The sequence below is a fragment of the Pseudorca crassidens genome, chromosome 6 (genome assembly GCF_039906515.1).
Source record: "Pseudorca crassidens isolate mPseCra1 chromosome 6, mPseCra1.hap1, whole genome shotgun sequence".
In the NCBI taxonomy this organism is placed as follows: Eukaryota; Metazoa; Chordata; class Mammalia; order Artiodactyla; family Delphinidae; genus Pseudorca; species Pseudorca crassidens.
The window spans coordinates 29,253,313-29,373,322 of record NC_090301.1 but is presented as its reverse complement, the minus strand read 5'-3'; the positions used below and the strand labels follow the sequence as shown (position 1 = coordinate 29,373,322).

Here is a 120,010-nt window from a genome sequence, read left to right as displayed (position 1 = left end):
TAATGGGAGGACCAGACTTGAGATTTCCCAAGTTGGGTCATTACAAATAATAAGCTAGTGTGAGAGCTAGTGCATCAGCTGAAAAATGAACAAACAAACAAAAACAAAATAGTAATTATCTGAAAGATATTATTTTTGAAATGGCACCCTCATTATTTTTCAACAAATAGCAAGCACATATAATTCCATATCTTGTATTAATTTTGGACAAATGTATGGTAGTAGGTATAGTGGTTAAAATCACTTTGTTCTCTTCTCCTATGGGAGTCTATCCTGGACCATCCTGGTCATCCCATAGTGGTTCAAACAAGCGATTGTTCAGATTCATACTGGGAAGTACAGCCTGCTGGGGATGGGGCTGAATATTTCCTACAGTGTCCCTAGAGAGGAGAAACTCTGCCCATGTCTCTCTCTAACCCCTTCCTAGATGTCCAGCTATTGGAGAAGCAGCGATTATCTGATTGGTCAGGGCTTGACACCCACTGGGAAGAGTCTCACTAAAGGGCAGGGCTACTGGATTGAAAGGTGATTGTGTTCATGGTTGTATTCTCTGTTCAGACTTTTCCTCTTGGTTCTGGCTGATAACTGATGGGCACAGCTGACTCCAGGGGAATGGAACCGGAAGCTTTGCTCGAGTTTCTTAGTCTGAGTCACACGTTCTAATCGAGTTCAATTTTACTCGATTAGAAGAAGCCCTGTGTGCTGACGGGCAACTGCCACATGCCCCACTGTGTGTTGTAGAGCACCAGGGGATTTCCCCTCCAGTTACTGTTCTTTGTGGTCTCACCCCTTTGGTTGAGAAACCCACAAGAAGGGGCAGAAGAAGTGGTAGGATTAGGGCACAAAACCTCACCTGAAGTCCTTAAGTTTTCTTCATAATAAATGAGGTGCTGACTTCGGAAATAAGCCAAAGTTAGTCATGGTTTTAAAATCATCCATTTTATTATGATGGTATAGAAGCAATGCAGAAGCATCTGAAAGCTCCCTGAATTTTCAGAAAGTAACTTGTACCTGAAACACCATTTAAAACTACAGAGAGGGACTCCCCTGATGGCGCAGTGGTTGAGAATCCACCTGCCAATGCAGGGGACAAGGGTTCAAGCTCTGGTCCGGGAAGATCCCACATGCCACGGAGCAACTAGGCCCGTGAGCCACAACTACTGAGCCTGTGTGTCTGGAGCCTGTGCTCTGCAACAAGAGAGGCCGCGATAGTGAGAGGCCTGCACACCGCGATGAAGTGTGGCCCCCGCTTGCCGCAACTGGAGAAAGCCCTCACACAGAAATGAAGACCCAACACAGCCAAAAATAAATAAATAAAATAAAGAATTATTAAAAAAAAAAAAAAACTACAGAGAAACACAGGTATCAGCAATTTTTAACATCACTCCTGGTCTTTCAAAAGTTCCTAACTGGCCTTTGTAAACGGTCTTATTAGCTCGAAATATATGAGCAGATGGGTATGACTCCTACTACTTTAATAAAATACTGTAATTTTCTTCTTAAACCATGCAATTATATGGTAAAATATTACGCTTTTCTTTTAAAATTCCATTTACTCAGGCTACATATGGTGTCAAGAAACAGAAATCTACTCAATATAGACTAAACTAAAAGCAAATCCAAGGAAAAGCAATACACAGCCGGTTCTTATGAAGGCGGTAAACCTGACGGGCTCTGAAGACCTCACAGGCAGAACTTGGTGGCCTTCTCTTGTTCGCTACAATTACCATCACTCAGACACAAACTTACTCATTTTTTCTCAGTTCAGATCTTTTGAGAGAGCAAGAGAAAACTCTGATTGGTTCTCCTTGAGTCAGGTGTATCCATTCTGGCCCAATCAGCTGAGGTCAAGGTGGTAAGGACATCTGAGCAAACATGGCCACCTAGGCCCATGTCTTAGGTATGGCCTGCGGGAGAAACAGGTTCTCTCAGAAGGATGTGTGGGCAAGGATGCAATGACTGACAATTTTTTTTTTCAATTTTATTTTAGTGTAGTTTTAAAAGCAGCAGTTAACACCAAACTATTTAGAGAGAGTGCAATAATAAGCAAACATATAAATGGATACAAGTAACAGAAAATGACTGAACTCTGACTTTTTGTGTGTGTGCTGTCACTGTTATTTAATTGTCTCACATAATGTTATCCAAGACTGAAGTAAACCTTTCGAATTATTCTTCTCTAAATACAGACATTCATGGGTCTTTCCCTATTTATTACACTACCAAATAATTTTATAGTTGATCTAATTTGATCTGCTACTCTTCCATAGTTTTGTCTTCAGAATCTGTAAAAGGAAGGAAATGAAACGATGTAACTATTTTAAAAATATGTTAGTAACATGTTTTTATTAGCTTTTCTTTGGCTATCCTTTTCCTTCTGTTTACTGGATTCCTGTATTCAATCTGATTCAATAGCTGAGGGAGTGCATGTGTGAGAAGGATCCTATGAGGGGAATCAAACCACGTGATCATCATTAGACAGTTTCATATCAAAACGAAATTCTGACCGCTTTCCTGACCTTAATCTATGTCTATGTGCCATCTCTCTTGGCTCCTTTGCTTCTCATTTTGAAATTTTTTAGCAGCTATATTGTCAGTTCCGTTTCCTCTTTTGGCCCTACTTTTCCTCCGTGCACCAATTCTAATTCCCCATAGCTAACCCCACGCCAAAGCCCATCACACTGCACATTTTCAGACTGGAAGGTGCAATGGATCTATTAATCTTATTGGATATTTAAATGAAAGTGTGGAGCCATGGGTGAATATCCTGACTGGTCAACCACAAAGAAACCTACATCTGCCTTGTTTGCATAAAATATCATGACAACTCAATTACGATCTTTGAAAATCTGGACCTGCAGATATATTTGTGTCCATTTCCTCACTTACTCATTCTGAGGGGAGGATTCGGTTGTCACTGTCAAATATAAAAGTAGGAAGCTAAGCTCTAGAGAATCAGCAAACATGGCTGAATTTCTGGGGATGTGGGAACGCGGAGGGTTTGAGAAGAATCATATCACAGGGACACTTGACCTCTTCTACCCAGTTCCATTTATAAAAGGAAAGTCCACCTTTTTTTTTTTTTTTTTTTGCGGCACGCGGGCCTCTCACTGCTGTGGCCTCTCCCGTCGCGGAGCACAGGCTCTGGATGCGCAGGCTCAGTGGCCATGGCTCACGGGCCCAGGCGCTCCACGGCATGTGGGATCTTCCCGGACCGGGGCACGAACCAATGTCCCCTGCATCGGCAGGCGGAGTCTCAACCACTGTGCCACCAGGGAAGCCCGAAAGACCACCTTTTAACATTAATGTTTGTCTACCAGCTACCATGTGTGTTTTCTTGACTTTGTGACTTTTCAGAGCTGGTTTGAGGAATCAGATCTAAAAAATCTACTGCAGTATATAGAGAATTAAAAGAACTGAGTTTTTTTAGTATTTAAAGGACATTGAGTTTTGCAGTTATTTTCATTTTTTCCTTTTTCCTTCTACTCCAAGTTTCTCTGAATGCCTTGTCCTCTTTGAAAGTTGCAAGATGCCAGATCACTTCTATATGGCATCATGGATAAACCACTGTCAGGGGCAAACGTGTGTCTAGCCAAACGGCTCAGTGTAGCATCTTTCTACCAACTTCGCTGTGAAACCTTGGTCCCCACAAGATAAATCACTGGCAATGTTTCAGCGTTTGCCAGCTCCCTCCTGTACACAGAGTTTTAAGTAAAGAAGTAGTAAAGATGGAAACAGACTAGATTATTATTATCTTCTAGATATACGGGTCGTATAGGCAGATTTAGAAAATATATAAGCCTATATACAAATATATACAAGATACATATATGTATGCATGTATAAAAATTCCCAGGTTTTCCCTGTTAAAGAGAATTCTAACTTGGACTTGTCAGGGTCTTCCTTTCACCCACATTCTGAGGAGGATCCTGATTTGCCGTGTCAGTTATTTTGAGCTTTGTAATGAAGGACTGAGAAGAAAAGGTGAGAAGGATGAGACATAGAGGCTGGAGCTGAACTTATTGGGGAGAGTTTGAGGTGAGTATGACATGGAAGCAATTTCAGCATTAAAAAAAAATTTGCTTCCATCTTTTATCCCTCCTTCAAAGTGTTTATGAATAAAAGAAACAGAGTTATTTCAAAGTTACTTCGGTTGCTGGACTGTGTTCTCTGACCACAGGGTCGTTCTCTAAGACTGGACAATGTGTGTCACGACCATTAGCACCACGCAGATTGCTCATCACTTGACAGACATACCATCTGACAAAATTAGATCTTTTTCATCATCTGGCATTAGACCAGAAAACAAAGCTTTATATTCTGAAATTAATATTAGATAAAACATGGTGGTTTAGAATATAACAGCCCATGAGATGTTCTTTGTGAGTGCTTTTCAAACTTTGTTGACCAAAACCCAATGTAAAAAAAAAATACATTTTACATTCCAGTCCAGTACCTTCACTTGTGTGCATATAATGAAACAAAAAGTTAAATGAACGAAATACTCACCCTTTTCTAATCTATTCTTAGCCTTCTCTTATCTTTTCTAATACTTATCTTTTTCTTTCTATCCTATTCTCATTCATTGGAAAAAAAAATCTGTTCTCCTTACTTACCCTTTTAGCATCAATTTTATTCTCGTTCAAGGAAAAACGCCAGTTATTAAATCCATTTCATGACCCACTAAATTTTTTTCACAACTCACCGAACCCACAATATGGAAAGCACTGTATCTCGTTATATTTGATTCCAATGCTCATTGAATAAACAGCCCTCACAACAACCTGAAATCAACCCCATTTTCTTCACTTAATTACCACTAAATTTCTTTAAGATTATGAATTAGTTAAGCCTAAGAGCCTTAAAATCTGAATGACCAACTTAAATCGCTCTGTTGCAAAGACTTGGGAATACATACTCGACAATCTGGCTTTTCTTCCTCCATCCTGGGAAGCTGCCGGTCATCCCCTTCATGAGAGACCGTAGAGCTTTTTCTCAGTTCTCTCACGGGGGCCATAGTGCCCTCCCTCCTTCCCATGAGTGTTGCTTATCACCAGCTGGGCCGACTAGAATAATGGTGCTGCCATCCGGGTACCCAGATACACTGTCTGACTGGGCCTCTTAACGATATGTATTCTGGCTGGAACTGAATTCACCACGCTCTTCTGGACGGTGACTTGGGCTGCTTGAGCATCTTCCGGAGGGTCAGTGATGAAGCTAGATTAGTTCTCTAAGCGTGCCCCCATCGATTTCATGTTCTGTCCAGCCACCAGCTAAGTTGCTGAGCCCTCCAACAACTATTCAGCCAAACAACGGATGGCCTCTACCTACCTTTTCCAGCTTTCTTCATCCTTTTTGGATCCCCTACTCTAGCCCAGCTGCCCTACTTATCATCTTCTGAATATAACTTGATGCTGCCTCTGGTTCACACTTCTGGCCATGGCTTGATCCCCTGAAATGCCTGCTTTGCCCCTGTTTTTCCTTCTGGTGGGACACCTTTCACAACCTCTTCCCTACCTGCCCCTCTTGCACACCTCCTCTTCACCAAATTACATGAGTAATTCCTACTCCTCCTAGACTCAGCTTCCATTTCATCTCTTCCCGAAAGCCTTTCCTAACACTCTCTATGTCAGGAGACCCCCTATGTGGTCCCACTATACCCTCTATCATAACACTTACCTCTCCATAAGGTAGTTTTCGCTTTGCTTTGCAGTCACCCACGCTAGACGGTGAGCACTTTGAGGGCAAGGACAACGTTCAGTGTATGTTTATGTCCCTAGCACCTCTCACAGTTTCTTCTTTCAATGGTGGTAAAAACATATAACATGAAATCTACCTTCTTCACAAAATTTTACATCTACAGTACAGAACTGTTAATCATACGCACATCATTGTACAGCAGATCTCTAGAATTTTTTCATCTTGTGTGACTGAACCAGCACAGCTTCTGAATAAATAAATACATGCTATTGGATTATTTTTAGCCATCTTAAGTCTCAACTAGATTTCTAGATATTATTAAAGTTTTCCCTTCATACATCACAAGGATCTTTTCTTTCCTTGTGAGTTTCTAGATCATATACTTTCTTTCCTTGTGTACTACCTTGCCCTGTTTCATCAAGCTTTTTAATTTATTGTGTGTCTTCACATTTACTTTCTCATATTCTCATGACTCCTTTCCCCCAGATGTGATTGTGTGGCCACAACTCCCTTACTGTGGGCCCCGGTGTCTCTCACAGTGACCAGCATCTAGAAGGTGCTGAGTGAATGTCTGGTACCTTCCTTCAAAGATTTCAATAGATTTTTAACAATGATTTTTCTTTTTTGAATATAGGATGAAGGTGATGAAAGACTTAACTCTCATTTTTTATGGCTAATAAATGATCAAACTCCTTTCTTTGAAGTTTAGTATTAAGCCTTGGATACAAAGGGTACTTTTTTATTTCAAGTGATATACCTACCATCTGAGACTTTCCAATGTTCCCGGTTGTCATTTGTGGTAGGTAAGGTGGTCTTTTCATCTTCTTTGGCTAAGTCGGTTTCTGAAAGTCAGGAAATTAAATTAATTGAAAAGATTAAACAAACCTCATACATGAATCATCTCATTGATATGGTAATAAGCAGAGATCTCCAAACTCTACAAAGTTCTGATTATTTTCAATGCTCTGAGCTTGGAATCTCTGGAACAGTGTTTTGGGCGAGGTCCAATGGTGACAGAGTTAAGATCAATGAATGAATATATATATATATGCCTTGACTTTTGTTAATAAAACACAGCATAAAATCAGGTCATTTTCTTTCACAAAACCATGTACAGTGCAAGTGTTATGGGAAATTTAGGACTACCTACCAGTCAATGGAGTCAAATTTAGAGTGACTGCCTTACAGCTCATTATCATAAGAGGAGTTTGCAACTCTAGTCTGCTAGGCAGGAGGAGAGGGCCTTAAATTCTGAGAATAATTCAAGGTAAAACCAACTGGTCATTGGACTTCTGTGCCCACCCGCTCCACCTCCATGCTGCCTTGGGGCTTTGTTTGGTTTGGCCCACGCCTGGTGACTTGACCACCAACCACAACCGGCTCTCAATTCCCAAACCCCACGCTCTGCCCTTCCTCCCAGTGCTGGTGCTGTGACCTCACTAAAGCCTCTTGGGTCTGACCAAGGGCAGTCCTCTGTCCCCTGCCAACTTCTTTTCAGTGAATCCATTCTGAGAGGCAGCAACTGCTTTTATTGGTTGTCATCCGCGCCATACTGATGGTTAAATATTTTCAACATCACCCCTGCCTGGGGCTTTTAAATTTTATTTCTACTTATTACATCCTTCCTTGTCCAGTGGAGACCCCTGTAGTCCATCACTTCATCGGCTTCCTTGCAATTGTCCTCATCTTCACTGCCTCACCTGCTTCCTTCCCAAGTGCTAAGTAAAGTAACAAAACTGTACTCATTTTCCATTCCCATATTCAAAGCCAATGAGCAAATCACCTCAGCACTCATTTAGGGCACCAGTAAAACAAGGACACAAAAAAATATGAGAACAATAAAAACTTTGGGAAAAAAATTTGATATTCCAAATGAAGTCATCACGGAAATACTCAGAATTTTGTTGGAATACTGTACAGTGTTAGTTTTATTCTAATTGCATTTATTCTAATTGCAGGGGTGGCAGTACTCTCTAATATTTCAGGGCTTACTACAGGTCATACATCTAGGTTTCCTCTCCTGCATCCAGGCAGCCGAGCACCTTTGCAGGGAATCACGCAACTGTACATCGGAGTTACTACAAATTTCACGGTCTCTAAATTTCACTGAGCCTTCAGCTCTGGAAAAAAAAATCTGGCTTTTTCCATTTTTCTTCTTTCCTTTCCTCTTAACAAATTATTTCAAATCTTCACCTCTTCCCTTATAACCCTAGCCCTTCCCCTAGATTTTAATCTTTGGGACCTGGCCTTGCTGCCCATTTTGTTCTGAATCCCCCCATCCGACATAATTCCCTGCATCCCATCCATCACCTCTTCCCTTCTCTTAGGTCTCAGCAGCAGAGACGCTTCCTGTGTGAAGCTGACCCTGTGCTCTGAAGCTTGTTTTCTACTGCTGTCTTGATGATCTTTCTCTTCCCGCCCCTCCATCTTCACCCTCTCACTCTCCAATGGTAGTTAAACATTAACACCCATCCATCCAGATATCTATCTCTCCACTTATTTATATTTTTGAATGTGTCAAACATGCACCTGGAATGAAATTCAAAAGCCACGATAGACCATGCAGTGAAGCAGTCTTCCTTCCTCAGCCACTCAGGCCCTTCCCCACAGGATCACCATGGTAATCAGCTTCTTCTAAAAAACTACCACCTAGTTGCTGATGACTGCGTAGCCTCATCTCCAGCCCAAATCTCTCTGCTGGCTTCCAGAGATATGTGTCCCTCACCCACTGGACATAAATTCCTCTTGAAAATCTGCTCCTTCTATACTCCTTACCTTGCCCACAGCTTCCCAATCATTTTCATGACTTAGCACACACAGCAAATGTCAAGGACAATAGAGATAACCAGCCTGGAGACTCCAGCTGCCCCATACTCAGTCTGTGGAGCTAAGGGGACCATTAGCTCCACACCCCCAACCCATTTGTGGCTGATGGTTTGGGAACTGCTGTCTTAGGGCATGACACCACCATATGTCGAGATGCCAAAAACATTGGGACATATTTGACCCTCCGGAGCTCTCTCTTAGCCTCTATCTCAGATTGGTCAAGTTCTGTCAACTTTCTATCTTCAAATCTAGCCCCTTCTCTACATCTTCATGGCCACTTCTTGGTTAGGGCCCTCATCATTTCTCTACCTGCAAAAAAATTGGTCTTACTACTTTTGGTCTCTCCCATCCAATTCATTCTTCTCATTAAGAACAGAATGATCATTTCAAAATTTGAACTTGCTCCTGTCCCTCCCCTGCCTAAAATCCTTCACTGGTTTTAACAAGATAAGTAACCTCTCCACCTCCTGACATTTCTCACTTCAAATTTTATTTTCCAGATAAAATGAATTGGCGGTTCACGGAAAGTTCTGCCTTATGTCTTTACCTTTGTACACCTTGTTGCTCTCTCTGAATGAACCAACCCTCCCATTTATCCCCACCTTAGCTAATGTCTCCTTTCCTCTCATGACTTGGTTTAGATGTCACCTCCTTCAGAAAGCCCTTCTATTGTGTGAAAATCCTGATGGGAGCCCTTCTCCCTGTTCTCAGCACCCAGCATGTTCCTCAGGCCCGCAGCACTAAGCACCCCAGCTCCACAGGGAGCTGGGGTCCTCCCCTCCCACTCTGGTCTCACGTCTGCCTTCCTCATTCCACAAAATTGCTCTAACCAAAGTCACAAATGACCTCTGTGTCCTACATCCATTGGGTACTTTTCAGGCCTCATTTTATTTGACCTCCTCGTAGCATCTGACAGTGTAGACCAGCCCTCATTCCTGAAACACTCTCCGCCTTTAGGTCTTCCATGGTGTCAGATTTCAGGGGCTGTCCTGACTGATCACCCCTTTTTCACAGTCCTCTGTCAGCTGTTCCTGTTCTACTTAACCATTAAAGGCTAAGTTCCTCCAGGTACCCCTGCTCTCTCCAATCTCCATCATGCTCATGGCCTCATTCCTATTTATAGGCAACAACTCCCAATTTGACTAACTGCAGTCCGGATCTTGCTGAGCTCCGGAAAGTATGCAGTTCTCTATGTAATGTATCCATTTGAGATATCCTGTAGGTATTTCAGAATCAAAATGTAAGAAACTAAACTAATCCTTCTTCTACTCTGGCAGTGCACCCGTCCTCTGCCACCCAACAGACACACGCATAGGCAAACACACACACACTCTCTCTCTCTCTCTGTCTTTCTCAGATAATTTCCTCTACTATTATTTCCCATATTGGTAAACCCACCCCATTGCTCAAGCAAATGAAGTCTGAGTCCTCTGACATTCCCCAGAGCCAGTCCGTCATCAAGTCTTTGATAATTCCACCTCCTAAATATCTCTCAAAATTCGACAGCCTCCAGCCTCAGCTGTAATCACCGCTTCCTTGTGTCACTCTGCTACCCTCCTGATACTGGTCTCCCTGCAAACAGTCTAGCCTTGTTCCAATTTATTTTCCAAACTAATCACAACCCGATTGGGTCATTCTCCATCCAGAAGCCTCTGCAACTCTCATCTACCCTTCATGTCTCTCTCAGCTTCATCTCATTAGGCTTTGGCCACACAAACTATTTTTGGTGGTTTTTCAAACAAGGTGACATGATTTCCTGCCTCAAGGTCTTTGCTCACATCCCCAGGTATAAGTTCTCATAGCACAGCACCCTGTACTTCTCGTGCCTAAGACTCACCACAGCTGCAGACATTTGTGTAAATTACAATCCCCTGATGGACTGTAGGTTTCAAAAGGCAAGAACAGGTCTATCTTCACCACCCCCATATTTCTAGCTCTTAGCACTGGCTTACAGTTGACACTCCATAAACACCGGTACATGGAAGGGATGTTGGGCTCTCAAAAGGCACTTGAGTGCCTTTCTGTAAGTGAATTAATTTATTTATGTTTGTATTTTCATATTTCAGATGAGATTTTCTTTAAGACAAAAGAAAGAAAGATGAGACCACTTCCTTGTAAGTTTACAATTAGAGAAAATACCAATAGGAAAAACAAGCTTATTGAAATTTATTTTTTTAAAGTTACCTAAAAGTAACTGTAGTGTTGTGGGTTGTATTGTGTCCCCCCCAAAAATGTTGAAGTCCTGCTCCCTGGTCTCAGTAAATGTGACCTTACTTGAAATTAGTTTTAGCAGATATAATCAAGTTAGGATGGGGTCAGACTGGATTAAGGTGGGCCCCCAATGCAATTACTGGTGTTCTTGTAAAGAGAGACAGATTTGGCAACATAGACACACCCAGAGGGAAGACAGACTTGTGAGGACCGTGGCTGAGACTGGAATGAAGCAGCTACAAGGCAAGAATGCCAATCACTGCCACCAGAAGCTAGAAGAGGCACGGAAGGGATTCTTCCCTAGAGCCTTCAGAGGGAACACGGCCTTGCTGACACATTGATTTAGGTCTTCTGGTCTCCAGGACTAGGAGACAATAAATTTCTGTTGTTTTAACCCACCCAGTTTGTGGTAATTTGTTATGGCAGCCCTAGGAAACTAATACATATGGTATACGTAAACTTTATAAGGCAATAGTGTCTTTAGGATGTGATTTCTTTAGCATTCTTTTAAGAAACTTTATTTCAAAGGACACACTAAACCTGGTAGTTTATTTTGTCAATAAGTTACCTTAAAAGTGATGAAATATGAATTATACTTATTTATATTAAATAGTGATTCCATTTTAACATATATTTTAAGACTCTTTTAATAGCAGCCCAGTAAAACATCGTATCTAAAAGATTACCTGATTGATACGGCTGAAAATTTATCAACTCTCCAAGTGCAACAAGTTTCTCCTGTGGAAAAATTTTGTAATCAGAGAATTAAATGACCACAATTACTAACGATCATTCTTTAAGAGAAAAACACTTTGATTCTTGATGTTTAAGTAACCAACAACTGTTTTTAACATACTAGATATTACATAACCAAATGAGGAGTGTTCTTCTGCTGATTTCTTCAAACCTTTATTGCCTCCTTATTGTTCTTAGGAATAAGAGGCAAATCGAACCCACAGAAAATCAGTGTATGCCTTGATCTAGGGCAATCGGTTTCAGGCTATTATTGAAGTCAGTTCCCTCGGAGCTATTCTGACATTACCTGAATTAGATCACTTGTCATTCTGGTCATTATTTTTTCACTTATTTCAATATCTTCGAGATCTGTAAGAACCACCCAAGTTCCATTCTCAAATTTCACAGGCATAGAAAAGACAATCCCTTCAGGAATACCAAACTGGCCTGCAGGGAGCAAACACAAAGCAAAGCAAAACGAAAGCACTCAGATAAATAAACCTTCCTGGTAACACTGTAGATAAGGACAGACATGGTACATGCTTTTTAATGATAATGGTGGATTTAATGATAATGGAGGAATTCCTGCAAATTCCTCCCCAGGGAAGATTGAAACACTTACTAGAGAAGTATTTATTGAGCACCTCTCCAAGTTCTGACAACTTGCCCTTCTGTGTTTCTCTCAGAAGGAAGAACCATTGTTCCGTCTTTATCCCTTTTGTCCCTGCTGGGGGACAGATGCCCTGCCTCTGCCTTGGGAACTAATGCAGTCCTTCTCTTCCACCTTGTCTGGATTCCTTTTGTCTGCTTCCTTGGCTTTTCCTTGTCCCCCTAGGTAGCCCCTGAGCCCGAGCATGTGTCCAATCTTGCCTTTGCTCTTCCAGCCTACTGCTGCAGTCACAGAGCCAAGGGGCAGGCAGTGGGAAAGGAAAGTCGGTGATCTCACAGTTCCTAGTTCCCAGTTGAAATGTGCTCCAAATAAAAAAAATGGATAATGCTTATTACTAACTGAGCAACCTTCAGATAAAATGTCTCCCGTTTTTTGTGTCTCAATCAAGTAAGAAAATTATTCTTGCCATTCTAGTCATCAAAAATGTTGTCAGTATGGAGGTTCCTTAAAAAACAAAAAACAGTTACCATATGATCCTGCAATCCCACTCCTGGGCATATAGCTGAAGAAAATTCTAATTTGAAAAGATATATGCACCCCAATATTCACTGTAGCACTATTTACAATAACCAAGACGTGGAAGCAACCTAAATGTCCATCGACAGATGAACGGATAAAGAACGTGTTACTTTTATACAATGGAATATTACTCAGCCATAAAAAAGAATGAAATAATGCCACTTGCAGCAACATAGATGGACCTAGAGATTATCATACTAAGTGAAATAAGACAAAGACAAATACCATATGATATCACTTATATGTGGAATCTGAAAAAAAAAGATACAGATGAACTTATTTATGAAACAGAAATAGACGCACATAGAAAACTCACGGTTACCAAAGGGAAAGGGGGGGCTAAATTAGGAGGACGGGATTAACATATATACTCTAAAATACGTAAAATAAATAACCAACAAGGACCTACTGTATAACACAGGGAACTATACTTAATATTTTTTAATAACCTATAAGGGAAAAGAATCTGAAAAAGAATATGTATATATAACTGAATCACTGAACTGTACACCTGAAACTAACATGACATTGTCAATCAACTATATTTCAATTAAAAAAAAAATGTTGTCACTAGGGCAAAATATTGAGGAGAGTCAAGAAACCAGGATCTAAAAGACTTTTCCGTAGAGGATGTCCCAGGCCCTCTGTTCACTCTCTATTTGAGAGCCAGCCTTATGAGTGAACAACGGATGAGGGTCTACATATGTGTTACCATTTCAGGGACACAATGATCACTTGCTCTTCACCTCACTTGCCCCCAACACTGAACTGCTTATTGATGAATTCCTACAGAGATTAATTCAACTTTTTTTTGGCTGCACCGCGTGGCTTGCAGGATCTTAGTTCCCTGACCAGGAATCGAACAGTAGAAGTGGGGAATACTAACCACTGGACAGCCAGGGAATTCCCTAATTAAACTTTGACAGATAAAGATGAGGTTTTAGGTGTCTATTTCATTAAAAAGGTAACACAGTGATTTGAACTCACACTTGCAGATGTTCGTGCACATTAACTTTAATTGAACGAGACACACTGAGAGTCTACCCATGAAGGAGCAACAAGTAGACCCAGCCAAAGCCCTGCCCTCAGGGTGGGTGAACTCTAATGCAGAGGGCATATGCAACTAACCACCCCATCCATAAAGGCAGGCTGTGATACGCTCTCTGATAGAGGAACAAATGCTATGTGAGTACAGAGGAGAGACAGAGATTAATTCTGACTTGGGGGGTTTAGGGAGATTTCCGTGAGCTGCACCATAGTCACTGAAACAATGGGAAGGATCGTGGTTCCATTAATAACATAAAGGATACAAGAGGTGGATCAGACTGGGGAGCATGACAACAGGTTCAGTTTGGTGTGTGTTGGTTTGAAGTGACAGCATGACATCCAGGTGGCAATGTCTGACAAGGTAGGGCTCAGCAGCAAGGCTGAGATGGGAGTGGATGGGCTTGTTCAGGGAGAATGTAAAGCACAAAGGGAAGACATGCTTTAGGTCTTCAGTGCACAGAGCATCAGCTATTCTCCCTTTCCTATTTTTCAATAAATAGTAGAAGTGCTCTGAATAGCTTTTAGCAGATTAAAATACTAAGGATATAAAAATATATCCACAGTATTTGTGGATGGAGAGCAAGCTTTCCACATTCCAGCTGCTGCCTGGTACTCTGAGATCTGGGTCTTGCTGTGCCCTTTGTATCGTGGGTCTGTGTCTTTGCTCCTGCAGCTCCTGTGCCCAGATGTTCTTCCCATACTTGTCTGTCAGGTAAACAACTACTCAAGCTTGCAGGTGGGACTTCCTGAAGTGTCACCTCCTTTATGATGCAGGTCCTGATTCTTCCTGCTGCCTGCTGAAAACTGACCTTGCTTTCCCTTCCTCAGTAGGGATACAGTGAGAAAAACTTAACAGAATTATTTCATTTATGTATGTGGCTCTCCTTTACTGTGCTGTGAGCTTCCTGAAAGGCAAAAGCCGGGCCTACTCCCTATGTGTGTTCCCAGTGCATGCACACAAAATACTGTTGCACTGTTGAATGGATAACTGAAGGAATGCAGGCATGAATGAATGATTATGGAATTGTGAAAATCCGGAGAGCTTACAGAGCCTTTAAAGAGGTAGGAGCGGGCTTCCCTGGTGGCGCAGTGGTTGAGAATCTGCCTGCTAATGCAGGGGACACGGGTTCGTGCCTCGGTCTGGGAAGATCCCACATGCCGCGGAGCAACTAGGCCCGTGAGCCACAACTACTAAGCCTGCGCGTCTGGAGCCTGTGCTCCGCAACAAGAGAGGCCGCGATGGTGAGAGGCCCACGCACCGCGATGAAGAGTGGCCCCCGTTTGCCACAACTAGAGAAAGCCCTCGCACAGAAACGAAGACCCAACACAGCCAAAAGTAAATAAATAAATAAATAAAATTAAAAAGTAACTGTACCATTTAAAAAAAAAAAAAAAAGAGGTAGGAGCCTGTCTAGGTAAGGACACAGAAGTAGGAGCACAAGGCATACATGGAGGTTTTAAAATATCGTGAGATATGAAAAACCCAGATTTACCTTCACTCAGTACCCCTAAAGACACAATCTCCCCAGGGGGTGAGCCATGGTACCAGTATTTCAACGTAGTGGCTATACTGTGTGCAGCTAAGATGCCCCCAAATTGTCTTCCTGTGGCGGTGAACTTTTTAAGACTTTCCACAAATTCTCTGTTTACCCACTCACTGTAAGGAGAGAAAGAAACAATTTTACAATGGAGGAGGGAATAGGAATGAATAAGAATTCCCTGGGTCAATGGATCTGAGTACAAGAAATCACCTCCACAAAACAGAAATATGACTTCCTGTGCCCCTTCTTCAAGCTTCTTTAATCCCATAAAGAGTCAACTGAAAAGTAATGAACCAGAGCAGAAAGGAGTCCTAAAGTTTCAAACTAAAAACTTGATACCATAAATACGGAACACAGAAAAGTGGCCAAAGGCTGCAAGAACAATTAATTTCATCACAAAGAATTTATTCTCCATAGAGGCTATCTTGGAATCAGTGGTATCCTTCATTTTAAATAAAATAGCATCATGAAATGTTGAATCAGTCACATTGAGAACTAAGGAAATAATTAAGTTTTCTAATCTGAAGTTTAAACTCGGGGAACAGTCCAGCTGGACTAGAAAAAGCACGAAACAGCTGCCCTTGCTAAGCCGGCACGATACAGCTCCAGGAGATGCTGCCCACACCCACGCAGCAATGCAAGACAATGAGTCCAGGGACATAATTTCTAGGTGTGGGTAAAGGAAGGGAAGGGAAGAAAGGGGTGATGGAAAGGACATGCTACCACTGGGAAAGTGCTGCAAAGTTTCGAAACTTGTTACAAAGGCGTTCCTCCCCCTTCCTCCTTCCATGCCCTTTTCGTAATGGTGGTGTTGACTGTGACAGGCACAGTTTCTAAGTGCTTTGCCTGTCTTAACCCACTTCATCTTCCCAATGACCCTATAAGACCCGCACTCTGTTACCATTTCCACTTGGCAGATGGAAAAACCGAGGCACAGAGACGTTAAGTAACTTCTCTAAAGTCACACAGCTAATGAGTGGCTGAATGAGAATTCCAACCCAGGTGGCTTGGCTCCAGAGATGGTGCCCCTTACCACGTCTCAATTCTGCCTTTCCTGGAACCCAACACCCAGCATGGCCTGGGCCTGCTCACCATTATAATTCCTTACTCTCGAAGCTTTTTCAACTAATTTCAACTTGGACAGAGGTCTTTACATTAAATAAGATTCACTTTACATATGTTTACTTTAGTGATAACATTAATGGAATCTGTGAGCCACTTTAAGGATAATCTGAAATATAAAAATTCAAAATTCCAAAATCAAATAAATTGGGTGTGGGAACAGACTAGTTGAAATTCTGTGGAATTCTCTACATTTCTTCAATAGAAAGCATAAATGAGGATGAGTGTGAACAGTTACTTCTGCACACTGATTTCTAAGATGATTTTTAAATGATTATAATAACATTACACGTTTATTCAATATTGTTAGACTACTTCACTTAAAAAGATACTGTACCTATCAAAAATCAGGCTTAAAACAGGGCGTGAATAGTGAGGAGGTCCCCAAACAGCACTCTCATATCTGTAAACTTTGGCTTTTCTCAGATCGACGTAGTTATTTCCACTAATATTACCCCAAATTATCACATCTTTGATGCCTGTGAAGAAAAGAAATTTAAAAAAATAACGTAATATAAAAAATTGACTGTAGTCTACTTTCTGTTTGTGTGTTTGTTTTACAATTGGTCCTTTTGCTATAAGACAGACTTAAGTTTATGCTCCCTAAAAATGTGCAAACACTGTGGCTCATCTCCTTAATCATCAGAGTCTGGCCATTCCTAATAACGCACGTGGATGGTGTGAGCATAGGACTGACTTCAGGGAACACTGAAATGCTCCCTGAAAGAAAGCGCTACTGAAAATTATACCCCTGCTCTGGTCCTAACTTCACCACTCTGCTTGCCATGAAGAGGATTTTTTATCTGCTTTGATTCTGACAGAGAGTCCCTGATTTTAGACTGGAATAGAAATTCGGGCAAGTCACTTGACTCCCTGGGTGGATTTCGTTTCCTGCAGAATGGAAGGTGCTGGAATAAGAGGACCCCGAGGAACATCTTAATCAAAGAAGAGATATTGAATTAGCTTGTACGTGTGAGGCACTTTTAGGTGGGAGGCTCAGAAGAAAACGAATCAGCCCAAATCCTTGCAATATTCTGGGGGTAGAGGGGAGTGGGTGAGAAAACAACTACTATACAACGTGATACATACTACCAAGGAAAAGAAGAGGATGGGGGTAGAGAGAAATAGGAATTGGTATTTCATATGATTCTAATATATGAAATTCTCTCTAATAATTCTCTCTAATAATTGTGGATTTTCTGGGAATGTATCTGAAGTGAAAATAGGGGATTTTATTGATTTATTTATAAACTTATTTATTTGTTTAAAAACTTACTTCTCTTAAAAGGTCATACCACTTTCTATTACGGAGATTAAATTCTTTCCTGTTCTGTATGAGATAAGATTGCTGTTGTCTTCAAGTAACAGAATATCCTTCTGACCTGGCTTAACTAGAAGGAGTTTACTTTTCTCAGATAACAAGTCGAGGTAGGCAGTGACACTGGGGCTTGTTAAGCAGCTCAAAGATGTTACTCTCTTGGCCTTCCCCTCATGGTCCTAAAATGACTGCAGCAGCTCCAAGTATCACACCCTTACAGAGTTGTGTTCAAAGGCAGGCAGGAGGGAAAAGAATTTTTCTTAAAGGCTTAAGGCCCTTTATAGCTCTAAATGCCTTAAATCAAGCTAGAGAAAATTATAGCGGACATCTGCTTTTTTTTTTTTTTTGTCCTAACATCTCTTCCTCCTTTTTTTCTTTAACAGCATACTGGCTTTTCTTTAAATAGGTACGCTTCCCCAGTTTCAGTCCATTTGGTTTGGGTGAAGCTGTCCTTACCCCTCAGGTCTATCGATAGGCATCCGACCTAGATTCCAGATTTCTGGCCACACTGATTGACTTGGAGAAGGACATGTGGTCCAAGCCCAGACAATGAGATATTATTCTGCTACTTTTATACAAAGAATCGAGAGAGAATGCTCTTTTTCTACCGGGGTAGTTAAGCTATGATGCCGGTAGCCGTTTTGCCACTTTTTAGAGAAAGCCTATCCGAGAATCAGATCAAAGCTGAGGAAAACAGAGCTGAGCGATGAGCCAGGTGAGAGCACAAACCAGGCTTGACCTCATCACTTGAACCCCAGCATCTGGCTATGCCCCAAATAAGAACTACTCCTGCACTCTTCAGTTATGTGGAAAAAAAGCTCTGACTCTGGTCGCTTTGAGTGGACTTTCTGTCACTTGTACAGAAAGAGTTCCAACTAAGCCAATGTACATAGTCTGAGAAACAGGTTTATGTGTGAACTGAACTCAAGGGATATCCTGAAAAGGTCTGCTCCTCTCTTGGCATCTGGAATTCTCCTGGAATAATTCTCCCTGATGGTTTTTCTAGTTCATGTTACTTTGTTTAACTCTGTCTTTGTCGTTGCCAACTTCCTCCTTACTACTCCACTGACAATTCCACTTTAACAGCCGTCCCTCTAACATTTCCCTTTTTTGTCCCAACTTGTCTCCACTTTTCTTTTTTCTGCTGCTCCTGTGCTTATTGGCTTTGAATATAGCAGGGTTTAGAAGTTATGGTACCACCAGACCCACAAGAGAGAAGCTTTCTGGTTGAAAGTGCCTGCCCTGTTTTAAATTTTGTAACACTGCCTCTTCTTGACACTTTCATCAGTGTATCATAGATCTTTTGTGAGAAATCAGTATCTACACATATACATATAAGGTTGATAACAGAGAGAAAATGATTAGGAAATGTTTTCCTACCGAATAATTTTAGTATCCATCTGGCTGAGGTATGCAGTGACCCTGGGGGTAAGACACTAATGATTTGTATGCAAGAATACCAGAAGTTATGGTCCTAGGGCTTTGCCCTAATGTGTTAGGGGCTCACCGAAGTCCCTTATAGCTCTGACTGAGAGCATTCTAGGCTCACACTTCACTGTCTTCCCAATTTTGCTTGATGTCATGTCTTGCACTTCCTGGCATTCTAAATGGACTTCGTTGCACCTGCTCCATCTAAGGGCACAAATAGCTAAAGTCTGTCAAACATGACAAATATTTTTAGATACAGCACTCCCCCTGTAGATACAAAAATCCATTTTCTGATTCTGTCTCATCCTCCTATAATTTTGACCTCTATAAGTACAAGGATTATTAGAAGCAGAAACTGATCAGATAGCATAATCACCTTAACAAGTTTACTACCCTTGCGTCCGGGCACTCCTCCAAGCACTTTAGAAACATTATCTCTTGAAATCCTTGCATCAATTCTGGGATGTAGGTGCTATTTACGTCCTCATTTTACAGGTGAGGAAGCGAGGCACAGCAAGGTTAAGTGATTTGCCCCAAGTCACACAGGTGGGAAGTGGGGTGGGGTCACTTTAACAGAGCCCTGAGTATTTTTTTAAAAAACACCGATTACATTGGTTGAGGGGGGGGGATATTAAGTTTCAAATTACTACTTGAAAAATAGAAATCTTATTATTTAAATATTTGTTTCTTAATTTTTAGAATGATGGGAAAAGATCAGCTAGTCATAAAAGCTAGTAGAAAGAAAATGCACAGTAGCGAAATCACACAATCAGAAGTTCTTGGCCTCTGCTTCATACTTTCTAGTCCAGATATCCCGACTGATTTTAGAGGGGACAGTGTTCTTCCTAGCTGCTATGAAATCACGCTGTTTAAAACCAGACACGGAAACGGGAGCTCACTCACATGACGGAGTCGTTTTCAGTTTTCTGGCCAGCTCCGCCTTCGCTTTGCCTTCTACGCCCAAGGCCACAGCGATAATATTGTGGGCGAAGTTTGGGGCGTATCTCATAAGCAAAGACGTTTTGAGATTCACAAAGGTTTTTCCTCCCACAATAATTCTGACGGAATCATGAGCATTTTTCTCAATCAGGGATCCGTAGAGGTGGCACAGAGTAGCCCTCCTTCGGATGCAGTCTTCCAAACTGTACACCTCCTTGTCCACGTGGTCGTCGAGGAAGATGATCACGTGGGCCTGGCGGAAGGCCTCCTCCGCTTGGGTGCAGAGGGACACACTCCGCAGGAAGGGCGACGCCAGGTCCTGAGCCTCCTTCACAAGGCTTGTGAGTTTCTCTTCTGCCTGCTTGTTGTCAAATAGGTTTATGCTAATTTCCATATGCGGTCCAAACACTTCACCACTTGTCAAGATGGGAATTAGGTTGTAGCAGGCAGGAGCCGATGCACTAATAAAAATGCAAAGCCGATTACGAGTGGTTAAATCTTTTGCTCCTTTTCAGGCTTTATTCTTTTTTTTTTTTTTTTTAAGTACCAACCATGTATAGAAGTCTTTTTTTTTTTTAAAAAAAATAGATTTATTTATTTTTGGCTGTGTTGGGTCTTCATTGCTGTGCATGGGCTTTCTCTAGTTGCGGCGAGCGGGGGCTCCTCTTCGTTGTGGTGTGCGGGCTTCTCATTGCAGTGGCTTCTCTTGTTGCAGAGCACGGGCTCTAGGCGACCGGGCTTCAGAAGTTGTGGCTCACGGGCTCTAGAGCGCAGGCTCAGTACTTGTGGCCCACGGGCTTAGTTGCCCCGCGGCATGTGGGATCTCCCCGGACCAGGGCTTGAACCTGTGTCCTCTGCATTGGCAAGTGGATTCTTAACCATTGCGCCACCAGGGAAGTCTCCAGGCTTTATTCTTAATAGATATTCTTCTGCATGTGCATTAATAGGGTAATATAAAATATTAAATTGGCATACACAGCTGCACAGACATTTTTAAGGCTAGAAATCAAAAGTAGAAAAAAATAATTCTCACTGCTAACTTCTTGCTTTGGCCATCTGAAAACAATACCAGAGTAAGAAATGTACTTGTTTATAAGGCTTTTCAAATTAAATAGAATAGGCGAAAGCAAAATTTAAAAGAACTGTGTCATATTACTGTATATTACTGTAATTACATGTTACTGTAATTACGTGTTTATATTCTTTTTAAAAAAAGATAAGGAAATCAGTTTCATTTAACCATAACTCTTTTCTATTTTGTACCCTTATCTGCAAAGTAATGACATCTTTTAGAAAGGTCTATTTTTCCAAATCCTTATAAAGAAGACTAGGATCAACACAGGCGAGGTATCATGTATCTGCACCCACAATTCAGCTACTATTTGAGTACTCTATAGCTTGGCTGATAACTGAGAGCCCTAATGACCCCTGAGGGGGAGTTTAGAAATGCATCTGGGCATTTTTTCACAGTGGGTTTGGAGAGAGGCGCAGTGGTGTTTTCAAGAGCATCTGTACCATTTTAATCCTTTAAAAATATCTAGGGGCTTCCCTGGTGGTCCAGTGGTTAGGACTCTGTGCTCCCAATGCAGGGGGCCTGGGTTCGATCCCCGGTCGGGGAGCTGGGTCCCGCAGGCCACAAGGAGGAGCCCGCATGCCGCAAATAAAGATCCCGCGTGCTGCAGCTAAGACCCAGCGCCGCCAAATAAATAAATAAATATTAAAGAAATTCTAAAGCAGATGTAATATTATTAAATCTGAGTGTAAAGTTCATGTACGGTTATTACATCATTCTCAGTTCTTTTCTGCATTTGAAATCTTTCATAATAACAAATAATTTTTCAGATGAGCCTGTATATTAGGATACACACATAGATAGTAAGAAGGGCAGTGTGAGAGACAGATTGAGAGGTGGGGAAAGGAAAGGGGGAGGGAGAGATAGAGCAAGATGGACAGCAAAAGGACAAAGAGAGAGACAGAGCACAGAGATAGAGAGAAAAAGCAATGACAAACATCGAATGTGTCCACCCACCACTGAGAGCGAGAGTGATGAGAAAAAGTGAGAAGGGGTAAGAGTGACGGGGGTGAGGTTAGAGAGAATGAGTGCAACATGGAAGAGCTAAGGATGAGGACAACTCTAGCAAGTGGGAAAGAGGAAGAGGGCAACAGTCAGGAAGATGGGGGAGGGAAGGAAGGAAACAAGGGAGAGGGAAGGAAGGACAGTGAGGCGACGAGCAGGATCGTATGAGCAGCAGACAGCATGAGACACACAGAATGAGGGCAGGAGAGCTGGAGACGGTTATGAAAAGTAAACACCTTTGCTATAAAGTTACTCTTAGATTTAGTATGTATGTGTATTATATGCATATTACATACACATTGAATCTATATATAGTCTAAAACTCATACATGGGGCTTCACTAGGGGATATATAGGCATATACATATATTACATATCTATAATATTTGTATACATACACACAAGTCTCACACTTGACACCCAGATATTCTTCCATCATGTAATTAATCCTACATCACTGTCCTTCTAAACATAAAACGTCAACCTCACGAATCCTGGGATTTGACGGTCCCACCTGGTGATCCAGACCTGCAAGGGGTTGATGAGACCTTTCAGGGCTTCTTTCTCCAGCTCTTTTTCTATGTGTGCCCCCAGGTTCTCTTGAGCAACTGTCTTCATCAGCTCAGTTGTCATGCTAGAGGTGACACCATAGTAAAGCTAAATATTGGGAAAGAAAAAATCAACACCAGAATAGCTGACAATGGCTATAATGGAAAGTTCTTGTTTAAAGCCCAAATAGAGTAAAAAGAGAGCTGAGAGAATACCTTAGAAAGCAAGACATTGGAAAAATATAATAATAGGAGAGAACAATAATGTTTTAGACAGATAAATCAACTGAATTTGTATACCTGGGCATGTTCTAGGAACTCATTATATCCTCCCAAAAGCAAACCCTTTCCTCCACGATCCAACAGCTCTCTCCAGATGATGGGGGAATTTTTGTGACTCCACTTATTCTTTTTACACAACTCTTTCAGCCACTCCTATTGAATGATAGAGTCCATGAGAAGTCGCACATTGAATCTGCCTTGGAATTCAATTCAATGCTTTAGAGTTCAAACGTTAAAATACTAGTTTGTTTTTTTTTTACTACCTCTGTGTATACATAATAAAATTTAGATATCTTTAAACTGTAAAATATAAATATAGAAATAGTGATGAGTTGAGTAACAAATTAATCAAGTAAGAAAGAATATTCTTCGAATTCATCGACCAAATAAAGGTACTGAATGTTGCTCTCTTTCCTGAGTAGACCTGAAGTGCAAGGTTTTGGCTTAAAAAAGGAGCCGAGTTTTCCAACTCAAATGGTCTTCTGTATGAGATGTCTCTGGTCTTAGGGCCATATAAATTTGATATTGCTTTCCAAATATGTGAGTATAGTTTATATTTTTTAGATTGAATTAATGAGCTAAAAATTATCTGGGGATTTCTGATAATATTTACTAGAAAAAGTTTAAATCATCATTATCTGGTCTGTGTACACCAGGCCTTCCAATGACAATACCTGCATAGAGACAGAATGCAACATTTCTATGGGTAAAGTACATGGCAACATTCTTGTCTTTGGAGGAATGTATCATGAAGCTACCTTACAAATGAATTTCCCTCGTTGATGTTTCCACCATGATGATTCCCCCATGGCCTCTCTAGTCACAACGTAGCCTGACCAGTGAAATACTGGGAATCTAGAAGAGACTCTACCTCAAAGGACCTTCAGCAGCGAGCAGGGCATGGTGATGTCCTGGCAGGAGCTGGGAGAATATGTACAGGACTGGACCCTGAGGGTGCTGAATCAAGAGTGGAACATAAAGCTGGACAAGAGAGAATTTCTCAAAATGAATCACTCTTCTGCTATTCAAGAGTGTACACCCTGACAAAGACCTCAGAAGAGAGTCCAACATGTTGCTAGGATGGCTCTTCAGAGCTCGGAGCAAGGGATGAAATAAAGTGGAAATGCCAGAACTGTCATGGAAGACCATGGAAGAAGGGATGAAAAAGCTTAGAAAAAATGGGCTCGCTAGAGTGGATATGCTATGACGGAAGGCTGGAAAACTATTGGTCACCTATGTTCTCTGGAAGGGCCTGGAGGACACTACATTCACCAAAGTGACAAGGAATGCACTGATGAGAGGGGTCTCAGCATCACTGAGAAGCCTGGTGTGGCTGTCAATTCTGGGCCATGGCTGTTAAATGACATGCTCTTATAGAGCTGGGCCCCATGGCAATTGGGATGATAGAATTCTGAAATAAAAGAGGACGGGGGGCAGTGCCCACCAGAGAACGTCTATTATGACAGAAGCACTAAGCAACCCAGCAGTAAGATAACTTAGACAGCTGAAGGCACAATGGGGAAATGAAAAAGTTAGAGCTTATGCAATGGTCTGAGAAAACAAGCTATCACTCATCAAAGCTGACCTAGCCATTGCTGCTGCCATTAACAGAGATCAACGCAGACCTCCTGTTAATGGCACTAACCCTCAAAGACAACAACCAGCCTCTTGGTGGCAATCTGATCACATTGGACCCCTTCTACCCTGGAAAGAGCAGTGATTCACCTTGATTTTAATCAACATATATTCTAGATAAAGAATTGCCTTTATTGCTTGTAGGATTTTGGCCAGCACCCTGTTCAAGACTTTTCAAAATATTTAACCTACCAACATGGGATCCTGCATAACATCACTTTGAACCAAGAAACCCATTTTAAAGTAAACGATGTATGACATTGGGCATGAAACCAGGGACCCACTGGCCCTATCATATATGGCAACATCCAGCAGCATGATAGAGGGATGGAACAACACACTGAAGATGCATGCACCAGCTTAGAGACTGATACCTTCCAAGGATGGGGTACCATCTTTCAGGATGCAATATATACCACAAATCAATAGAGTTTTGCCCCAATAGGTCGAATACATGAATCCAGGAACCAAGGATGGAATTAAGAGTGACCCTGCTTACCATCACTCCCAGTGACCCACCCAGGGTGAGGGGTGCTTCTATCAGGAAGAGTCCCATTAAACTTTAATCTATGGCTGCCACATGGTCACTTAGAGCTCCTGTGCCAAGAGATCAGCCAGTAAGGAGAGGAGTTACCATCATGGAAGGGGTAATTGCCCCGTTGATCAGGAGCACGTAGGGCAGCTATTACCCAATGTTGGCAGGAAAGAATGGTTGGCATCTAGGTAACCCATTGGGGCATCCTTGGTAGTGCCTTGTTTAATTTTGACAGCACATGGACAGGTGCAACAGTCATATCCTGAAAAGGGAATAGAGACGAGGGCTCAGGCCCCTAAGGATACAGGTGTAAGTCACCACCACACCTAATAAGTCACCTGAATCAGCAGAGGGTGAGGGGAATCTACAATGGATAGAAGAGAAGAAAGGTGATGAGTCAGTTATGGTGCTGAACGATGTGTAGTGCTGAAATGATGTGCAGCGGAGACTATTATTCACTTAACTTCCTCTTATAAAGTTTCCCTGGGGAGAGATGCCAACCAGAATTCTGGAAGAGCTGTTCCCAGATGGTGAACGTATTATATGCAGCATGTGGATCCAAAAGGCACAACTGGTGAACTAGCAGATCCTGTCACGTGTAGTCCCTATTCCTCCTTCGTGACCAAGGCACTCATTCCCCCTGCCACGAGGCGTATTGGCTGTTGATGGCTCAGTGCTGAGTCTCTCTCTGGAAACTGACCTCAGCCAAAGGATGTTCCCTTGCCTAAGGTTAAGTCTCTTCCCCAGGGCAGCCCACATCCTCTGACTGTTAGCTGCAGGAGAACAAAAGCCTGGCCTCCTTGCCTGTTTGGGGGGGTATCTTTGAAGGGCCATCCCAGCTTCAGAGTTCCCTGCAGGGCTGGCTGAGCCCTTTGTTAGAGCTGTATGGCAGTTCAACTTCCCCCATTGCCCAGTCCTGCTGCCCTCATTCCTTCTAAGGATGTTGTTCCCAAGAACACTCCCCAGTAAAGGAAACTCCTTCCCCCAAATTTCCATCTAAGTCCCAAAGAAGGGTGTGTCAAATAAACAAGTCCCTCATGTCATTAGAAATCAATATGAAGGAGAATTGAAAGTTAAAAAGTGCAATATACGGGCTTCCCTGGTGGTGCAGTGGTTGAGAGTCCACCTGTGGATGCAGGGGACACGGGTTCGTGCCCCGGTCCGGGAGGATCCCACATGCCGCGGAGTGGCTGGGCCCGTGAGCCATGGCCGCTGAGCCTGCGCGTCTGGAGCCTGTGCTCCGCAACGGGAGAGGCCACAACAGTGAGAGGCCCGCGTACCACAAAAAAAAAAAAAAAAAAAAGTGCAATATAAGCTATGTGGATTCTTGGGGGGAAAATACCAGCCAAATTGATTCTACTTACTGGTTAGGGCCTCATTTGTTCTATTAGGTACTAGGAAAAAAATATAAATAATGTTTTGAGGCTGATAAGTCAGGACTGATTTTACTAATATTAAAATATCAATAGTACATGAACATTCCTGGAAAGCTATCTGATACACTAGCTAATATTTAATTAAATCAGAACACATTTTTCTGTGTGTGTGAGTTTAACAAACTGTAAAGGCCTCTTACCTCCCAAACATCAGGATGCTGTGTAATTTTATGTATCCGAAAATCAGGAAGATTCTTTTGTAAAAGATCTGCCAGAAGTTCTGCTTTAGCATAATATGGGCAATCTGCTCTACCTAAGAAATTCAAATTAGCAATATTTTCTTTCATCACATGGAAATTATCATGTAGTTACAAGCATTTGTCATATAATTACAGAATTAATCACACAGTTACAATATAATTTATATAGAGCTATAGCATAAACTGCCATAACATAAACTTTTGATTTTTATTATATTGGCAAAATAAAATGACTTTCATAGGAGATCAGCATCATTAGTAATAAAATGTGGAAAGGAAAAAAGACTTGAATATTTATTCTCCTCCAGTGCTGTATTAGACCTCACTTCCTCTAAGAGGCTGCCAGGCTACTAATTAAGCATGAACTACTCATAATGAACTACTCATTAGTAGCTACTAAAAGGCAAAGTGTGAAGTGAGGAGTGGTGGTAGAATCACATGTGGACTTGCTATGTGTGCAGAGAGTATTGGGGGAAGGAGAAGTGGCGGGGAGAGAAGAGTCTGGCTTAACTTCTTTTTTCTGGCGTGGCTAGGTGATCCTGACCTTACTAGAGAGAAATCATGGGTGAGAAGTTTAAATTATAAAGCGCAGCTGGAAGTATCTGTAGTATATCTAAGTGGATATGACCAGCAGGCAGCTGCACCTGCAAATCTGAAGAGCAGGCCTTCTGTAATAGCTTAGGATACAGGTATTGCAGGCATAAACACAGAGAAAGTGACAGCCACTAAAGTTGGTGGGACTGGACGTCCGGTAGAGTAGGAGGGGCAGGGGCCAAGGGCAGAACCCTCTCTATAGCCTTCTTCCCCGATTACTCCCAATTCACCAGTTCTTCAACCTCCCGGTGACTTCTAAGTCATCATCCCCTCTCAAACTCCCCCTGGCTATTAGCCTTCCTGTTTAGTTCAAATCCATGACTCATGAATTCAGACCACTCTTCTGGTTCATGTCTGCAATTCTCTTGCTCCACTGTGCTTCTGGCAAGTAAGCTTGGTAAAAGCCCCTTACCCTGAATGAACCCAGTAACTTGCCTTTTCTGTGCCTGGGTTTCATGTACTTGGCACCCCTGGATAAACATGGTAGAACTAAGCAGAGCGGTACCATTATAAATACATGGTCACCAGTCTCAACTGGCCCTCAACTCTTCCTGGAGATCCCTCTGTTTCCCTGGGCAGCACTCTCTTCTGGTCTCTACAATTACCATTCCAAACTGCCTACTTCCTTCAAGCCCCTTCCTTCTCTCCAATATTTTTCTGTACTATCAGAAGACAACAGAAAACTCTGCTTTCTACTTTACGCAAACTAAACCAAATCATACAAAAAGGCATCAGTTGGGAAATCCCCCAAGCTCCTGCCATCAAACCTACTAGCCTATCTGCATTTGGATTCCTCCTTTCCTTCTTTCTTCTATTCAGTGGAAGAGGGATCCTACCTCTTATCCAGATCCAATCTCACCACTTATGCTCTAAACACCACCCTCTTCCACCTCCACTGGTTATCCCCTTTTTCTAGCATCTTAGCTCTGTTTCTAATGGGCTGTTTCTACCATAATTAAAATATACTTATTATGTTTAAGTTTCTCCTGTCCTGAGAAACAAAAAGCCCCTTCAGTCATTGCCTTCTACCTGCCCTTTTCTATTAAAACTTGAAATAGTTCTTGAAATAGTTCTCTACACTTGCCATCCCCAGTTCCTCACTTCCATTGATTTCTCATGCCACTGCAATCTGGCTTTTCCCATAATTCTCTAGAAGGTCACCATGGACCTCCATGTCACTAAATCCAATGGATACTTTTTGATCCTTTTCTTGTTGACCCTTGGTAGCATTTGTCTCCCTTCAACTCTTGAAATACCCACTGTGGTGGGGGCATTCTTCAGGTTTTCTTCCTACTTCTCTGGCCACTCCTCATTACACTTTTAGATTCCTATTCCTTTATTAATGCATTAAAAGGTTAGCATTCTACAAGGCATCTTATCTTCATACTCTATGATCCTTCCTGGATAATCTCCTCCACTCCTTTTGTTTCAAGTAGAAATCTGTATTTCCAGTTCAGAACTATCTCCTTATCTAGATGTCTACACCGTCCTGTATTTTTTCAACTCCTTCTAAATGTCTCATAGGCACTCAGCATGTCTATGACAGATTTTGCCATCACTCCCCTACTAAATTTGCTCCTTCTCTTATGTTCTTTATGTTCATCTACCCAGTTATTTAAGAGTATTAACAGTACCCAGAGTATAAAGCCTACTCTTCTGCTTTTTTTCAATGACTTCCCATCTACCCAGTTATGCAAACTACTGCTTGGGAATAATTTTAACTCTTTCTTCTCCCTTCCTTTCTTCCTCCACCTAGTCAAATGTCTAGTTCTATAGATTCTGCTCCCTAACATCTCTCCAATCCATTCACTTCTTTGCATTTCCATTGCCCACCTTCCTAGACCAGGCCACCAGTATTTCCTTCCTGGACTACAGTACCTAACTGGGCTCTGGGCATCCAGTCTTTTTCTTCTCACATTGTAGCAATAACACTGAGATAAAATGCAAATTTTATTATGTATCTCCTTCCAAAAACCTTCCATGTACTTTAGATAAAGTTTAAAATATTGAGGGCTTCCCTTGTGGTGCAGTGGTTAAGAATCCGCCTGCCAGTGCAGGAGACAAGGGTTCGAGCCCCAGTCCAGGAAGATCCCACATGCCGTGGAGCAACTAAGCCTGTGCACCACAACTACTGAGCCTGCGTGCCGCAACTACTGAAGCCCATGTGCCTAGAGCCCGTGCTCTGCAACAAAAGAAGACACCACAATGAGAGGCCCGTGCACTGCAATGAAGAGTAGTCCCCACTCGCTGCAACTAGAGAAAGCCTGCGCACAGCAACGAAGACCCAACGCCGCCCAAAATAAATATAAATAAAAATAAATACATCTAAAAAATATTGAACGTGGCTCACAAGAATATACATTATCTAACTCTGGCCTTAACATATGATAGTCTCTTCCTTGTACTCTATGCTCCAACCCTACTAAATCTTTTTCAATTTTCTGCTTATTGTATACTCTCAAAAATCACCAAACTAGCTTTCCTCATTGCAGCCCCACTCCCTGCTACCCGTGCCTAATTTACTTTCCTCCTCCCTACTTATTTCCTCTCCGTTAGGTAACACTCATCTTTCAGGACCCTGATTAAAAAATCACTTTCTTCTGGGAAGTCTTTGCCTAAGAAAGGTCCCCTGCCACTGCCCCTGCTCCTATAGAACCCAGCCCTGCCACTGCCACAAATGCAACATTCTCAAAAATACTCTTCTGAATGAATAAAGGAGCAAAGGAAATAGGTTTTCAGGCAGATGGAAGATGACAATTGTGTTAAGGCATCAAAGAGGTCAAATAAGACAAGGACCGGACAGCTTCTGTAAAGTCATTGGTGACTTCGGTGAGGGCCATTTCTGAAAGGAGGCAGAAGTAGAAACCAGATTGAGTGGAAGGCGGACCTGGAGATAGAAGAGCAGTCTACCCTTTTGAGAAACTTGCTGAGAGGAAAGGAGGCAGGTACAATAGCCTGCTGCAGTAAGAGCCTCTTTGGTGGTTTTCTGGATGCCAGTCGACATTTCCAGTCCGTCCCCTCCATTGCTGACAAGGTGGGTTTCCTAAAATGCAAGCTCATTAAGATACCCTCCTGCTTAAACATTTTAAATGACTCCTCATTGCTTTCAGCATACAGTTCAAACACCTTTGCTTGGTGTTCTTGAAGTGCAAGGATCTGGCTTCTGCTCCCATTCTTGCCCCAGGTCCAGTCACTTCCTCCATATCCAGAGGTCATGACACTTCTAGCCTCTGTGCCTTTTTCTGGAATGTCCTCCCTATTCCAAACATTCACAAATCGGCTCTTGTAACACCCCCCAGAGCCCTGTGTACATACCCCTCATTGCATTAATCACACTGTATCAAAAGTACTTGTTTACATGCTTCTGTATCCCAGGAGACTGAAAGCTCCTCGAAGGCAGGGATGTGTCTTTCCCCTCACTGTATCCCCTGTGTCCAGCAGTGCTTTGTACACAGTCACTGCCCAACATACATTTTTGAATGAAAGCATAATAAAGCCTGGGTGGTCCATATAGAGGCTGGAGTTGCTAGAACATAGGCGAGTTAAGATCACTGGCAAGCGGTCATAGGAGGAGAGTAGCTGTCGGTGTTTTGAGCGATCTGCGGGCGGACGCGGGGATCACTCACCAGCGAGTACGAATTTGGCCATGGTGAAGCCAGGACCCGCGGGCTTGAACCGCTGCTTCACCGTTTCCAGGCAACCACGCCGCTCGGGACTTGGCGCAGGCGCACTCTGAAGCTGAGCGCGGACTCTGGCGCCCAGCTGCAGAGGTTGCGTGTTGGGGTACACAGTTATACACTGTCATTAAAAGCTCTGTGGTCTCCCCCGTGCCTATTCCCTGCAGCTAAGAAAAACTAGTCAGTTTTTCGGTAGGCTTTCTTCACTCCAAGTAAACTATTTCCAACCTCCCGCGAACATAACACTTTTTGACCTATGAAGGATCCGTAAAATCTCGCGATACGCTCAGCTCGCGGGGAAGCTGTATGGCCGCGCCTCTGTGTAACCCGGGGGCTCTGAACTAAGGTGAGTGGAGGACGAGCATAGGTGGAACAGGTGGTCGTACTACGCTTTAGAATTCTCGCCTTTCAGAGAAAGGTCTCAGGAGTTGCCCGGGAAGTAAGTTTAGGGAGGTGGGTTAATACTAAGAGGTCCAGCTCCGGAAGGACGGACCCCTGACACCGGTTCTGAGACCTGGTGAGACTGTCTGGTTGTTATCTCCAGACAAGCGCAGGCCACGTGCATCACTTTAGTTTGCTGCTTCTTCTGAGCCGTTCTACTTGTCCAAGTCCTTATTCTTAACAGTTCGTGTTTACCTGTAGTTAAATTCTTGTGTTAAAAAGTATACATCAAGGTTAAACCCTTGTTTTTCATTGATGACATCTTCAAGGCAGTGGTAACATAAAATGCCTTACTGCAAAGAAAGCAGGAAAACTTTTACGTCAGAAACCCACTTCCTTTTTTATTTTTTTAATACCTTATTTGTACAACGATTACTTCCAAAGTAACCTTGCACCTTTAAGGCTGTGTATATACACATTGTGGTAGAAATGGAGAAAGCCCATATTGCTAACATGGTTTTACCTTTTTAACGGAAATCTTAATGTCTCCCTAGGTTCTCACTTTAGTCTCTGTTAAATGCATTTGATATTTTTAAGTAGAAGTTTTACTCTAATTTTTATTTCTCTTATAACCCCTTCCCCTACAGGAAAGCGACGACATGTGTTTTCTTTCATATTTAGAAGCGACGTGTGTGTGTGATCTTGACAACTTTAAAGCCATTTGAAAGTGTTTCAGTGGCTAGGAAAATGAATAACAGAGCAGGTTCCTTTTTATGGAACATCAGACAATTCAGTACTTTAGTTCCAACAGGCAGAACTGTGAGGCTGTATCCTTCGGGATTTTGCAGACCAAAAATTGTTTATTCAAACTGGAACCCAAGAAAGCTCTTAAGTAACTTTGATAATAGAATGCAGTCATCTATTAGATATCTCTTTCAGGATGCCTTGATTTTTAAATCAGGAGGTGATGGCTTTCAAACAAAGGGCATAAGCACTGCAACAGTCCTTACAGTTGACAGACTACTTTGTTCTAGAAGGCTGTCCTTTAACTCAAAACACTTTGTCTCTGATAATGGATTGAAGAAAAACTTTCATCATGAGGCTTCCAATGAAGATGTTCTCACCAAGAGAACAAAACCAACCCCGATCAACTGTAGAAAACTGTCTCAGGAGTGTAATTCCCTGAGTGACGTGTTAGATATATTTTCAAAAGCACCTACATTTCCTAGTAGTAACTATTTCTCAGCCATGTGGACAATTGCCAAACGGATGTCTGATGACCAGAAGCGCTTTGAAAAACAATTGATGTTTAACCACCCTGTGTTTAGCCAGCTGTGTGAACAAATTATGAGAGAAGCCAAGATCATGCACTACGACAACCTGCTGTTTAGTCTTCATGCTATGGTGAAGCTCGGGATCCCTCAGAATACGCTACTCGTACAGACTTTGCTGAGGGTGGTCCAGGTAAAATCAAAAGGAGCCTTACATATACTTTTACTTGGTTTAGCATATCTTGAAAGAATGATGGGATGTAGACATGTAGCCTCCTTGAAAGAAACTTATCTTTGGGATGGTAGTTTATATTTGTTTCTGCATAGATATTATATGATTTAGAGTCCTTAAGTTTGCCAGATCTTTTTGCTGTAGAAATTTATGAAAGCTTGCCCCATTTTTCTTCTCTGGAGTTGAGTAATAGTGAATAAGCTAAAATGGGGAGAGGTACAAAATATACAAGGAAAGGTTGGGTAGTTGAAAGAAGGAGAGAAGGGAAGGGAACTAGTATTTATTGACTACCTATACCTTTTTCTTGTGTTGTCTTATTTAATCTTCACAATAGCCCTGTAAGGTTGATGTTACCTCAGTTTAGCAGATGAGGAAAGAGATTTAGTGATGTTAACTTGGCTAAAGTCACACAGCTACTGGATTGATTGATTCATACAGTAAACATTTATTGGGTGTCAACTATGTGTCAGTTACTAGACTTGTCACTAGGGAGGTAAAGATATAGAAGCCATGATCCCTGCCCTTATAACCTAGAGGGGACAACAGATATTTTGTAGGTAATTACAAAAATAACCAATGTTCATCTGATGAGTCATACATTTACTATGTTGTAGGCATGGTGCTGAGCATAGGGAATACAGTTACAAAATAACGGCCACATAGAGCTTTCAGTGCAATGAAAGAAAAATATAGAGAGTGCATTACAAGGGCTTCAAACCTAGCAGGAGTACGCCTTCATGATGGGAAGAGGTGATGGGAGAGGAGGATACAGGATTACTGTTTGAAGCAGTGATAGGTACAAAGTTTGAAAAGAGGATTGTCTCATGTAATTCTCAGTGTAGTTTTTAAAAGTAGGTGTTGTTACTTTCATCTTACCGATTAGGAAATTTAAGCTTAGAGCGGTTAAATAACTTGCCCACGGTCACATACCTGTTAGTGTCACTATCTGTAGGTACTTGATAAATATTTGCTGCGTGAATGAACAAACACCTCGACATAGTAGAGCTAAAATTCAGGCCCAGTAGGAGATGATGGCTAAGCTGAGTCCAAGAAATGGCCAGCACTTAGAAGATGGATAGCGAAGGGGATGGTGTTTCAAGCAGAGAAGACTATATGTTCAAATCCTGGAGCATAGTTTGTGGAGCTGAAAGTAGTTCATTGTGGCTGGAGGTACAGAATACTGGGGTTGTGAGTTGGAGGGAATGGAGAGGAAATTGTGTCTGTGGTTGTCAAGGAGGAGGGGTTGGGTGTCATGGCAAGGCATGAGGTTGGGGAAAAAGGGGATGAATCGTGAAGAGCCTTTTCTGCCTGGCTAAGGAGTTCGGATTTATCCTGTAGGCAATGGGGATCCAGTGAAATATTTTAAGCAGAGGTCATCAACGTGCTCCAATTTGTATTTAGATTACTGTGGGAGTGGGAAATGGAATGGAGGAAGGAGCCAATTTTAGTTTCAAACAAAGGAGTCAGTGTCCTGTTCGATGTCACTGAAATGATGCCAGATTGGCTGAGGAAAAGATGAGTTCATTAAAGTAATCATTTACCTTTTAAGAGTGGACTCTTCAGACTTCTGAACTCAATGATCATAATTAAATAATTTTTTTTGAAGACAGGAGTTTCCTGAGGATGATCTGATATATATCCTATCCTACTATAGAATTCAAGAATTGGGTTCATAGGTATATGAGAGTTTTTAACTTTAACTTTTTACATTACTATGATTTCCATGTTCTCGCCCAGGAACTAATTTGTGTGTCGTGTGTGAGTGTTTAAACCGCAGAATATCCGTGTTTTTTGGTAGACTGTGTTCCCTATATAGTTATTTAAAAGTGATTACAGTAAGTCGCTCTACCTGGTCAGTGATGCTCTAAATGAACTTTGGACAGGTATTCATATCAGCATAGTATCTGCATTGGTGAGGAATGGACAGTGGATATTTGGGGCCAGGTTAACTGTACATTTAATTGTATCTCACTAACATGTTGGAATGTTGCAAAGACATTTTAGCTAGGGATGAAATATGTCATCAGTGAAGTTTGCCCTTCAAACACATAGCCAGTGGTCTTTTCTTTCACAGTAGGTATTGATGGAATGCTATAAATTGTTAATGGAAACCCTCTCATGGGAATGAGACCTTTTTTCCTTCCAGCAGTATCTATTTCTTATCATTATCTGGTTCTGACTTGAGACTTTGTGACTAGTTAGCCATGTATTGTAATTTTAGCAAAAGAGCTTACATCTTTCAGATGTGATCACAAGTACTCTTGTGAGGTGTATAAGCTAGTTATGATTAAATTGTAGAGCACTAGGTAAGCTGTGTTGTTACTATTCGTTTTCTAAATTAGGCCATTTCTAGAACCTAAATTAGTACCCTAATTCAGAGGATTTGAAAGAAGGATCCATGAAGCCTGGGCTCCTCTTGAGATCCAGGTAGTGGTGGTAACATGTGACAGCAGATGTGAATCAGAAGGTTCACAACTGAGGTTGCAGTTTGATACCCAGGAAAGGATATAGGGAAATTGTAAGCGCAGCTGTGTAAGATTCTTTAGGGGTAGGAAAATTGTCCTGTAGCTCTAATATTACTGCACTTGTCATCATGATGGCTTTGGGTCTCAAGAAGAGGTAAAAATAATGTTTGATAAAAGTTATTTCAGAAGGGGAGGAAGGTAATCAATATCAAATCATTTTCAGTGATAATGGAGAATGTAAAAAAATGGTTGATACATAAAATTGATACATGAATGTATCAATTATTTGGAAAATTCACTTACATATGACATCTTGTTTTCCAAAGATGCTGTTTATTGTGGACAGACTCTGTGAGTTATTGGTTTGATACTTAATCCTTTAGTTGAAAGCATCAGTTCAGTGGTTTTGCTTGGGTGAGATAGTTCACTATGAGCTCATCACCTGTGGTATTTTTGTAATTATATTTCAATAGGAACGTATCAATGAGTGTGATGAGAAATGTCTTTCAGTTTTGTCAACTATCTTAGAGGCAATGGAGCCATGCAAGAATGTGGATGTTCTTCGAGCAGGATTGCGGTGAGAACTCTGTTACCCTTTCTTCAGGTGCCTTTCTCTGTTTCTCTTAAATCAAAAACGAAGATGAAAGTTGAGCTCCCTTTTTTGGAGTGGGGGCATGGAAGACTTTGTTAGTAGTTATGGTCTTTAATACCTTATTAAACTTAAAATAGTGACTCTGGATCAGGTAAAGCTGGAAATAATGCTTCTTTCAGGGTCCACCATAAAATAAAAGGCGTGGGTAACATTAAAATCTAAAATTATCTGAAAACATAGTACTGATGTGGGCGGGGGGATAACTGACATGTACTCAGTTCATAATGGTTAATTGGGTACTATGTGGAGGTCACATGACACTGGCCCTGCTTGAAAAGGAGGTTAAGTTTTACAACTTATAAAATTGATGCACCTAATCTAATGTCATAGGTTGATGAGAATAATTTTTAATTCCCTTTTTCATTGACTATGCATTAGGATGTCTTAATATAATCTCCTGAAATTTGTTCATGCATAAAGATAGCAAAATAATGTGAGAGAAAACAATACTAGGCTGGTCCTGGAGCTTTCACTATTTGCACTCTTGGGCAGGTAGATCATTTCTTTGGGCTTCATATTCCTTGCCTAGAAGTAGAAGCTGGACCAAATGGCTTTTACGATTTCTCACCTGGCATTAAGATCCTAGGACTGTGGTATTTATTGTGTTTGATGACAGGATGCTAGTTGATCAGCAAGTTTGGAAAATAGAACGTGTCTTCACATTACAAGCTGTAATGAAATGTATTGGAAAAGATGCACCGATTGGTCTTAAAAGGAAATTGGAGGTAAATACCTTCTGAATTTTCTCTGTTGGGTAAAATTTGAAAAAAATATTTCTTGTGATTTGCTATCACCTCCTAAAGTCAGTTTATTAGGAGGACATTATGCTTTTGTATGTAACTTTGCTAAAGTGAAATAATAGAAATAGATTTATTTTTATCTGTATATATATTTACGTATATTTATCTATATACCTGTTTGTCCGAGTCATCTTGCTCAAACTTTATCCTTTTTTATTTAAATATAGGCGTTTAATTTATTTTGCCACAAATGATAAATTAAATTTAAGTTTACTTTTCTTTAGATGAAAGCCTTGAAAGAATTAGACCAGTTTTCTGTTTTGAATAGCCAGCGCATGTTTGCAGTACTGGCCGCCATGAATCACCGCTCCATTATCCTTTTGAATGAGTGCAGTAAGATAGTCACAAGTAAGGGGAATTTTTCTTATATGATTTGTAGCATCCGATCTGTTCTGGACTATATTTGTTTTGTTTGTTTTAACAACTTTGCTGTTATATGAAAAATATCTGATGATATCGTTAGATCTAAATTTTATTTTTGCCTATAGTGTTTGTTTGTTTTTTTTTAACAAAATATAGTGCTATTTTTTCTAAAGAAACAAAAGTACTGTGTATATAGTATCTTGGATCTTACAGTCAAAACCATCTGGTGATTCTTGTTTCTCTAACTCATTCTTAAAGGTAATATCCACGGGTGTCCCTTTAAAATATTGATCAGCATATTGCAGTCTTGCAGAGACCTCCAGTACTTCAATATAGATCTTTTTAAGGGAATAGCAGATTATGTGGCTACAACTTTTGACATCTGGAAGTTGAAAAAAGTAAGTATGTTAACAGTTTAGAGTAAGCCTCAGAAACTTTCAAGAAACGTATTAATTTATTTAGCATTCGAAATAATTCCTCTATCATTTTAAAGTGGTTTAGATTCCAAAATATTCCAATGCTAAATCGGCTTGAAAAATTAGCTCCTTATAAATTTTGTCTGGGGGTTACCTATTAATATATTATTCAATGTCTGGACCATCTTTCTCTCCAAAACAAAAATTATATTGTCCAAAGTTTGTTTTTCTATTTGTTCTTCAAAAGGTTGTATGGTACTTTGGTTGGATACTAAGGATTATTTCTGTCTTTCTACTTTTCCTTTATTAGATTTAGAATAATGGAGATAGGTGATGTGAGAGGCTTACGCTTTTTGAAGAATAAACTGTCATTACTTAATGATCATGTGTGTTTTCTATTTATGGAAAGTTTGCTTGTTTCTTCCAGAGTAAGAGCCTTTTAATTCAGGGCATGTGTTAATTAAACATCTAAATGAAGCAGGTGGTAAAAACTTCTTTTTGTAGTTAAGTAGTGGTAACCATGTTAGGTCACTGGTTTAGTTCACTTTGGAGGGTGAGGTTGACTTTAGTATGGAAATTGTTTTGGAAAGAGAAGTACTTATTGTGAGAAAGACTAAGAGGGAAATGAGAGGTGAACTGGAACATTTAATCATTGTATTTCAGCTCTATTCTCAGTTATAGAAATTAGTACTGAACATAGAAATTTTTGAGTTATCTCTTAGAATCTAGGAAGTGTCTAGGTTTGGAAGGGAGAGCAGTTCAAAATTGGCTTGGTCATTTTGAAAAACTTCAGAAGAGGTATATTTAAAGGTAATTTTCAGAGCTGTTATATGAAAAGCGTATAGGAAAATATTTATTTTAAATGAGATGGAAATATGGAAACCTGTGCTCTGGTTCTCAGCTTATAAAAAGAGGTTGATTGTTAACTCGATACTCTGATTCAAGAATAACTGGAACAGATTTTGTAAGGAAAAGATAATTGTTCCTTTTAAGGGAATATTTGGTCAGTCAGGACAATTCTATTGCGGTTTAAATATTTTGAGATCTAAAAGATTGCTAATAGCATACTGTAACTCTTAAGAAGTTTTCCCTCAATTCTTTCTTTTTTTAGGTTCTTTTTCTCCTCATCTTATTTGAAAACGTTGGCTTTCGACCTGTTAGTTTGATGGACTTGTTTATGAAGAAAGCAGCAAATGAACCTGGCTTCCTAAACGTGAAAAGCCTTGTCTCTATTCTTCATGTGTATTCTTCTCTCAATCACTTCCACAAATGCTGGACTCACGAGTATGTACTTGTTCTTTTTTTACTTTTTTATTGCCACATATCGTATTTATAGAAAAGATTACGAAGCTTAATGAATTCTTACATGCGAACCCATCCATGGCCTTCATCCATGTCCAGAAATAAAACATAATATTCCTTATTTATGAAGTTAAACAGAATTTTATTTTATCTTTGCTAAAGATATGTGCTTTGCTTTTGCCAGTTTCTTTGTTCTTTGCAATATATTTGGTAATTCAGCATAGGAGTTTTCATTTCAAACTCTCCCCCAGCTTATTCCCTCAGCTCCTGAGTTTATAGTTTAGTTTTGACCCCAGACTACTGCTTTCTATTCTTTTCATTTTAACCACAACCGTGCATTTCTGCTATTAAACACAGCAATTCCTCAAACATGCTGTGCTCTTTCATCTTCTTTCCACCCAGAACATCTTTCCTTCCTCTCTAGGTCAGTTCTAAGTTTCATTAAAAACCAGAAACGCATATAACATGTTATTTGTCATTTGTTAGAAGGGTGATTAAAAGCACAGACCCTGGAGACACCTTGCTTAGGTTTGAATCTTAGCTCTGCGATTCATTAGCTACTTAACTTTGGCAAGTTACTTATCTGTGCCTCAGTTTCTTCATCTGTTAAAATGGGGATGAGAAATAAAGAGTTATTTCTAATCGTATTGGGTTGTTATGAGGATTAAATGAGTTAATCTATGTCAGGTTCTTAAGGCAATGCCAGACACAGTAATTGTTAGATTAAAAAAAAAACTAGAGTGTCAGTCACAGAGGCCTTGGAGGAATAAACTAGGGCAGTTCTGAGGGTCTCAGTGGCAAGGTTCACTGGTCATCTTTTTGCCATCGAGTAGCTTGACTCCAACAGCTTTTTGTCCCTGTGGTTTTCCCTCAAGATTCAGATTTCCAAAAGAGAAAATCTGATCGAACGAGTTTGGGTCACATGCCCATTTCTTTGGGGCAGGTAATCAAAGAAGTGCTGGGCCAAGAAAAGCAGCTGCCCACTGTGCTCTCCATTGTTGTGAGACTCAGTTCATACTGCATGTCATGTGCCTTCCTGTAATTGTCTCCATCAGAACCCCTGTGCTTGTCATGTCTTATATAGCTTTGTCATGTGCCTTCCCTTAATTGTCTCCATCACAGCCCCTGTGCTTGTCATGTCTTATATTACTCTTTGGTGGAGCCTTGACACATAGCTGCAATTATTTGTCAATAAGCCTGTCTCTGCTCCATAATTGAAAAGCTCTCTAGAGCTTTTTAAACCACTTTATCGAGGTATGAATAACAACATGTAAAATGCTGTGCATATTCAATGTATACAACTTGGTGAGTTTTTAGCTCATTATTCTTGATTCTTCCTTTTCCATTAACATTCTCCTCCTCCTCATCTAAGTTTATTTGTTCCTTTAGTCGGAAAACTTGTACCAAGCACTCAGGTACTTAAGACAAAAATGAATGAGACATAATCCTTTCTGCAGTTAAATACAGCATGAACATTGAAGTGATAGAGTTTTATACAGTGTATATAGGAATAGAGGAGGGATGTACCAGGATGCTAGCCTGGCGAAGTGGAGGCTCAGGGTGGGTGCCAAGCATCCTGCCTGGAGGAGTTGGTACCTGAGCAGATCTTGAAAGATGGAGAGAGAGCAGTTAACGATGGAAAGACCATTCTGAGTAGAAGGGGCTCCGTATTCAGGTCAGGAAGGAAAGCAACAGCAGAGTACATGCGGGGAACGACACAGATTTTGGTGTCGCTGAAGCATGAGGTAACAGCATAAGAAGTGGGATGCGAGGAGACTGGGGAGGTGTTTACCGCTGGGCTCCAGATCGGTCCTCTGCAGCCCCGCTGTTTCTTGCTGCATACTCCAAACTCCATCAGTTCTCCCTTTAGTAAGTGTTGCCTCACTGTTGTCTCTAGGACCTGTTAGCAGTCCTGCTTAGCCTGTCACAGCCTTCCTCACTCGGCCATCTGCTCCTCACGGGACCTCCCAGTTGATCTCACATTTCCCTTTATGGCTCATTGGTACTAAGGGCTTACTTCAGGGCATACTTGCCCTGCTGTGGGCCTCTCTGCCTGTGCCCCAGCCTCGCTAGTTATTACAGCATGAATGGCATGTACTTTCAGGGGTTAGTTTCAAGTGGTCTTCCCTTTTGCCATCTTTTCCACTTAACTGAAATTCTCCTTATCCCCAAAGCTACCCTATCTACTTTCTTTCCTGTACACTATCACAGTACTCTGCAAGTATCAATACTTCCTTTTTCTTATATAATGATATATAGCTTATGCCCTAAGAGTCAAATTGACCTGGGTTCAAAGTGTATCTGTGCCGTCTATCAGCAGTGCCACCCTGCACACGTGACCTTACCTAATTTTGATCTTTCCTCTCTGCCTCTGTGCTTAGCTGCTTCGTTATACTGCGTAACATTAGCTTGGGTGGTAGGATTAGGCTAGCAGTTCTTTTAACTCAGAGTATTAATAGCTAGAGAATTGTAATTGATTATAAAACTGCAGTGGAGTTCCAGGTCTTAAAGACTTACTCATGATAAAAAATCTAGCACAATGGTTAAAAGCCTCTGGACCCTGACAACTTGGATTCCAGGGCTGTCTCTGCTACTTCCTGGCTGTGTGTTCTTGGACAAGTTAGTTGACCCTGCTTAGCCTGTTTACTCATCTTTATTATGAAGAAAATAATGATACCTATCCCACAGAGTTTGAATAGGAATTAAATGAGTTAAAGCTTGTAAACATTTGCCCTGTGTAAGACATGTAGTAGTAGCTAACATTTATTGAGTGTATGTATTTATTATGAGATAGTCACCGACCTGAAAGATGTGTGAAGACTTATTGCAAGCCTGATTGTTTTATCCCCTTAAAGCTGTCAGTTCTGTGACACCTCACTAGCTCTACCATGACCTTGTCTACTCTTCATATTTGAAAGCTGACTCTCCTTTCTGCCCCTGTAGGTTCCTAGAAGTTATGGCTAGTGCTCTGACTGGTAGTCTTCACCACATCCCTTCTGAAAACCTGTTGAATGCTGTGTGTTCGTTTTGCTTGATGAACCATTTTCCCCTGGCCCCTATTAATCAGCTTCTTCAAAAGGACATCATCCATGATCTGCTGACGTCAGGTAGGATATCAGTGCACGGTGGTGACTAAAATAAAGCAGTACTGCCAGGCTACCAGGTGATTCAGATTGGGGTCTCAGTTGCCGCAGTGTTAGTTAAAACGTGTGGAGCGGGTGCTCCTGATGAAAGGACCAATGATGGTGAAGTCAAAGGGCCATGCTTCAAACCAGCAAACCGGTGGAGGCTCCTTTAGGGACAGATCCTGCCCATAGACGGCAAGAATGAGAAACACAGCGTCATTGTTCTTTTTATTTACACTTCATGCACCTGTGCAAAGGCTAAATGTTCAGGTTGTTCTTTATGCCTTGATCAGAGGTGTTTGTACTTCTAATCCATATGTGTCACGTTTGAAGCCAAGTTAAGTCAACTTTTGCAGCTATAAACACTTTGTCACTCATGGCCTGTAATGAGGGCACAGCCGTTAGATCAAGAAACCAAGTAGTTACCAAAGTAGTGAATTTATTTACTCTTGGAACCAAATTAATTGTTGTCTTTCAGTCTTTACTATTAAATAAGGAGAAGCAATATCAGGCTAGATGTGTAAAATTTGATGATTATCTGGGAATAGAGTATTTTAAATCCTTTTAAAAACAACAGTATGAAATTCCAAAGTTGAAGTGTGGAAAAGGAACACCATGTGCTGATTTTTCAAGCAGTCTAACATGGAGGAAGCAGCCGTGAACCCAGGAGACCTGGAATCTAGTCCCAACTTTGCCTTTAATCAGGAGGCATTTTAACATCCCTGAGCATTTTCCCATCTGTTCAGTGAAGAGTTGAGGCTAAAGCACCTTGAAAGATATTTTAAAGTTTAAAACATTATCAGGGCGCTGACCTACACACTGTGGGACCTAGGGAGACACAGAGAGATTCCTCCTGATAAGAAGCAAATAATCAGAGTTATAGGTGCATTAATACAATTTCTTAAATGTAGCATTCATATTTTTCTTAACTATAATTTTCTTTCTCTCTCTCTCTTTTTTTTTTAAGGTGATGTGGAGAGGAATGTTCACAAGCTTCATGTTTTGGCTGCCTGTCTAAAACTTGATGATGTTCCTTGTCACAAGGACACACACTTAGTGCTGCCACAGCTGTCCTCCATGCCATTACATCCACATGCAAAGGTTGCCGAGGTGCTGAGTAGCCTTCTGGGAGAAGGATGCTTCTCAAAAAGTGTATGGTTGCCACATAATTATTATATCGGTATGAGACTTCATATGATTTTCCTCTGTTTTACTTCTTTTCTGACAAAAGATAAGGAGTTTACTGCAGCAGTCTAGTGTGGTGCAGCATTGGCTCTGGAGCTGGACTGCTGGGTGTGGATTTTCACTCTGCTACTTACTAGTGCTGTGTGTTAGGCACTCACCAGCCTCTTTCCTCATCTGTAAAATGGCAATAATAATATTACCCACCTCACAGGGTTCCTGTGACCAACAAATGAGGTTATACATATAAAATCCAGACCAGTATTTGGCACATGGTAAATAAGCTCAGTATAGCTTACCTGCTGCCATTATAATTATTGGTAGTGGTAGTATACCTTTTCAAACAAAAAATCACTCGGAGCGATGTTTGAAAAATTAGTATCAATTTTTTTCTTTCAGATTTTGAAATCAGAATGGATGCTAACAGGAGCCAAGTGCTTCCATTTTCTGACGTGGATGTGGTAACTTCTGCTACAAATATTCAAAGGTTGTTTACACATACGCATTTGCTGAGCTTTCTAAATTTAACTCTTAATTCTCGAAGACTTCATATTAAATAGCAGTAACAATACAAAGACCTTATATTTGTATAGATCTTGTAATGCACCAAGGGACAACCATTAATCTACCCCTTAGGTATAAATGTGGGACCCTGTGGTTGAAGACAGTGGATTGGAGTTGTCCATTTAATGAAACAGGCAACTTTTTAAAATCAGGTTTTAAAGCTAAACAGTTCAATAAAACAGTGCTAATATAATTGAAACCATCAGTGCAGTGTAAATTTTTGACAAGATAATGCAGTAGTGATCATAAAGAATGAAGGCTTCTACTAAAATCAAATACCCAAAAAATATTTTTCTCTACCGCCAAACCTTTCTAAAGGTAGAGAAACTTTAGCTTTTTAATTAAGCTGTATTGTATATGGATCAAACCATACTGAAGTTAATTAGAAGTAGTTTCCTTGACTCACACAGTACAGAGAGTGTTTCTGGGAGAAATTGATGCTACTCCCTGAGAGAATATTCTGCCTTGTAGGCATCTGGATCAGGTCATATTGCACACACCCTGTGTTCAGTCATTCTTTGTGGAAAGGCTCTGTTAGGGCCTGTAGGGCACACAAAGATGAGTCAGACGTGGATACTGACCCCAAGCGACGTATATCCCCTACTGCTTTGTAGCACATGCACGTAAATATGGTAGAGAGAGGTACAGAAAAAGTCTGTAGGGATTCAAACTCTTATCTACTCATCCCTCTCCACTCATACACAGCTCTGTAACTTTTGCACCTTTCTAAATCCACCTAGCTTGTTCCTTGGCCATCTTTTTCAGCCACTATCTTCCTTCTACTTATTACCCATCTTCCCTCAAAAAGAGGCTTTCTCTCTGACCCAGTTGAAACATCATTTTTCTTTTTCAGGTGTTCATCTGTTCTGGCATGATAATATAATGTAGTAGCTCTCAGCCTAAAGTACCGAGAAAAAATGAGGAATCAGTGTTCCTTTAAAGATACGAAATTTCTCTTACTTTATCTCAGGTAACAGCCAGAGTATGACAGAAGACAGTAAGGATACAAATGTCTTTGTCTCCCCCAATGAACTTAATCTTTCCAAAAGGCCATGAACAATGAAAGACAAATTACACCTTCCACATTTTTGTTACACGTATACATTTTATCTTTTCAACGGTCTTGCCTATCTCTTAGTGTTTTCTTTTTTGTATTTGGTCTCCCCATTCTGGCTTTTAAATGTGTCTGTCTCTGGGAGACAATATTTACAAGCAGAGCATCTTCCATTTGGTATTATCTACATCAGTGCTTCTAGCAGCATAAATAATTATGTTTAGATCAGAGATTAGCTCTGCACAGGAAAGCCCTAAAATGGGTGCTTTCATATCTGAAAATTTTCCTCATCGAGAATGTAGCCATTCTTAAAGATGGTTAAGGGATACTGTTTGTATAAAGCATTTTTATAAGCTTGTGGTTCCTAAAATAGTCTTCATGTACTGGAATATCTGCATAGTCTAGGTAATGAGGAAGTGAAGGACTAACACAGGAGGGAATGGTGAGGAATGTGGTAAGTGGAGAGCTCAGCTTTGAAATCTCCAAAGAACAAGGATGCAGCAAGATTGTACATGGTCATCTCGTTAGTAACTAGTCTCACGTTTTGTGTTTTTGTTTTCAGAGTAGCTGTACTCTGTGTTCCTAGATCTACGTACTGTTTGGATTCAACCCACCCCAGAGGATTCCTTGCTATGAAAATGCGGCATTTGAAAGTAATGGGTTTTCATGTGATCTTGGTAAGAAAAAAATGCAAATGAAATAGTCTTCAGTTACTGATGTTCATTCTACTGGGAATGTTGTGGTTGAAGTTGGTTACTAGGACTAGATGAATTGTCAGCAGTATCGGAATAAGTGTTTTAGTTATTGTTTTCTTTGAAAAAGAACCTTTCTGGTATGTGAGTTGGCTCCTACTCAGCTGATACTGTTATTTACCTGGGGTTTTATAAGTGCTGCATTTAGTCAACTTTAATCATTTTTGTCAAGTGAAAAATGTAAATAATATGTGTACTTCTTTAATTTAAGACACATGAAACCATATTCAGTTTCTAGGTTATCTTGAACAGGAGAAGAAAAGATGTTAATTAAAGCTTTGTTTTCATGGGCCATTGTGAGGCTGTTAAGGATGTTTGTCACTAGAAAGTGCTGGATGACTATAAGGATGCTTCTTCCTCTTCCCTCCTTCTGCTTTCTTTGATTCTGAGCACAACTTTTCTTGAACAGCCTCTCTAGATGTCTCTGTATGGAGCAAGAACCATACGAATAAATGTATATTTATGTTAATGTTAGGACCTATCTAAATGCCACTCATTTGGTCCTGCATATAATGTGAAATGTAAATATTTGAATCTTCGTTATGGTACTTTAGTATCCAAAACTGGATCATGCCCGGATTACCAAGGTTAAGATGGCCCATTTCTCTTAATGGGCTAATCTGTAACACTTTTTTTTTTCATGTTGGCTATTATTTATATTCTAAGGAAGATTATCCCAAGAAAGGATCTTTTGCACCCTTTAGAGGACTTTTAAAGTTTTTTTATAATTTTCACTGTGAGAGCTTTCTTCGACCCTAGCACATAGTCTTACTAAACTTCTAAAATGTGCATAATTATAAGTGGTTGGCTGATGTTATTTTAATATCCTTGGATCTCGAAACTAGCTTTTATTTTATACATCGTCATCTTCTTGCAAACTGATTATTTTCCTCTTTCTTTGGTAAGGTCAATAATTGGGAGATGGAAAAACTAGAGATGAAGGATGCAGTCACATTTTTGAAGAGTAAAATCTATTCACAGGAAGCACTTTCTACTGCTGATATAAATTTGCAAAGCACATGTTAAAGTAAAAAGCAACCTTTTAATGTTATTAGACATAAATTTATAAAAATAACTTTAATAAAGACTACAATTCAGTTGTCGATGGAACTTACCTGACTGCTCACCATAATAAAAAGTGTTATTTCAGTTCACTGCTAAAATTAAAGTTGAGAATGAAAGAAATATTCTCACTGGCACTTTAGAAAATGCTGAGAAAATTCCAGAAGGGTCATTTTTGCAGTCATACCTGTTCCTTCCAGTGCCCAGATACTTCATAAATTCACGAGCTATAGGTTTTACTGTTTCTCATTAGCTTTGATGCATTCAAAACTGGTTTCTTAGTTGTGATGGGTTGCAGGTAAGTTGCTGTGGGCAGTCCTCAGGTTTGGAATCTAAGCTGTTTTAGGACTCAGGTATGGACCACATTCAAGCACTGGCCACAAAGCAATTGGGCTAGGGTCTCAAATTGTAGAATGTATAAGAATTAACGAGGTAGCGTGTTAAAAATGGGTGAGGATCAGGTATCTGCAGTTGTAACAAGCATTCTAGGTGGAAGTGGTTTGTGGACCTTACTAAGAGAAACGCAGATGAGATAGTACAGAGATGGCAAGGAGTCCTAATTTCTTAAGATTGATAGGTTGTGGGTTGCTAACACCACAGTCCTTGCCATTGGTGAGGTCATTCCTTTCTCCCTCTTCCCCTTTCCCCTCCCACCATTTCACAAAGTCTTTTCAAGTAAATATGTAGCTGAGCTGTTTTGTGAGCCAGACCCGAGGGCTGTTTTTCAGTTACGTTTGTTCATCCTTTTGTGGAAGTACTTGTTCAAGTTTGTCACACGCCTGTCTACCTAGTATTTGACTCACTGGGGATACAGCAAGTTCCGCTTGTGAAACCTGAGTGCCACATAAGTTGGTATTGTCTTAGCCCCGTGTGAAAGACCGAGCGCTTGTGCCGCCCCTCCACCCCATCCCCGCAAGTCCTGTGTTGGAACCTAACCCCTAGTGTGATGGTATTTAGAGGCAGAGCTTTGGGAGATGATTAGGTCATGAGGGTGGAGGCCTCATACATTGGATTAGTGCTCTTGTACAAGAGGCCTCAGAGAGCTCCCCTGTCACTTCTCCATGTGAGGACAGTGAGAAGATGACCATCTCCGAACCAGGAAGGGGGGCCCTCACCAGACACAGAATCTGCCAGAGCCTTGACCTTGGACTTCCGAGCCTCTCCCACAGTTAATTTGTGAGGAGTAAATTTCTGTTCTTTATAAGCTACCCAGTCTATGGTATTCTGTTAATATCATCCTGGATGGACTAAGGTACCCCAGATACGCAGACGTGCAATTACTGGACGTCTTACTCTGTGCCAGGCACTGCTAAGTATTGGGATGTATTCTCTCTTTTCATTATCTTAACTCTTTGAGGTGTAGCTGCTATTAATCTCTTGGGACCCTTATTTCCTTTTATCTAATAAGAGGATAAACTATCAAAGCTACATAAATAGGATAGGGCTAGAGTTTGAACCTGAGCTGACATGGACTTACAAACAAAGTAGTCGAGAAACCCCAGGTTGGCAATAAAAGGTCTCTAGCAGTATGACTGCATCTGTCACAGGTTTTATCAACTTATGTTGCCTACATTAAGAGAAGGTTAGAGCTGGAAGGAAATGTATCAGTCATTTAATCCACCTCCCTCATTTTATGGATGAGGAAGTAAAAGTTCAAAGAATTGGAATTTTCTGGAGCCTCAGCCACATCATTGATTTCCACGTTATTTCCACGTTTCATCTCCTACTGCTCTTCAGCTTGTACCTCAGGAAATCTGGACTTTTGTTCCAGGTTAGACGTCATCTAGTTTTGCATACTTGACCAAATGATTTAACCTTGTAATGCTTCAGAACAAGAGTTGAAAATATTCTATTAAGGAAACGAAAATTTTCATTCTTTACATGGTAAGTGCATATCTCTTTCTTCTGGTGGCTAATTATGACTCATTTTCAAAGGATTGGACAAATTTGTGAATACTTGTAACTACCTTTTGGAGGAACTAGTTTTCTTGAATTTGTACCAATTGGCATGACAGATAAAGAAGCATTCCTCTTTTACCAGTATTACTAGTATTAGCATTCTTCATTGCTGTGTTGTCTAAAAAAATCTTGTGAGACTCAGGTATAGAGTGAAGGAAAACAGTTTAAAAATATGTCTTCTCGGGCTTCCCTGGTGGCGCAGTGGTTGAGAATCCGCCTGCCAATGCAGGGGACACGGGTTCGAGCCCTGGTCTGGGAAGATGCCACATGCCGCGGAGCAGCTAGGCCCGTGTGCCACAACTACTGAGCCTGCGCGTCAGGAGCTTGTGCTCCGCAACAAGAGAGGCCGCGACAGTGAGGGGCCCGCGCACCGCGATGAAGAGTGGCCCCTGCTTGCCGCAACTAGAGAAAGCCCTTGCACAGAAACGAAGACCCAATACAGCCAAAAATAATTAATTAATTAATTAATTAAAAAAAAACAAAAAAAACCCCAAAAAGAATTCATTGCTCTGTATCCTCATCAACACTTGGTAATGCTAGACCTAAATTTAAAAATATATATATATATATATATATATATATATATATATATGTCTTCTCAGGATTGTTAATATAAAGATTTACTCTCCTCTCCAGGAGAATATGTAAATATTCTCCTTTTCTGGTATTTATTCAGTTGATTCAAGACAAACAAAAACTACTCAACCCCAGGTTGATTTCATGGACCCATTTCTAACGCAATTAGGGTCAATAAATAAACAAAAAGTGGGAGTTTATAAATCCAAATTCTGACTATTCCTGATTAAATCACAAAATATGTTATACCTCAGTACCAAACTCTTCATGTTAAAGAGGATAATACTAACCTACTTTACTGTATTAATCAACTAAAATAGTGAATATGACAGGTATAAGGTTGATATGTTTATGTATATGGCTTGCTTCTGATGTAGTTTTATGCTAATAAGTCAGCCACCTTGTGGAAGAAATAGGTGTTGTAAAAGATTTTTGATTTTTTTTATCTTTAATTCTGTGTCCTGACTGAGCTTTTTTGGTTTGTGTTTTGAGCAGTGTTAAGATTGGCTTTTGTTTTTGTTTTTTTGATTCTTGAACTTATTTAAAATGTCTATTTATGTTATAATTACATCACATACACAAATGTAAACATCTAGCCAAGAGAAAAAAAACAGGTGATTTATTTATGACATATCTAAATAAAGAGCTCCTAAAAGTTGATAAACACACATTACAAAAGAAAAACGAGTGAAGAGCTGATCAACATGAAAAAATTTCAGTCTACTAGTAATCAAAGACACACATTCAAACAAGTGAGAGATTTTGCCTTTTAAATTAGCATCTTGGGTTTTTTTCTTTAAGAATTACAGTGCTGACAAAGGAAATGAGGCAGGCGCTTGCATATGCTGCTGGTGGGATGTAAATTAATACAACCTTTCTGGAACACATTTTGTGGCTTTTTTCCCCATATTAAAAAAAATAGGTTTATTGAGGTATAATTGACAAACAACAAACTCCATATATTAAAAGCATACAATTTGATAAGCTTTAACAGATTATATATATAATATATATAAATATAAATATATATATATATATATAAAATATCCATGAAAACATCACCACAATCAAGATAATGAACATCCGCCACCCCTAAAAGTTTCCTCCCTTTTTGCCTTTCCCTTTGTTCCCTAGAAACCACTGATGGGCTCTCTGTCACTGTGGAATGCCCTTCAGGTATATGCATGCAGAGTCTTGAGAATATTGGTATCTATTGACATTGACCAGGAGTTAGATTTTTAATTATCTTTGCGCCTGTATGCACCCTTAGTATACACTTGATACATATTTGTATTATTCCCACAATATGTGTAAGGATACTTATCACTCCATTGATTTGATATTTCACCGTGTATGAGCCAAACATTGGAAGCTATTTAAGCATTCATCGTTAATGGAATATATATCTTCTAAGCACTTGCTACTCAGAATGTGGTCCACAGACTAGCAGTATCAGCATCATCTGGGAGGTTGTTAGGAATGCAGACTCTTGGAGCCCATCTCAGACCCACTGAACCAGAATCTGTATTTTAACAATATCCCAGCTGATTTGTATACTCATGAAAATTTGAGAAGTGCTATTCTAAGACATTTTAATATTTGTAAAATATTATCTGGACGTGCCATAAGTTACTTAATGATGAGGGGAAAACTTTACAATTCTATTAAATGGAGAAACAAACACTGACTCTATATACGAGGATTCAAATTTTGTTTTAAATAATGGCAAGAGGTGCATAAAAGGAAGAAAAGGGATAAAAATGTAGAAAGTGGTATTTCTGAATAGTATTGATGGAATTGTAATTTTATTTTTCTTCATACTTTATTTTTCATACTTCAAGAATGAATATGCATTATACTTAAAATCAGAAAGCAAATCATTAGCTGATCTCAATCCATTTCTATTGTTTGATTTCCCAAACAGCATTTTAGAAATTAATGATAACCACTAAGAGTTTAATATATGCCCAGAACTATGGGGGAGATAAAGAAATTAACACAGAGATCCTCTCAAGTTGTTTATAAGACACCATTATTGTATGTTGAAAGATAATCTGATGTATGACAAAGCAGAAGATAAGAGGAAGTCAGAGGGGAAAGGGGTCACTGCGTTGGGTTTTCAGAGCTGAACAGAGCTGAACAGAGGAGGGTGAACAAGATTTGGCAACATACAAAGGGAGACCATATATGATCTGCAAATTGTTTCTCCCAGGTTTTTTGAGGTGGAACGATATTGATGGAGGTACATGTGTTAAATTTTGATATCTGAATTTTAAAAGGGAAAACAGCCAGGAGAATTATCCTTTGCTGAGAATGTTAGTGTTGCAAGTAAATAACTTTCTTACATTTACTGGGAAATCTTGTGTATGTGACACTGCGGCATATATTGCAAATTGGCTCATTCTACTCCATTCCAAGCCTTATCTTTTTTATGTCATGGTGCACAAAGAAAATGACAGCTTTCATAGCGCTAAGTGCGAGTGTATTTTGGTGTTTATTTGGAGCTTAGTAGAAAAAATATATTTTCTTTATATGATGTAATAAGAACTAAAATCAGTAAAATTCTAAGTATTAAGGAAGATTTTAAATATTGACTTTGTGTTAAATTCCCAAACACATTAATTTTTCCAAATTCCTTAATGAGAAGCTTGATCTTGCTTTCTAGACATAACCATTAAATACCAAGTTGTATGCTTGAAATGGCTATATGCAATTCTTGATCAAAATATTTTATCAAATTCTTTGTTGTCATTGGCAGGAAGCTTTACATAAGTAACCGATGGAACAATTTTAAACTATTTTTAAAACCATTCAAAAATTAAAAATTATGTTTAGAGCCCAACAGCTTTCTTGTTCTGTCATTGACAAATGTGATGTTGATATTTTTTTGTGATAATACAAGTGGATCTCAAATGCAATTGAATTTTTTCATATCAAGTATTTACAAATAACAGTGAAGTCCTAATTTATAGAGTGAGTGTGTGTGTGTGTGTGTGTGTGTGTGTGTGTGTGTGTGTGTGTTGATAGAGCAGTCACCCTGCAACTAGCAAATAGACATAAGTCAACATAAGACAGAGATTTGGGGCATCTACCTGGAGCTGTACTTATGAGGAGCTGGCCTTTCCCAAACCCTGACTGCACCTTACCATGAAATGACCCAGCAGCTAGCGTGTTTCTTGTCCATGATGGTCAGTGGCTCACTCAGCAGCAGGCTTCTTAGAAGCTGTCTGGGTGACTGGATGCATTCTCGGCCTCACACAGCATCACAGCAGAGCAGCGAGGGCCTGACACCTCCCATATTATTTATCCTTAGGAGCTGAGTGAACCATCAGACCCCACGCTGTTCAGGCTACCTTCTAGGGAGCATTAGGTGAGGAGGTTACTGGCCAAGAGGCCTTTGGCTGCCCAGCCCTTTGTGGCTCCCCAGAAGGCTGAGGAAATAGATACCTCTTGTTAAAAAACACACTTGTAACCCATTTGTGGCACATGTGTGTGCTAGGCTCACTGGTGGGCCCAGAAAACTAAAATCTATACATTTCCCAAATCCCCTTACAGCTTGAATTCCAGATGTGACCTAACTTCCCCCAAACAGATGTGCCTGCTTGAGATTAAGAAAGCCAGATGAGATGGAGGTCGTATTTCTGCTATTTCTGCCAACAGTCAGGGACGTTGGATTTTTCTGGAATAGCAATAGCAGAGGTCCCAGGGTTTGGTGCAGCAGGATATGGGGCTTCTATTTTGCCGGGGGCAGTGTCGCTACGGTAATACGGAGCTAGAGCTAGCAACGAGGTAGCATGGTCCTGATTACCTAGCTTCTGGGCTGTGAGCAGAGATAGCAGCTCCTCTGGACGGCCAGTTCTGTGGTGGTGTTCTCAGAGGGATTCCTGGAAGTCGCGTTAAAGGCTGCTGCTTCAGCCCTTCCAGTCGTCTTGTACGCAGAAGGGGCCTTCTGTGAATGCCCAGAAGTTGACAACTAAGCACACTGTGTTTGAACTAGAGAGGTTTCTGTTATCAGCAATAAACACTGATAAAGATAGCGTAATATATTACAGTATATACATATATATACACTTTTTATATATACATACACATATATACTACAGTATACTACAGTATATATGTGTGTGTGTATAGGATGTGTATATATGTATTATATGTACACACACATAATAGGATACCTTTCTTTAAAACTTCCTGAGTTCTCTAAAGAATTTCACTCAAGGTAAGACACATATATCACGTGACTAAGACCCACTAGGAATATCCACATATACTGTCAGTTGGTTTTACATGTACCTCACCCTCAGGAGGTTTCTCTAGGCAGCAATAAAATTTCACTGGCAGGTGAATGGCAAAATCAGCCCACCTGTCTTTATTTTCTACTTTTTCTCCTTGTACCCAATTTTCTCCATACTTCCCGATTTTGCAACTCTGCAAATCTGCTAGTTCCATCTTGGGCAATTTCTTTACATTAGGACCCACAATCCTGAAAAAGGGAAAGGGGAAAGGGGAATAGCATCAAGCTTTTGCCCAATTGTCTCAGGAAATTCCTTCCTATTTTACTAAAAAAAGATACAGTAGAGGGAGGAAGACATGGAATTTACTAAGTATATAAAGACTTTTGTCATAACTTTTAAATCAGACAGAAAAGCCAATGCTATCATATTTTAGGACCTTTGAAGTGCTTCAGTGTCACACTCATCAAAACATATTCCGTCTACCTAATTAAATGCTAGTCTGCAAGAAAATCAATTAAAGATAATTGAAATGGAAGGGCAATGCCCTCTTCGCCAGCTTGAGGTTCACATAAACTTGCATCCACTGCTGTCACTCCTGCTGCTGCTGCTGCAGGCGGTAGTTAAAACGGGGTCCTGCACAGTCCAGTCCACAGGCTGTGCCCCTGCTGTACCTGCTCTGTACTCTGCTGCCCCCCGTGCAGAACTCCGCACAGGCCACCGTGTTTTAAGAGCGCATGATCCCGCTTCCTCCAAGTTTTCCTTAGGGTGCTCTATGATCCACAGCCATTTTTCTCAAAGCACCCTCCCAGGCTGGGGTGGTAAAATCAGAACAAGTTTTCCAGTCTTAGCCTCCTATTTTGCCCAATAATGGGTGATCTTGGGTAAACATGTAGCTTTAAGGAAAAACGGGGGCAACCAAAGAAGTGCTGGTCACACTTGAGAATTTACTTGCCCATTTAAAAAAAGGTTGTACTATATGCTTTTCTAAGCCACAGTATCTCGCATGGCAGTCTTTGTCTTAGATAAAATACAAACCAAACAAGACATTTCTCAAACTCATGTTAACTGTGATTTTAATATCAATCTGGATATTTTAATTTTAAAAAATTGTGGTAAAATACGCATAAAATTTACCATCTGTCAACCATTTTTAAGTGTACAGTTCAATGGCATTGTCTATCCATATTATTCTGCAGTCATCACCACCATCCATCTCTAGAACTCCACTCACCTTGTAAAACTGAAACTGTACCCATTAAACAATAACTCACATTGCCCCTTTCTCTAGCCGCTGGCAATCACCATTTACTTTGTCTCTATGAATTTGATTACTCTAGATACGTCCTGTAAGTGGATTCACACGTTTGTCCTTTCGTGTGATGGCTTATTTCATTTAGCATAATGTCCACCGTGTTCATTCATGATGGAACATGTATCAGAATCTCCTTCCTTTTTAAGGCTAAATAATATCCTATTGTATGTATATACCACATTTTGTTTATTCATCCATCCATGAACACTTGGGTTGCTTCTACTTTTTGTATCAATGTGTTGTGTTTTTTTCCCCCCCGAAGAAACTTGTTATTCTCTTGAGTGTTAAACTGTTTTAAATGTTGGTTTCTTATTTCTAGAGCATTTTCTTATCCTAAAGATTACACACCTCTGTATCTATTTATCTATTATCTACCATCTCTCCTAAGAATCTTTTGTTGTTTATTTTTAAATTAAGTACATGTTACTGTATTATATTTTGTGCATCTTCATATTCTTTTACCGGGGACTTAATTTTTGGAAATAGTAAAAAGCCACAGAGGACAAATTTGATGAATTGAGGGTGGGTGATTAGGTAACAATAGTAACGACTACTATATGCCAGGCACTGTACTAGCATTTCACATCCATAGTCTCATTCAGTCCTTATCACCACCCTGTTTGATGGCTATTAATAAATATTAATCTTCATTTTATAGATGAGGAAACTGATGCTCAGGGGCTTTAAGCTTTAAATGCCTTTCCCAGGAGTGCACAATTAGAAAAAAGACAGAGCTGGATCTGCAACCCAAGTCCTTCTGAACCCAAAGCTCATACATGTATCACTACACTATTATTTTCTAAAACTTTCCCGATGATTACAATCACTTGCATACTTGATGAAAATACAAATTCCTGGGCCCTAGCCCAGATATACCTAATCAAAATCTGCAGAGGAGGGACCTGAGAAAAATCACACCGCTTGACCATGGTATCTCCACTGTATTTTTAGTAAACATGTGATAAACATTTAAGGCAAAGAGATTGTGTCATGCAGCTCACAGCTCTGAGGCACTTCCCACAACAGGTACTCGAAATGTTATGACCGTTAGTTATTGGAATGATAATACAGGCTTCAAAGTGACTTCTTTGGAAAGCATATTTGAATGTTCTGCTTTATTGTCACTAAAATGAACAGCGTCACTGCTGTGTAGGTACAACTCATGGCATTTTATAGTGGAAAGAGTAAGACAGCCCTGATCTAGGATTCTGGGTAAGTCTTTTACTTCTCAGAGCCTTGGTTTCTTCATCTGTAAAATGGGGATGCTAATACCCAGTTTGAAGGACTATTGTATATATTAGAAATAAATTATATATATACCCTGTCATGTAGAAGATGCTTAATTGGTGGTTCTTATAATAATAAATAATATTTAATTATAATATAAAATATTAACTATATTTTATAATATGAATCAATAATATTTATATATAAAATATGTAACAGTTATATATTTTATATTCAATAAATATATTACATAATATAAAATATATTCTGTTATGTATAATAATATAACAATATATTATTATAATATATTAATATAATATAGCATTATATTAATAACAATATTTTAATATAGCAAATTTTCTATAGTGATTGTAAATGTGAACTGCAACCCTTGGCAGTGATCCTTATGTAATGAGCTAGTCAACCAGGGTTTCCAGCTGAATTAAGTCTGGAGCTGAAATCTTGAAAAATATGTGCAGAGAAGCTTGTATACCTATCTCATGTATATATGGGGGGGGGCAGGGTGCCGCGTTATTTTAGAAGCAATGTTATAGTGGAAATAGTGAATAAAAATGTCCCCTAGGTGGTGCTGCATCATCGTGAAAATGCAAGTGGGAAACGATATTTTTAGAGGTGACTTTCTTCTGGTCTGAATTTCAAATAAGAGCAGGACAGCTCCCTGAGATGTCTGGGAAAAAATGACCAGGAAGAAAGAGTCTTTTTAGTAGGATTGAGTATACAGTACTCTTGCTGGTGAGGCCCCATGAGGTGTTGGGTTTGCTGTAGTTGGAAACAGGAAGCGGGGTCAGGCCAACTTCTATTCATCCGGTGTTGGAGCCGTGGCTGATTTTGACAGATCGAGAACCATTTATAACTCTGCTTTGGGGGATAGTTTAGCCTGGGATGTAGTGCTTGCCCCTCCGGGGACTAAGTTTGGGATTTGAGGGATGTGAGGACCCCTGGAATATTCAGATAGAATATGCTAATGAATGTTAACAAGAATAGCCCTTTACTGTTTTGTATCACTGTGCATTTCTCAGCTGCACTCGTCCTTTCCAACCTCAATTTCTGGGCAACCTATTTTTCTTTCGGCATCACAAGCAATAGCATCTGGGAAGTGAATCTGATGAATTCTGTCTGGCAACCAACATCTTTCAGACTGCCAGATCCTGGGGGAGGAAACTGAGGTGCTCAGAAGTTGGTTCAGGGCCAGAAATACCTGTCCTTGAGGTCCCAGTGATGGGGGAAGGAGACTGGCCAAATGTGATGCAGAACTTCTGAAACTCCACTTCCTGAGATCATTTCCATTTTGGCAAAATGTGACTTTGGTTTCCAAGGGAAAGAGTTCACATGTATTAAAATGTCTCAATTGCTGAAGTTGCTTTGTGTCCCCCACTAAAGCCTTCTGCCATCAATCCCCATCTCCCAACACATTTTCAAATGTGGTGTCTTTGGAAGGCAACCGTAGCAACTGAGCTTATTCAGAAATGACTGAACCTAGGCAATAAAGGGAGAGGTAACCCTGTGGTATCTTTTACTGGAAACTCACAGGACACTTGATTCTAATAATTGTATAGGCTGAGTATTCTTATCTATGAACATGGCACTGTATGACTGTGAGACACTTGATTCTTGCAACCACCCTATGTAGTAGTCATCATTATCCTTTTAAACAGTTGAGAAGACTGGATCACAGAGATTTTTGATGACTGTCCATGGTTGTACAGCTAGTTAGATCTGCTGGACCCTGAAATCAAAGGACCTCCTATATGATGTAAATGCACTGCCTTCTAAGGAAAGATAGGTCTTTTATTGTCCATTTTGCAGACGGTAAGAATGAGTCACAGAAGCATGGAAATTGTTCAAGGCAGCAGCAGAGCTGCAGGACCTCAGTCCCCATCCCACCAACACCTTTCTGTTTTATACAGCTTTAGAGCTCCTAGGATTATCTCATCTGATGCCCATGGTTAGTCTTTGTGATTGTTTTATCTACTTACAGATGAGGGAATTGAGACATTAAGAGGTTAAATGACCTTTCCCAAGGTCACAATTATTATATTGAAGAAAAGAAACCAAATCCATCTCTCATTTCATGCTACCTTCCTAGATTTGGTGCTTTAAAAGTATTTCATCCATCCGCCTATTCATCCATTTCATTAGAATTTATGAATGTATTAGGCGCCGTATATTACGTGTGGTTGACAAGGTTTTCAGGATTAAGTTTAATTCATCAGTGATGAATCTTACTATACTGTATATAATGGGACCATCTTTGACTTGCGTGTTGTGGAAATACTATTTATGAGTATACACTTTTATATGTGGGAATTATATATTCTAATTAATCTAAAAAATGCATGCTATAGATATGATATCATAAGTTTATCTCTATAAATTGCTTAAAATGACCACAGGGAAGGATGTTATGCTTAAAATTTTTAGTTAAGTCAAAGGCTGATATAGTCTCAAAAGCAACATGATCTGTAATCCTAGGTAGAGCTACCTGCCATGCGGGGAGCCCAGAGTGTGGAGAGGAAGCGGGGTCGGGGCAGAGGGGGGATGGTCCCTGTTCTGGAGGGCACGTCTGTTGGCTTGAACCCATTGTTTACTCAGTGAGGTAGACCATGACTCAGAGAGTGACACTCAGAAACCTTGACTCAGAATTCTTTTGAGAGCTTGATTTGAGTTCTTTGGACACTGTGGGGCTTGGAGATAGGATCCTGATTCTTGCCTGGAACAGCCCAAAGGCAGGAGGTTGCCTGGAGTTGCTTGATGGCAGAGCAAAAGCAGAGGGCAGCAGGAGAGGGCTTTAGGCTTCCAGGTTTCAGTGGGGAGGGGGAAGGCATGGATGCATAACCTTTTCCATGGATTAAACCGATGCCAAGGAAGGTGGCAGGATTGAGTCACCCTGAAAAGCATCGCCCTAGAGGACTTCCTGCCAAGGCACAGCAAACCCAGCAAAAACAGGCCATGTGAGGTCTTCACGGTCAGCTTGAGAGCGCATTGTGAGGGTCAGGGCAGGGACACTGTGGTGTCAGAGGGCTGCAGACAATGGAAAGGGGGGTGTTGGTGGTTGGGTGTCTCTTAAGAACCCCCCAAAGTGGAGGAACCAGCGTTTGTGCACCTAACACACAAAAAAGGCATCTTCACAGAACACAAGGTCAGGGGTTAATATTAAGACTTGCCCCTGTACCTCTTGTCTCTCCTCTCCGTCCTGACCCTGCAGGAGCCAGAGGCAGCACAGTGAGGGGGGCAGGAGTGAAAGAAAGAACAAATGGACAAACAGCAAAAGAAGAGATATTGCTCCTTACTGAGCAGGGGGAGGGAACCTTAAATTGGGTGAGAGATCAGTATTTTGAGAATCAATCAGTAGATGGACTTTTTAATACCTGAAAATGAGACTATTCTAATATTCAAGTGTGGCCCCAAATGCCCCAGTATATGCTTGAGATCTCCTTACTGGGGGAGGAAAGAAACCTGGCAGAGCCGGCATGATGGGCAGGGGATGGGAGAAAATTGAGCTGTATCCAGTCTAGGTACTGATCCAGCCCATAGGTTCACTTCATAAAAGCCTCCCAAGTGCATGAGATATTTTCAGAGGAACCACTGTCTTTCCTTCCCTTGCTCCTTCACCCCCTACAGCTAGGATCTTTCTAGAATTCATATCCTATGTGTTTTTTTTCTCTTAACTTCTGGTTAAAGAAGCATCCCTCGCCCTCCTCTGCTTGGTTTCACATTTTTCACTTTAGGGTTATTACCAAGGAGAGAGAATACTTTTTCCATAAATTGCTGGCAAGAGCTGCTAACTCCCTCTAGGTGACTTTGTCGGGCCTTTAGGGTGAGGGACTCTGAAGGGAATAAACACTACAATTAGAAAAAATTATTTCTTGCAATAAAATATCCTCTACTATTGCTTATAATAGCATATAACTTTATGCGGTACAAGGCCCAAACAAGAGGAATTCATCTGCAATAATTTATGCTCGCTAGGGAAAGGATTTTTTTGTTTATTGTTTTATTCACGATTAACCTGGACTGTAATGATAAGGTTATAATGATAACAACATGACTAATGAAAATGTTTGAGGTGTAAATTTCAGGCAAGATGCTAATGCTAGAATCTGAAAGTTTCAGAGGCAGGGAGCTCTGTGTGTGTGTGTGTGTGTGTGTGTGTGTGTGTGTGTGTGTGTGTGTGTGTGTGTGTGTGTGTGTGTGTGTGTGTGTGTGTGTGTTTCTTGGGGGAAAGGGGAGGAAGAAGGGGATAAGATTACCCTGAATACGTGACTATGGATGGGGCAGGAGTGACCCAGGTGCTTCTCTTCTGTCTTCCAAAGGCTGCTTTGCATTCAAGGTCAGGAGGGCTTAGGGCTCCCACAAGCCTCTTCCTTACTTCAATCCCTCATACAGAATGAGAATTAATCATTACCAGAGCTACAATGATCTTCCCTGCTTGTGAAAATCCACATGTAATTGTTTCAGAGAGGCCGTATTTCTTTCAGAAGTTCCAGAAAATTCTAGCTTCTCCAGGGCTGACCTTGAGTCATCAAAACCCCTGTTCCCACATTCTCGACTCTGGAACAGTGTTTGGTTCCATGACTTATGACTTTCCCAAGGTTTCTGGGCCTGGTCCAGCAAACAGAAAATGTGTGCCCTCCACTTGAGGGAGCAAATTCTTTTGAACATCTTCAGTCATGGCAGATCTTCAAATCTTAATCGTTTGCATTTGACTGTGGTTTTCATAAATGGTTAAAAGTACCTCACAGCTAACATTGGCGAATGAGGTTGATAAAACTGAATTAAACTCTTTTTGGTCAAATGTAGGCATAAAGAGATAATATTCTCCTAAGATATAAACTCTAGCTCTGGAAGCAATTCCGAAAGGAAAATGCACCAGATATTTTGAATGATGTCAGCATCATGGGAATGAGTATAGGGTGAGTCTCCCAGGGAAACTATTTTAAGCCCAGACCCACATATATATCAAGTATAATAATAGGCACTGTCTCTTCACATTTTTCTCAAAGGTTAATTAAATTAAAGCCTCCAGCTTTGAGGTATATATTATTATGCCCATTTCACAGATGAAGAACCCTAGATTTGATTCCAGAGCCATATATGACACATTACATAACTTTGTACCAATCAAACAAAAGACAAGTCATTTTCAAACAAATGTCTCTCATTTTATACTAGAATTTGAAGATACTAATTCATTATTATGGGGATTTTTTTTCACTTCTGAATGAATTTCATCACGGTTTGAAAAGACCCTCTCCCTGCCCTTTCTTCCTTTTCTTGTATTTTGAACTGTAGGGAGGCAGGGTGGGAGTGGGAGGAAAGGCCACTGGACTGAGGATCAAGCCGCCTGGGTTCCAGCCTCCAGCTCCATCGTCAGACTTCTCTGGGGCTTGGTTTCCTTGTCTGTATAACAAGGAGGTCAGATAGAACATCTCTAAGACGTGCAGCTCTCTTTTCTTTACAAATCATTAGCATAAAGCCCAGATTTCCAATTCCAGCTTTTGGTCCAAGGTCCTCCCCATTGCCTCCAGCCACGATTTAAGCTCCTAGAAGAGCTCGCTGTCATCCAGGACTAAGTACGCAATGCTTCGTAAATCAAATTCAACTTTCAACTGCACTGCAAACAGAAAGTTGTACACAGTTGAAATGTTGGCGAATGGGACTTAATGAGCTCCATGTGCCTGACCTCTGGGAACAAATTATTTGGGGAACTGTAGCTGGAACTGGAAGAGTCTAAGGGCATCAGCATCTGGTACGAGTTACTCAGAGTGAAGGGAATCGACCACATTTTTGTATGATTGCCAAATTTGGGAAGGTAGAAATACTGTGTAATCTGTGTGCTCACCTGCTGAGATCATGCTGACAGGTTTCCAAACTTGTCCTCACTTCTCAGGACTTCCTTCCTGCAGCTCTCCTGGGCTTCTTGTGCCCCGAGACCCTGGGGGTTTAGGTCTGCCCAGGCTCTCTTGTTGGATAGGTCAGTGACTTTGACTGACCACTTGTACTTGTTTTGGTCGACTCTGCAACTCCTAAAGGGGCTTGCCTAAAGCCCAGGTCTGACAGGGTCATTTCTCTCCCTTATTCAAAAAATTCAGGACTCATAGCTTAATGCACGCACTGCATGCTCTCGAATTGGGCCTGCACCTACTTTTTGAGATTCCTGGGTCCTTATTCCCCATCCTTGGCCTCCTGTGCTCTAGCCACATTCCAATCTCATCTCCCTGAGCCTTTCCACCTGCTTTCTCCTCTGCAGCATCCCTCCCACCCCGTCTCCACCTGGAAAGCTCCTGATCTATGCAGTTTGAACAACACATGCCCTGGGATGTCTCTGCTCACTCGTTGCCTCCCCATTTGTGATTAATCTTTGTCATTTCTGTGTTCCCCTAACCCTTATATGCAGTTGGGGTGAGAAAGGAGGGGTGTATAATTGCCCCCCATACATTGGAGAGCTCTTCATGAGTGAAAATATATCTGATTAGTCCCTTTATTTTCCAGAGTAGAGTATAATCGGCTCTCAGTAAGTTTATTGAGCGAACGAGTGAAAGAATGAACAGAAAGTCCTCGGAAACTAAGCGGAGTCTCAGTCTTTTGAAGCTTCTCCACCATATTTCTCTTGACTATCTTGTTTATGATATATTAGGCTTTCATGCCATACTAACATCCTTTTTGAAGGCTACTGTTCCAGGATAGGAAAACAACTAATGCTCCTCTGACCTTGGGAAGTTTCTATGGAACAGCACAGAAAGGAACAATACCAGTATACACGCCTGTCTGAACAGAATGCCATTGCTCCCGGAGCTCGTGAAGCATGTGGATGGACACTGGTCTTAGAGATGTGCTTTGAATGCAGTCATTTCCTGTGGACAGTCTTGCAAACCAATGGGTGTCCCAAATTAGAAACTGGCCAGGCAGTCATTTAGGTCTTCCTTTATAAAATAGGATTTAATTCTGATTTTTTTGTTCTTACCTTTGTTTCAATTTATCTCCTAAATCCCAAGACACCCAAACCGTGAATCAGCACCTATCTTCTTAACATCAGATTCTGAAGATAAAGAATATTCATATTTTGGAGATTCTTAACATTGGTCATCTGAAATTAAAATTCAGAAGAATTGATAGTAGTATTTTAATAGGATGTGGTAGCTTTTGAATACTTTTTTTATATGATCCTTGCAACAGTCTTGTGAAATGGACCAGGCAAAAATGAAAATGCGTGTTTTATAGATGCGGAAGCTGAAGCTCAGAGAGCGTGAGTGACTTGTCCAAAGTCACACAGCTGGGAGATTGCCGCACTAATAACTGAACCCGCTATGATTATGGGGTAATACTACCTCTCGTTACAAGGATTTATAAATGAGAAGGCACACACACTGTAGCACGATATTTTTGGCGACCTTTGTAAGTCTTTAACCTTCCAAGGCAAATGATCCATGTTGGGTAACTGGTTACTCAAGCAACTTCTCTGAGGCATTTTCATGGTCTAATGAGAGAAGCATCTATGAGAGAAAATGTGGTTGAGAAAGGAAAATAATGAACATTGACCATTCGTTTGGTTAAAGGTTTGACACAATGTAATTGAAATTACCTGGAGGGAAAAACAGATTGTGAGAGTGTGAGTTTTTGTTTTGTATTGTTTTGTTTTTTAAACTAGGAGTATCCCCTTTCTCCATTCTCAGAGAGGTTTAGACAACACTAAAGACGATCGGGATTCCATTTATTTGACTAACTCTTAAGGAAAAGGTGAGGGTGGTAAAGGTGTTAAGCACTCAGTTAAAAACAACGGACAATTTAAAATTCAGTAAATCGGGTGTTCCCTGTTTAGCCTGCACTTGTTAGAATAATGGAATTTGAGGGTTTAAAACATAGCTTATTTCGAAATGATGCATGAGTTCCCAAAAACCTTGTTTAACATATTGCTGGAATAGTGCATATGAGATGGTTAAAAATGGAAGTAGAAAAAAAATCCCCAACACCCTTGGAGGAATTTGCAATTCATAAAGTTACTGCCAATTTTGCATTATAGTTGCCATGGTAACCATGCTAGGCTTCTGCTCAAATGTTTCTCAGAAGGGGAAGGAATAGTATATAATAAGCTCTTCAATTGTAATTTTTTTTATTGTAGTTGAATTAGTGTGTAATTCTTATGTGAGTATTTTAGTAATCCATGAACATGCACTCTAGTTACGGTTCTGATTTCCTATCTCCGTATGTTTAAGCAATGTATGAAAAGTTGCTGGCTACTAGCAACACTTGGTAATTTATTATTAAAATATTAACAGAAAACATTATCCACGGTAATTAATTATAAAAGTGAAAACAAGAAAGAATTTCAAATCCGACTACAGTAAATTTCCCAGACCAGAGCATCAGCTTTGCTTATTGATTCAATGTGCTCTCAGCCGCACTCTTAGGCTACATTCACAAGTCACCCGGTGCCTCCTCTACCCTTTTCCTCAGAGGAGTCCTACATAGTGAATAAATGAGGACCAAGTAGACCAAAATAATACTTTCATTTGGCCATTTGGATAGCGAGCTTTTTTTAAACGGTAGTTGACGTTTTTGTGTGTGTGCTTTGTTCAGCTTCCGTGGAGCCTGTCTGACAGCTGAGGCGGAGCAGTGCATGTCTGGACATGGAGCTGAGGTCGTTTAGGGTTTGATTTCACATGGGTTAGTTTCGCATGGAGAAGAACTATGGGCTTTGGAGTCAAACACACCTGGATTGCACTCCAGCTCTGCATTTTACTAGCTGAGGCCTTAGGCAAGTCACTTAACATCTGGAACCTCAGTTTCTTCATTTGTATGAATGGGATGATCATGCCTTTTAGAGTGTTTGGAAGAATTGGAGATAATCGGACGTGATACAGTTTGCACAGTGCATTAGCTGCCTTTTGCTGTTGTGACAAACTACCACAAACTTAGTGGCTTAAACCAACATATATTTATTATCTTATAGTGGTGGAGTTTGTGACAAAAGTCCAAACTAGGTCTTACTAGGATAAAATTAATGTGTCAGCAGGGCTGCCTTCCTTTCTGGGGTCTGTAGAAGAGAATCGGGGGATTTGGGGTTGTTTTTTGGTTTTGCTTTTTTCAGCTTCTAGAGGCTGCCTGCATTCCTTGGCTTCTGGCCTCTTCCTCCATCTTCAAAGCCAGCAATAGCTGGGTGATGCTGCCACTTTCCTACCCGCTTCTTCTGCCTCAGGATCTTTGTGATTGCATTGTGCCCACTCAGATCATCTAGGATAATATCCCTATTTTAACATCAGTTGATTAGCAACCTGAATTCCTTCTACAACTTTCATTTTCCCCTGCTGTGTAACATAACATATTTATGATTTCTGAGGATTAGGACATTTTTGGAGGCGGGGTTGGGGATCATTATCCTGCTCACCATACACAATAAGCACAAATAAATGCTAACTATATAATTTTCTATCACTACTATTTGTAGTATTAGTAATAGTAGTACTTACCCCATCTAAGAGAGGGCTCAAACAGGAGTTGAGAGAACTGAGAGAGCTATCAAAATCCAGAGCTGCCTGAATCAGATGTTGGGTTGCCTGGAGTTCTTTGTTGCCTCTCTGTTTTCCGACAATCACACTCTAAGGGATTTGGGTGGGTCCTAATAGTTGGAACCCATATCCCGAGAGCCACCACTGGGACTGCGTTTCATTTCCCAAGTGTCTTGCTTTTAAGTGTTTTTAACTATGAGAAGCTTTATTTCATTAGCATGATTTTAAAAACTGTCTTCTCAAAATGCACTAATTCCTAAAGCCCAAGAGTTCCTTCTCAGGAGGAAAGGCTTCAGGGATCCGGATGAATGTGCCCAGAGATGACAATGGGAGTTCTTGGTAGCGGTCTTCCTGAAGATGGTATCTCCACACTATAAAGTAATGCAAGTGCCCAGTAGCCCTATAAGAAAACAAGGAGGTGAGGGGCTGGTCTGCCCTCTGTCTCCACTGCAAACAGAATAAAAGAGAATAATCTTATGCATAGGGTGTTGATCAGTAAGAAGGAAAGCATTCTGACCAATGTTCTGCCCCGGAACACTGTGACCAAGGAGATGGTGCAGATACATCTGGAGGTCTCATCTGCTTGGGATGGGTTAGGTGTGGCTCTGGGTAATGGCAGGCAGATGGCTGAGTGTCCACCCAATTCCTTTCTTCCTTTATGAGGAAGAAGTTTCCTCTCTGCCTCTGTCTCTGTCTCTCTCTGTTTCCTAGATGGGGCTTGCATTATTGCTCCCATAGTTTTCTCCAGAGCAATGAAGCGACTTGAAAACGTCTGTTTTCACTGTCTAAAATTGATTTATCCCCCATAAACCAGAGGTGCTCTGGCTTCGTATTGTAGTTTGGGAAAGCAATTTCTTAATGTCACCAGCACTCTTTCTAATTATTCTATAAGGAAAGCCTTATTTCAACTTCTTTCCTTTCACATCTATATGTGTTCATTCTTATTGCTTTTTTCCCCACCCCCTCACTCTTTTTTGGTCTCTGTTCTTATAATTTGGACCGACTTCTACAACTGTCATTTTTCTGGACTGCTTACTTCTTCCTCCTTTGATTTAGTCAATATATTTTCTCAAAATAATTTAATGGCAATCCTTTCATGAGTAAACAACCACCCCTCCAGGTTAATTTTTTTCCAATTTGATTTGCATAAGGAGGAAGTGCTTGAATTCTGCATAAGGCATGTAGCAAAGGGCAATCAATGTGATCTAAAAAACCTGGGTGGTTGTCTCTTTTCTCAAGAAATCTACTCATGAGTAAAATAAAAGAACTGTTCTTATTTACATTTTCCCACAATTTTCTTCCTTAGTTCCTCTGCATTTCTGTGCTGCTGATTCCTACTATTGGTGGTGGGGAGGGGAGGGTGGAAAGAAGAAATTTATGACGTTGTTGATTTACATTTTAGCCAAGTTGACCCTCTTTGGAAGTACAAACTATCCATCCTGTTGCCCAATAGGAGATAAGTGTTGTTGGTTTACTAGTAACAAGATAAACAAGAAAGGGGAAGGATATTCCAACTGTAAAGTTGTCCTCTCTTCTCCTTGAGAGCAGGGACAGAACCTTGGTCTCTTCAATGTGCATATTCAATAAGCAGTGGCAGTTCAATAAATACACTGATATTTAAATATATAAAAATAATATTTTAATTTCTATCCAAAGGAGTCATTCCATGGACTTTGCTTTCAAAAGCCTCTATTCCGTCCTCCTTTTCCAGCCATTTGGGCAGTTTGCTTTTTTCCATTCTTGAAATACAGCTAGAATTTACTCAAGTTCTACTTTCTAGTCTTATTACATTTGAGCATCTTCACGCTTCCAGTTTCCGAACTTAAGGTGTCAGAGACTAGAGGAATGGACTTGTGTCCGTAATCATTATGGTTGAACGTGTAGGACAGTGAGGATATTAGTGTGAAATTGCTGCCTCTGGTGTCAGACTAACCTACCTTCTAGTCTTAGCTCCGCCATTTGTTAGCGATGTGGGCAAGTTTCTTAACAGGGTGACCATAACAATCACTCAAACCAGGGCACATTTTTTTTTTTTTTTTTTTTTTTGGTACGCGGGCCTCTCACTGTTGTGGCCTCTCCCGTTGCGGAGCACAGGCTCTGGACGCGCAGCCTCAGCGGCCATGGCTCACGGGCCCAGCCGCTCCGCGGCATGTGGGATCCCCCCGGACTGGGGCACGAACCCGTGTCCCCTGCATTGGCAGGCGGACTCTCAACCACTGCGCCACCAGGGAAGCCCGAAACCAGGGCACTTTTAAGAGTGAAGGAGAGTGTCATCAATAATTATGCCAGGACAACAAGTGTAAACCAAGACAGTCTTGGCCAAACCTGGATGCATAGTCATCCTGTTGGTAGCAGTTTAAGTTCTTTCCTCTGTAAAATATGTAGGAAAAATATAAGAATTTGAAAAATACCCATCTTGTAGGATGTTGTAAGGATTCAATGAGACAATGAATGAAGAGTGCTTACACAGAACCTGGAACATACTATAAGTCAATAAATGTTAGTTATTGAACTATCTATACGTATACAAATGTTCATGTTCCTCAGGCAATCTGGAAAGTTAAATACTATCAATGATTAATATTTATCACTTGTTTACCATATGGAACTCACTAAAAGATCTTGGGTTTATTTCTTGGAACAAGGGTGCTCTTTTCCTCTTTCCTTTAAGTACAATATAGAAGTCTCAGCATCCTAACCCCTTGACTTGGGTGAATTAATTTTTTATTAAATCCATTTCACTAAAGTGCTACTTACTGTTCTTGGATTAGATAAAAGGGATATATAGAGGAAGGTATAGCAGTTATGAGTTGCAGTTCGGAATTTTCTACTGCAATATAATCACCAATGGACAATTTTCTCCTCCATTAAAGGTTCCTGAGTAGAGATCTGCCTAGAAACTCCAGAAAATTTTGCATGGCGTTGTCAGTAGTTAGCTATGGTTCAGGAGTCTTGCAATGAAAGAGTTTATATTTAAGATCAAAGCTACTTCTCTGATGCTGTAGCTTTGTTTAGCAAGAAAATAAGCATTGATGATATTAGAATGTTTTTAATACAACTGTGATAAAAACTCAGCATAGTTGTATGGAAAGATTTGTGATAACTAAGGAAGGGTAGATGCCTTGGAAAGTACTTCTTGTTCATTAGGGAAAGATTCTGAGAACCCTTCCCCAGAGTTGCTTGATGGACCCAATAAGTGTGTCCTTGTTTCTATTTTTGTAAGATATTATATTGGATCTTGTAGAAATCTCTGGACAAATGTTTTCTTGCTGGCATCATCAAGTTAATAGTTGAATTATTGATGACTAGTCGCTGTTAAGAGCTCCATAAACTAGCTTCATTAATTCATCCATTGATCTGGGCATCTGTTCAACAAATATTTATTGAACCTACTATTATGTGCTAGGGTCAAAAGATTTAAGCAAGCAATATTCAGTCTTTACTTTTATGGTAGATTTGCAAAACTGGACCCAATTCTCCACCCTTCCTTCTTAGCTACATAACTTTATAGTTCCTTTTCACATTGACTCTGATCCCAGCCATGAAATTTGCTTTGGCCAATGAGTTGTTAGTAAGCATAACATAAGCAAGGACTGGAAAGCACTTGTGCAATCAGGCTTGTCCTCATTCTTACCCTCTTCATCACTGTAATAATGTCTGTGCTAGCCTGTTAGAGACACTTGAGGCAGAGATGACTTAGCCCAGTCATTCCAGCCAAGAACATACTATACTGGCTGAAAGCAAGCTGACCCCCATACAACAGTACATCTCCCCATATCTGTGAGATTGTCCAGCTGACACCAGAAGAGCCATCCAGCCAAGATTAGCAGAGCTGCCAAATCAACCGTCTCAGAGACATGAGTAAGATTCGCTTATTGTTGTAGCCATTGAAGTGTGGTGGTTGTTTGTTAGTCAGCATTACTTTGGAAAAGCGAATGACATGGCTTCACAGACTTTTGTCCTCATATCTTTTCTCCTTGACAACCACACTTCCATTTTCCCTAAGACACATTGCATATCTGCCCGCTTGATGTTCTCACACATTCTACAATAATTTCTTTGCAAGAATGCAATAGCTGTTTTGAGGTATTTGCTTCTGGTGGGTTCATGCTTCTGAAAGACTTGGATTGAAACTGCAAAGATCTTATGAATATCTGTAAAACAGAGGAGGAGATTCAGTCACTTATTTGTCATTTATCAGATGTTTGGGTGCTGGCTCTATATCAGACATGATGATGTCTTGCTCTAATGGAAGACACTCTAGATACTAAAATACTATTAGATTATTCATTCATTCAATAAACACATGTTGAATACCCAGTATAGACAAAAGAGTAGGCCAGATGGTGGGAGGTTATAAAAAAGCAAGTTCTTAAAGGTTTTATAATCTAGAGCAGGACACCAGTACACAAAATGAATATAAATCAGAAGGAATTAAGGGCTCAAACTGAAGTTCAAAGTATAATTTAAGTGAAGAACAAGGAATAATTAATCCTCATTAGGAAAATCATGGAGTGCCTTAAGGATACCATGGAATTTGAGCTGGACTTAGAAAACCTCTGATTTATATATATCCAATAAAATTACTTCTGTAAAATAAAGAATATTGAGATGTGACAGAGAACTTAGATCACTGACTGAAAGATTTGGGAAAGAAAGCTGAGGGACGCTACAGAAGACGACAACCTAGAAAAAATTAGAGTCTAGAGGCCTGAGTACTCTCCTGGGCAGTTCAATTCATTGGTTATTGCGTGTCATGGTTAAACTGATACGATTTGAATATTTAATGCATTTCAGTTATTCATACACGAATACACTTCAGTCTTAATGTAGCAAACAACATGGTGGAAATTCTATCCTTGGAGTGACAGAATCATTAGTCAAAGTGAAGGCGGAGCAGGGGGAGTTTGTGGAGAGGTTGCATCAGACCAACCTGGGTTCAAATGCTGGTGCTGTAGCCAGCAATGTAATTCTGCACAAGTCACTTATCTTCTCTCTATCTCAGTGTTCTCATCTACAAAGTGGGAATAATAATTCTGCTTCATAATGTAAGGAGCAAAGAAGGTAATACATTCGTCATTGTGGATAATATAGGAGTGAATAAATGAGATCTCTGGGGGAGGGTATCCCTCCCTATACACAAGAGATGTGTTCCTGAAAGACTGTACATGATTCAAAATTTTTTAGACCTCCCTCATATTTGAAGTGTGCTGTTTTAAAAGTCCCTGCTGTGGCTCTTTTTGCTAAACAATTGTTTCTTAGATTACATGAAATTTGAATGTATAAAACAGGATAATTATTTTCTTCAGGAATGGATTCCAAAACTAGGCTGAATGTGGAATAAACTGCTAGTTGCCTACCCACTGTTCACATTTTCCTTCTTTCTTAATAAGATGCTATCTGAGACGTCAGTGTGCTACACTGAGAGACGTCATTTCATAATACTTCTTGCATTCAGGGGTGGCCAATGTGATATAAGCTGAAGGCAATAGGTAAGGCATCAGGAAGAGTCCGTCTTTACCCTTCACTTTTCCCTTTTTCTTGTTTGGGATGAAGGTTGGGTGTCTAGAGACCCGGAGACATTTTGTGGCTTTGAGAATGGAAGTCATTATGCTAAAGATAATGGAGCAACCAGAAGTAGGAGCTGCAGTGCCAGATGACTTCGTGGCACCGCTGCAATCCGCCCTGCATTGATTGTCCAGCTTTAGGCTTTCCTCTCTGTGAGAGCACAGTAACCTCCTATTTTGTTTAAGCCTCTGTTTTTTCTATTCTCTGATATGAGCAGTTGTTTATTGTAGATTCTAACTGAGACACCTAGTAATATTGGTAATGTTGTCAAGTTCAAAGGGCTGAGGGTGGTGGTGTCAGAATCAGAAGTGAGTAATAATCATACCTGAGCACCTCCCCACACCCCCGCCCCACAAGCTAATCATCTGTGCAAGATCTTACAAGACTAACCAGTTGATGCTGACAGTGCTATTGCTTGTCAGTAAAACTCGACACACATTCACTTAGATGCTGGGGAAGCATATAGGAAGGGTACCTAGTCTAGTCTTAAAGGACCAGGAATGTCTTCATTGGGAAGATGATGTGGGTGCTGAAAATGCAAGGAAAGCAGAAGTTAAGTACTGAGGTTGAGGTGGAAGGGAGGGGGGAGAGGAAAAAGGAACAGTGTTTGCAAAGGCACAGAAGCAGAAGGGAACTTGGTCTATTTGAGGGAACTGCAAGTAGTTAGTATATAAATGAAACGTGTCGGAGGTAAGGGGCAGGGAGTGGAGGGAGGTAGCAGATAAGGCAGGAAACTAGGCAGGGGAGCAGATCAGGTGGACATTTAAAACCACATTTAGGCATTTTGCTCTATCCTAAATGGAATGAGCTTCCACTTTTGAAAGACCATTGTGACACAAAGGAGGGGGGAGGATGGGGCAGGTATGAGTCAGTTGTTTCAGTGAACCAGGTACAAGATGATAGTTACACTAAGGGGTGGTATTAGAAATACAGAGAGTAGACAGATTCAGAAATCACATGGGTTAGAACCTAGAGGACCTGATGAATGATTGGCTTAGTGCCACGGAAGACGCCCAGGTTTCTGGTTCGGGATCTGTGTTAGTGCAGATTGGAAACTCTCATGGATGGCATATTTGCTGCTTCTTGTAAGAATCCTAAATGTCTGCTTCCTATTTAAAAATGAGCTTGGTTGCAATTGGCTTAGTGAAAAGTAAATTTTCTTGATAAGAAGGGTAAGCCATCTGGCTGTTCTCAGACTGGTTGATATCTCTATCCCTGGGTGTAATAACCTCTTGCCACAGGAAGCTATTACCTGATATTATTTATTTCCTGATAAAAGGAGCAAATCATGCCTGGACATCTGTGGAAAATGGGTTTCTAATAAAGCTAAGGTCGTTAATGTCTAAATGGGAGTTTCTCCTGTGATGATAAATGTCTACTCGGTTGAAATAGTTTCCATAAAACTCAGTAGGTAAAAAGGTAGAGATATGTGTAATTGTCAATGAGGCAATAAAAGGATCCTTGTTTATGGGGTTTATAACCAATGATGAACCCTAATTCTTATGAAAATGTTTTGGTGTACCAATTCAGCAATGGAAGCTTCTGTTTCAGAAAAAATATATATTTTAATATGTATTTAGTATGACATTCAATGGATAATAGAAAAAAAAATGTGGCGGACACCACTGGCAAAAATTGCAAACTGTGACCATGTGTGGGAATGCAGTGCTAATAGCTCTCAGAACAAATAATAGCATATTGCTGACCATTCAGTGTACACAAAGGGCTGTTTTTTTTTCTAATTGTTCTGTGAAATTTTTGGTTGTAAAATCCTTCATTGCAAGACTGCTTTCTGGGCTTCCCTGGTGGTGCAGTGGGTGGGAGTCCGTCTGCCGATGTAGGGGACGCGGGTTTGTGCCCCCGTCCGGGAGGATCCCACATGCCGCGGAGCGGCTGGGCCTGTGAGCCATGGCTGCTGGGCCTGCGCGTCCAGAGCCTGTGCTCCGCAACGGGAGATGCCACAGCAGTGGGAGGCCCGCGTACCATAAAAAAAAAAAAAAGATTGCTTTCTGTATTGGCAGGCTGCTGGAATGTGGCAGCAATGGGTGAAGTACACTTTTACCTTGTCTACCTGGTTCTTTTTTTGCCTTAAACACCTCGATGAAAAATAATTAACTGATTCTCTGGTATTGGATATAACAGAAACTTACAAGACCAGTATGCTATAGATGGGTATGTCACACTCAGTGGTTGTCCTTGTCTCAGGTGCTTTCTCTAGACTCAGGTTAGGTCTTGGTGATCCTCTAGAGGTCTTGGTGGTCCCTGGGCTCCAATGGAATATGTGGTTCTCTTCTACTGGCTGTGAGTATGCACCAGCAGGGGTTCCTCTTTTTAGAGACAGTTATCTAGAACCAGGCTGTATTAGTCAGTGTCAGAATAAGCTGCTGTAACAAAGAGACACCAATATACAATGACTCATGTAAGCTGGAAGTTTACTTCTCTTTCACATAACAGTCCAGAGGCGAGGATGAGGAGTCTGGGATAGGTAGATGATTCTGCTCCACCAGCTATGTAGGGTCTAATTTTTCTTCTAACTTGTTGCTTTGCCTTCCCTTGGACTAATGTCTTCAGCTGCATGGTCAAAGCCAGGCTGTAAGCATCACATCCTCTTTCCAGCCCAAGGGAAGAGGGAAAAAGGGAATTGAGGGCAACCAGCTTCCTTTTAAAAGATATAACCCAGAAGTTGCTCATCCCATTGGTCAGAATATCATCACGTGACCCCACCTACCTTCAAGGGAATCTGGAAAATAACGTCTCTAGTCGGGTGGCCAAGTGCTCAGCTAAAACTCAGATTTTTCTAGTACTAAAAGGAAGATGGGGAAAATAGTGATGTTGGAGAGGGCATATGGTAGTCTCGGCCACACAGTCTTTTGGATCTGCTTCAGTGACTGCTCTCTTTCTCTGGAATCAGTTTCATTTTATGGGGTGTTTGGGCAGGGGCCCTTGTATCTTACTGATGATGCCCAGATGGTGACTGTTCATTGCTGAGAGAGAAGCCACTGGAAACTACATATTTCAAATGTCATGTTCAAGCTGATACAATTTGAATATTTCATACATTTCAGTTATTTGCACCTGAATACACTTCATTCTTAATGTAGCAAAGCTCAACATGGTGGTAATTACATTGCCTATCATATTTACATGCTCTCTCAAACTAAATCCAAGGGAAGCCTGAATATATGTTGAGGATTTCCCTGTATTGTTCCACAAACCTGTCACTGCAACATGGCACTTAAGATTCGCTACCAAGAAATAGATGGCAACATTTGAAATTGAATGGGGTGCTTTGTTTATTTACTATCTAAAGAAAATATACTAGGAGTATATTTGTATTTCAAAATAGGAAGGTTTGTTTCTATTTTGTGAAATACACCTGAGAGAATTCGGGTTTTTGTTTTCTTCTGCAATGTTAAAATGGCATTTTTCTGTTGGGCTAGCGTGATGATCCTTGATGAGTTGGGGATGATGAATTGAGAGGGCCTAGTCTTGGGAAGTTTAGGAGGATTTCTTATCTGAGAGTCCAAAAAGAACCATGTGGGGTTATTCAAACTTTTACCACAGCACTGACAATATTATCCACTTTATGGTATTGTTACCTAGCTTTTTCTCCAGTAGACTCTGAACTCCTTGGGGGAAGAACTTTATCTTCAGCTTTGTGTGTCCTGAGCCTAGTGCATACTTGGCCCAAAGTAGGGGCTGTTTGAAAGGTAGAGTGAAGATGAGGGAGAAGGCAAGTGGGGCAACAGCCGTAAACAGGAGTTAGAAAACCTCTCTCAGCACATCTGGGCGAAGGGAGCAGAAGATGGGCCTGGAAACAAAAAGTCCAGGGAGCTCCTGTCTGAAGGCTCTGTCTTCTCTATGAATTCTGAGAAGCTATCTATCTTCAGTTGATAATGGCTGGGGGCAGGGAGGTCAAGCATTTTGGGGGAGTAGGAAACTGTGAAATGGTTACTTGGAAAACATGAGAGATGGTTTACGGGGAAGTAGAGGAGGTTGCCTGTAAGCATTTAGAACCTCTTTCACTTTCAGTCCCATCTCCTGTTTATAACCCTCTTTCCCCTATTGTCTCCTCCCCTTCACTGTCTAGAGATGCCCACATGCCTGCATTTTAAACATACAGAACCCTCCCACAACCCCAAATCCCTCTCCAACAATTGCCTTCCTTCCACTCCCTTCCAGGAGATACTCCTAGGTGAGGTGCTGCCCTCACTTCGCTACTCTACCCCCAGCCCGCCACCTCCCTTTTACCCACTGCTGCTGACTCCTTTCCATTTCCTTCATTGGCGTCATTCTCAAGTAGTCCTAGAGATACCCCTGTTGCTAAATGCGATGCAGACTTGAGGTCCTTATCTCACCTGATTTCAGAGCAGCTTTTAACCGCTCCTTCCTCTTGAAATATTCCCCTTTCTTGGCTTTTAAAACGTTTCGGTGTCTCCTATTTTTCTAGCCACTCCTTTCCAATATTCTTTGCAGCCACTCCTTTCCAGTGTCCTCTTCTTCTACCTGTTAATAAGTGTTGGTGTTCCTCTCCCCAGGGTTCTGTCCTGGGCCTTCTATTCTTTACCTTACCTTGCTGCTTAGTCTTACTCACTCCCATGTCTTCATTACATCTTTATGCTGATGACTACCTAACCCACATCTTCAACTCACATATATCCCCTTAGCTCCAGACCCATATATCCCCAGATACTTCCTGGACTCTACATTTGCTTGTCCTGTAGAAACCTAAACTCATCATGAAACCACAACTCAACTCATCGCCATTCCCTTGATACCTGCTCCTTCCCCCACGTTCCCTAGTTTAGTCAATGGCATCTCTGCACATTTGGCAGACAAGTCAGATATCAGGACATCATCCCCACCTGCTAGCTCTCCATCACCATCGTTTTACCTCTTAAAAGTCTCTCTCAAATACCGCTATACACGACTACTACCCTAGGCTAGCCACCAAGACCTCTTGCCTAGATTACTTCAGCATACTCTAAACTGGTCTCTTTATTTGCCGTCCATCGCCTCTCCAACCCAAACCTCCAAATTGCAACCAGAGTGTCCTTTCTGAATGCAATTTTTTATCATTTTCTCCCCTGCCTAAAATTTTTAAAAGGTGTACCCTTTTCCTTCTCTATGAAGTTCACACTTTTACCAGGCTTATAATCGTACATGACTACTGACTGGTATTCGCTCCCACTTTGTTTTTAACCATCCCCCTCTGGCTCTCTAGGCCACATCCAGGCTGACCTCTTTTTAGTTTCTTTAATATTTGATGTTGTCTTTCATCTCAATGTGATGCTTTTTCTGTCTGGAACTCTCTGCTCTCCTTCTTTGCCTGGATAACATTCATTCAATCATTCATTTAACATGCACTTTGTTAATATGGTATAGTATTGGTGAGGTACTGTACTAGGCACTAATGGTATGGCAGTGAATAAAATACAGAAGCCCCTGTTCACTGACAACAGGACTCGTGCTGTTCTCTTCAGGTTTTTTTTTTTTTTTTTTGGTCATCTCTCATGGCAGGCATCCAACTAGAGCTCATTTGTGGAATCTTCAGGGACCCCCAAGGAAAACTTTCCACTGCGTTTTTCCCTAGGGAGGATACTGGGTGGCTCACCAAACCAAAAGAAAAGCTAAATGATGAGGCTTCAGAGGAACAATGCCAAGAGAGTTCTAGAATCTCAGCTTCAGGAACCCTTGTGGTGGCTCCTGATGGTGCTAGTATTGTTGTGACTCATTTCCAACTAGCTTCCTAAAATAGGAATATGACAGAGGGTGACTTCTATGTATCCTCCTGATTAAGATTCAAATTCCTGGGGGAGGAGTCTGATTGACCTAGCTATGGCCAAGTATCTACACCTACAGACTAGATACTGTGTCTGGCAACCAGAGGTACTATAACCACTGTCAAGGTATTCTAGACAGGAGAGGATGGTAATTTGGATTATGATAGCAGTGAAAATGGAGAAAAATGGATAGATTCAGCATATGTTGATAGGCAGAGACTGATGTTTTGTGAACTGGTTGTCAAGGTGGAGGGAAAAAGAATCATAGATGATGCATAGATTTTTAGGTTTAAACATCTAATGGAAGGTGGTGCTGAGACTGGAAGACAGGGGGAGGGAGGAGATTTGGGTTGGTAGGGTCTGGAGTTAGAGAGGAGATCATGAGTCTATTTTGGTCATGATAAGTTTGAGATGCTTAATCAGCCATTGTATATGAAACCGAAGCTCGGTGGAGCAGTCAGATCTACAGATAAAAATACGGGAGTCTTCATCATGTAGATGCTATTGAAAGTCGTGAGTCTAGATGTGATAACTTATGGATAGATGGCAGGTAGAGATGAGTGAAAGCCCCAGGACTGAGCCCTGTGGCACAGCTGTGCTTAGAGTTTGTAATAGAGGAGGAAAAGCCAGCAAAGGAGGCTGAGAAGGGAGGCCAGCAAGGTAAATGGAAAAATGGAATTTTCTGCCATTCTCACAGAAGCCAGATCTTATGGTCAGTAACAGGTCTTCTCCTGTATGGATGTCTGTTCAATCTTGAAATGCATAATCTGCTTTAGTCACCCCCCAGTTGGATTCACTCATGCTTTCCCTACATATCCTAATATACCCAATTTAACCCATCACTATTACAAATTTTATGGACAGATCACCCAGACCAGATGGTCTGTGTGGCATCACTAATAGCCTCAACCACATGCTGTCTCTCTGCTTCAAGGCCCTTATTTCTTATTTTCTTTTACAGGCTATAACCTGTCCAGTTAATACAGCTCTTCTGTGTTTATGGGAGAACTTCCTACATCTTATTCCCGTTGTGGGCACGTGCTTTCCACTGTTGACTGCTCACGTCTGTACTCTGGTTAGGACTTTTTATAGGTCAGTAGAGTATTAGAGCTAGATGGATGCTAAGCAATCCTACAATACCAGCCCTTTATTTAAAACATAATATCACAACTTATTTATCAATTACCCTGTTAATGAACATTTGTGTTGTTCTGACTTTTCCATTACTACTGGCAATGCTTTCATAGGCATCTTTGTTCATATTCCTTTGTGCACGTGTCTGAGAGTTTCCCAAGGGTATATACTTTATTTTTTTTATTTATTAAAAAATTAGAGACTGATCCCAAACTCCCAATCCATCCCTCCCCCACCGCCCCCCGCTCCTTGGCAACCACAAGTCTGTTCTCTTATGTCTGCGAGTCTGTTTCGTAAATAAGTTCATTTGTGTCATATTTTAGATTCCACCTAAAAGTGATATCATATGCTAACCCCTTATTTTATTTATTTATTTATTTATTTATTTTTTTGCGGTACGCGGGCCTCTCACTGTTGTGGCCTCTCCCGCTGCGGAGCACAGGCTCCAGATGCGCAGGCTCAGCAGCCATGGCTCACGGGCCCAGCCACTCTGCGGCATGTGGGATCTTCCCGGACTGGGGCACGAACCTGTGTCCCCTGTATCGGCAGGCGGACTCTCAACCACTGCACCACCAGGGAAGCCCTAACCCCTTATTTTTAAGATGAGAAAGCTGAGGCCTTGAAGTGGTCATCCTATCCAGAAGGATGTGAAGACGATATTTTAGCAACCCTACTAGGCTGATCAAGAAAACTAGTTAATTATTTTGTGTATCTTAAATATAAATCCGTAAATATCAGAGCCCAAGAGGCACTAGTGTCCAGGGGTTGAGGCAAGGAAGGTGGTCGTGTAAAGAGAATGACAGCACCCGTTCCTCCTCCTTCACAGTTTTATCATTAGACCCCATGAATGATATTGTGAAAGTTTGTTATGAACAATAACATGCCACGTGAAGGTGGGGCTATATTTTTTTCTCCAGATTAACCAGGTAAATATTGGCCAATATTCTCAAAAATTGCTTGTGCTTAAGGAAGGAGTTTATCCTGTGCCCTAATACTCCTCTGGGTTCCGATTTCTCAACTCTTGCAAGCTGACTAGGGTAGCACTAACATACAGCCAAGCCCTTTTGTGGGCTTAAGCAAGAAGCCTTGAGGTATGGACCACAGGGCCCACGCTTGCTTCCCTGTCATAGGCAGATGTCTCTAAAGGACCAGAGGGCACCTGAGGGTGAGAAGCCAGGTTGAATGATAAGCTTAGTCCAGAGAAAGCTCTAAAATGAAGCTGGGCCATTGCACATCTTCTAGGAGGCACAAGAATATTAGGTAAGCCCAGCCAAAGACCGATAGAACATACCGTTAAATAAATAGAGGCGAATAACACATACTCTTGAAATGAAGATAAATGCATTTTAGCTTGATTTTATTTTCTCATTTTTCCTTAGTGGGTCAAGTGGCCCAGGAGTCCCCCAGTGGAATTGCTATTAATCATGATCATTTACCTTCCAGAGAGGAAAAAATAAAGTTCAACCTGTGCAAGCTGTATTTCTAAAATTCTGATACATTTGGAAACCATAGCTTTATTCTTCCAAGTAATTACCAACTACAGAAGAAGAGAAAAAACTTATAATTAGGGATGTAATGTCAGACTTTGGCACTTTCATTAAGGACATTTATTCATCCTTAAAAAAAAAAAATTAGGTTTCCATTCCAGATTTGTTCCAGAGAAAGCTTTTCACTTTCCCTCCCGTGACACGGAATCTTAATATAACACACAGGGGCTACTGGGTAGAAAAAGAACAGAATCAGATGGGAATTTAGGGATCTACAATTACAATAAATATCACTCTGTGGACAAGGCAAGGATGACTTCTAAACATATCCCTCAGCCCTGCCCTTGCCACCATCTCCACCCGACTGGCTGCCAGTGTACAGATGTTGTGACGTCCTGGGTCTGAAGGACCGATGCCAGGCAGGGGGACCTGGTCATGCCTGAGGACAAACAGTGAAACTCAAACCTTCAGTTAGGGCAACGAGTACACACCAGCCAAGGTCCTCCTCACGCTTTCACCTTGGTATACATATTGCAAATGTAACTGTCCAATGTTAAGAAAAAAGCTCAGTGGTAAATTCTCATTCTAAAATAACAGTCTGGGGCTTCCCTGGTGGCGTAGTGGTTGAGAATCTGCCTGCTAATGCAGGGCACACGGGTTCGAGCCCTGGTCTGGGAGGATCCCACATGCCGCGGAGCAACTGGGCCCGTGAGCCACGACTGCTGAGCCTGCGCGTCTGGAGCCTGTGCTCCGCAACAAGAGAGGCCGCGATAGTGAGAGGCCCGCGCACCGCGATGAAGAGTGGCCCCCGCTTGCCACAACTAGAGAAAGCCCTCGCACAGAAACAAAGACCCAACACAGCAAAAATAAATTAATTAATTACTAAACTCCTACCCCCAACATCTAAATAAAATAAAAAAGTAACAGTCTGATAAAAGCAGCTCGTGATAGTCTATAATAATTCAAGTCCTGTACATCCACGAGTGCCTCTGCACGTAGCACGAACTTGATCCTTTTTCTCTTTCTCCCCCATTTAATCGATTCTCCACTTGTTCCTCACAAGAGCCAAAAATGGGTTTTAGGGTGCCAACAGTAATTTGTGAAATGTAAACTATGACAAGAAATAGAGGAGGAAATCGGGGTGAAAGGGGAATTGGATTGCAAAAATGAGAGACAGCCAGGGATGAAGTTAACATTTGGAAACACAAATGAGAAGGTTCTCTTAAAAGCCAGAGGTTGGCTACAAACCCTGCTTTGCCTTCCTGAGTAAAGGAGGAAATGTGAGGAGTTGCAATAGTCACAGTGTCCAATAGTCAAAAGCATACTGGCTGCTCCTGAGAACTGACATTAGCTCCCCATGTTTTTGGGGTTTTTTTTTTTTGCGGTACGCGGGCCTCTCACTGCTGTGGCCGCTCCCGTTGCGGAGCACAGGCTCCAGACGCGCAGGCTCAGCGGCCATGGCTCACGAGTCCAGCCGCTTTGCGGCATGTGGGATCTTCCCGGACCGGGGCACGAACCCACATCCCTTGCATCGGCAGGCAGACTCTCAACCACTGCGCCACCACGGAAGCCCCAGCTCCCCATGTTTTATTTAGCTGGTACCCAACTTTTGACCATTGTTGCTTCTCCATTCTGTAGTACGCTGGAACAGGGAGATGAGGTAAGATATACATCACAGGTTGATTTGAGTCTGACTTCTTGATGTAGTAGTCATTCCCAAATTAAGCTACAAAACAGAATTCATCTAGAGAGCTTTAAAAAATACACACTCTTGGGGCCCATCCACGAAGATTGTGATCTTGTAGGTATGGGGTCAAAACTGAGAAATATACTTTTTTTTTTTTCTCAAGGTGTTTCTGCTCCAGCAAGTCCAAAGACATATATTTAGAAAGTGCTGATGTCAGTTGTGGTGAGGGGGAAGTGTGGCACGTCAGGCTCTCCATGAAGCAGACTTGGAGCAGAGATTTGCGTGCAGAAAACTTACTGGGGGATGCTCTTGGGATCAGCATCTGTGATAGGTGAAGGAGGAAAGATACGGCAGAGAGAAAAGTTGGGCTGTGAGACAGTCACAAAAAAAAGGCCTCGGATGAGTCCAAGGAGAGATTTGGATCTAGAATAGCTATATTATTTGCATATTTGTCCCAATTAGGGTAAAGAAGATGGGCCTTTCTGTTTCCTCACTGACCAGTCATGCAACGTGTGCACCCGGGGTCAGGGCGGGGTGTGAAGTTGGGTGCAATGGCTCTCTCCGCAGAGGACAGTCTCTAGTCAGGGACTCAGTTATGAGCTGTCAGTTGCCGACGGACTTAGCAGCTGCGGGAGTGAGTACTTCAGTCCTGAAAACGAGGAGCCGGGGGGCATCACACAGCATCTACTGCAGTCTTCCTCTCAAGACATTCAGATCTACCTTCTTCATGTATGTCCTGGGAGCAGCTCATTTGATGTCCTAGTGGTCCTCTTTCTCTAGGAGACAATTATAAGGGGAAGTTTAGTGGAGTAAATTGTAGCCCCTACGTCTGTCTGTCATCTCTAGGGATGTCTTATTCTTCTAAGCATCCTTACAGCTTTCCAAGGGCCAGCCCCCCCTTGGCTGCCACTCTGTCCTTGCTGCTCATTGCAATAATTGCACCCACTTTGCTTCAGATGACTAAGTGCCGCTCGCTCCCTCATCTTTATTTTTGGGGGATCCAATGATCCCCATAGCTACCAGGGAGCTCAATTTTGTGATGATATCCCCTACAGTCAGGTAGGATCTACAGAGGTTGGCCGCCGCATAGAGTCTCAACAACGCTGCTGCCCTCTGCACCAGTGAATTCCTTCTTGTTTTGTTAAGTAGTATGCTTTCTGGGCCTTCTTGTGGATCTGAGTCATCTGGTGGATTTTTCAAGTTTACCTGGTATACCCATTATTGCTTACTTTTCTGACGCTTTTAATCCTTCCTTCAGCCATATGGCACAGTATTTCTACATCGCTTAGTGTGGGCCATTGCTTTCTCTAAGCTCCTGAGAACCCTCCTAGTAACCTATTATCACTGTCCAGTTGGGTCCTTGCCAAGTGTTAAATTCTATACTACTCTTGTACCTATAAATTCTCCCTTATCTGCCTTTATATTCCACCCACCCCCTTAATCCTTAGCATTCAGTCTCACACATACTCTCCTGGTCCCTGTCCCGGCAGTACACATTGTCCCGGCACCATAGCTCCTTTGGCCTAGGACCCCATCCCTCCCTTAGCATGCCCAGCTCTTCCCAGGCCAAATTTTCTTGTGACTTAATTCTAGTTATTTGAGTGCCCAGAAGGGGAGGTGAGGGAAGATGCTGAATAGAGTCCATGTTGTCTTGCAAGGGCAGGTTCTCTCTGCTTTGTCTTCCATCAGGAGGGGACATAAGCCTTTAACAGGGAGGAGGAAGTCACTTCCACAGAGGGGTTGAGGGCATCTGGGGACTCAAGATTGTTGAGTGCATCAACTCTGATATCTCCATCTCAAGTCTCAAGGTCCCATCCTTTGCTAATCAGAGTCTTGGTCTTGGTGAATCAGAGCCACAATAGATACTGAATTATTGGGAGTTAATGCTACTCTTGTTCTTATAGGTCTTGGGCTTGATTCTCAGTTTTGTCTGTCCTCCAGTGGCAGGAGATAGAGTCACTTTGCAAAGCAGGCTTTGGCTTTCACACTTAGTCTTTAATTGGTGATGAATTACCCTTATTATTACTCTTTCCTCTGTGTTTGGCAAATGCCTCATTTACTAGACAGGCTAAACATTCCATTTTGCTAGCATGCCATCCCAGTTCACCACCAGTGGAAGTTTTGCCACATGCTAGGTCGTATCCATGCTTTACCTACCGTCAATGACAGGGGTTATTATTATTAACTGGCTCATGGGTGGTCCAGCTCCAAAATCTTATCTTTGACTCACTTTTTGGGACCACTTCTAATGCACCAACTGTCACAGATCAGGTTCCTTGGGTGACAGTAATCTCTGGATAGACTCTTGTGGGAAAGAGAAGGAATCAGGAGTGAGTAGAGGAAGAAATTGAACTGTGATGCATTTATGACCAAGACCCCAGCCAATCCCATGGCTTGCTCTGGAGCTGGGGTGCTTCTGCAATATGGTTCGAAATTAGGGCAGGGGGCATGGCCTTTATATCATTGACAGTCATTCGATGTGGGCTGCTCCCAGGAAGGAAGGTGATGCAAATTTAGGTTAAGCAGTTTTCTTTAACAAAAACCAATCTCTGCAGCAGGATTCAATATTGAGTTGGCAGCAACCAACACTCCTAGCAGCTGGGATATAAGTGCTTCAGTCCTGAGATTGTGGAGGCCTCTGGATGGTTCAGCACAGTGTCCATTAGAGAAAGAAAAGCAAGCTGGGGCATTGAACTTTGTCACTTACATAAAATAGGTGAAGTCTGATTTGTTTGCTGCCATATAGACTAACGCAATATCACAGAAGCATTCGAGATTGAGACTTAGAACACTAATGTAAATTTGGAGAGATGAAGGAGAAATTGTTGGATAGGACTCCAATTATATAAATCCAATTATATAATTACATATATCCAATTATATAGATTCCTCTTGATGGTGGTCACCTCTTTCAAATTCTCCTCTTCTCTTAGTCTAAGAGAGCCTGAGGTTATTAATTTCATTTCCCCCAGGTCACTATCCTGTAAGCACTGTATTTTCTTAGAGAACACAAGAATCAACAGATGTGCTACCTGTCCTCCAGGTAAGTGGGTTGTAAGGCTATTCCCAGGCTTGATCAATTGTAAATCGTTCCACTGATTTAATGAGAGCTGATTGGAGGGTGCAGGAGGGAAAGAAGAAGGGAAAACAGCACCACATTAGATACGTACAAATTATAAGAGGCATCTCAATTTCAGAAATGTCAAAATATGCATAATTATGACATCCCTCAATGAGGGGACAATACAGTATGAGGCGTGGTGAGTGCTATAATAAAATGACACAATTATGGAAAAAGCCAGGGAAGGAGAGACCATTCTAGAAATAACAGGAAAAGCCTCAGGGGAGAGGTAAAATTTGAATAAGGCCTTGAAGAAAAAAATATAGCACAGTTAAGAATGCCTGTGATTCTATGGTTGTTGACTTTTAAAACGTGTATTTATCTATTCATCCTGGTCTATTCTAGTAGATAAAATCACACTTTACTGTTTCACTCTTTATTTTAGTTGAATCTTATAGTATATTAAATTTGTGGGGATCTAATTATTGATCCACTTGCATTATATTGTTATTTGCTATTTAAGTGATATCTACATATCCATCATGTTATGGTGTCAAGAGACCTTACAGCAAAGGAAGCCTATTAAAGTATCAGCAGAGCAAATGGTGTTTACATTTGCTTTGCTACTTGTTAACATTTGCCATAGTGTTGTAATCTCCTAGTAACAACAGGGGCAAAATAGTGAATTTGTAGCTAGTATGACATAGTTTCCTAAAATTTGCAGCAAAGCAGTGGATATAAAGGAATTCCCAGTTACTATCACATTACCTCTGTGAGTGATAGAACCAGATAACAAAGAAATAAAATTATGTGATGAAACCACAATATTTTGGCAAATCTTAAAACATTCTTGAATTAAAGTGCCTCTTTATTCTACTTATAGAATTAATATGTGCTTCTTATTAAAAAAATGTAGAAAATAAAGAGAAGTGAAAATTAGGATGAATTATTCACCCATAATTCTTGGTAAGGTAGGAACAGCAATATGGCAATTGAAAATAGAAATAATGCCTTAACAAAGTGACGTTTGAATGTTATTATGGAAAACCAAGTCTCAGATTAACACACACACACACACACACACACTCACACATTGTATTCTATAGCTCAAGTCTTCTGGAAAATAAGACTCACTCCCCCCTCCCTCTTTCTTTTTTGTTTTTTTTTTTCAACAAACTAACCCCTTGTGAATAACCTGATAGTCCACTTTTACTAGGCTTATAGAACAAGGAGCAAGAAAGGCTGCTATACCAACATGTGTGAAGCAGTTTTGACTATAACAGGAAATTCAAGCTGATTTCAAAGCTGGTCTCACGGCACTATCCTGAGAACTATTGTTCTTCCCCAGAAGAAATGTCTGACATTGGCCCTGAACTTCAGAGTTGTTTCAGAGCCCCACTCTCAGTTGTCATTGTTATTGTGGTGTATAATGTATAATAAGATTTGTTGATTTAGGAAAAACACATCACATATAAAAACAGCCATTTGTAACTATTTGACCAGTCTATCTATAAAGGGATTTGATTACATCCCCTAAGTCTCTCTAAAACTAAATCTCCCTTGTGTTAGTTGTGGGTCTGCTCTGTAAATCTTAATGGAAGGAGTTAAGATACAAATGATCAGAGAATAGAAGCGGAACTTTGGGTAATATACCTATGCAGTGAATACTGATGATATGACAGAACAAGAGCCAAGTCCTGAAAGCCAGCTATATTATGGAGGCAGATGGTCAAACAAATATACGTCATTCACCATAACTTGGTCTAAACTAATTACCTAATGCAGGAGACAGATGTCTGGGTAGCTTCATAAATGATTTATGGGTGACTTTACAGTGTAACCAAAATTACGGCAGCTATTAAAATGCCACTGATTCCAAAAATAGGGGAAAAAAGTATGGTAATATTTTATAATCATTTCTCCCCCTCAGGAATTCAAAGCATCTTATCAGCAGTAGCATGTCACGTGCCTATTAATAACCATAAAATAGGACTATTTGTGAGATTGTTTACTCTGCATAGGTCATTGGGGTGCCTTTATTTAAATTATTGCTTCTGTGGACTAAATTGCATCCCTGTGACCTGCAAACATAAATGCACCTCTGAAGGTTTCCAGCGCCCAGGCAGGATCTGTTCGGATAAACACTGCAACGTTTACTGTATCCTTAAAAGGAAGCCAGTGGGAAAAGTAAGACCTGGTCTCAGAGAGGTGAACTCAGGCTTCTTAACTTCCAATTTAGTTTGGTCTCTGATGGATGAATATAGTGTCTGTGAAAATGTACGCTTATAGTGTCTGTGCATTCGTTCTGACTGATGAGGGAGATCTGTTTTGATCACATAGAGTATATTTAACAAATCAGGTCTTCTAAGTGCTTTCTGCTTTCCTTTATTTTCCCTTATTATTAAGAAATGTATCTAACATACAGGAAAGTATAGAGAGCAATACGACAAACACTGTTACCACCTACCATGATTTAATAAACGCTGGTATTTTGTCATGTTTACTTCAGATTTTTTATGGGGAAGTGACGGTAAGAACGAAACACTCTAAACAGAGTTGGGAAGGATTTTTCCAAGCCCATTCCTCTCCCCCCTCAAAGGAAACCCCTGTCTTGAAGTTCATGTGTGTTCTTCCTTTTCACGATTTTATATTCAACTAGGTGCATGTATATGCATGAACAATCCACAGAATAGATACATAGAGCTATTCAGAATGTACAGACTAAATGGCATCATTACTATACATGTTCTACAACTTGCTTTTTTATTCAACATTCTGTTTTCTAACCCCTTTCCATATTCATATGAGTGGATCTAGATTTTTATTTTAACTTTAGTTTAGAATTCCATTGTATGAGATATACCATACTTTATTTATCCATTTCTCTATCCTTGAACATTTTTGTTGTTTCTGATTTTTCTTTAATATCAACAATACTCCAGTATTCATCTTTGCACCTAGAAGTAGAATTGCCCTTCCATCTAATTCATCTTTCTTGTGTTTTTAAAAAATTTTATTTTTCATACTTATTTGAGGGAGTTACTTAAATTTCTTAATACAATCTTGTTATTTTTATATAGGGCAAATATCTCCTTAAAGTATACAGTTTATTTTTAAACATTGTTTGGGCTTTCTTTTGTTCCTAGTCAAATTTATCAATCCTTTCCTTTATAATTGGTGCTTTTTGTCTTGTTAAAGAAATCCTTTCTTATTAGATTTAGTAAAGATAGTAACTTCTAATTTCTACTAAAACTGTTAGAGTTTTGTTTTTCACATTTAAATCTTCAATTCATTTGGGATGCTTGGGCATAGTGTGAGATAGGAATCTAATTTAATTTTTTTTTCTATATGCAAACCAATTTACCCATTACCAGTTTTTGCATATTCCATTTTTTCTTACTGATCTGTAATGTCACCTTTTTCATATGCCAAGTTCCTGTATAAGGTAGACATTACTGGCACTCACCAATATGTGGTTATCCTGTCCTTCCTGGATACTCCAAAGACACAACCTCCCAGCTGCTCTCCAGCTCTGCAGGGCCATGTAACTAGCAATGACCAATGACCTGTGAGCAATGTCCTGTGTCAATTCTGGGATGAGACTGAACATTCGTTGATCAATCTCTCGCTTCCCTGAAGAATGTTGAGATGGCAGAGCCACAAGATAGAGCTGCCTGGATTGTTAAATCACCTCGTGGTCATCTGTACTAACAGTGGCCTCTGTATGAGCAAGAAGTAAACTGTAAGTGCTAAACCTCTGAGATTTCAGGGCGTATTTGTTATTAGCTTATCCTGATTAATACACCATGGTTCAGATTTTGGGTTCTCTACTTCCTTGCATTGGTCCCTCTGTCTAAGCACCCATACCACACTGTCTTTATTATTTTGACTTTATGGGAAGTCTTGGTTTCTAATAGAGCAAGTTTCCATCACCCTTCTCTTTCTTACCTTCTTTGGCTTTTTACTTTCCCAAATGAATTTTGGAATTATTATCAAAGGTAATGAAATTGCTGCTGAGGCTAAGATGAGAATTTTATTAAATTTGTGCTTTAAGTTGGGAGGAAATGACATCCTCATTATATTGAGTCTCCTATCCAAAGGCATGATAAGTCTTCTCCATTTGTTAGAGTTAACTGTATTAAAATGCCATTTTTGTAGATCAAAAATGTTCAAAAAACAAAAGTAGACTTGAGCAAATGGAATGATATCTCTTGGTTTGCTTAGATCATCTCAACATAATCAAGATGTTACTTGTCCCTAAATTAATTTATAAATTTAATGCAATCCTAATAAAAACACCAATACCAACAAGGTCTTTTTCACAGCTGGGTAAGTTTCTAAACTTAATAGGAGAAAATAGACACATAAGAGTATTTAGAAAAACACTGAAATGGAAGAAATAGGAGAGAAGACTAACTCTACCAGATAACAGAGCACACTCCAAAGCCTCTATGATTAAAGTGGTATGGTACTGGTGCATGTATAGACAGAACCATGGAACAGAATAGAAAGTTCATACATAAACCACCTACATGGAGAATTCTAGTACATGACAAAGGTATCTCAAGTTATTGGGGCAAAGATTGGCTTCTTTCTTTTTTTTAACCAAATGGTGTTGAGCCATGGCAACTGGATAACCACTTAGAAAAAGATAAAGTTAGATTCATTGCTCACACTACATACAAGAATAAATTTCACATTAATTGAAGATCTAAACATAAAAATTTTTCAAACTGAAAATATGTAATAAAGAAAAACTGAGAATTTTCTGTTTAATAATTGGTCAATATTCTTTTTTTGTCTTATTTTATTTAGTTTTGGTTGCGTTGGGTCTTTGTTGCTGCGCGAGGGCTTTCTCCAGTTGTGGTGAGCGGGGGCTACTCTTTGTTGCAGTGCACGGGCTTCTCGTAGCAGTGGCCTCTCTTGTTACAGAGCACAGGCTCTAGGTGCGCGGGCTTCAGTAATTGCGGTGCTCAGGCTTCAGTAGCTGTGGCTTGCGGGCTTAGCTACTCTGCGCGGGGCATGAGGGATCTTCCTGGACCAGGGATCGAACCTGTGTCCCCTGCATTGGCAGGTGGATTCTTAACCACTGCACCACCAGGGAAGTCTGGCCAATATTCTTTAAAAATGTCAATATCATGAAAGAAAAAAAGGAAAAAGTTGAGAATTTTTTACAAATTAAAGGAGAGTAAAGCAACATGATAACTAAGTGTAGTGCATGATTACTGGATTGGATCCTGTACTGGAGGATAAAGATACATTATTGAAACATAAGAAGATTGTTGACTATGGATTTTTATTGACTAAGATTATTGACTATGGATGGAAAATTAGGTAAAAATACTGTATCCTTGTTAAATTTCCTGATGCTGATAACGGTGCTATACAGTGGTTATAAGAGAATGGGGACATATGTATGCATATAGCTGATTCACTTTGGTGTACAACAGAAACTAACACAGTGTTGTGAAGCAATTATACTCCAATAAAGATCTATTTTTTAAAAAAAGAGCAAAGAATTAGAAATCACCTTCTATAGAAAAAATTTTCTGTACCACAAAATAAATTGTTATTTTTTTTGAAAAAAAAAAAAGAGAAAAGCTTTCATAGGAAATACAAACTAAAATATTAAGGGGCCTATCTATCTATCTACCTATCTATCTGTCATCTATCTAGATATAGATATTTATTCAGTGTCATTATGACCGTTTAGGTTGTTTCCAGTTGTCTGCTATTATGAACAACACTGTATGGATGTTCTTGCATGTCTCTTTTGCTGCACACACGAAAACTTTTCTTTATGGTATTTGTTTGAAATTAAACTGCTGAACCTCAGGGTATATGAATTTTTTAACTTTATTGGAAAATGTGGATGAGCCAATGTGCATTCCCATCAGTGTGTGTGTTAAGTGTTGCTGTTTCTCCACATCCTTGCCAACACGTGGGACTGTATGACTTTACATTTTCTTTCAATCTGGTGAGTATAAATGGCATCTATTTGTGGTTTCAATCTGTATTTCCTTGATTTCTGATAAGGGAACAACATTTTCATATGTTTTTGACTCTTTGTTTTCCTCTTCAGTGAAATGTTTGTTCATGCCTTTGCCCATCAACTTAGTTGCCTTTTTTACTTTGAGGAGTTCAAAGTATTCTGCATACTAAGCCTCTGTTTACTATATGTATTGCCAATATCTTCTACCGATGAGTGGATTATTTTCACCTGTTAAATGAGGTCCTTTAAAGTACAGACGTTTTAAACTTTGGTGTACTCAAAAATATCAATATTTTCCTTTATAGTTTGTTTATTTGGTCATATTGAAGTAAGTTCTTTACTTAGCCTAAGTCTATCAAGAAAAGTTTTATTTGAAATTTTAAGATTTTTTGGCTATATTGTGAGGGATTTAGCTCTATATTTTCAATATACATAGCCAATTGTCCAAGCACAAGTTATTTAAAACTCCATCCTTTCTTCACTAATATGCAAAGTCCCTTCTATGATATATCAATATATGTGTGGTTCAGTTTCTGGACTACTTTGTTCATTTATTTATTTTTCCCACACCAATAACATACTATCATGTTATCTTCATAACCAGAACTTAACATCTGCCAGGACAAGTCACCCAACCTTTTTTTTCTTTTTATATAGATTGTTTTTGTTTTCTACTATTGGCAACCTTGGTCTTCAATACAAATTTTAGAATCAAGATACATAAAAATCTGATTGAGATTTTGATTGGAATTATATTGACTCTATATATAGATTTGGAAAAAACTGATATCTTTAATAGTTTTTCCACCCAGGACTGTAGTACATCTCTCCATTTATGCATTTTTTTTTCTTATGTGTCCTAGCAATACATTAAAATTCCTTGTATCCAGCGATCCTACATTTGAGGTGGGAGGGCCTTGTTCCACATCAGTTCCTCCTGCCATATCTACTGGTACTATCTTCAAACTCTGGCAAGCCATAAATCAGATCAGTATTTTTAAACAGGTTCTTCAAAATTTAATGCTCCAGTGATCAAGGCCGATAGTTATAGCTGTACATAGAAAATATGAAATAAAGAAAACCTGTAAGAAGTTTCAGTTTACTTGAAATTAAAATGGGTTAAGAAAATTATAATCCTAACCCAAGGCATTCCTTTTTCGTTAACCTCTCCCCCAATCTTATTTCTAGAACAACTCTGAAACTTCTATTCCATTGGAATCTTCTAATATTAGCTTCTGTTCAAGAATATCCACGTAAATTCTGCTTTTTCCCCTGGACTTTAAAATGACGTTGATGCTTTCTTTTCCAATACCCCAAGTGCTCAAAAGCAAGGAGGCTTCCCCTCCTAATTTTTATTATAAAAATTTCAAACAGAAAATTTGCAAGAATAATAAAGTAGCACGTACCCACAACCTAGTTTCTTCAGTTATTAATATTTCCCCATATTTAATCTCTCTACCTATCTATCTATCATCTATCTATCCATCCCATCTATCTTACGCAGTTAGAACTGCCATGACAAAATACTGTAAAATGGGTGGCTTAAACAAAAGAATTTTATTTTCTCCAATTGTGAAGTTTATTGCCATCCAGTTGTGTCCTCACATGATCTTTTCTCTGTGCATGTGTACTCCTCCTGTCTCTTTCTCTGCTCGTAAGGATATCAGTCTTATATGATAAAGACCCTACTCTTGTGACATTATCTAACCTTAGTTGCTTCTTTAAAAGCCATCTCCTAATACAGTCACATTGGTGATTAGGGTTTCAACATATGAATTTGGTGGGGGGCGGAATCACAATTCAGTCCATAAATGTGTGTATGTTTGTATGTATGTATCTGTCTATCCATCTATCTATCATCTCTTTATCTCGTTGAAACTTTTCAATGTAAATTCAAGTCTTCATGACACTTTATCCTTAAATATTTTAACAAACATCTCCTAAAAATAAGAGCATTCTCCTGAATAACAAATACCATGATATCATCTAAGAAAAGAAACAACAATATACTAAAACCATCTAGTATCAATAATATACTAAAACCATCTAGTATCCCAGCGGTGAGTTTTCTACTTCTCCCTTCTATACCTGTTAGTATTCATCTTTTAAGATAGGCTTTTATCATCAACTAGGGATAAACTTTGGTTGCTTCTAAACAGTCAAGTTAAATTAAAGCACAGATTCTTATGCTGGGATTCCTAGTGATCCAAGGATACACTTCAGGAGTTTTGTGAATCTCTTGAAATTGTCTACAAGTACATTTTTCTTGGGAGGAGGTCCACAGTATACTCAGGTTCTCAAAGGTATCTGTCATACCTCAGAAAATTAAGAACAATTCTCCTAAATTGTCTTGGTTATCCAGTGTCACATACGGAGCTCTCTGTGTTGACTTAGACCTAAGAATTACACCAGCTTAGAAATATTGATATGTTCGGTTTAAGAATGCATATTGCTATTTAAAGGCCAAATAGGAGCTATAATATTTTGAAAAGCGAAGGGAAAAAAATGTAACTATTAATTAGGATCCAGTTAATGGTGCTATCGTGAAGGATAATAACTTCTTAGCTTAAATAATTTTCACTATCTTGATCATGAGTACCATTAGGGAAATTAGTGACTGAGCTGGGTTCTTTGCTAGTCTGTAAAATTAAAACATACCCTAAAAATTACAGCATCATCTTTGGCAGACAGGCACTAATGACTCTGGGGCTGACAGGTTAGTTTAGCTCAAGCACCTCATAGATGATTAAAGTTAATGAGTGAAGTGTAAGCAGGACTCTACTTAATGAATGTGCTAATTGTTTTTCTTGTTGCAAACATTAGTGCTGCTTTTAACCACAATATACAGATTAGCAGCCAATTCATTATGCTTTGTTTAATGAGTTTAAATTTATACAATCTAATGGCATTGTTAAATCCACATAGTACCCTTCTTAATATTCAAAGCACTTTACCAGAGCATACTATTTTAAGCTCAAAGCCATCCTTTGTCAGGAGGGAGGGCAAGGACAGTATACCTATTTTAGCATATGGTGGTTATGAGCCCAGACGCTGAATTCCTGCGGCCTGGGTCTGAGTCCTGGACACTTACCAGCTGTCCGATCTCAGAAAATTTATTGATCGCTCTGAATCTCAGTTGTCTCGTTCAAAAAGTGGAGTGGGGTGAGTGATATAGTATCTACCTCATGGGGTGTTACAGGATTTGGTAATAGTTTACAAAGCGTTTAAAGCAGTGCTGAGTACACTGTAAGCCTCATAAGTATGTTATTAAAAATAGCAAAGGATATCACTTATATGTGGAATCTAAAAATATGATACAAATGAACTTATTTACAAAACAGAAACAGACTCACCGACATAGGAAACAAACTTATGGTTATCAAAAAGGAAAGGAGGGAGGGAAGGATAAATTGGGAATTTCAGATTAACGGACACACACCACTATATACAAAATAGATAAACCACAAGGACTTACTGTATAGCACAGGGAACTATATTCAATATCTTGTAATAACCTATAATGGAAAAGAATCCGAAAAAAAATATATGTATGTGTATATATATAACTGAATCACTTTGCTGTATACCTGAAACATTGTAAATCAACTATACTTCAATAAAACAAAGTTCAAAATAAACAATTAAATATTTAAACAGAAATTATCAGTTACATCTCTACCCTCATGATCCGTTCTCTGCAGAGCAACCAGAGTGATCTTTTAAAACCAAGAATCCCTTCATGCCACCTGCCTGCTTAAAATACTGAGGACTGCCCATTGCAAGAGGGATGAAATGCAAACCATCCACCGTGGCCACGTACAGTATGGCTCGTGCCTCATTCCGCACTCTTATCCTTCTCTCCGCATCCCAGCTCTGTGCTCTGTGCTGGACTCCTTTCTGTTTCTCAGATACACCAAGCTCTTTTCTGCTTTAAGGTCTTTGCCTGGACCGCCCTCTTCACAGATCCATAGACCCCTCCAGACTCACATCTCAACTCAGAGCAGATTCAGGAGCACAGCACGCCTTCTCTGACCAACCTACCTCAGTTACACTCGGCCAAGGCCACTGCCCTGTTTAATGAATAAATGAATAGATTTGGGGGAACCTCGGGGTTCATAGCACACTATCATCATTGGTCCCTGTTTTATCCTGTTTTCTTTTTTTTTTTTTTTTTTTTTGCGGTACGCGGGCCTCTCACTGTTGTGGCCTCTCCCGTTGCGGAGCACAGGCTCCGGACGCGTAGGCTCAGCGGCCATGGCTCACGGGCTCAGCGGCTCCGCGGCATGTGGGATCTTCCCGGACCGCGCCACGAACCCGTGTCCCCTGCATTGGCAGGCGGACTCTCAACCACTGCGCCACCAGGGAAGCCCCTATCCTGTTTTCTTTATAGCACTTCTCACATGAACAGTGCATAATGATATAGATATAGATATAGGATATTTACTTATCTGATAAATTTGTAGTGGCACGTAAGTCCTTTAGAACTCAAACTCTCACTGACTCAAACTAGAATTCTTTTCATATGCTCTCTTAGGTTTCTCAAAGTTCAGTGTGTGCTGTGCCCACTGTCGATGAAAATGAATACATAGTCAATCTACAAAAGAAGTGGAAATTTTATTTGAGCCAAATTTGAGGATTATAACCCAGGAACAGCAACTCAGAAAGCTCAGAGAACTGTTCTGCCTGTTAGAAGTCAAGACACAGTTATATAAGCTTCTTTGAGACAGAGGACTGTACATCAAATGACTTATTATTGACAGTTTACATAATCCGGATCTGAGTGCCATGCCACCGCTTATCAAGAAGGAATGTTATCTTTAAGGAGTTGTCGTAAGAGAAGTTGCTCTTTATGGGTGAGCAGGAATTTCTGCCGATGAGGAAGGTTTGGTCAATGCCGAATGCAGATACACAGTACGTAGTAGAGGAGAGAGAGGAGGCCAAAGGGCAGAGAAAATTTTTTTATGTTTAAATTTTTCTTGTCTTGTCAGAAAACATGAATTTCATTTCACACCATCCTCAGAGTTTCTGATTCAGGGAAGATCTCTTTGGGGAGGTGACATTCAAGTTGGAACAGAAAGGATTCAATCCCCTGGATGCTGAAGGAAGAGTTCCAGGTAGAGGGAACAGCGGGTACAAATACTCTGAGCTGAGGAAAGAGCTTTAGTGTTTGAGTGACAGAAGGGAGGCTGGTATGGCTGAAGGGTGGTGAGTGAGTGGAAAAGAATTCCAGGCCAATGTTGAAGAGGAAGCAGGGACTGGGTCAGGCAGCACCTGAGTGGCCTTGCGGAGGAGAGTAGATTTATTCTGAGTGCAGTGGAAAAGCTTTGGGAAGGTTTAAACAAGGGAGAAACCTGACCCGGTTCACATAATTTTAAACCAACACTCAAGGAGTCTCGGAAGGGGGTAAAAAATGCATTCTTCCTTTTCCTCTGAAGCAATCATTGCCCCTATACTGTCCTCATGCAGCATTTTTTGGACTCTAAAGCTGCCATAGAACTACTTTAAGGTGGGTTGTTGCCATTGTGGAAAACAGATAGATATATGTCTGCCTCAATCCCAAATCTGGAGGGAAATCTCAAGCTCACAGGCCCTGCTTAGGGAACGGCCCAGGAAATTCCTCATGTGGGGGAATCATATTCTGCCTCACCTGTCCTATTGCCCTGGCCCCAGTGACTGGACCAGAAGAGACACCAGCGAAGCCAAACTACAGGCTGGTTAACAGTTTGGGAAGTGGCCCACCTAGCCCAGCAAGGCCAGGGATAGCGAGCAAACCACTCCAAAGGGACTGTGTTTTGTAGCAGCAGCAGATGCTAGCGGGAGGAGGAGCTCATATACAGAGCAACGCCGTGAGCGCAGTTAGAAAAGAGCAGAAGCGCTTCCCTGGTGGCGCAGTGGTTGAGAGTCCGCCTGCCGATGCAGGGGACGCGGGTTCGTGCCCCGGTCCGGGAAGATCCCACATGCCGCGGAGCGGCTGGGCCCGTGAGCCATGGCCGCTGAGCCTGCGCGTCCGGAGCTTGTGCTCCGCAACGGGAGAGGCCACAACAGTGAGAGGCCCGCGTACCGCAAAAAAAAAAAAAAAGAAATGAGCAGAAATTATTGGTAAGCATTAAAGGCCGAGGAAGAGGCCCAGAGCAGTGGGGGAGTCAAGGCAAAAAGATGCTGATCTTTATCAATGGAGTCAATTAATTTGTACCGCTGGGAAGTGGAATAGATGGCAACCAGAAGGACCTGGTTTCTACGGGAGAGCAGGGTCCTCCAGGGAAATCCATTTCAGGAAGGCCTGGATGCAGGGCTCTTCCCGGGTTCTCTGCCTTGATGGTCTTATTTCTACATTTGTCCCACCCGTCCCACCGTACAGGGCGGCGCCTCCCCCATCCGCCTCCATTATCCAAGCCCTTTGCCAGAATGAAGCCTGACCGTCACACTGCACTTAGGAATATCATGTTTGCTGAATCCCCTTACACCCTTCAGATGTAGGACTCTATCATAATTTAGGCCAGAATAAATATGTCTTCATTTTCAGTTGAAACTTTAGTTTTAGATTTAGACTTGCCTTCAAAGGAAGAAGGAAACTCCTATAGTACCAAATTAGGAGATAACAGCCCAAGTGACTGTAAATTACTATAGAATAACAAAGCCACCTCCTAAGATATAATTTCTAAATTATCGAGCTGCACACTTATGGTTTATACATTTATATGTATATAGACATTCTAAAAGTTAAATGTAACATATAGTAACATTTTCTTATGGATGCATCACTCCTCTGTTTAGAATCCTTTTTTTAGTAACCCAATAACCTTTAGGACATAATCCCAAATCTTTAGAAGGGCACATGAAGCCCATCTCTATGGGCTGGTTTTTCTTCTTCTTTGTCTCCTAAAATGCAAAGTTTCTGCTCCAACTGTATGGAACCACCTACAATATCCCAAATGGTTGTGCTCTCTCATGCCTTGTACTGTGTTTATGCATGGCTGCCCTGGGAAGCCTCGTTCCAGCTGCTGCCTCTCTAGTTTGAGCTATTCCCTTCCTCTGTGCCCTCATCTCGCTTTGAGCTCACGTCCTCCGTCATGTTTTCACATGTTCCACTGGACTCTTCTGTTTTTACTCTTCTATTCTAGGCTTGGCTCTGAGCTTCCAGAAAGCAGGGACTCTATCTTTCTCCAGTGCCAATCATAGCACCAAGCATACATAATGTGTGGCCCACAATAAATGTTTATTGAGTGAATCTACAAAGTCTAGCGCTGCTGTCTGAAACAGAGGTATAACTTGGGGTTTCCTCGGAAAGACAGATTCTCTACTCTCAACATTTATGCTATAGAAAATGCATAAGATCATTCTTCACACGTGATTCTTAGATAGTGCTGTACAAGGATGGCAAGCTCCATGAAGGTGTTTTCTCTCTCAGGAGAGCATGTCCATTCCTTTGTGTCATCCAGCACAGTTTTTACTTAATATACTTATTTCTTTCCTGCCTTTCTGCAAGCTGGATGTGAGATGGCCCCTTTCTCTTCACTAGGCACAATGCAGTATGGTAATGCGTTGGCACTTGGTGACCATTTGGCAGGATGTGTTTGAGATGAATCACCCTCTGAATAAGTGTCATACTTTTAATTGGTGTGCCCAGCTCTGAAAACAAGTCACATAATTTAATTCTCAAAAAACAAACTGAGAGGTAGGAATTGCTATGACTATTTTACTGGTAAGAAAATAGCCCAAAGAAAGATTGACTCGACAAAATAACAGTCAATGGTAGGAATAAAGGCTTGGACTCAAGGTATTCTGACAGAAGTCAATTTTTTACCTCTACAATTATCTTTAGAGAAAATTTCAGGAGTGCTAAAATATGGATGGCTGTTCTGAAGTTCACCCCGGTGGAAATTGTCCCTGTGGTCACTAGGAAAGAGAAAGAAAATCAACAAGGAGACGATGAAATGATAGTAGAAATGATCCTAAGGGCCTATTGAACATGCTACTTATGTTTACCTTAGTCACTATAGTGATCTAATTTATCATAATACATGGAGACCTAAATCCCTAGTTTACACCAAAAAAATAAACTCCCTGTAGTCTCACTTATACGTCATGTCATCTTCAGGAAGCTTTTTATGAGCTGAGTTTGTGTTGACATTGAAGTCTTATCAGTCAAACAAGAGTGAAGAAAACTCAAATGCAGAATTCATTTCTGTCAAGGTTTTTTATTGGGTGACAACCAAGCAAAATGAGGCTCTGAGTTCATTATTCTAGTTTTTAGAACGCCTGCTCAAAACAAACACTACAAAATATTTTGTTTTCATAACATAATGCTTTGTACATGTTAGTGTAAAGCACCATGACTCAGAAATTGTAGTTACCATGTCTACACATTATGGCAAAACCTGCTGTAAGAGCACATGAAGACAGTATAAGCTTCTGTGACTTATGATGACCAAATGGCATTGATTCTTATCTCTGTGAATTAAAAGCTTGGGAAATGTCTATGGACCTTCCCCTTGGATGTCATATTGTCTGCTAATCTATAGAAATAACTTCTTGTCTAGTCCCATAATAAATTCAGATGTTTTAATACAGAATTCCTCAAATGATTTTAGTCAAAATGTACAGTGAAAGAAAGAGTTATTACTTCTGCCTGTGGCAGGAACGGGGAGACTACTCAAAGGGTGAGGCATTTGGGGTGGATCTTGGAGGATGAAGAGAACCTTGCTGGATGGATGAGGAGACTAACACTTCCCTGGTCAGGGGACAGCATGAACAAAGACTTAAAGGTGAGATTCATCTGCAGTGGGTACTGAGAGTTTACAGAATTCCTGTGAGCATGGAGGACAAAGAGAGAAGGGAGGAAGGCAAGGATGGGGAAATAAGACTGGGGAGGTAAGTTGAAACCAAGTCAAGAAGAGCTTTATAACATGTTCAGTCATTTAGGCTTTATGCTGAAAGCAACTGGGAATTATTTCATCATATGAAATGGTGCTTAAGAAATTAGAGATAAAGGTCCACATATACAGAATGAATCAGGGAAATTGGTTCAAGATGGTGGAGTAGAAGGATGTGTGCTCACTCCCTCTTGTGAGAGCACTGGAATCACAACTAAGTGCTGAACAATCATTGTCAGGAAGACACTGGGACTCACCAAAAAAGATAACCCACATCCAAAGACAAAGGAGAAGCTGCAATGAGATGGTAGGAGGGGCACAATCACAATAAAATCAAATCCCATAACCACTGGGTGGGTGGCTCACAAACTGGAGAACACTTATACCACAGAAGTCCACCCACTGGAGTAAAGGTTCTGAGCCCCACATCAGGCTTCCCAACCTGGGGGTCTGGCAATGGGAGGAGGAATTCCTAGAGAATCAGACTTTGAAGTCCAGTAGGATTTGGTTGCAGGACTTTGACAGGACTGGGGGAAACAGAGACTCCACTCTTGGAGGGGACACACAAAGTAGTGTGCACATCAGGACCCGAGGGAAGGAGCAGTGACGCCATAGGAGACTGAACCAGACCTATCAGCTAGTGTAGGAGGGTCTCCTGCAGAGGCAGGGATTGGCTGTGGCTCACCATGGGGGCAAGGACACAGGCGGCAGAAGCTCTGGGAAGTACTCCTTGGCATGAGCCTTCCAGGTGTCCACCATTAGACCCGCCAAAGAACCTGTAGCCTCCAGTGCTGAGTTGCCTCAGGCCAAACAACCAACAGGGAGGGAACTCAGCCCCACCCGTCAGCAGACAAGCAGATTAAAGTTTTACTGAGTTCTGCCCACCAGAGCAACACTCAGTTCTACCAACCACCAGTCCCTCCCATCAGGAAACTTGCACAAACCTCTTAGATAGCTTCATCCACCAGAGGGCAGACAACAGAAGCAAGAAGATCTACAATCCTGCAGCCTGTGGAACAAAAACCACATTCACAGAAAGAAGGACAAAATGAAATGGCAGAGGGCTATGTACCAGATGAAGGAACAACATAAAACCCCAGAAAAACAACTAAATGAAGTGGAGATAGGCAACCTTCCAGAAAAAGAATTCAGAATAATGCTACTGAAGATGATCCAGGACCCTGGAAAAAGAATGGAAGCAAAGATTGAGAAGATGCAAGAAATGTTTAACAAAGACCTAGAAGAATTAAAGAACAAATACCTAGAAGGATTAAAGAACAAACAAACAGAGATGAACAATACAATAACTGAAATGAAAAATACACTAGAAGGAAGCAATAGCAGAATAACTGAGGCAGAAGAACGGATAAGTGACCTTGAAGACAGAATGGTGGAATTCACTGCTATGGAACAGAATAAAGAAAAAAGAATGAAAAGAAATGAAGACAGCTTAAGATACCACTGGGACAACATTAAATGCACCAACATTCACATTATAGGGGTTCCAGAAGGAGAAGAGAGAGAGAAAGGACCTGAGAAAATAGTTGAAGAGATTATAGTTGAAACTTCCCTAACATAGGAAAGGAAATAGCCACCCAAGTCCAGGAAGCGCAAAGAGTCCCAGGCAGGATAAACCCAAGGAGAAACCCACCAAGACACATAGTAATCAAATTGACAAAAATTAAAGACAAAGGAAAATTATGAAAAGCAACAAGGGAAAAACAACAAATAACCTAAAAGGGAACTCCCATAAGGTTAACAGCTGATTTCTCAGCAGAAACTCTACAAGCCAGAAGGGAGTGGCACGATATATTTAAAGTGATGAAAGGGAAGAACCTACAGCCAAGATTACTCTACTTGGCAAGGGTCTCATTCAGATTTGACAGAGAAATCAAAAACTCTACAGACAAGCAAAAGCTAAGAGAATTTAGCACCACCAAACCAGCTCTATAACAAATGCTAAACGACTTCTCTAAGTGGGAAACAGAAGAGAAGAAAAACACCTACAAAAACAAACCCAAAACAATTAAGAGAGTGGTAACAGGAACATACATATCAATAATTACCTTAAATGTGAATGGATTAAATGCTCCAACCAAAAGACACAGGCTTGGGACTTCCTTAGTGGCACAGTGGTTAAGAATCAGCCTGCCAATGCAGGGACACAGGCTTGAGCCCTGGTCTGGGAAGATCTCACATGCCACGGAACAATTAAGCCCACGTGCCACAACTACTGAGCCTGCACTCTAGAGCCGGCGAGCCACAACTACTGAGCCCATGTGCCACAACTACTGCAGCCCACGGGCCTAGAGCCTGTGCTCCACAAGAAATAGAAGCCACTGCAATAAGAAGCCAGCACACCACAAAAAAGAGTAATCCCCACTCACCGCAACTAGAAAAAGCCTGCTCACAGCAATGAAGACCCAACAAAGCTAAAATAAATAAATGAATAAATTTATTTAAAAATAAAAAGACACAGGTTTGCTGAGTGGTTACAAAAAGAAGACCCGTATATATGCTGTCTACAAGAGACCCACTTCAGACCTAGGGACACGTACAGACTGAAAGTGAGGGTATCGAAAAAGATATTCCATGTAAATGGAAATCAAAAGAAAGCTGGAGTAGCAATTCTCATATCAGAAAAAATAGACTTTAAAACAAAGAATGTTACAAGAGACAAGGAATGACACTATGTAATGATCAAGGGATCAATCCAAGAAGAAGATATAACAATTATAAATATATATGCACCCAACATAGGAGCACCTCAGAACATAAGGCAAATATTAACAGCTATAAAAGAGGAAATCGACAGTAACATAATAATAGTGGGGGACTTTAACATCTCACTTGCACCAATGAACAGATCATCCAGACAGAAAATTAATAAGGAAACACAAGCTTTAAATGACACAATAGATCAGATATATTTAATTGATATTTATAGGACATTCCATCTGAAAACAGCAGATTACACTTTCTTCTTAAGTGCACATGGAATATTCTCCAGGATAGATCACATCTTGGGTCACAAATCAAGCCTTGGTAAATTAAAAAAATTGAAATTATATCAAGCATCTTTTCCGACCACAATGCTATGAGATTAGAAATCAATTACGGGGGGAAAGAATGTAAAAAACACAAACACATGGAGGCTAAACAATACACTACTAAATAACCAAGAGATCACTGAAGAAATCAAAGAGGAAATTAAAAAATACCTAGAGACAAATGAAAACACAATGATCCAAAACCTATGGGATGCAGCAAAAGCAGTTCTAAGACAGAAGTTTATAACTATACAAGCCTACCTCAACAAACAAGAAAAATCTCAAGTAAACAATCTAACCTTACACCTAAAGGAACTAGAGAAAGAAGAACAAACAAAACCCAAAGTTAGCAGAAGGAAAGAAATCATAAAGATCAGAGTAGAAATAAATAGGAACAAAGAAAAAAATAGCAAAGACCAATAAAACTAAAAGCTGGTTCTGTGAGAAGATAAACAAAATTGATAAACCTTTAGCCAGACTCATCAAGAAAAAGAGGGAGAGGACTCAATTGAATAAAATTAGAATGAAAAAGGAGAAGTTACAACGGACAACACAGAAGTATAAAGCATCATAAGATGCTTTCTGCATCATAAGCATCACAAGCAACTCTATGCCAGTAAAATGGACAACCTGGAAGAAATGGACAAATTCTTAGAAAAGTATGACCTTCCAAGACTGAACCAGGAAGAAATAGAAAATATGAACAGACCGATCACAAGTAATGAAATTGAAACTGTGATTAAAAATCTTCCAACAAACAAAAGTCCAGGACCAGATGGCTTCACAGGTGAATTCATCAAACATTTAGAAAAGATCTAACACCCATCCTTCTCAAACTCTTCCAAAAAGTTGCAGAGGAAGGAACACTCCCAAACTCATTCTATGAGGCCACCATCACCCTGATACCAAAACCAGACAAAGTTACTACAAAAAAAGAAAATTACAGACCAATATCACTGATGAATAGAGATGCAAAAATCCTCAACAAAATACCAGCAAACAGAATCCAACAACACATTAAAAGGATCATATACCATGATCAAGTGGGATTTATCCCAGGGATGCAAGTATTCTTCAATATATGCCAATCAATCAATGTGATACACCATATTAACAAACTGAAGAATAAAAACCATATGATTATCTCAATAGATGCAGAAAATCTTTTGACAAAATTCAACACCCATTTATGATAAAAACTCTCCAGAAAGTGGGCATACAGGGAACCTATTTCAACATAATAAAAGCCATATATGACAAACCCACAGCAAACATCATTCTCACTGGTGAAAAGCTGAAAGTATTTCCTCTAAGATCAGGAACAAGACAAGGATGTCCACTCTCGCCACTGTTATTCAACATAGTTCTGGAAGTGCTAGCCACAGCCATCAGAGAAGAAAAAGAAATAAAAGGAATACAAACTGGCAAAGAAGAAGTAAAACTGTCACTGCAGATGACATGATACTATACATAAAGAATCCTAAAGATGCCACCAGAAAACTGCTAGAGCTAATCAATGAATTTGGTAAAGTTGCAGGATACAAAATTAATGCACAGAAATCTCTTGCATTCCTATACACTAATGATGAAAAATCTGAAAGAGAAATTAAGGAAACATTCCCATTCACCACTGCAGCAAAAATAATAAAATACCTAGGAATAAACCTACCTATGTAGGTAAAGACCTGTACTCAGATAACTATAAGACACTGATGAAAGAAACCAAAGATGACACAAACAGATGGAGAGATATACCATGTTCTTGGATTGTAAGAATCAATATTGTGAAAATGACTATACTACCCAAAGCAATCTACAGGTTCAATGCAATGCTTGTCAAATTACCAATGGCATTTTTTACAGAACAAAAATAAAATATCTTAAAATTTGCATGGAGACAGAAAAAGACCCCAAATAGCCAAAGCAATATTGAGGGGAAAAAATGGAGCTGGAGGAATCAGACTCCCTGACTTCAGACTATACTACAAAGCTACAGTAATCAAGACAATATGGTACTGGCACAAAAACAGAAATATAGATCAATGGAACAAGATAGAAGGCCCAGAGATAAACTCACGCACCTATGGTCAACTAATCTATTATAAAGGAGGCAAGGATATACAATGGAGAAAAGACAGTCTCTTCAATAAGTGGTGCTGGGAAAACTGGACAGCTACATGTAAAAGAATGAAATTAGAACATTCCCTAACATCATACACAAACGTAAACTCAAAATGGATTAAAGACCTAAGTGTAAGACTGGACACTGTAAAACTCTTAGAGGAAAACACAGGAAGAACACTCTTTGACATAAATCACAGCAAGATCTTTTTTGACCCACATCCTAGAGTAATGGAAATAAAAATAAAAATAAACAAATGGGACCTAATGAAACTTAAAGGCTTTTACACAGCAAAGGAAACTATAAACAAGATGAAAAGACAACCCTCAGAATGGGAGAAAATATTTGTAAATGAATCAGCGGACAAGGATTAATCTCCAAAATATATAAACAGCTCATGCAGCTCAATATTAAAAAAACAAAAAACCCAATCAAAAAATGGGCAGAAGACCTAAATAGACAATTCTCCAAGAAGACATACAGATGGCCAAGAGGCACATGAAAAGCTGCTCATCATGACTAATTATTAGAGAAATGCAAATCAAAACTACAATGAGGTATCACCTCACACCAGTTAGAATGGGCATCATCAGAAAATCTACAAACAACAAATGCTGGAGAGGGTGTGGAGAAAAGGGAACCCTCTTGCACTGTTGGTGGGAATGTAAACTGATACAACCACTATGAAGAACAGTACGGAGGTTCCTTAAAAAACTAAAAATAGAATTACCATATGACCCAGCAATCCTACTACTGGACATATACCTAGAGAAAACCATAATTCAAAAAGACACATGCACCCCAATGTTCATTGCAGCACTATTTACAATAGCCAGGGCATAGAAGCAACCTAAATGCCCATCGAGAGGTGAATGGATAAAGATGTGGTACGTATATACAATATATCACTCAGCCATAAAAAGGAACGAAATTGGGTCATTTGTAGAGACGTCGATGGACCTAGAGATTGTCATACAGAGTGAAGTAAGTCGGAAAGAGAAGAACAAATATTGTGTATTAACGCATATATGTGGAATCTAGAAAAATGGTACAGATGAACTGGTTTGCAAGGCAGAAACAGAGACACAGATGTAGAGAACAAACGTAAGGACACCAAGCGGGGAAGGTGGGGGTGGTGGTGGTGGGATGAATTGGGAGACTGGGATTGACATATATACACTAATATGTATAAAATGGATAACTAGTAAGAACCTGCTGTATAAAAAAAAATAAAATAAAATTTAAAAAAAGCAGGAAAAAAAAGAGATATGAACCAATGTGACCCTCACAAAGAAGTTAACAGCTAAGCATACATCTCTTTTTTTTCCCTAGCATTCAGCAGAGGAAATTAAGAACAGAGACAGACTTTTTTGCATTATTAATGTGAAGCAATGATGGTTTTAGTTCATGATGTACAGCTGGAAGGTAAGCCACTGTGCTTTAACCCAGGAATCCACTGGGATATGGTTTAGGAACTCAGGGTGGCCTGCTGGGACAGCTGGATTTCTTTTAGTGACTCTATGCTTTGTGATCTCCAGTCTGACAGGATGCTTATTGGGCCTTGGTCTTCTCAACTATAAATAAGGAAGTGAAATTAGATCAATGATTTATATCAGCTGTTGGCAAATTTTTTCTCTAAAGGGCTAGATCATAAATATTTAGGACTTGAGGGCTATGCAGTCTCTATCACAACTGTCCAGCTCTGCCACTGTAGCTCAAAAGCAGCCACAGACAATACATAAAGGAGTGGGTGTGCCTGTGTCCCGATAAAACTTTATTTACAAACACTGAAATTTGAATTTTCTATAATTTTCATATGTCATGACATTTTAGACTTCTTATGATTTTTTAACCATTAAAAAAATATGAAACCCATTCTTAGTTTGCAGGTCTTAAAAAAACTAGACAATGGGTTGAATTTTGGCCCATGGGCCATTGTTAGCCAACTCCTCTTTCTATATGCCTTATTTACTTATAGGAAAAATGTGATACTTTTTAAAGTTCAACAATACTATATGTGCCCATTTTTTCTATATTTAGTAACTTATTTTAAAATATAGCCAATCTGTATTAACAAAACTTATGCTGGTTATAAGGGTGTTTGCTTTACAATGATAAAGATTTACTGAAGAACACTCTATAGGACCAAAATAAAATAACTTTCTTGCTATTCCCACCATGATCACAGAATAGTTTAAAGAGAAACTAACTTATCTATCAATATATTGTCAGTCTGAGGGATAAGAAGATGTTTTAAAAATACAGCATAATATTTTTAAGACATTGTTTTTAAAAATGAAAAAGGGTTGAACAGATATTTATACACTGATGTTCACAGCAGCATTATTCACAGTAGCCAAAAGGTGGAAATAACCCAAGTATCCATCAATGGTTGAATGGATAAACAAAATGTGATATACACATTCAATGGAATATTATTCAGTCTTTAAAAAGGATAGAAATTACGATACATGGTACAACATTGATAAACCCTGAAGACATTATGCTAAGTGAAATATGCTGGGCACAAAACGACCAATATGGTATACTTCTATTTATATGTGATACCTAGAACAGTCTCATTCATAGAGACAGAAAGTAGAATAGTGGTTGCTAAGGGTTGGAAGAAGAGGGGAATGGGAAGTTGATGTTTAATGGGTATGGAGTTTCAGTTTGGGAAGATGAAAAGTTTCTGGAGATGGATGGTGGTGATGGTTGCATTAACAATGTGAATGTACTTAATGCCACTGAACTATGCACTTAAACATAGTAAAAATGGTAAATTTTATGTTAGGTGTATTTTACCACAACAACAACAAAAAAAGTGAGGAAAAGAACAATGAAATGGCTAACCAAGTATCACACATCACAAAAGGAAGAATCGAGGACGGGCTGCAGGACTAGAGCCTAGTATGGTAGTACAGAATGCTGTGAACCCAAAATGACCTTGTCAACTTTAACGTCTGTCTTTTGAGCACTCTATTGATTACCAATGTCTTTTCCTGTGTACTTTATTTCAGAGCACATTGTATGAGAGAATCTCCTCTACTGACATTTTAAAGAGGAGGAAACAGAGGTTTAGAGAGGTTCATTGTCAAGGAGCCAGCAGGCAGGGTTGAGAAGCAAATCCAGGACTGCACATCCAAAGCCTCTGTGCTAAACCACCTTGGGACACTGCCTCCCTGAAATTCTGAATCTGCCCATTTTAGGGTTTTGAAATCCTCTGCCATTGAATGCAGGCTTTTCAGTGTAATTTATGCAGCCGTTGCTCCCTTTGAAGGAGAGAGGACTTGAGTAACTGCATTTCCTGAGAGTCTGGGTCTGCAGCACAGGACCTGTGTGCTACTGGTTTATGGAAAGGCTAGAAGGCTGATGCCATGTGCTGTGGGCCAGGTTGATTTGTGTCTTCACTCTCTGTAGAATGACTAATATAACCTTTTAGCCCACAGATTTCCACCTCAGACGTTTACATGACACCACTAAATAATAAATATGTGCATGTCTTATCTCCCCCACTTGACTGCAAGATAAGGGCAGGAGTTGAGCCTGTTTAATATTTATATCCTCCATAGGATTGCTCCGTGAAGGGCTTTGCACCAAATAGCCACTCAGCAAATATTTGTTGAATGAATGCATAAATGAATGTTAAATAATCTGCCTCCAGATTTTCCTTTTGTTTCAAATTGTCTTCTCCATCTGACACATGTGAGTGCCTTCCGTGTCCCTTTCATGGGTATTTCAGATGCCCTCAACCACTTCTTGTGTTCTGGACAGCTTTTTCTAATCACTGTGGAAACAGACTGGGGGCCAAAAATAGAACCTCCTTGACAACTTCCCAGAGGACTTCCATCTCCGATTCCTGAGGTGGCAATACCAACTCTGTTAGAGTAGAATGGGAGTTTCATGACTGCCACAGTCTTGGTTGTTTTGCCACTGTCTGATGTTTAAAAGTGATAAAAGTTTTCCCTACATGGTGCTTAATACAAACTGCAATCACCCTTGGAAGGTGGGGTTTGGCACAGATAGAGGAAATGTCATCAAGTACATGAATATCCCAGTTTCTCTTAAGGATGTTTAAAGGTGCTCCGAAAAGAGACAGATTTTCTTTGTCTTTACCTCCCTCTCTTCCTCCCTCCTCCACTCCTGCCTCCTTTCTTGTTCTCTGTCTTTCTCTTTTTCCTTCTTTCCCTCTCTGGTTTATGGCAGGGTCAGTGACTCATCCATGTTTTCAAGCCAGCACATACATGACAAGACAAGAATGTGTATAAGCACATGCTCCGCCATGCTGCTGAGCCCTTTGGATTAAACTGGGGAAAATCCACAGCCATTGCCACTGCTTCAATCTAGAATTATCACTAGTCCATGTACACTGGCACATAGGTTCCCAGCATTGTGCTGTGAGGAATTAGATAAGAGACTGGCTCCTTCTCCAGGGACACTATAAGACAGTAGGAAGATGGGACAGATACAGAGCTAAGGGAACATCTAAGTGTTAAGTGGTTGATAATAAAATCTACATAGACACTTAGTAGTTATAATTTCCATTGACAAAGTGTTTCCCCTGTGCCAGGCACCATGCTAAGGATGTCATCAATCCTAACTACAACCCACAAGTGCACAGGTGTGGGGAGACGGTATGTCCAGCCTCTGCTACTAGCCACAGGACTTCTGAGCATTGATGATCCTCTCTTTGTTTCCATTTCCTCATCTATGAAATAAGAATCATCAGGGAGTGCTTGCTTCAGCAGCACATATACTAAAATTGGAACGATACGGAGGAGATTAGCATGGCCCCTGCACAAGGATGACACGCAAATTCGTGAAGTGTTCCATGTTTTTTCCTTGTATGTACCAGTGAATTTTTACATTTTTAACAAATTAAAAAATCAAGTAATCTTTGAGATGCTGGCTTATTTTCACTCCAGTATATTAGCCTTTTCCCATATGTCTATAAATTCAAAGATTCAGTATTAAATTAAAATTCTTTTTTTATTCAGAAAAAAAAAAGAATCATCATGGAGAAACTTACCTTATAGAGTTGATATTAAATGAGAAAATGTAAGTATCGTGCTTGAAACAGTGCCTGATGTGGAGTCAATGGCCTATGAATATTAGGTTTTATGACCCTGAAGTTCTGAGAGGTTAAATAACTTGCCAGCATTCACTCAATAAATTTATATCAGGATGAGAATTCAAACTCAAACCTGACTGATCCCAAGACCCGCAGATCTTAACCACTCCAGCATAATGGTAGTTCAGAGAGCAGTAAATCATTATGGATTGGTGTGAAAAGGGGGAAGATTTACAGAGAATGTGAGAGCATCTGAAGGATGGAGAAGAAATTATTGTAAAACAAATAGAGACTCTTGGCTTTGATGGAGGAAGATCTCTTAAGTTAACAAAATGTCCCTCTTCACCAAATCCCACCTCTGGGTTTTCTTTCTTGCTAGCCAGACTCACCCTCCTTCCACTGAAGAAGACATAGCAGCTGAAATACCCACCACTAAAGATGCTCTGAAGGTCAAAAACGTTCCCTGCCCCTCCATGAATCTCTATAGTACCCTGGGTCTTGGTTTCTTTGACTCTATTTTACTTAAAAAAATTTTTTCCGATTATATGCATATATATTCATTGAAGTATAATTGATTTACAATATTGTGTTAGTTTCAGGTGTATATCATAGCGATTTTTTTTCAGATTTCTTTTGCTCTATTTTAGATTTTACTTGTTAATGTGCATGTGACTTTAAGAAAGAAAATTGACATGCTAGCACTTAATTATGCAAATATTTTATTTAAGTTAGAACAGTATTTATCAATGTGGAAGGAAGGGTGTACTACCTCTATTCTTCTTGGGATAACTGGGATCCTTTCAAAGTTAAGGGAATAGAGTGACTGTATGTACATGTCTATGTGTATCAATTTCTATATCTATATATCTGAATCTATATGTATATTGAAATATTATGGTAGTTTGGGAAGCACTCTTTAGCATCATGAGTTACAGGAGACTAGTTAGCAGGAGTTTAATCTTTGTAGTTCACCGAGTGTCTAATTATAGTTCACATTTCTAATCTTAGGCTCACCTACAATGATGGGCTCCCTCTCCTTTTCCTTCTCTATCCTCAAGTTCTGGAGTCTTTAACAGACTGTGTGGGAGAGGATGACTGGTAATACATAGAGGACTAGGGACATGGTGAAGGGGAAGCGAGGGAAGCAGGCATGAGCAAGGTCAAGGAACCATGGGAGAGAGAGTGCAGGCATGGGGCAGGCTATGGGTAGGCACTTGGTGCACCTGGAGCAGGGCAGATGACAGCCACTCCTGTGAGCTCAGGGGCGCCTAAATAGACTTGGGAAGCCACTCCCCAAAGCACGTTATTCCCTGGTTCTGCATGGAGAATGTTATTTGCATCTGAGACAGAGAAGCGACTAAACCTGTTTGGGATTCCCAGTCTGTGTTGGATACTTTTTTGTTGTTCCCTCTCCAATTACCAGCCGTCAGCTGGATTCCACCAATAATGAAGCCTGGGTCATCAAGACCAACCTAAATGGACCCCTCTAACCCATTGACCATAAGGCCATGTGGCCCCTCCTGCTATGGCAAGGGGCGCAGGTCTAAGTGATATGTGCACTATGTATTTCTCCCTCCTCACCAGCACAATCTTAGACCTCTAGAACATTTTCCTACCTTGCAAAATGGCCCTGAAGTACATTTGACAATCTTGTAGTGATTACATTTTATTTCTGATCTCTGTTACGCCTTTGTTCAAGGTTTCATCATCTCTCACCTGCACCACTGCAATAAATACCTTATTAATCTTTATGTCTTCCCCTCTACTTTGTAACTGATGCTAGAATTGTCTTTCTCAATCACACATCTACAATCATCATTGTCACCGGCTTTTTTGGGTATACTTTGACTTCTTTTTTCCCCCCAATGAAATGTAATATGGAATGTTACATAAAACATTGAAGCAGACCTGCCCTGTGGAAGTGGGATTGGGTGCAGGCAGAGTCCTTGCACGCTCAGCCTGTCTCATCACGTCTTTTGCCCCCTTAACCTTGACCAGTCCCGGTCCTCTCAGTGGCATCCACAGGATCCTTTAGAACACATTCGGAGCACAAGCATCCTAAAGCATACGGCCCAGCTTCTCCAGCTTCCTCCTGAGTTCTCCTTCTGGGTAGCTTCAACTCCAGAGTACTTACCGTGCTCTCCACCTTTGCACAGGCTGCCTCTTCTGTCTGGAATGCTCTCCTCCTCTTCTCTATCCAATGATCTCCTCTGATGCTTTGAGAAGGAGCACAGATGTCACCTCCTCTTAGAACCATCCGCAACATCCCTGGGGAGAGTTGGTCACCCTCTGTGCCCGCGGCTCTCCCTGCCCATCTCTAATTTACCATTTGCTACATTGTTTTACAAAGTTTTTTATTTTTATTTTTTTTTGGCTGCATTGGGTCTTTGTTGCTGCGCATGGGCTTTCTCTAGTTGCGGCTAGCAGGGCTACTCTCTTCGTTGCGGTGCATGGGCTTCTCATTGCGGTGGCTTCTCTCGCTGCGGAGCACAGGCTCTAGGCGTGTGGGCTTCAGTAGTTGTGGTGCTCGGGTTCATGTTGCTCCGCATCATGTGGGATCTTCCCGACCAGGGATCAAACCTGTGTCCCCTGCACTGGCAGGCGGATCCTTAACCACTGCGCCACCAGGGAAGTCCTTACAATTTTTAATTTGCATCTGTATCATCCCTCACTCAGCTATCGGAAAGGCCGTGTCTTATAGTGTATGTTCCCTCATGTCTGTTCCTGTCTCCTAGGCCAGTGCTTGTCCTTGGCAGGTTGTAAATGATCATCATTGATTAACTGGGAAAAATTAGTGCACTGAGCCCAAGTCAGAATCAAAGAGTATCTTGAGTCACTGATAGTTTAGCAAATGTGGTGAAAATCAGTGAACGTTTTCTTCATTCTTTGTGGAGTAAACTAACATTGTGGTTTTGTCCTTTAAACTACATTGAGACAAAATGGACTTTTTTAGGGTATACTTTCAGTCAAGATGTCCTGAGTCAAATGAAACGGAAGAAAATGGTTCCCTAGCCTTTCTGGGAAATGATCCTACTTCTCCTTCAAGGTTCAACTCATACATTATCTTCTCCCTGGGGCTTTTGTTGGCTTCTCATTCCCATGTTTGTCTCTTTTATTTAACTCTTCTAATGACGATTGGCTCTACTGTAGAATCCATTCTTTAATTCCTTACCCTGGACTCAATCAGTATTTTGAGTTGAAATATGTTGATCCAGGGTAGCAAAAGCTGGGTCTTGTGTTTTTTTTCACTCTGTCTTCTCTGTTAAGCAACAAAGGACTTGAATCTCCAAGGACTTTTTTTTCAGCCTCAGCCAAAAAAAAAAAAAAAAAATTCAGAGGAAGAAGGCTTGCTGGAACATGTGCCATTTGTTAATTTGAGCACGTGGGTCTTCCTTAGAAGTCTTATAGGAAGGTAAAGATTACTATCCAAAAAAAGGAAGATTACTTAGCATTTCCCACATTTCAAGGATGTAGCAGAATTTAATGAAGGGCAAAAGATGTCTTTGTTGGGAGAGTCCAATAATGGACATCATTAGGTGTGCAAAAGAAAGCACCAGGTGAGATGAGCCAGGTGGTCTGTTAACAAGAATGCTCAGTTTTCTCTGCAGAGTACTGGGAGCTGGAAGAGAAGGAGAGTTGGATAATGGGAATCTTGATAGGGATGGTGTGCCCCAGCGATTTGGGGGCAGGCCGAGCCCCAAGACAAGAAAGTGCTGGTAAAAAGTTTCCCCTGGGGGGATGGCTGAGGCACTGCAAGTACACTATCCTCTTGCATTCAATATTCAGTTGTTTATTCCCACGAGATGCTAGTCCCTCTTCATTCTTGCCAAACAATCAGATAAGTCTGTTGAGCGCAATGGCTTTTATGTTGGTGGTGTATTTTGGAAGAAATGAAGACAAAAGTGGTTGCACATAGCATGGGAAGAGGAGAGTAGTCACAGGAGAAGGACAAGTGAGCAGGGATCAAGAATTCAGACGGAGCTTCCCTGGTGGTGCAGTGGTTAAGAATCTGCCTGCCCTATCAGGGGACATGGGTCCGATCCCTGGGCCGGGAAGATCCCACATGCCGCGGAGCAACTAAGCCCGTGCACCACAACTACTGAAGGCGTGTGCCACAACTATTGAGCCTGTGCTCTAGAGCCCGCGAGCCACAACTACTGAAGGCCGTGTGCTGCAGCTACTGAAGCCTGCGCACCTAGAGCCCGTGCTCTACAACAGGAGAAGCCACCGCAATGAGAAGCCTGCACACGACAACGAAGAGTAGTCCCCGCTCATTGCAATCAGAGAAAGCCCACACGCAGCAACGAAGACACAACTCAGCCAAAAATATATAAATAAAATAAATTAAAAAAAAAAAAAGAATTCAGAAGAAGCAGGAAGTCTGGGCAAGAGGTAACTAGGATGTCAACAGACCTCTGGGGGATAACATGGAATCTTGAGGAGTGTGCTGTACATCTCCCAGTTCATGGATTGGAGACTCCAACCTTTTAATTTGGTTATTAAAGGAAAGGGCTCCTCTTTCCTTTTGCGCTACAAAAGGAATGTATAGCAGAAGAGTGTGGGTGATTTCTTACTAGCAGGAGATGCTTCTCCCCACTAGTAGGGCTATTTTAGGACCCCTCTAAGACCCAGGCATCTTGATTTTAGAGGGCTCCTGTCACATTTGTCACATTAAATACAACACAGTATTTTGTTGTATAAATGTGAAATCATCTTTGTAAACTTGCTTTTGATATTATTATATATTCTTGATATAATTATTAATTTCCATTTTAGAGTGTTTTATTTTGGACCCAACACATTTTTTAAGAGCAGATTTTAAACATTTTCCTGTACCTCTGCAAGGCTTGTAAGCCTTTAGCCCTGTGCTTAATATAGCTAATAGATAAAATGTTCATACATGAAAGTAAGCTCTTTCTTGAAGATGTAAAGCCAATTCCCAAAGAAACATTATCAGCTTCCCCTGACAAACACAGATATTTAACTCACACGCACAAACGACTTAGACCCTGATTTTCCAAATTGGATTTCAGTAGGTTAATTAAAACAGCATAGAAATAATTTTTAGTGTAGGTCTTTATCTATAAGCCTTTTGGTTATCAATTAGGGTCTTGTTTCTAATTAAAAAATAAAACAAAACAATGCACACAGTAATTAATACATGAAAACCTTCAAAGTAAACCTCAAGGCCTGATAAGAACTCTAATTTTTTTTAAAGCATTTTCGTGTCAAGAGACTATTCAAAGTACAGGTTTTATAGATATTTTCCTTTTAAAGAGAGTTCTCTTAGCTAATCGGATGCTGGGTGGTGTTGCCTTTAATTTTATCTGGCCAAGCTTCCCTCCATCTGTTTTCCCATAATGCTCTCATTCTCTCCTCCAGATGTTTGGCACAGCGTCTCAACTTGATGTCTATTTCTTTTCGTTCTCCTTCACCTCACATGAACCTTCCAAATCATAATTCTTTAGAAATAGACACAAGGAGTTTTATTTCAAATCACCATTTTTACTTAAGGAGTCCCATCTCCAAGGTCAGTGGACGTCAAAACAATTTCTCATTGTAGAATTTCTTGGCTGTGTATATTTTTTAAAAAGGAAAAAAAAGAAAAAGAGAAAGAAAGGGAAGGAAACAGAAACACAAGATTATTAAGCAATATCCTCATGTTCACATAAGCCAGGGACTCAGGAATAAGAATTAAACATCAAGAATTCTGCTTTTGATTCTTTTTTAACATTTGATTTACTGAAAACTGAAGCTATTCTATCAGTCACTCTGCAGCTTCAACTTTGATCAATGCTTCTATTCAATAGGGGGTCAAATACCTGAAGGGAAATAAAAGAATTCTCTGGAACATATGGCAGGGAAAGGATCATTTGTGTGTGCTTGCTGAAAAGACAAATGATTCTCGTTCCCTGCTCTCTCACTGTGGCCGTGTTCTCTGCCGTTCAGCTGATCATAGACAATCTTGGGCTCCAGCTAATCTGCTGCTTTTCAAAGCAAACTAAATGGAAATAAAGGTTTAAATATCTGGAAATGAAATCATGATTTAAGAAAGAAAATGTCTAGCAGTATGAAAAAATTTTCCTGACAAAGTGTACAGCATGTTAGGAAAATTCTTTTCTGAGACCACCTGCTGATATTCTATTTTATAACTGGAGAGAATACAGCCTTATGGCCAAAACTTAGATAGAACTATAGCTTTTTGAAGAGAAAGAAAAAAAAAACCCTAACCCTCATTAAGAAAGTAAGTGGTTTTCGTGGAGCAAACATAGCTACAAAAGAGAAAAGCTCTCCTTCCTGCCATTTGAAAAACAGTTTCTCCTTAATGTCTCATGTTTACCCTTTGTTCTCCCACCTTTACTGCCAAGATCTGGGTCGGCGTTATCAGCTTATGCTGCACCTGGGCCATGACCTCAGCTCATAACTCCCTGCTTCTAGGCTCACCCCAATCCCATCCATCCATCCTACTGGACTCCTTCCAAGGAGAACCCTGCATTTGTTTAGGAGAGATATCTCACAAGGTATTGGGGAAGAAGACAAACACCAGGGACCCACCCAAGGGCATGGGTGGAACTTCCATGAGAAAGACAAATAAGAGCAGCTTCTTGCCTGTGTCAGAAAGAAAGGGACTAGAAAACAAAAACCTGGGAATGGGAAACAGAAGGAACGGGCCCAGGTGATGGCAGAAGGAAGAAATCTCTCTCCTTGACATAATCTTTCCCCTTGACCCCCCATTCATCTTTAGAAAGAAGTTACCGAGCTCATACAATACTTGAAGGTGGTGGATTTTTGTGGAAACCTAGGATGGAGCTGTATATCCCATCTACATGGATATGTATGGCACAGGGGCATGGAGATGTTAGGAAGTAAACATAAGAAAGCCTGGACAATGTGGGGAGGGCTTTTTAACAGTTTCAGGTTGTGGCACTGGGCTTCTCAAAGCTCTCAGGGCATGGGTAAGCTGGCTGAGTTTTAGGTTAGACCATGAATGGTTCACATGACCTGCGGAGTTGACTTTGCACTTGGCAGCCTGACATTCCAGTCCTGGGTGATCTTACCTCGACTGACTGCATTCCAGCCTCCTTTTCCCAGATCTACTTTCAATTTAGCCCAACTGCTCTGGTCATCTTTCCATGAACGTGAATATTAAATTCCAGTAGTACCATCAGTTACTGCCTGAGTGATGGCGGGGATATTATTTAGCATTTCAGAATTTCACTCTATTTATCTGGAAGTTATCTGGGAATAATCTCATAAGGTTTTCCAGGAATTAAATGGGATAATGCGTTAAAAAAAAATCTGTAACCTGCTTCTCACACTGTAGACACTCAGTGAGTTTCATCTCCAACCCCTTTTATCTCTTGTGAGTTTTTGCTTCTACTGGTCCTTTTACCTGATTTGCTCTCCCCTGCCAAGTTCGAAGTCTACCTACTTTGAAATACTACCATACTTTATCACATCTGGCCTAACATTCTAGTTATTAATGACTCTCTCATCTCCTCTTGTAGATTGTAAACATCCCAAGAACATGTATCTTTATATCCCTTGTAGCATCTAAAGAGTTTGCAAATAGTGTATGCTCCGTATTTATTGAATAAATTCTCTATTATTTTTTACCAAAACGCTCTACATGCTTTTCAATCATAAACATTTAAATTTATTCCATTAAAGTCTCAAAAATCAGGTGGAATTTCTCTACTAAATATTTCTCAGTTTCCAAGGATCACATCTTAAACAGCAAGACATATTCCCTTGAAGATGTCTATCACTGCCTAGGTCATCACCAGTACAATGTTTGGACACAAATCAAGTCAATAACATGAGATTGAGTAGAACTTATTTCAAGCTTCACACTAATGAAGGAAGGAAGGAAAATAAAAATCATTTGGAAAAGAGCAGCCAAACACTGGACAGTCTGCTAATGTAAAAAAATGAGATGTTTCTTTTCACCATCCCTAAATTATTGAGATGGCAGGTGTGCCTGTTTGATGTTGTTGCTTCTGTTTTCAGTGGAGGAGTAAACTTTGCCTGTAGACAGTTAATCATCTGAGCCTTTTGGAAAACTTAACTGAGAGGCCATTACTTGCTTTGCTTCCTTCTTCCTCCGCATCTCCACAGCGTATCAGCAATCACAGTGACGCATCACTCTGCTGGTAATTCATACAGTATATTCTGAACCACAGATCATGGCTGTTTTAGACCCGCCAGATGTTCCTGGTCTCTTGCTGCAATTAAGTTCCAACATAGCCCAATTTGAAAGAGATGGAGAAACCACAGTTCTAATTAAGAATATTCATGAGTTTGTATCTTGGAAAACCAGAAATCACATAATGTCCCAGAGTGGACAAGATCCTTTCCTTTGAGAAGAGAGGAAAAAAATGCAATTTAAAATAAGTCACCAGATATGCACTATGGGAAGCTCTGAAGTGAAACATGAGGTGTGGGATTGAATGAACTATTAAACCCTCAGCCAAACCTGCTTTAATAAGAATTTAAAGGGCTAGGTCAGGGCTTCAAATGCTGGCCATACATTATCATCTAAAAGGCTTAAGAAAGAAATTCACCCTTGCCTGGGTCCATCACAGCACTAGTCTAGATCAAGAGAAAGAAACAGTGTTGTGGTTGGCATCCTCACGTCCACACAGGAGTCACCTCTAGACAGTTGCTATGGTAACCACAAATGTGTTCTTCTTCGACATTTAAAATGAGAACTCAAAGCATCCTCAGCTGGACTTGGAACAGGGGTCATGTGTAGCATGTTCAAAGTAGGCTTAGCCAACCAAATTAGGCGATGCTGAGGCTTTCCACTGTACCTACGATAAGTTATCAGATGTTCCTGATAGCATCTTCAGAAGAAATATAGAAAATGTTCTTCATTATAATACTCACCTGAAGTGGTAGGGTTCACACTTTGTGAGCCATTTACTGTTGAGCCCATTGTGATCCCTGGAGTTAGAACCCTTGAAAAGCTGTGGAACACAGTATAGCGTGTTAAAGGATCAGGATTCAGTTTCTCTCATTAACTAGCTGTGAGACTTGGGCAAATCACTGAAACTTTCTGGGTAACAATTTCCTTATCTAATGAAGAAAAAGTTTCAAGAGGCCATTTTCGGGTTAAAAGGGGACTTAGAGGCGATGTGTTCCCTCCTACCGTGGACATCTGTTGTTCGGGACTTCTAAACTCCATTTCCCCTTTATTGTGTAGCTGACTCTTGGCTTTCCTTTGGAAATCAATCTTCCTTCACTCTTGGGCTGTATATGTACTGACTCCACCTCTGGCTCCAGGGCAGGGCATTTTAACTAGGTCTGGCCAATTGGAACACTGCATTCCCTATTCACACAGTGAGTGGTTTAGGGATGCAACTCAAGTCAATCAAATTCAATGAAATTCAATTCTGGGAATTTTTCTGGAACTGCAGTGAAGGAAAAACTTTTTTCTCTTGGGCTTTAAGTTTTAGGAAGTAAACCTGGAGCTGCGAGGAGAAATCTTGTCATCACAGAGGGAGAACATGCCTGAGGATGAAGCCAACACAATACAAATCAGAGCTAATAGATGGAGAGCTATAGTGCCCTGGTGACATAATTTAAAGCTCCCAGATCCAGCTATGCCTGAAGCTGGTATACCCTTTTCAATTATCTAAATCATAACGCCTCCCCTCCTGTAAATTAAGCCAGTTTGAATTAGATTTCTTTTACTGGCATCCAAAAGAGTTCTGATTAATACCAACCGCTCATTTTATAGGCTTTGGAAACTGACACCAAGGGTGGTGACTTGTCCAAACCTAGATAAAGTCAGAGGCAGAACTAGAGCCAGCTTCTGAGCTTACCAGTTCAAAGACTTTCAAAATACATCTAAACCTTGAATTAAAAAAAAAAATAAGTTACTGGCTTCTTTGAAATTTCCATTTAACTATTTCCTCTGTACCAATAACATCACTTTTCTTGTAATTCTTGAGAGATTTATCTTCTTGCAGCCTTTTGCTTTTGCTCTAAATTCACTTATTTTGTAACTAATGTGACCTACTTGCCAAGTTAATGAGAAACAAACATAGCAACATTATATCACTTAAATTAATATTTTGGTGCAGTGTAGAAAAAAAACAATAAGTTGTCTGAGTTTCTTATTTTTCGACAGATTTATTTTTCAAATCAATTTTTCAATAGATTTTTCAATACACTGTAGCATCAAGACCTCAACTTCCAAGAGTTTCTTGGCGGTCCTGTGGTTAGGACTCAGCACTTTCACTGCCATGGGCCCAAATTCAATCTCTGGTCAGAGAACTAAGATCCCATAAGCCAGAAAAAAAAAAAAAAAAAGAACTCAATTTCTGATCAGAGGCAGAAGAGATGGATATCTTAAAAAGGAAGAGTGAGGAATTAGAGCTTAATATTTAGCTAAAAATCGAGCTCCATCAACTGTCTTTTTTCAGTCTGTAGCTAGTGAATTAAAGGTCAAATAATTAAATGTTTTGCTAAATCTGTCAATCCAGTTTAAGATCGCCATTCTCCATAAACTGTGTATTCCCATCACCCACTATCCATCTCTCTGTTGTAGCACTAGAATACCTACGTATTTGTCTCCACCATTGCACCTTGAGCCTCTGTATGTCAGGGATCTTGTTTTAAACATTTCCAAGTCTCATGAACACTCAATCACTATGTACTCTCTATGTTCATGGAGTG

General features: G+C 40.5%; 2 protein-coding genes and 2 non-coding genes across 7 annotated transcripts; 3 read left to right on the top strand and 1 right to left on the bottom strand.

Moving 5' to 3' along the window:
• Nucleotides 1-954: 954 nt before the first annotated feature.
• Nucleotides 955-31,269, bottom strand: MDH1B (malate dehydrogenase 1B). Its single transcript, XM_067740853.1, has 11 exons — nucleotides 30,989-31,269; nucleotides 26,709-26,821; nucleotides 22,981-23,115; nucleotides 22,647-22,789; nucleotides 20,021-20,517; nucleotides 16,709-16,850; nucleotides 15,202-15,365; nucleotides 11,780-11,919; nucleotides 11,424-11,475; nucleotides 6,462-6,542; nucleotides 955-1,907 (listed from the first exon to the last, which is right to left on the bottom strand). Exons 1-11 carry the CDS (start codon nucleotides 31,008-31,010, stop codon nucleotides 1,897-1,899), a joined length of 1,500 nt encoding a protein of 499 aa, XP_067596954.1. The 5' UTR covers nucleotides 31,011-31,269; the 3' UTR covers nucleotides 955-1,896.
• Nucleotides 21,603-21,675, top strand: TRNAG-CCC (transfer RNA glycine (anticodon CCC)). Its single transcript has one exon. It is a non-coding gene; the product is annotated as a tRNA-Gly (tRNA).
• Nucleotides 31,119-84,160, top strand: FASTKD2 (FAST kinase domains 2). Of its 4 annotated transcripts, none has more exons than XM_067740850.1 (12): nucleotides 31,119-31,385; nucleotides 32,068-32,884; nucleotides 35,862-35,965; nucleotides 36,657-36,765; nucleotides 37,065-37,188; nucleotides 37,462-37,601; nucleotides 38,731-38,903; nucleotides 41,865-42,028; nucleotides 43,014-43,226; nucleotides 43,628-43,715; nucleotides 45,409-45,523; nucleotides 48,822-50,882. In XM_067740850.1, the coding sequence occupies exons 2-12, from the start codon at nucleotides 32,168-32,170 to the stop codon at nucleotides 48,924-48,926; spliced, it is 2,052 nt and encodes a 683-aa protein (XP_067596951.1). In that variant the 5' UTR covers nucleotides 31,119-31,385; nucleotides 32,068-32,167; the 3' UTR covers nucleotides 48,927-50,882. The 4 variants fall into 4 exon arrangements, with proteins under 4 accessions (XP_067596951.1, XP_067596950.1, XP_067596952.1 ...); XM_067740849.1 differs by lacking the exon at nucleotides 48,822-50,882 and adding an exon at nucleotides 46,505-46,701; XM_067740851.1 differs by lacking the exon at nucleotides 48,822-50,882 and adding an exon at nucleotides 84,131-84,160 and having other exon boundaries at nucleotides 31,120-31,385.
• Nucleotides 84,161-108,988: 24,828 nt separating this feature from the next.
• Nucleotides 108,989-109,095, top strand: LOC137226887 (U6 spliceosomal RNA). The gene has a single exon (XR_010944581.1). It is a non-coding gene; the product is annotated as a U6 spliceosomal RNA (small nuclear RNA).
• The last annotated feature ends 10,915 nt before the right edge of the window (nucleotides 109,096-120,010 follow it).

Excerpts from the sequence above, each read along its gene's own strand:
- MDH1B (XM_067740853.1), bottom strand. The coding sequence starts at position 31,010 with ATGGCCAAATTCGTACTCGCTG. Across the intron at positions 20,518-22,646 it reads TTGCAGGTCTGGATCACCAG|TGCATCGGCTCCTGCCTGCT; the intron begins GTGGGACCGTCA and ends CATTTTTATTAG. Across the intron at positions 11,476-11,779 it reads TGACAAGTGATCTAATTCAG|GAGAAACTTGTTGCACTTGG; the intron begins GTAATGTCAGAA and ends ATTTTTCCACAG.
- FASTKD2 (XM_067740849.1), top strand. The coding sequence starts at position 32,168 with ATGAATAACAGAGCAGGTTCCTTTTTATGGAACATCAGACAATTCAGT. Across the intron at positions 32,885-35,861 it reads CTTTGCTGAGGGTGGTCCAG|GAACGTATCAATGAGTGTGA; the intron begins GTAAAATCAAAA and ends ATATTTCAATAG. Across the intron at positions 36,766-37,064 it reads GTCTTAAAAGGAAATTGGAG|ATGAAAGCCTTGAAAGAATT; the intron begins GTAAATACCTTC and ends ACTTTTCTTTAG.